General features: G+C 38.4%; 1 protein-coding gene across 2 annotated transcripts; it reads right to left on the reverse strand.

Annotated features, from left to right (window-relative positions):
* Positions 1-36,629: 36,629 nt before the first annotated feature.
* Positions 36,630-115,915, reverse strand: LOC149302974 (small conductance calcium-activated potassium channel protein 2-like). Of its 2 annotated transcripts, XM_089481777.1 has the most exons (9): positions 115,530-115,915; positions 114,899-115,487; positions 114,356-114,451; positions 99,383-99,801; positions 71,086-71,227; positions 58,279-58,389; positions 51,054-51,181; positions 38,803-38,872; positions 36,630-36,917 (listed from the first exon to the last, which is right to left on the reverse strand). In XM_089481777.1, exons 1-9 carry the CDS (start codon positions 115,913-115,915, stop codon positions 36,630-36,632), a joined length of 2,229 nt encoding a protein of 742 aa, XP_089337903.1. The 2 variants fall into 2 exon arrangements, with proteins under 2 accessions (XP_089337903.1, XP_089337902.1); XM_089481776.1 differs by having other exon boundaries at positions 114,899-115,915.
* Between the last annotated feature and the right edge of the window lie 28,264 nt (positions 115,916-144,179).

Raw genomic sequence — 144,179 nt, forward strand, 5'->3', positions numbered from 1 at the left:
ATTAAACACACCTGAGACACAAAAAAGGCAAAGAAAACTTTTTAAGACATATACATATTTCTAGAATATTACAAATATTATATAATGTGTCCAAATAGGTGTTAAAAATGGTCCATGCCTGGCCCTGCATAATGCATAGTTAGTGTGAAGACATTTTTTAAAGTGATAATTTAATCATGCATTATACAGGGCCAGGATAACTCATTGTAGGTTAAGATGACTTCTTTAGGCCCTTCATGGGGCATAGTGAAGGAATGTTTTCCATATAAACACCTAGTTTATTTACTGCCCAATCGTAGTGTTTTAAAATAGTTATCCTAGATTATTTCCACACTTGAATACTTGTTTTACATTTTTCGTACCCAACAGACACTGCTCCTGACATCTGTACTGATGGTGAAATAAAAGCCAGAAAATAGAAAACACACTGACAGCAAAACAAGATTTTAATTGCCGCACAATTTTACTAAACACTACAACATGTTTACTGCTGATAAAGAGCAATCAATACATCGTAACGCCGTGTACATAACCATAGAAAACATAAAAACTATTTTCAAATCGCATTGAACTTTTAGACGGTGATCCCTGTCTTCTTCAGTCAGCATCCCACCAAATACCACAAGCAAGACAGCAACACCATGGGCCATGAACACTTTTCATCACCTAATAACTATTAATAGTCTTTCATAATATTCAACGCACTAAATCCTTAGCCTCAGATCTAGGTTATGCCCACCCCAGACAGGATAACCTAACCCCAATCTAACATTCCCAGACCCAGGGACCAATACTCTCCACCAGAAATGGAAATCCATCACAGAGTTGTCTATACACCATCAAGGTGGGAGAACATGAATAATGTGTAGCTGCTGCCAAATAGAAAGGAAAGTGGCAAGACCACCACGTACCACCAATTCACCTCCCCCAAGTAAGGTCATAATCCCCTTCTGCTTAATCGTTTGAACAATTGTTCAAGGGAACACCAAGAGCAATCATTTTACATGTTTTTACATCTAATAGGTAAGTGTGTACTTGTTTTAAAGAATGAGTAATAGGTACTTTTTAGTTATACCCAAATAAAAGGCTATACTATGCTATGTATCCTTTTCTTATATGCCTTGCTACAGTTTCACACATACAGCTTGCAGAAATTCTGTTTCTAGTTGGATGAGCTAATTTCTGATAGAAAGAAAAGATAAATCATTCTGAGGTATCAGATTAGCCTGAAGCCTTTATAAGGATTATTTTGTATCTGTTTGGTGCTCTTGGGGACATGAGGATATCCAACAAAACCTATAGCTTTGTCTGTTTTAAAGAAAAAAAAGTAGAAAAAGGAAAGGTTTAAGATGTTAATCTATAACAATAAGACATATCTGAAAAGTTAACGGCAAATGAAATACCATGGTTATTTCTATAAGAAAAACACATTATTCTTTCAATTTACATTAAAATCCCAATGAGATCACATGTAATGGGCATAAATATAATTTCAATCTAAAAGAAGACCAAGGGTTGCTTAAGATCCGAATATCTACATCAGAAAAAATTGGCAGATTAGGTGGGCTGATTGGTCGAATTCTATGTTTCTATAGACAGACAAACCTCATAGCTGTGTAGCTTCTTAAATTCTCTATATTGTTAAATCAGATGTATGCTGCTAATATTTAGTGATGGGTTGCAGGTCCTTATGATACCTACAATTATTCTAGTAGTATTATTTTGTAAGTATCATATAGCCTTAGCTAGCTGGTTTCAGAGGCCAACTATATACTTCTAAGACCATGAGATAGATAATTCCCACATATTTATTGCATCTATAACCCTGAATCCATGGTAGATGGGAGGAAACATCTATGTATGATGCTTTACGACTTTTAAGAATATGGAGAACCCTTTTGATCCTATAGTACAGTATCTATGGAAATTTTAAAGAACTTATGATCTGTCTTTTTATTAATGCATAAATTATTTTAAAATAACCAGCAAAATTGGTTACATTTGCACCACACTGACATGGTTACCTCTGAGGTTTAGCTGATACTTGGCTTTCCTTGTGTACAAGATACCAGTTGAGCAACAAACTCACAGTTTGACAAAGAACAAAGAACAAAGATCAGGAGATGGTGAGCAGGGAATTGCCAAGTTCTAATTTATGTGGGGTCAGCATGACAGAGAACTGGTATTTTGTTTTATAGAATACATTTAGCACACTTGAAAAAAAGGCCATTGACTAGGCCATGGAACTCCAACAGAAAATGAGTGGCAAACGTGTCCTTGTTCTACTCGTTCATCCCACCAGAGAGATCTATATACACACCATGTCTGAAAGAGGCATTGTGTATTTATCTGTTCTAATACAGAAGAAAGTACATGAGTTTGAATACATTTTCATTAGTAGTTGAAATGTAGGAGACTTGTCTACTACAGTCTTTTGGAACCATATATTTTAAGTTTAAACAGTGTTAAATAGAACATTCCATAGACAAAAAAGTACCAAATCAAAAGCATTTCAAGATAAAGACATGAAATTTGTCTCTCTACATATCATTGTTTAATTAAAAAAAAAAATCAGAACATACAAAAAACATAAAATGCAACAGGATATTAGACGCACCAAATATTTTATACTAAACAAAGATAATCTGAGTAAACACAAAATACAGTTTTTTGGGATAATATTCTGTGGACTGATGAGTAAAAAGTGAAACTTTTTGGAAGGCGCATTTCTTTTTTGATTGCGGTGGTTGATGCCAAATGTGGCATAACCAGTTATTAAGTTAAGGGGGCAGTTGCTTTTTCACATAGGTGATCTGCATATGTGTTTATTCACATCAGAGCCATACTTATTTTCATATAGTGCTGTGAAAATACCACCTTCCGGGGTCATTAGACCGCTGGATTACTGGGGTACCACTTAACACAGTTCTAAGTGATATACAGAATAAATTGCTCAATTACATGTTAATTGAAAAAACATATTTCTGGCAGGTGAATGGTCCTCAAGGACAAACTGGGCAGATCTTCAATGGAGAAAGCAATTAGGTACCATTGAGCAAAGCATTTTCAGCACGACTTGTATTCTCCATGCTATTAACTAAAAAGGCTATTGACTAGATGATAGAACTCCCAGTAGAACGCAGTAACTCTTCACATCCAAAATAATTCCTCCCAAATGCTTTACCGTTAACATCTGGCAGATTATTAACACAATGTTGTTGGAAACACGCTTGCTGGACAACAGATAATATCATTTTTTAAATGGAAAAAGGCACCTCAATATCTTTGTTTTCTCTCAATTAAAATCGTCTCTCACTCTCTTTTTGATGTCCCTTTTGGCCAAGGGCTGTACCTGGTATATATGCATTTTTTGTGTGCAAGTTTACTTAGGTTAGTTAGTTAAATTCATACATGCAATATACACTAAGTAAACTAATATGTATTATTCTTATATAGCTATTGTCACATGAATTATATATATATATATATATATATAGATATATAGATATATATACATATTTAGTAGGTTAGATAGAGCCTACCTCTCTTTTGTAGAGAATAGAGACTGACAGAAGCAGAAATAGTGAACTGTGGGGGGGGGCAGGCGGAAAAACGCCCTTGAGAAGAGGGTCCTGACCACAAATACAAGCTGGAAACAGCCTTTACATTTGTGATAGGGGTAAAACAAGAGGGAATATCCGGTGGGTCTGAAATCTGAAAAGGTAGGATAGGGGCCAAAGAAATGAACCAATGTTAAATGTAGGAGTACAGTAGGATTTATTAATAATGGCTATGTTAACCGTGATATAATTTGCAAGGTCTTTAAAGGTTCTTCTCAAGTCTTGTATGTGCCCTAAGAAGCGAATGACCCCCCTTCCTCCCTCCTTGCACATAAAAAGAGTAGATCTGTCTAAACGAGACCAACTCCCTCACTGCACATAAAACCAGTAGAGCTGCTGAGCAGCTCTGTCTCAACGAGACCCCTGCCTCCCTGCACATGAAACAAGTAGAAAACGAAAACTCCTCCCTCCTTGCGCATGAAACGTGGAGAGAAAAGGAAATGAAGGTGCTGCTTACCCAGTCTGAAGAACGAGGAGGGAGGGGGTGGATGCTGAGTGGGAATTTCAGGAAGCACAGAGAGGCACATCCACAGAGGTGGGAGACTAGATGATGTACAGCAAAATAAATCCACATGGGCATGTCGATGACCCTTTGCTGTAAGGGTCTGTCTTGTTAACTAGCTGTATCTATAAATTGCATAAGACGTACTATACTATATATATATATATATATCTCTTTTTCTATGAGTATGTTGGGACACATCTATTCAAGAATGGTGTTTATATATTGGAATGCTGTATTATTTGTTTTCTGTGTGGTTTACTGTTATATTATTATTTGAGGGTGCACAGACACAATTATGTTTTGTTGGAGGTGCAGCACAAACATAAGCAACAAGACCCCCCGGAAGTGTAAGTGAGATACGCTGGGAGTGGGAACGGAATGCCCTGCAATCTCTAATGAGATGCCCAATGCTAACGAGATGGCTTCAAAGCGCTTACAAAATGCCCTGAACTGAAGAAGAGAGTCCTGAAGAGCCTGTAAATATAGGCTGAAAACAGCCTTTACATATATATATATATATATATATATATATATATATATAATTATATATATATATATAATTATATATATATATATATATATATATGTCAATTTTATAATGAAAAACGGTTTTGTAGTTATCATTTAGTCACAGCTCAGCCTGTGTTTACTTAACTCCTTTATTTAAACACATGGTTCCTATGTTTCAATCATGTTCATTTATTAATTTCACAAAGATATAATAATTGTATCATATAATATTGTTGGTGTTGAATGGAAAATGACCTATTGTGCCATAGGTTTCCCTTTAGGTATACTTGCCATTTAGACAGGATGTTGACCTATTTCTTCAAAATAAAGGAGTTTGTCATACTGTAACTAATTAAAGTAGAACTTTGTGAACATTATTATAAAAACCTTAAGATTAACTTTTTATTGATGTGCTATCCATACATGTGCCCAAAAGAACCTCAATTTTATTTTAAAAGAAAACAGGATTTTTTTAAACTATGTTTTTTAGAATATTAAAAAGAAAAGTTAAATAATCCTAAAAGAGCCATGAAAATAATGAATGAATTAATTAAATATATGTTTCAATGACTAGTTTAATTGTTGTGATATATTGACCAATAAAATGTTAATGATCAATTTAAGTGCAATAATTAGTATATACGTATTTACTGAAGAACTTGGTGTTTATGTCATTATTTGGCAACACCTCCATTGAGCTGATAATATTTGTTTTAACATTTGAAGGACCGAAGAAGACTGCTGAAAAATGTTATGACCATATAATGGATATTTATGTAACTGATTAAGGCATTTAGAATAATAAATGTTTCTGCTCACACAAATTACTTTTCCACTGTTTATAAGACTAGCAAACAGAATCAAATGCCATGAGCTCCTAGAAAAGTGGGGCTTAGGGGATATGGGTCACAAAGTAGGACTGTCCCTTTTGAAAGAGGGACACATGCATTCTATATGATAAAACATAGTGGCAAACTTTTGCAGCTCAGGGATAATCACAAATAACTTTTGAAAAACCTCTTCTGGAAAACTCTTGAACATACACAGGCTGAAAAATACGGACGCCTGCTAATAGATGTGCTAGCTCCGTCTTACATTAGGTAATAACATATAGGGAGCGATAATTACCATAATTTTAAGTTCTTTAATACACATGTAGTTGTCTATTATAGGAACATTTTTAAATACTTGTTTGAAAATTCTAGTCCATCATAGCAAACATGAGAAATGTAAAATCGGCTTGGTTGAATGTTTCACCTCGTCATTTTTTAAATTGCTGGTAATTGCATTTCTGTAATGTACATGTATAATATTGTGTACCCATGCGGCATTACTCCCACACATCAACTTTTCTTACAGATAAGGCCTTTTGTTGGGGAAAGAAAGGATCCCCGTTCAGCAGTCTGTCACTTATTGGCGTAATGCATGATTAGCTAGTGTTAAAGAATTCCAAGGACAAAGCGCAATCATATAGAGCAGACATCCAGGCGTCTGCAGTCAAATGATTCATGCTGTTTGAAAACCTGCTGGGATGATTTGGTGCCAATGCTGCCCATCTGTGCTGTATGAAGTTACTTTATTGAAAAAAAGTGTAAGTTCCAAAAATGTATACCATGGTGCAAATAGCAATGCAATGTGTTTTTATTTGTAAAATACAGGTGGCACCTTATGTATCCAGAGTGTCTATGCTAATTTTTGCTCTGCCCCTTTCTGTTTGGATATGGAGCCACTGTTGGATTCACCAGTACTTTAAGCATTCAATGCTTACTTCCCATAAGCTGCTCATCTGCATTTCTATGCTGGTTTTAGGGCTGCAACTAACGATTATTTTCATAATCGATTAGTTGGCTGATGATTTTTTCGATTAATCGGATAAAAAAAATTCAAATTTTCATTTATTTAAAATACTTTAATAAAGTAACGTTGGATGTAAGAAACAAACAGCAGAATAAAAAAAACTGATAACAATGCATTTCTTGTTTTTATTTCCCAACCTGCCCCCCAGTTATGCACATTTGAGCCCAGGCTTGCCACACTGCCTCCCAGAAATGCCACGCTGCCCTCCCAGACATGCCACGCTGCCCTCCCCACATATGCCTTATATACCCTATATGCCTTATACCCCCAGATATGTCACTCCATCCTCCTAAGGTATGCCGTATACCCCCCTATGCCATAGTGCACTCATAGATTTGCAGACTGGTTCACAGACAATACTTTTATAAGTAAATACTGGGTTAATCTTCACTGCCCCCAGGATTTAGATTCCCCTCAGTTTAAATAAAGTTAACTTTATTTAATAACAACTGCCCCTAAATTAACCTAAACACTCCATCAACCACAACTGCCCCTAAATTAACCCTAAACACCCCATTAACTAAAACAACCCTTAAATTAACCCTAAACACCCCATCAACCACAACTGCCCCTAAATTAACCCTAAACACCCCATCAACCACAATTAACCCTAAACACCCCACTAACTATAACTGCCCCTAAATTAACCCTAAACACCCAACTATAACTGCCCCTAAATTAACCCTAAACACCCAACTATACCTGCCCCTAAATTAACCCTAAACACCTCACTAACTATACCTGCCCCTAAATTAACCCTAAACACCCCACTAACTAAAACTGCCCCTAAATTAACCCTAAACACCCCACTAACTATACCTGCCCCTAAATTAACCCTAAACACCCCACTAACTATAACTGGCCCTAAATTAACCCTAAACACCCCACTAACTATACCTGCCCCTAAATTAACCCTAAACACCCCATTAACTATAACTGCACCTAACTTTCAGCAGCCCAAATATAAAATTTATACTCACCAGTGAGTTCTTGAGCCATGTCGACAGTATAGGAAATGGGCGGGGCCAACCGACACTTGGGCTCCACCCCTTTCTTTCTCCCTGTCCCTCCCTGCAGTCACTGCCGATTGGCCCCGCCCCTTTCTCACTGTCCCTCCTTGCAGCCAATCAGTAGTGACTGCAGGGAGGGACTGGAAAAAGGAAGTGGGCGGGCCAATCGGCAGTGACTGCAGGGAGGAACTGTAAGTAGGAGCTGCTGCTGTGAGTCACTTAAACGATTTATAAAACGAGGGGTATTTTTCAGAGCATTTGCTCTGAAAAAACCCTCATTTTATAATCGCTAAAAATCGATTCAACTAATCGATAATGAAATTCGTTGGCAACGATTTTCATTATCGATTTTATCGATTAGTTGTTGCAGCCCTAGCTGGTTTCACACTTGGCTGATGATTCAACTGGCCAACCGTGCAGCTCACACATGGACTGGGTGCAACTCCTCACATAAACACAGTGTGTTGGTTATAGCATGCCTCGGTTTGCAGCGGATCATCATTCTTCTCCGGTGTCCCAATTAATGGGATGCTAGGAGAATTATTGATTGCCAAATCGGTATTCTTCTGCTCAAAGACAACAAAAAGGCATACGAGGGGATATTTTTTTTAGAATGGCCCCTAGTAAGTGAATATATGTGTAACTAAGTGTTCCTTAGAAAAAGAGAGCAGTGTTCTACAGTGCTGTATTTAACCATTTGCTTATTCTTACAAATAAAATAATGTAATATTTCATTTAATGAACGAAGCACAGGAAGAAATGGGATTCGATCAAGGTCTTTTCACATTGGAAATGACTTTAGAGTCTGACAATTAAAGGACATCGAGATTAAATTCTTTTCGAGGGTGATAAATCACAAAAGAGATTCACAGAAAAGTTAAGCAACATTTTAAATAAACATGATATAAATAAAAAGGAACATGAAAATGGTTATTCAAGAAGATACACATTTCATTTTCGCCGGCTATGTCGCTGTACTACATAATCACTTGGGCTGCTAATGAAATTAGTTTATTTAATATGTTACCCAACAGTGGATAGTGTTTAAAATATATGGTCATCAAGTCCTTAACATCTACTACTGTTTTAGGATCCCCAATGCAGAGATGTCTGTATGTACGCATATGGCATATAAACATACAGACATTGAGTAGCGTTAAATATGTAAATACTGTACTTTGTTTCATTCTAATCTACATCTCACAATAATAAAGCATAAACATTTAGCTCACGTTGGCTAGAAACTGTTGATCACTACTTTAACTGTTTTTACAAAGCTAGTCTCAAATGCAGAAAACAACTACTCACACAGAAAGTTCTGCTAGGTGTGGTTTGAATTGTTAGTCAAATTACAACAGTGAACTAAATGAAAACCACTCACTTGACTAAGCCTGGTAGTTAAGAAGGCATGGAATTCTGTATGTGATGTTATCATTCATGCCATCTTAGTGTGTTGAAGTTCTGGGTTAACTAGCCTACGCTTTAGCAAATAGTTACAGTCAAATGAGTTGAGTTGCCCTGACCAAACCCACTGTGAAATTGTCTTTGTTAACTAAAAAATCAAAATGGTTGAAACCGATCAAAGCAAGGATTTATTGGAAACATGGTCTGATTGCGGCCTCAGAGGCTCGAAGTTCAACACCATAGATCAAGGAAATGTCATAAACTGAATTGAAAGAAACATACACTTGGTAAAACCATCATGCCAACAAAATGCCAAATGTGCATGTTACATGACGCCTACTTTATATGTAAAATTCAGTGCGATGGAATTCATTTTAAGAAAACCTATATTTGAAGAAGTTTAAACTTAATATGAAACCTATTTTGCAGAACTAACGACTAACCATAAAAAAGCCACCGCCACTTTCACCAATGATCTAAACAGGAATCTGCATAAAAAGACTTAGGGTGGGCTAAGTTTGTTTGTGTTTTAGTGGGCAGTCCCAAGTGGGAGGCATAAGAGTGTGCATGTATTAGAAGGAGTGGGTGTTAGCATGAAGGTGTATGTGTAAGTGTGGGAGCAATGAATGTGTAAGTGTGTTTTAATGTAAGAATCAGTATGTGTTAGTGTAAGTATGTGTGTGCTATGTAATGGTGAGAGTGTATAAAAATGTGAGCTAGTGTTTATGTTAGTTACTGGTGGGGAAGGTCCAAGGGGCCAATGGGGATGGCTTCTCCTGCCCCCCTGGTCAGAAAGTACCAGCCCTCCCCTGGTGCAGCCTAGGGTTAGTGCCACCTGGGAAAAGTGGAAGAGACGGGGATAGAATGTGTATGTGTGGGTATGTGTATGGTGTTAGAGTGATTGTGTGTCAACTTATGATGTTTGAGTCGGTGACTAAACTGACCACACTGATAGCTAACTCTGCCATATAGGGAAACTATAGACACCAGTCTATATGGGGGAACATTTTTGTTCACTCCCTTCTAAGTACACAAAACACTACAGAGACAGGGACCCTGGGTACTTCCTGCAAATCTACCCATGTCAAAAATGGCTCTCATGTGCCAAATTATAATGTCTGCTCAAAGAGGTGTTTAGATTGAGCTCTATAATATTCCAAATGTTGTTGGCCTTTTAGGTCTAGAAGTAAAAAACAGAGCTGGTTTTTGACCAAACAGCACCCTAGACAAGAATCCCCTTAAATATATTTAGAATACCAATACAGACATAGCTCTCTTGTGCATATCCGCAACTCATTGTGGAGATTTCCCTTGCGCCCCTTATTAAGTAACAGACTGACTTTTACATGTTTAGAGGCATTTTCTATAGTGCATGCATGCCAAACCCCAAGCTTTCTGACTCACCTGGCACTAAGACAGGCCCTGATTACCAATAATACTGCAGTTAAAAAGTTTAATACTATTATTAAATTGTGTCTGCAGGGATTTAAAGAATAGTACTTTTTCCAAGTCTGACGTTGATCTCATGTTAGAGTAATTTTAAGACCAGAAACATAAACATATATAATTGGTAATTATATCCGAATTACATTTTGTGGACACGTATTGGCTTCTTATAAAAAAGTATACTACAGTACAATTATTGTACTAATACTTGTAGCTCCAAGCTCAGGGGAACTATCACCACAAAGCCATATCAATTCAATGCGGTGGTTGGTCATGCAAAGTTGGATGCATTAGTAATTCCATTCTCACAGAAGGGGCACCGGCACTGATTAATGCTCATAGTATTTGGACAAAACCAAAATGTTTTCTTATTGTGTGTTACAAATTTCATAAGGCCCATAATCCAAGAGGTTTTCGACTGAAAGTTTTGGCTTGATGACAGAATGAATATAGATTGTTATAATACTGATTGATTTTATCTGTGTGTGAATTAGCTCTGTCCAATGTCCTGAACTGGGGATCTGGACTTTCTCAATTAAAATGCACTATTCCATGAAGCATATCTATCTGTGTTATGCTAATATTACTGTTCTGAAAGGTACAGCATGGTAAGTGTTGCTGTTAGGGTATTAATTTATGACACAAAAATAAACCCATTTAAAGTGTATCAAATATTGAATCTATGATCTTAGATATTACCTACCCTTTATTATAGCTGACTACAGCATATTTTGTAATATCCACAAATGTAGATAACATCTATAAGTGTCTAGTGAATTCTCTCAAAATTGATGCTGTAGTTGCCATCATGAAAAGGTGTGTCCAAAAACCTACACTTTATGAGCAAAAGCATTTGGACACCTAACCATCACACGACACAAGCATTTGGAGTGTGTTTGTGGGAACTTGTGCCCATTCAGCCAAAAGACCATTTGTCAGGTCATGTACTAATATTGTTCAAGAAGGCCAATTCATCCTGAAGGAGTTTTATGTCAGGGCTCGGTGCAAGACACTACAATAATTGCTCCTGATCTGCTGGTTTCCAGAGTTTTCTTGTGTTTTATATGGACACAGGTAAATACAAATTTAAAAACGGCATTTTATGATTGCATTCTATGAATAGCTTAACATTAAGCAATACTATCAGGCTATATTTCTGGAGGAAGCAGAGACATTATTAAACACTAATCTAGAATCACCAGACAAGCCCAGAGACCCGCTTTCACTACATAAAGCTTGTAGTGCTGTCACCATTGCAAGGAATGTGGTAGACACATGCTAATTAGGTTCACAATGATCATCTTTTTGCCTCTATATCCACGTTATACATGGACCCCTTGATCAAAGCCTCAAGCAATAAGTCAGTATCCAACCTCATGCTGATGAGTCTCATTAAGAACGAAACAGCTGTCCACAATTGGTGATCTGGCTTCTCCAGCTCAGTCCCGGGCATTATTTAAAGGCTGTCTAGTACAGTAGACATTTTATCCATGGGGTTCCGTCAGGGCCGGCCCAAGGCAAAATGCCGCCTGGGGCGAATTTTAAAATGCCACCACCCTTATCTACCCTTCCTCTCTCTCCGTCCCTGCCGCCCCCCCCCCCTTGTACTTACCTTTCAGCAGTCCTGCGGCGAGTCTCCCTGTTCGGTTTCGGTGCCGGCTTGTAATGCTGAGCGCCGGAAATCTTCCGGCACTCAGCATTACAAGCCGGCACCGAAACCGAACAGGGAGACTCACCGCAGAGGAGAGAGAGAGGGGCGCCGAGCGGGTACTGACAGCTTGGTAAGCGAAAACCACTCGGCGCCCCTTTCTCTCTCTTTCGCTTTAAAAAAAAAAATAAAAAAGGGTTTGGGGCAAAGTGCCACCCCTTCAAAAGTGCCGCCTGGAGCGGTTGCCCCACTCGGCTCCATTATGGGGCCGGCCCTGGGTTCCGTGTATAAAGTGGATATAGAGGCAAAACAGGGATCAGTGTCAACCTAATTTGCACTTGTCAACCCTGGGCTTGTCTGGTCTCTGGGCTTTTCTGGTGTCTGTAGATGAGTGTTTAATAATGCCTCGGCTACCCCATTATTTTTAAGTGGAGGGGTTTTCCATCACTTTTACACCACCAGCACCATGGAATGTAATGGTGCTAAATAAAACAATAAATAATAATAATAATAATAATATTGAATGCTGTAATATTTTCTAATCCAGACCAACTAGTAGGCAGTTGAGAGTGATCTGTCTCTCTTTTCTCCTAGATATCATTAATTGTACCCCCTCAAAATTATTTTAACACTTTCACTCATTTATTTCCCACTTCAATGGGGGCTATAAGCTCCAATAGAGGGAGTGTGCTATTACACAAGGCTACACTTTAACAGGGTCTCTAACTTATTTTGTGCCCAATTTTAAGACATTGTTCTAAATTCCTGTTGAATGTATTTTCTTACTACTGACTCTTGCATGTAATAGATTACTTTTATTCTATACAGCATTTTCTGTCACAGATTTCTATGTATCAAAACATATAGACACGTGGTTATTTTTTTCCAGTGTAGCCATCCGCAGAATCCTTTTTACCATTTAACTTGTAAATAGGATGCGTAATCAGTGAGCCATTCTTGATTAGCGTATATTCAATTGAGAATTTTACTTATACCCTTTACATACCAAAACTGTAAGAAATATTTTGTATTGATGCATGTTACAGACATTGAAGGTTAACTCATTTTGAGAAGCTGAAAGTGGGAAATGTGAGACTAACAAATATTATCAGAAATGGAAAATTATTAAATTCTCTTTCTTGGAAAATCTAAAATATCTTCTTTTTTTCAGGGGAATTGCCCTTCTAGCTGTTAGAGAAGCTGATCTGCTATTATATTAGCTAGTAAACTGTTGAGTGTTTCCTTTCTTATTTGCTTCTTTAATACTGTGTTTTCTTAATTCTGTATAGAAATTATTGTGCATTAAATCAAAGATATGCATGGATGTTTTCATAAAGCAGCATAATGTTTGCTAAAATCCTTCAGTGGTAAATCTCCTGCTTTCCAATTTATACATATGTATATCTATATGGATATATCTATTTAATTGATTCAATTAGAAAAAAAGTGGGCTGATAAAGGGGATTTGTAATCTGCAAAAGAATGTGAAAAAGGAGGCACTCTTGTGGAAATTTCCCTAGTTTGTGTTTCCATAGTATATTATGTCATTGGTGCTGTTTCCTTCATGTGCTTTATGTACAATCTATGTATATATATATATAGTTTGGCGGTTTTCTTTTTTTTTTTGTAAATCAAAATGTTATTGTTTTTTAAACGTTATATAACACAAAGTGAGAAGGAGAAACAAAAACATAATGGGGAAGGGAAGGAAGACAAAAATGGACAGCGCATGGCAACAGAAATACATCACGAGACCCTGACGCAGCAGGGCTAAGTACATCGACACATCTACAAATAGTAGAATTATAACAGGAAAAAGAGACCCCAACAATGGAGTTCCAGTACCCTAGCTCAATTATGACAATAGCAGTTGAGTGGAGGGGTCCAGAAAGTATTGGGACCAGTAGAACCAGGTCCGCCTATGTCGCTCACCCTGTCTATCAGAGCGGGCCACCAACTCCTCCAGAGCCCGCACTCTCTCCACCCTTAGTATCCACTCCCTAAATGAGGGTGGGGTGACAGAAGCCCAATGCAAGGGAATCAAGGCTTTAGCTTCGTCTAGTAAGTGTCTGAGCACAGACTTCTTATACACTGTTACAGGCAGGGTGGTATGATGGAGCAGGTAACTGGCAGGTTCAAAAGGAGGCGGAGAGTCAGTGAAATGCGGGAGGACGGCTTGGATAGCTTTCCAAAAAGGAACAATAAGGGGGCATTCCCACCATATATGAAGAATCGACCCCACCGACAATCCACACATCCAACACAACTCCGAATGGTCAGGGAACATGCTATGCAGGCGAGAGGGCGTGCGGTACCAGTGTGTGAGAAGTTTATAAGAGAACTCCAGGTTGGCGGTTTTCATACAAATACTAACTGAAAAGTATTTAAAAATCTGAGGTGACTGAGCCACATACATACTATAACCCAATAGCAGGGAAGAGCATATTGTTATCATAGTTTCAATAAGCTATAGACACAAAAAGGAGGATCACTCCCATAGAAGGTAAGAAATAAGTGTGGTTTGAAGAGAAGAAACAGGTGGTGTAATTGTGGCAGTCCGCTGGACATGTGGCTATGGTTCAGGGCCAGTTAGGCGAGTCATTGTAGGAATACATAGAGCAAGCAGAGGTTATCAGGAACAAAGGCACTAAGTAGCTGTTACAGACTAGCAAAGTAGCTGAACTTCTTAGGTATGTGATGTATGAAGGGACACACGAGATTGGATATTGCTGAGAAATGTGACTACAGCTATTTGGGGTTCCCAAGATTTGTGAGTACATGGAGTCATCCCTACAGCCAAGCTGACCCAGAGCAGCCTGATTTCGTTACCTGCTGATTGCTAAGCAGGACCAGAGATGGTCAGTACCTAAATAGAAGTCAAGAAGGTAAGCAGGTCTAACAAAGTCTGTTTTATCTAGGATCACTGGTGGGACCCATTTCTGAACTATCAATTTTATCCAGTTCGACCTGTCCAAATAGCCAATTCATCACACTGTAACAGACTAGTCCAGGGGCGTCCAACATGTGGCCCGCGAGACCTCGAGGTGCGGCCCGCGTAAGATCGGCAGCCAGGGCCGCACCTTGAGCCCTGCTACAACAAGAGCCCTGCTACTTACCTGTGGGAGAGTCTTTTGTACTGCATAGAGGAAGCGGAACCCAGCAGAGTTCCCGTGACATCACATGACTCTGCTCCAGTCCTGCTTCCTCTGTGCAGTACCAGAGAACGCAGAGGGAGGCCGCGCCCCCTGCTGAAGTCTATGAGCGGCATCGAGGAGCTGCAGTGCAGGTAAGGGGGTGGGGACGGTGTTTGAATCAGTATGCGTGATTGAGAGAATTAATCTGTGAATGAATCAGTATATGAATTAATGAGTGTGTGTGTGATAGCATGGATGTGTAAGTGCTGGAACCTAGGCTATCATGCCAAGTCAGCCAGTACATGCTGAAACCTAGCTAGCTGCCCCCCTTGTGTATTGATGCTGCCAGCAATATGGGGTCTGCACATCACTTACAGCCACCCTGTACCAGCCTGTACTGGCTGACTTGGCATGATAGGAGTGTGATTGCTAACAGCAAGCACTGTCCCATCATGCCTAGGTACCAGCACATACTGGGTGCCTGGGTATGATAGGAGTGTGATTGCTGTTAGTAATCACACTCCTATCATGCCAAGTCATATTGCTAATTTTTTTTGCCCAATTGTGGTGTGTTACCTACTTTTATTAAAAATGTGAGTTTTTATTATTATTTTTAAAGGTGGGGGGTCATTTTCGGTTTTGGCTAAGTGAACCGTGAATGTTTTGGTCCAGAATTTTTATTTTGGTGCATCCCTAGAATAAATAGAACTATTTCATTTTTAATTATCCTGAATTTGTAGTCACCAAACTTTCTAGGCCCAGAAATCAGTGAGAGGAAAAGTAAAGGTTTTGTTTCATTTACTTTATTTTAATCTGCATATTTTATTAGCGGCCCTTGCACGTATACAATTCTGATGAAGTGGCCCACTGCAGAAAAAACTTGGACACCCCTGGACTAGTCCAAGGTTTCCCGTCTTCAATGCCACTTTAGTAGTTGTAATCATTGTGTGACATCTCATAGCTCTTTGAGTTTCATATGCTATTTGGGCTGAAGTCAAATGTCCTTGTAGAAGACAACTCACTTCGCTTATTGTAATGATTAAATCGTGTCCAAGGTAATCTAAGCCAAGGGTAGACGTATTTGACCATGGTAAATGTTGTAATATATATATATATTAATATATATATATATATATAAATACTACCTAAATGTGACACATTTACTATACATTCTAAATCCCACATTTTGTTAGGATGATTTTCACTTCACAGAGAGAACACGGAAAAAGTTTGCAGCCCTTAGCAGGAAAGTCATTGAAAGACTAAAGGAAAGAGATTAAAGTTGGCTAAATCTGATGACTACTAAGATATGGGAATCAATCCTTAAAAAGTGTGAAGGTCAGGCTATATTTAACTATAACCAATACACAAAGCTATCGTCTTTGACTTTCAAAATGTACTAGATAACTCTTCAAATGAGAATTTTATGTGATTATTTACTTTTATTAATTGTCACAAGTTGAAACTCTGATGCATTTTTATACGTTAACATATTATTTTTGGACAATATAAGATGAGTCAAATTTTATGTGGATTGTATTAAAAACAATTTAAAAAAGGTTAATATCAGTAATCCTATATAATTAGTTGTACTCTATATTGTAAATATCCTGAGAACCTGAAGAGAACTCCAGATCAAAAGTAAATATACACACATATAGTATACAGCTACTGTATCTAAAGCTATTTTTTGTTAAAAAAAAGCAAGAGAACATGGAGAGGTATAATTTCAGCTGTAAAAACCGTAATGAGAAGACAAGATGTTGTAAGTATTGTTTGCCCAGCTTAAAAAAGAGACGTGATGCAAGTTTGAACTTCTGTAAGCTGAGCTGTTGTAAAATGAGAACTGGCTGCAGAATGTTCGCTATGAAAATTGTAACTCATGTGTTACGTTATTCAAGAACTTTGGGGTTACCTGTGCTTCAGTTTGTTATGTGACCTTGGTCGTCAAAACATGTAGAATTTTAAAAACTTTAAATTGTTTTAATAAAGCAGGATTTTTTTTTCTTTTTAAATATATTATTGTAAAAAAGTAAAAAAAAAAAATCAATACTGTATTCTCCAATAGACATCGGATGCTAAAGCTGGCATTGTACCCTAAATTGCCTGATGTGATATTAGTGGAGGCTGCACCTGCTGTTACTCTAGGATTACTGTATACAAATGCGGTGACAGTTACAACGCTGGATACTAGACTTGTGCATTCATATTCGAGTGAACATGAAAGCGAACATGAAGGGTGCATTTTCGTTGTTCAGCCCGAATACCGAACATGCCAACATGGCGGCGGCAAAACATATACGAAGATGAAGACACACAACACGAAGAATCTACGTGATCGTCTTCGTCTACTAATCTCCCTGGTCCCTTCCCCATCTAGCCTACCTTATCCACGCAGAATCACAGGGGTTAGCGGAAGCGGAAATCCGTAGGTTCGCCATCAGGAGTAAAAGGGGCGTGCGAACGACTCTATTGGTCACCTGCAGAGCCCTCCTCTGGCATCAATCAATTGGTTTGCCGTCCAATAGTTTAAGGTGTGTACGACGGACTCTATTGGTCGTTCATACGGTCCTTTAACTTTTGGAGCCAAGTTGCGTCACCAGGATTTTAAAAGTCTGTACGAGCGCTGGAAGGGGGCTCGTCTGCCATCAACCAATGCTTTGTAAAATATGCCAGGACGAAGGAAGGCAATTCTGAAGGCAAAAGGGGGTCCAACCTGGTACTAGCAAGGTGCACCTAATAAAGTGGCCAGTGAGTGTATATATACACAACACCAAAAATGCTTCTATTGGCAGATACAAATTAAATTGAAATACTTGGCAGTTCGCAGACATTGCCTCACACCACAAGATATAAATTTAAATGCTATGTTTTGTCCTTTTGTCTCTGTTCATGTAAATGTGCTATTAACATGTCAAACTCTCATTGCAATATTTATTTATTTTTATTTATTTATTTAAAAAGTAGTTTACCAGGAAGAACACATTGAGATTTCTCTCGTTGTCAAGTATGTCATGAGGAGTATGAAGTCTATCAAAATATATAAGTGAGTATAGTAACAAAGGGCTGTATTTAGAGGGTCAATCGTTGAGAATGCATTGTTCGACCTAAAACTAAGTCCTTAGAGGTTATCGGTAGAACATTCAACGGTTTTTATAACAAAAAGTATATCAGTGAAATTGTCAGTGGAACTTAGTATAGCTTCTGCTTTAAATGAGGACCCGCACATTATTATTTTCACTTGAATTGAGAAATATTGGATAACACTTTCCCAACATTGCTGATTCTTTATTATGATACGTATTATACTATTTTTTACAAGGGTATATGTCATCATGCTTTTATGTCTGGTTCTTAATGGCCTTTATAAGTCTCTCTTGGAACATTCCAGAAAAAGAACAACTATTAGTAGCACAGCCCAAGCTGTTTGCTGAACTCTGACACATACTTGTCTGAAACCAAATGGGTATTTAAAGTGTTCTGTACCATGTATTCAATTTTTTGTACTATATCTATTTACAAAGAAAAATAAAGTAGAATGTAATTTGCTGCTGTTACACTTTGCTTGTTACTAATAAAATGTTGCAGTTGCCTGTAGTATTTATCATAATTAATAATGATGTCATAATTAATGTTAATATATTTCACAATTTAATGTACATGTTTTTGTACAATCCGGCCAAAAACTAATCCTCTTCATTGATACTTTTCATTTACTTAAGGATATTTTGCTATGCAATAACAATTTTCTACAGAGTCACACCAGGTTAAAGAAAAAAAAAAACCTGGCTCGTTTTGCTCAACCACACAATGGCTTCAGTTACTTGACATCATTATGCTTGTCTCTGAGGATGTATCAGACCTTAATCACATCACTGTGCAAGTAAAAAATGTCTACTCAACATTGAGTGACAGCCCAAAATAAGGCAAACACTCTCTTGAATTTCAGCCCAGATACTTTTCTACAGGTTGCAGTAGAAAGTTTGAGCCCCCTCATGTATGGCCAATTTTTGTCTTTGAGAGGTGGCCACTGATGGTATTATTAGATTTTCAGTGACATCACTCTTCTTGAATTCTCTTTAAACACTTGTAATAGGAAAAAGTCTAGTTTCCAGTTACCGTCTCTTGGACTGACAGATACACACACACACGAACACATGAATTGTAGGATCAGATATAGGAGCACATTGACTTTTTTCTGTTGATGGACTGGAAATTCATAGTAAAATATATAAACATTTCAAATCATACTGAATTCAACAAAATGGTTTCAAACCGATTGCAATTGTAAACACTTGTAAAATGTAGTAACTTGTTTGTTAAAAAAAACAACCTTTTAGTCTAGTTTGCAACTTTGCAATATTTTGTATCAGAATATGAAATAAAAATCTCATTATGTCCCTCATTGTAGAAGCCACAGAGGTGATGCACACTGACTCACTTGAAAGTAAAACACAGTTAAGAAGTGCTTTTATCCCGCTGTCTGTTACCTTTAAAATAAATATAAACACTTACAACTTTAGGTATCAGAAAGCAGATTATGTGTTTCCAGATAAATGGGGGAACTTCATTTTAAGGGGCATTCTGAGCAGGAGGGTGTTTTAAGACTGCAGAAAGTGAGAAACAGAAATGCATATTCAGTACCTCATGTACTGATTAATTTATTTTCTAATGTTTTTTGTGAAAATACCTGTTTGTACAATAAAATAGAAACCAGTATTTTACTTGAATTTTTCATTTAAATGCATCTGTCATATAATAATTATCTTAAAATACAATGCCAATCAGTAGTCTAGAGAGTGGTTATGTTAACTATGTAGAAAGAACCAAAGTTTTACTGAAATTATGTTGTTATTTAGTTTTAAAGAAACATTTTTTTATCGCTGTTCACTGACAGGTAGGTGGTCCATGTAATTTTAGATCAGTTTCCTGAGTGATTGGTTCTATTGGTAAAACCATCATTTTGATGATAAGCAGAAGACTAGTATAGAACTACTCACATTATTTGACAGCATCCCCCAATATGTTGAAGCAAATAATATACTTTCATCTGAATGAAATATAAAAGAGGTCCCATATTAGAGGACCAAAATATAGGTCTACATGTTTAATTTAATCTGTGATTATAGGTAATCTTTTGCAATTTATAATACTTTTCATTCTAGCACATATGTATAAACATTTTTGCAGACTATTCTCATTTAATCTTAAATGATGCAATGTATATATATATAGTGTTGGAAGGTATTACAGCGGTAAGAGATCAACAAAAGACAAAGGGATTTTTAGGATGAGCTGAGGAAGGATAAATAGCATTAAGATGAGATCATGTTGCAGGAAAGAGAAAGCATGTTTAGGAGTTGAAGAGGCATAATGACAGAGCTGGAGATAAATTGAGAATGACAGTTAAGGATAGGACATTCTACTTAAATTCTGTAGGCATCAAGGAAGGCCAATGACTGCTATTGAGCAGGTGTCAGGTTTGATATGTCTTCTGTCATTTCAGGCCCTATATAAAACCAGAATCTTTGCATGACTTGAAGGTCATCTCATGGAATCCTTGTTGAGCTTGGTGTCATGTTTGTCCACTATTTATGAACAGCCTTTGTTCTGAGAATAGAAGTCTGTTATACAAGGTACCTTGTCTTTAATAAAGGATGGCTAGTTTTTCAAATAATTATTTAATATAAAGATAAATGTAGTAGTTAAACTTAATATAATGCAGAAAACATATATGAAAAGGATCATTTATCACAAATTTTATGGCATTTAAGACACATTTATCCCTCTCTCCTTATCATTTAGCCAATGTAAGCAATTAACCAGTGGACCATGTCTTCCTTAATTAGCGGTTGCCAAAGATGCTGCCATGGGCTATAACCACTCCGTAATAAAACAATCAATTCTGAGACTTGCAAGTATCAGAGTAGACTAGAAATTACCAACCCTTCCTGCTGAATAAATCACCCCCACCCTCAGAGCTCAAACACTATAAACCTGGTGCGGTTACCAAATTTTTTGCTTTAGAGCATCATTTATTAAACAGTTTGGTTATGTTGCCACTAAGACTTAAACCTGTGGACCAGAGTTAAGTAAGATATTTAAATATTAAAAATAGAACAAGTACATATAGATATAAATACAGATAAAGACAGATGTTTGTGTTCATTATAATAAACCACTTTACTTACAAGTGTTTAGTCTTATCTCTACAATGAGTTACGCTGCAGTTTTGAGTTCACTGCGCATTCTCCTGTCCCGTATTACCAATTGCTTGTCTGTTATTTCTTCATGGATGTCACAACACTACCTGAAACTTAATCTTTCTAAAACTGAACTCATTATCTTCCCTGCCTCCATCTCCACTCCACTACCTGAATTCTCTATCACCATTAACAACACGACTATCTCTCCTACTAACCAGGCCCGATGCCTTGGGGTCATCCTTGACTCAAACCTCTCCTTCATCCCTCACATTCAGTCCCTCGCCAGATCCTGCCGCTTGCACCTAAAAAACATCTCTCGTATCCGCCCATTCCTCACCCAAGAATCCACAAAAACCCTGGTTCATTCCCTTATCATTTCCCGTCTTGACTACTGCAACACTCTTCTGGTTGGCACTCCACTGTCTCGACTCTCTCCTCTACAGTCTATCCTTAATGCGGCTGCTAGGCTCATCTTCCTTGCACGTCGCTCCTCTTCTGCTTCCCCCCTCTGTGAAACCCTCCACTGGCTCCCAATTACCTTTAGAATTAAATTTAAGATCCTGGTACTGACATATAAGGCCATCCATAATACTGCTCCTCCGTACATTTCTGACCTCATTAGCAAATACTCTCCTACTCGATCCCTACGTTCCTCCCATGGGCTAAGGCTCTCCTCCTCACTCATCACCTCTTCCTTTTCCCGTCTACAAGATTTCACTCGAGCTGCCCCATATCTCTGGAATCTTCTCCCAAGGAACCTTCAGCATTCTCCCTCCCTCCCAACATTCAAGAAACATCTAAAAACCCACTTCTTCAGAGAAGCATACCATCTTAGCTGCTAGAACTTCCTTGTCATCGATACAACCCCCACAATACCTCTCACCCTTTCTCTATGCCTTATGTTTGTCACCCCATTTCCCTCTAGATTGTAAGCTTGCGAGCAGGGCTCTCTCCACCAAATGTATCGGTTTGTCTGTCAATTCTTGTCTTGTCATATCCCTTGAATTTATGTATTGTATTAAGCGCTGCGTAAACTGTTGGCGCTATATAAATAAAGGATAATAATAATAATAAAAATTCTTTGTATACATGATATGATGCCTTGGCTGGGTTGACCCCGCATACTCTGTAACTCCAATGCGACACCAACTAGATGTGACTTTACCTTTACTGTTATCAGATCTCTCCATTCTGGACTGTCGATACATTTACTTCATGTTGAACTCAAATGTTTTACTAATGTATACGCTGTGCTTGAATAAACAGTTTTGGAAAAACCACTTTACTTAGTGGCACGATTATTGCTATTGTTATACTTGTGCTTTGTTTGCATGGGAATAATTAATTCCAAAAAAAGACAATCACAGAATAGCTCATCATGTCATTGGGAGCCTCACCAACTTATTTATCTTTCATTGATCTTTTAATAAGGCACAATATTGTTTTTTGTATGTACTGTTCTTTCCCTGGATTATTATCAATCACACCTGAAGCCCATGGAGCAGCACAGCTTAGTGAAGTGGGCCTTGACAGAGCTAGTGGGTGTGCACAAAGGAGTGATTTAATTTAATTGGTGCAATATTGTTATGGGTGGGGTTAACACTAAGGATAAAAGGCTCACTTAACTGTTTTTCCAAATCTGGTTTGTCCCACCCTCCCTGCTTTTACTAGTGGATTGCGGAGGTGTCTACCCCGTTATTTCACAGAGGTGGGGATACTTGGGGATAATTGTTTTGGAACAATGGGTTTTGGTTTTACTAATTTGACTTGGTTCAAGTTAGTTTGGTAGGTTTCGAGCTGGCCTGTGACTCGGAACCTGGGATGGTGTAGGGGTGTCTCGGTATGCCCTTGCATTGCTTATTTGGTTGATTTGGTGGTGTAGGGGTGTCTCGGTATGCCCCTACATTGGTTATTCGGTGGTGTAGGGGTGTCTTGGTATGCCCCTACATTGGTTATTATTTGGTTAAACTTTGTGGTGTGGAGGTGTCTTGCTATGCCCCTACAGTGGTCAATGGGTTAGGGTGGAAACACCTGGTATGTGGTGGTGCCAATGTTATACGGTTAATATGTTTATAATGGGGGGGTAATTATTATTGTTTATGAAGTGGAGTATGTTATCACTGTTTAATTGTGATGGTCTGTTTTGACAATGACCTTTAAATATTGTAAATGTTAATAAAGCTGTGGAAATTATATTTGCACTCAATAAAGGTGTGCGTGTCTTTTTTGGGGAAGACGTTGGGGTTTGTGGGTACGGTCACCTGGGGGGCACATTCGACTATTGGCCTGTCATGGTATATCTTGTCTTGTCTTTTAAGCCATGATCTATACCCTTCCTATTCTTCTAGCACGAACCTTGCTGTTTATATTCTATGAATCAACTCCATGTGTATGTTGGATGAGAAGCACTCGGTAAGATTCATTCACTAAGCTCATTTGTGACTCTACTATCTGTAGTGAAATCATTAATATGACAGCAAAAACAAAAGCAAGATGTGTGGGTCTCTATTTGTTGTAAACATTCATAAGACAAAATGTTTCAAAATCAAACGTCTAATCTAGTATAGTAGAGAGAAGCAAAAAAAACCTTCTCTTAAGATGGGAATTGATTTTCTCTGGTCCTCATTACTTCTTATTGATATTTCTGTTCAATCAGCTTGAACTGTGCTAGCTAACCAGCAGTCTGTGACTTCTGAAGAAATAACTCAACCAAGGTGAGTCAAACAGTCAATGACCAAGAGCACAGTTTAAGGATTGATTGGAGTATATTTTCCATCATCTTTTCAACTCATTAACTGAAAAGGTGTATTACATTTGTTTAACCCCTTAATTGTCCTTGACCCTCCGATTCATAGACATGACTTGTCATCCAAACTAGAATGGTGATGAAAAAATAAACTTAAAAAAGGAAAACAAATTAATTTATCATTATATATGAATTTAAAAAATCTATAAAGTTTGGTTATAAGTTTCAATAATTATAATACCTCTGTGTCAATAAAACAACCATGACCAGGTAATTCTCTCTTTGGTTTAGGATGCAAAACCTAGTTAAAACATTTACTGGACAATGGGATAGCGTACTTAAAGGGGTACTTGCACAATGTTGCCTGGCTCTATTTTTGGGAAATCTACATTTTTGGGCAGCATAGCTGTGTAGTCAGCTGGGTACCTAGTATTCTTTACTTGCTGGTATTAGGTGAAGCTGTGCATTTGAAAACATGCCTAAAGTTTTCCATTGGTAAATCTGCTTTCATGTTCCCTCCATGTGCACTGACTACCATTTCTTCAGTCTTCACAGCACTTTGGCATCATCCTTCCTTGCTCAACTACAGACCAAACACAGACCAAACTGGGCAATGACATCCACCAATGATGTCAGATGCCCCTTTTGTGAGGGGGAATTTGTGGCCTTCGGTATAGGATGTCGGATGCCATTAGCTGCCTCTGAGCTTATGGAGGTTTATGATGCGCATCAGTTACTTAAATACTTAATGCTTTGTTTAAAACAAATCTAAAAAAATGGGCAGGGTTGTGGGTATTCCTCGATGGGAGTATAGAAATCAGTTGTTTAGGATTTGGCATATTTATATCTATCAAAGAAGGGACAGAGTAAGCTCTCAATTTTATTGTTCAGTATCGGTAGAAGAGAATGTCTTAGTTGTAATTCCAAGTAACACTGGTTCTTTACTTATGGTGTATACAGCAGAAATGTTCCAAGACCAATGCTACCCTGGGTAATGTATTTTTTAAGTATCCTTGGTTAATAGAACCATCTTATCATGCTAACAAACACACCACCTAGTGTTGCCATGACCTTCCATGTCAATGCCCAAGAAGTCTTCATTGATCTGATGGTTGTGAATACATGTGCATGGGTGCAGAACCAAAAGACAAATAAAATCTTAAATAAAATCAATACTTACAATTTGTTTAAAATATGTAGTCACACTTTCATGAGTGTCTGCCACAGAATGTGTGTTACTGTTCTTCAGGTTTTAATAGAAGCAAGGCTGTACATATACATAGATAACGTGTGCAGCACGGCTGGTCAATAATAGCATATAATTTCCTCAGACTTAAAATGGAATTGAGATAACAGCTAGTAAGCAGTATCATACCAGCTGCTTACTCATTATACAATGCAGCCTTCTTCCGGCTGCAGTTGCTTAATTGGACCATGATAACTGTAGGTTAAACCACTTTAATCGCTGGCATATAAGTAAGACTCCACATAAGGAAAAGAAACACCATACACATAGACCAATAGTTTATGAAACGCTTAGGATACCATTATCTAAATATGACTTATCATCTCAAAAGCAAACTTCACACCGCCTCGCTGGTATGATTTTCAATGGAGATGCGAACTGGGGCAATTGTACCTTTTGTAAGATTAATTTAAATTATGGGAGCATGAAATAACATAAAAAGGAACCAGGGATGGGGTGAAAGTGGTGAAAGAAGATAACTAACTATCTGATTTTGGAGAATCTCCATGGACTGCGTGTCATTTATACTAGGGGTCCCCAACCGGTACCGGTCCGTGGCCTATAAGCAACTGCACCTGGCAGTTCCAGGCACCTGGTGGGTGTTTATCTTTCTTTTTCATTTAGCCCTTCTGCAGGCAAACATCAGGGTGAGGATCCAGATTGCCCACAGCGCTGCAGGGGACCTGTATCCTCCTCTCCGGTATTTCCGCCAGGGCTTCTTTGAAGGAGCACCGGTGGTACATGACCTTCCGGTGCTCCACCATAGAAGATCCAGCAGCGCCGGCATAGAAGTCCCGGCGGATGTGACCAGCAGCAGCAGAGGTTGTCTACGCGCATCGTGCAGACGTACATTGGCTGCCCCCACTGGGCACCAGGGAGTCTGGGGGTGCATTGGTAAGTCGGGGAGGTCAGAGTGCAATATCTAGTGGGGCATGGTAAGTTGGGAGGTCAGAGTGCAACATCTACTGGGGCATAAAGCATATCAGGGGAGCAGAGTGGCATATCTAGGGGGGCATAAAGCATATCAGGAGGCAGAGTGGCATATCAGGGGAGCAGAGTGGCATATCAGAGGGTCAGAGTGGCATATCTTAGGGGGCATAAAGCATATCAGGAGGCAGAGTGGCATATTTAGGAGAGCAGAGTGGCATACGGTGGGTCCTAATGCTAAACCCTGCCTACAGAAGTAGTAAACAAACTAAACATTGAAACTAAACACATATAAGAGAGACATACCTGTAGACTGCAGACTGAGACAAACATAACGGGTGGGGCACAACTTATAAAGGAAACAGAAGCTGAAACAAAGAGCAGGACTAGAATCAAAGAATCAGAAGATCAGGACAGAGCATAAAGAAATCCAGGAATGGATTCTACCGAAACAGGGAAAAAACAGAGATATGCAGCTCCACAGCCTGGATGGGGCTAACAAGTATGTACTGGTACTTTTTAGATTATTAATTGAAATTTTTGATGTGACAAATGCAATTGATAAAACATCAAAAGAGGCATCAGATTTGTTTAAAAAAATACTTTTTGAAAAAAAAAGGTGAAAACGGCATATAGCGATTTGAGTCAAACTGATTCTTGATATACAGGCAGTTTCCAAGAAGTAGATTAAAAAAAATGTTTAGTGGCTCTTTAAGTGTTTTATTAATAGCATTTGTCACATTCAACAAATCACAATCAAGTATCTAAAAAGCACCAGTGCATACTTTTTCCAGACTTATATTGAACACTTTGATTTACTGCTTTATATATATATATATATATATATATATATATATATATATATATATATATATATTTGCTAAACAGCTTGAAATTGTTCAAAGTGCCTTTTTTTTAGAGTAAATTTTACTTATTTATGTGTGACCGCCTGAGTCTGCGTGTGTGTGAGAGAGACTGCCTGAGTCTGTGTGTGTGAGAGACTGCCTGAGTCTGTGTGTGTGTGAGAGACTGCCTGAGACTGTGTGTGTGTGTGTGTGAGACTGCCGGAGTCTGTGTGTGTGCGAGAGAGAATGCCTGAGTCTGTGTGTGTGTGTGAGACTGCCTGAGTCTGTGTGTGTGTGTGTGTGTGTGTGTGTGTGAGAGACTGCCTGGGTCTCAGTGTGGGTGAGACTGCCTGAGTCTGTGTATGTGTGTGAGAGACTGCCTTAGTCTATGTGTGTGTAAGAGACTGCCTGAGTCTCTCTGTGTGTGAGACTGCCTGGTTCTGTGTGTGTGTGAGGTTTTAATTTTTTAGTAAGAAAGCTCGGAAGTGGTTACTAAATAATACAAATCCCACTACTGGACGGAGCGCTCATTAAAAAATAGCCACCTGCTGTTGCCTGCTATACAATCAATTACTTCAGGCTTGTGGCGGCTGCTCGACTACTGTAAAACAAACGTGCGGATCGCGGTCCGTGGGAAAAGTGTCTTCCACAAAACTGGTCCCTGGTGCCAAAAAGGTTGGGGACCGCTGATTTATACTACATTGTCCAACTTGAACTGATCAACACATACTTTCAAATGCTTACTGCAAAATAATTACCAGGGAGTGGACATATGGGTCAATCCCCCATATGGAACAATAGCTGTCACAGAGACTCAGCGATCATATCATATGTGGGCATTATGGGCATCCCAGTTATCTTGAACATAAATGTTCAAAATGTTAAAAAATGTTTTGGTAAATTCGCTAATTCGTATGAAAATGAGGCCAGACAAAGCAAAAAGCTCAGAATTCTTGTTTTAAATTCCACTTTCACTCATACTCTCTCAGACTCTCACCATCGCACACTCTCATTCTCTCTCTCTCTCTTACTCACTTCAATCCTTAATCTGCTATCTTCTTTCTACATCCGCATCTATGCAGATATACCCTGGTGCCAACTTCTGCCAAAATAGCTTTGCTGCAGAGACGTCCTCCCTGATCCTCCAATCGGGGAAGAGGGTGCCAGTGCAAGCGCCGCTATTTTGCCCTCAGTCTCTCTCTATCGATTGGAGATGATGTCACCGCAAGCTTCACCATATTGTCAGTGGCGTTACAACCCGGGTGACACCTTACAGGGGGTGACACCACCATACCTGGGAACTGCTCCTCCGGTTCTCCAGGTCAAGACCCGAATCCTCCGGAACTCCCCCGACGTCAGCGGGACCACCCACCGACATCAGCGGGAACTCGCACATTTTACTAAGAGGGGGTGACACGTGAGGGCACAATGACCGTGATTGTTGTGACGTCCTCTCCCCTGATTGAAGGATCTGGGAAGACATCACCGCAGCATACTGATCTGCCTGATCCTGGTAGAAGGAAGTAAGGAAGTGCCACTTCAGCTTATATACCTGCTTTACACAAAGTTGTAAACTTGACCAATGAAGGAGAAGGACACAAAGCATTTTTGCCTAGGTCATTCCCCCTTGGTCCAGAGAGCCCCATAACTGTCCTTGTATCACAACCTTTTAACAAGTAATACATTTTTATGCTCATCACTCTGGTCTTAAAGTGTTATTCCTTGCAATTGCCTTGTCCTGAGTGCTGCACCATTTCTAGATCCTTGCCTTGACCACGAGTTTGTCTTATCCTACTGTACCACCGCTATTTGATCCTGAACCCTGTACCAGACCTCTGCCTTGCCTTTTGTCCCTGCTGATCTGCCTAGAATGCCACTCTGGTTATTACTGTCTGCGTTCCTTCTGTTCCTGTACTATGTTTTGCCAATCAGTTGAACACCAAACCTTCCATAAGAACAACCAGCTCTGCATTGCGGATCTGTAGCCTGACACCTATAACTGGCATGACATATATGAGCAACAAATTAAGACGAAAGCATGTGTAAAAAAAACCTATTAATTCCACCTACTACTGTTTTCGAGTGGATAACTCATACTAAACAATGTATAAAACTTAGATAAAACCAAATATAGAACTGAAATGTGGCTTACTTATTGGTTTTCCACAAATATTCAGCTAGAAAAGAAACATGGACATTTGTAATGTTTCTGTAATTCATGAAGAAAATGTATGTATGTACTAGAATCCTGCTGTATGTGTATACCATAGAAGGGTTTTCATGATGTTTTCATATTTAGAGCCTTTGTGAGAGGAGGAGGACATCATGGCATTTAATCATGGCTAATTTAATTGATATGCTAGTACTGACACCTTTCAAGTGTGTTTGTCTTTTTTTATATGATTTCAATAAACATGTACTATAAGTAGGCCATATCCTGATTATTACACAAAGTACACAAGAGCTCAGCCTGCAACTTGGTATGATAGGAAAATTTAAGAATGGCAAAACCCATAAAGACTTTAGCTTTCTTGCCCCTCATTCTGGTCAACAATTTTATTAGAGAGGAGCATTAGAGATTACATTGCTACAGTAAAGATCAAGCAACATAATTCCAGGCAAGAAAAAAAGATTAGTTATGATGGATTGAAACAGAGAAATCAGAACAAATGCAGGGATTAAATTGATCTGATAGCTAAGGAAAGCAAAATGTATTGCTTGATTCCATTAAGCCGATTTGAGCACATATTTTTAACTCCTGGTGTGGTGTGGAAAGGTTAATTCTTACCCTAAAGTGAAGTTCAGACATAAAATTATGTAGCGGTTTTATAGAGGGGGTACTATAAAGAGGGGTATTATTTTGAAATATGACTGACATTGACAGCTGTCAAGTAAGAAAAATGTGATTGCAATGAAGAAAAATTATGTTTGTAATATATGTTCTATTTTTTTTTACTGTGAAATGTATACATAAAAGTTTTATGCTACATCCAATATAAAAAATCATATAGTAAGCATATATATTCCCTGCAACCATTTTATTGTTGTTGTTTTGGCAAACAAATATATGTTTATTTTTAACAAAGAATGTTAAATGTTAAACAAAGAATTTGTTTTTTTAGGACAGTTGACATGAGGTACAAAGTCTTTTAGAATAAAACTTCCCCCTGCTAAACCAGATCTTACTCAGCTCGCAACTCAGGGGAAGAAGCAAGAGAAACATCCACCTGTTTAATATTAAAATTATAATTTTAATTAGTATAATTAAATAGATCAAAGAATAACTGTTACCTACATCGCTTTAAGCGTAATTAAGTTAGTTTCTTGATCCTGCCTATAGCTTGCAACTTTGTTCTTCAGTAAGCGTCATCGTTTTGGTGGTAATTGGTCAAAAGTTAGACAACCCTAGAATAGCAATTTCCTGTCCTGTAGTTTCTGCCTATTCCTCTCCCAGTCCTTGCCAAGGTTGCTAGAATCAACTTCCTTGAAATGGGGGGAAATAACAAGGAAATGTAATCACTAGACAGTAGACCACATGCTGGGGCAGAATCCCCTATGTATTTGCAAAAGGGACACAATGGAAATTGAATGGATCTTCAGCTATTTATTTAAAATGCACATGATGGCTGTAGTGTTGTTTTTTTAACTTTACTGATGTGTCAACTGTAGAACAGCTCTCCTTTAAGATTCTGTAGCTTTTAATATCACAGTTTAATGTACTTAGACTATCCAATGGCAAGATGGGCCAGTGTGATAAAATGGCAACCAAGAAATATGCTTCTGCTCGACATTAATTCCATGGTGTTAGGAAGCAGTATTATCAAAGCTCAATAGACTTGTGCATTTGGATTTGTATGGATTGAGAATTTATCAAAGTTTGGCAAATTCTGCGATTCGTACAAAGCCATGGAAATGAGGCCAGACCCCCTACAAAGTTACCGAAAACAAAGCAAAAAGCTCTAAATATTCACACGATATGCCTTGGCCCTTTCACGCACGCGTTCTCACTCTCTCGTTCACTCTCTCTTTAACGCCCTCTGTTTCCCTACGTTCTCTTGCCACCACTGTCAACCTCATCTGCTTCCCCATTTTCTTGTTCTTCAACTTCTGTCTTCCCTTTTATCTTTTATCTTCTCTATGTTAGGTATGTCAGCATCTCTGCAGACATATCCTGGTTGCGCCACCAATTTCCTCCAAACCGAATGGGTGGGGAACGTAATTAGTTGCCCGAAAATGAATGGGCCAAAAATTAATAAAAACATTTATCCAAGTTGTTTTTGTTCCATTTGCACAAGTCTACCACTCAACGTGTTTATGGACCCACCAATCACATTACAGAGAAGAACAGATAATAATAATATTGCTAAAAAACTTTGTAAAGAAGATAATAAATCAGAAATTTTGAATCAGAAAAACAAATGCCAGGACATGCTTGCCTGCTAAAGCCATCATTAAAATACTCTTGAATATATTCCTGACAGAGAAACACTATAGCATTTGATTTTAAGAAAACTGTATCTTGGCAACACATAGCAACCCTGTAAGAGCCACAGTAGGCATTATAGTATTACACAAAATTGTCACACTATGGGCATATTTTGACACTGAGACAAAATTTGATTTATTTTAAAGAATCATGTTGCTATGTTTTTGTTAAAAATCAACAAAATAATTGAAAGGGAATGTTACCGGGTAAAGGGGTGAGCTTAGAGTAAATGCTTTCTGGGTGGAGGATTTCTTTGGTGCCCCCTCCCCAGCAAGCAGCACACACACACACACTTACACACAGACTAAAGTGTACTAACACTCACGCAAACTCACTCTAACACTCACACTAACACCATACATTACCACATAAAGAATGGAGACATTTGTTGGATCTCAAGTACCATTTACCATACTTACCATACAGACCCAGCAATATATTAGTGAGGCCATAGCTTAAACCCTCAGCAAGCGAGGTGGGTCTTGTTTTTGTCCAGGTTTAACCATATTATAAGAATATTGAAGCTGATGCCCATGACCCTGCAAACAACCTATCGCTCTCTGTGCAAGCTTCAGCGTTAAGATTGCAGGGTCACATAGCATTGTGTTAATTGACCCAGCTGAGCATCTCTCTTATAGGGATGTGGTCCGCCATCTTTAGTAGGCCTTAAACAGAAGAATTCACACATTAGTACCAGTGTAAGGGTCACTTTTTAAAAAACAGACTGATAAAGTACAGGTCACTATAATCTAAAGTGGTGATACAGGTCCATATGAGAAGAATATGTTGGGGGAAAAAGGCGGGGTAAGGATGCCAAATAAATGACTTAATCAAAGGCGAGATTTAGAATCTCACACAAGCATGCAAAAAGAACATGATATACTAGACAATAAGACAGAAGAAAATGTCCCCTTTTATGACAGTGAGCTACTAAAAAATGTAGGAACTCTTGTGTGAAGTCGTACCCAGGAATCCTAAATCCATATCTTATCTAGTTTCTGTCCTAAAATGGCTATTCCACTGAACTAACATGGCTATCCTCAACAACAAAATAATAATTATATACAAGTAAATGCCACACACAAGACTCTTTAACAGCCAAGGCCTTGTAAGGAAATTAATGACCAAAAATGAATAAAGATAATCATGCAGGAAAACATATATACTGTATGTGTTACCGTAGATTATATATTTATATACTGTATTTGCTCGATTATAAGACGACCCTGATTATAAGACGACCCCCCAAAATCTGAATATTAATTTAGGGGAAAAAAACCTGAATGTAAGATGACCCTATAGGAAAAAAAGTTTTACTAGTAAATATTAATTCATGTAAACTATTTTTTCATATTTAATAAAAGCTATGATGCACATCTGCCTCCAGGCTTGCCACTCTGCCCCCAGAAATGCCTTATACCCCCTATATGCCACTCTGCCTCCCTGACATGCCTTATACCCTCCTATATGCCACTCTGCCCCATGATATGCCTTTTAACCCCCCATATGCCACTCTGCCTCCAGAACTGCCGTATACCCCTATATGCCACTCTGCCTCCAGAAATGCCTTATACCCCTAAATGCCAGGGGCATAAAATGGGACATAGTGGCATATAGGGGAGTATAAGGCATTTCTGGAGGCAGAGTGGCATATAGGGGGTTGAAAGGCATTTCTGGAGGCAGAGTGGCATAAAGGGGGTTAAAAGGCATATCATGGGGCACTCTTCCTCCAGAAAAGCCTTATGCCCCCCATATAACACTCCACCCTGACTTACCAGTGCTTCTGAATCCCTGGTGTCCGGTGGGGGCAGCCGGTGGAGGCTGGTGTTAGTTCCCACCCGGCGCTTCTATGACTGAGCACTGGAAGGCCATGTGATGCAGTTTCGGGGGTTGTCTGAGTTCATTGAGCGGACGTTCGCCGGGGAAGGTATACGCGATGAGCGTAGACAACCTCCGCTGCTGCCCGCACTTTCGCTGGCGCCCCGTGATAGAAGCCCAGGTGGAAGTGCCGGCAGCAGCATTTGCTCTGAAAAAAACCTTGTCTTATAATCGAGCAAATATGGTATATACTACTGTGCAAACGTTGTGAATGAGTGAACAGAAAAAAATGTAATCAAAATTTGGTAGATTTCGTGGGCATCTATTTTCTGGAGTCTGGCCACAAGTGGTCTTCATGGAAGACTTACAGCCAGAAAAGCATACCACTGATGTGAAAACAGGACCAAGTGACTCAACTATTCAAAAAAACACAGGAACTGGGGTGAAGAAATATAGTAACAGGTTCTTTGGACTGATGAGTCAGAATTTGTAATATTTGTCTGCAGCAGAAGGAAGTTTGTTCGACGAAGGGCTGGAGAGCAGAGCAAGAAAAAGGGTTTGCAGGCAACAGTGAAGCCTGGTAGAGGTTTCATGTAAGTTTGGGGCAGCATTTCTGCAAATGGTGTTGGGGATTTATTCACAATGAATGGTCTCATCAATAGTAAGAAGTACATCAGATACTTATCCATCATGCAATACCATCTGGGAGGCATCCAAATGTACTCTATAGCATGACAACGACCCCAAGCATACAGCCAAAGTCGTTAAGAAATATCTTCAGCATAACGAAGAATGAGGAGTCCTAGAAGTAATGGTGTGGCCCCCTCAGAGTCATGATCTCAACATCGTCGAGAAAAGCAATCATGAAGAGAGAGAAGCAACTAAGCTGCCAAAATTCACAAAAGAACTGTGGTTAGTTTGCCGAGATGTTTGGGACAACATACCTGCCATTTCCTTAAATAACTGTGTGCAAGTGTACCTTGAATAAATAATGATGTTTTTAAGGCAAAATGTGGTCTAATCAAATATTGATTTGATTTAGATTTTCCTTCTGTTCTCTTATTTGGTATTTTCTTAAACTGTGTACTTTTGCACAGTACTCTATATATAGTATATGCACGCACAGCAATTATCAAATATGCCGCTCAACAAATGTGTATACCTGATCTACACCAATCTCCATATTTTCTTTCCTTCCACCAAGTCATATGCTCCAACTTCCATATCATGTCCCTTTCTACCATATAGCCAACATGAACCTCCATATTATCTCTCTTCCCTCAGATCACATTATAGTGACCTTGTATTGTCCCACCAGCCCCTGCCATGTCCTCTAGCCCCTATAATGCCCCTATCAGCCCCTGTATTGTCCCCACCAACCAGTGGCATGTACCCTCAGCCCCTGCATTGTCCTCACCAGCCCTTGCCATCTCTACCCTCAGCCGCTGCCATATCCCCCTTGTCTTGCCTTATCAGCCCCGGGCTCCCCAACTTCAACAGCTGATCGGTGCCATCATTGCCCCTAGCCAAAAATACAATATATGTAAACACACAAATTACACACACTTCCTCATACTGACATACACACATTCCACCTCACTTACACATATACACATCCATGCTAACACAATATCATTCATGCACATACACATACAAGTACACACGCAAGGTCTTATGCTGAAATAAATGTGTCTGTCACATTTTAGTGAATAAAAATGTACTTTATGGAAAGGTTTGAAAGAAGATTCCCTGGTAGAGTTTGCTCACAGCTCATCTGTGTATTGATAATGAAAATATCCCTGTAAAGAACTGTGCACACTGTGCAATCAGCCTCAGTTTCACCGCGGAGTCACCTGACCCTGATACGTTCTTGTGTACCTGTGCCGGTTCAAAATAGTTTAGAAAGGGCCCTCTGACCTGGATCGGTGCGGTCCAGGTTGAAAGAGCCCTTTCTAAACTTTTGAACCGGTAGGAGGAGACAGGAAGAAGGGGTCGCATAAGTAGTGGCATATCCTAACCAGGTCCGCAGCAAGTCATCCCCTCTGCTGCATTAAATGAAGCCGATCATCCTATTGGGCAATCAGGCTTCCTATAGCACCCTATAGCAATCAATGGGCCAGTTAAGTGGGAGATGACTGACCCCCCAAACCATTCCTCTAACACTATGGAGGACTGTTGGCACGATTCTGCATAGGTCACTTTCGCCTGGTCATATCCTAGCGCTAAGAACAGGGATAACGGTGCAGAGGGGGACAGCCGGTGATGCTGCCATGGGATAAGCCTAGGACAGTGCCAAAGATAAATACAGTACTTTATGGTACTATAACCAACCTTAAATGCTCCTTTGAATTAATGCAGTCATCCAATCTTTATTTTGAATGATTCCTTTCCTTCCTTTTCCTCTGATTTGCATTTCATTTTTAAGCAAAATCCATGTTTTTTATGGATTTATATAAAGTCAGGACAGGATGTGTACATGTGCTTGTTTTCTCATATAACTAAATGCTACATAACTTCATAACAATATTAAATATGACATTGAAACTAGTTAGGCCAAAATAACAAGTATTTATATGGTGTGCTACAGATATACAGATATATTCAATATCACCATAACACCTCAATATGAGGGATCTGTCTGACATAAAGCAATGTGTGCCACCTCCACACCACTTCCTAATTCCTAATATGTTGACTGTTCCCAAAGATAGGGACTACACAATGCATATCAAAATAACGGGTAACTTTGAAGTAAAATTTAGGGTGGACGATGACGGGGACATTTCAGAGGAACACAGACAAATGTCTCAGGGCATGAATTCAATTACATTTTAGAAAACAAATAATTTTTTCTTAATTATTGGAAAATCTTGGTATACGTCATTTTTATGAATGGATATGAACCACACACTTATGTTCAGAAATTAATATTTTATTATACTATATAGTAGTAAAGTTTTTTCTGAAGTGCATGAATAAAAAGTTAGTGAAATTACAGGAGAAACAATCTATATAGCAATGATAGGTGCATTCACTATGCATCTGAAAGAAATAAAAGAGTTCTCACTCTATTTGGCCTAAAACTTTGTGTTCAGGTTTCTAAGATTCTGACATCAGAACCCAGACAACACTGATTAGAACCATAGGGCTTTACAATAAAAGCTAAAATATTGACCATATGATGGCAAAAAAAAGTCTTTTTTGGGTTAAATTATTGTCTTCTAGCTACTTTCTGATGAAGTTGGAGGTACTGTGGATGAAGACCTTCTCCTTCTGGAAACAGACCGTGATCGGTCAACGTTGTATGCAACATGCTTGTCATAATTTTGCAATTGAGCTTCAACCAGGTCCCTTTGCTGTTGGCTGATTGTCTGACTAATCAGTCCAGGGAGAGCTTGAATGCTGCCAATTAATGTCTCTAGCTTTGTTTCTAAGACAACAATCCTCTTCTCAAAGTCTTCACTTCTTTCATTTAAGTCGGAGATCATGTCATACATGATGTTCTGTGTCTATAAGGAAAAGAAAAACAGACATTAGACATTAACTGAATCCACAGAGGATTTGGAAGAAGAACACATACAACAGAACAAACAAATGAAAATATATATTTTATCCTCTGTTACCTCAACAGCTCAAATGAAAATAAGCTCTCACTTATAAGAGTGACTGAAGTTCATTGTACCTGGGGACCCTCTGATTTTGATCCAAAGTCTCCAACACTGGTCCCCTTCTCCAGGAAGGGGACCAGTGTTTGATCACCCTCACTTTCCCTCCTCTATCTATTGCTAGCCCTGCTTCCAAAAAAGCTCCCTGCCCTTCACAAAGCCTCTGCTATGAAAGAGGGAGAGGAAGAGCTCCTGGTAGCTTACCCTGGGAAGTACCCAAGTATGTATATGTTTACACAAAAATGTGCGCCTTGTGACAATTTGTTACCTCATTTTGTGATCTCTTTATGCATATAAAATACATAATAAATACACATTTGTATTAAGTCATAAGTTTTTTATTTACAACACAAAACTGAAAAAAATCATGAAAACTTGGAATGATGGATATAGGCTAAATACTCTGGGGGTATCACAACCCTTTCTGGCTGCAAAAAGCGAATAGATAATTAACTTCACATAAGTTGATACAAAAAACTAAAAGTGAATTGAAGTGATTTCCCCAAATGTTTTGAGAAATGAATTAACACAGGCTACCGTAATTTCCAAAGTATAAGACACACCTTTTTTCAAGTGTGCGTCTTCTTATACAGTGGTTGAAGATTGTAGATTGCAGTTACTACTTCCCAGTCCCTCTCTGCAGTCACTCTGATGATTGGTCTGCCCCTTTCTGCTTCCCAGTCCCTCCCTGCAGTCACACTGAGCATTTGGCCCCGCCCATTTCCTTATAGCATCCACACTGCTCAGCAACTCATCTAACAATAAGTAAAAAATGAATATTTGGGCTGCTGAAAGATGGGGAGGTGGGGGTTAATTTAGGGGCAGTTATGGTTAAAAGGGTGTTTAGGGTTAATTCAGGGGCAGTTATGGTTAATGGGGTGTTTAGGGTTAATTTAGGGGCAGTTTTGGTTATTGAGGTGTTAAGGGTTAAGTTAGGGGCAGTTATGGTTATTGAGGTGTTAAGGGTTAATTTAGGGGCAGTTATGGTTGGTGGGGTCTTTAGGGTTAATTTAAAAAAATATTTGGGCTGCTGAAAGATAGGGGAGGTGGGGGTTACTTTAGGCTCAGTAATGGTTAATGGGGCAGTTTGGGGTTGATTTAGGGGCAGTTATGGTTATTGGGGTGTTAAGGGTTAATTTAGGGGCAGTTATGGTTGGTGGGGTCAGTTAGGGTTAATTAAAAAAGATAATATTTGGGCTGCTGAAAGATAGGGGAGGTGGGGGTTAATTTAGGGGCAGTTATGGTTAATGGGGTGTTTGGGGTTAATTTAGGGGCAGTTATGGCTAATGGGGTGTTTAGGGTTAATTTAGGGGCAGTTAATGGATGGGAGTGATGAGGATGATGGGTATGAATTTTATGATGAATAAAACTTGAGTTCAATAACTTTATGTAATACATTTTTTTTTCAAATTTCGGGCCCCAAAATTAAGGTGCATCTTATACATGGGAGCGTCTTATACATGGGGAAATACGGTAATATAAGCACTAACTAAATGTCAACAATTCTCTATCTGGGGATTTTTTCAGTCAAATTATCTTTTTTAAATGGTAAAGTATAGTTATGATTATAGTTCAACAAAAAACTGTAGAGTTGTATTTCAAATACCATGTAAGAAGATGTGGAGGAAATAGAGAGAAGAATGGCACTCAAAATAATCATTTATTTTAACAATCTTGGGGATGTATTGTATTACCATTAATAATACCTTGAGGAGCACTTTGTACTAACCTTTGCCAAATCCACCAAGGTGTTTGCTTGATCATTTAGCTTCCTCTGCTCCATTTTAACACTTCGTAACCTAAAATAATTAGGTAATCATTAGACTCTAAATACGTGCCATCTTCCCAGAACAAGCATGCATGTTACTTGCAAGAGCAAATAATTGTTATGGCTGATGTCTTGAGAGTTTGATTGTTCTGTTATGTAACTGTCAGATGGAAGGCATGCTTCTTCAACAAGGCAAATAAAGGAAGTGGAGAGCAAGGTAATATGGTGTCCTCAGAGAGTAGAACAACACTGCTCTACTCTACTACAGAAAGAAATATACATTTTATCCATATGGAAAAATAAAAGCAAGAACATTGATTTCAACTAAGTATCATGACAAGCAGACTTCTCAAACGTGTGTAATTAGAATAAGTTTCTCTCATTATAGCTCAAAAGAGGAACTTCAACCTATGACTGCACATCATGATACTTTGTCTTTGGACCTGTTTAAGATGGACTGGGTTAGAAGGTGTTGACACCTGATGAAACAACAGTGATAAGTGAGAGTCTCCATTACATAACGTGAAGTTGTATTTGACCAGCAGCTAAAAATATTTTTAGTGTACTGTAGGAGTCTATAGTACATTATTATTTATGTTACGATACAATATCCGCAAGCCATGTATGAACCACATACTCACATTTTTGTGATGTTGTTTGTGAGAAAGGTGGCATGAAATAAGATAATGATACAGAGGAGGAAAAAGTATGAATGAAACAAAAATAAAAAAGAGCGGGATTGTTTAGGGACAAGTCATAGTTGATATAAAAAGATGATATAAAGAAATGCGAACCGGACGAAGAAAGATAAGTAGGACACAAACATGGAAGAACATAAATGGAACTGTGAAGTTACAAGGAATGCCAATATTATACAAAGAAATGACATAGAAATGAATATTTAAGTAGTAAAAGAAAATAAATGAGTGTTTAAAATGGTATGAAATTCCAACTAAAAAAACAAGATTAACATGAAGAAAAGAGGGTTTTAAAATACTAAAAAAAAGTTTTCAACATCATTTCATTTCAGCATCTACCCAGTTCTACTCTACATAATGTTGTGTCAGCTATTGAACAATATTAATAGAAAAATGTTTGAATTCTACCGATCAAAAGTGTTCCTTTCTGAAAATGTTTGTATTATGCGTATGCTGATGTTGCATTTACCAATAAAATAAGTGAATTATTTGTTTGTTGTGCTTTTAGGATTCTCCTTTTCTTGTCTGTTTACTGGATCAGCTGCAGAGCCTGGTGCACAGTGCTGCACACTTGCACAGCTCTTTTTTTAAAACATGATTCTATTAGTTCAAAGTTAAATACTTTATTATTTTCCTATGCAGGTTAAAGAATGCATATTACAGTATTCACAAAGTATTTTAATATGCATTTTTCATGTCTCTTTAATTAAAACCAGCAGAAATTGAAGAACCAGCAGGAATTGAAGAAAGACACTCGGATCTGACCTGGGATATACGTTTAATTTGAAAAAAAATCTCATTCTTTTCCTACATTCCAAAACTGGACAAATCCGTGTTGATTAGCATAGAACAGCACTAAAATGTAGGAATATTATTTTAGGAGCCACGGTTAGAATCCATGGGATTTGGCCAGACCTGCCATACACCATCTTCAAATTGAGGATTATTACTTCCTGAAGGCTTTGAATTATTAATAATTATATTTTCCTAAAAACTTTGTGTATCTTGTTTAATGACCACAATTTTAAAACTTTTCACAGAAGGCTTATTAGAACATAGTAAGGCAATTTCTACAAGAGGTCACAAAGCAAATTAATAATACTATGTGAAGATTTCACTAAATATATCCATTTGACAAATCTAGGTACATATGTGTGTAAATGTACAGTCCATGCTATTAACAGTTGTCTAATTGAAATTACAATTTAGCTGCATTGGTCAAAATAACAATGAAACAAGTTAACTAAAACCATTATCCTGGCATTTCACCTCCGAATTTCACTTATCACAGATTAAGATTATGACAGTAAATTTACATTACATGGAAGCAATCAGATCAGAAACCCTTATGTTGTTGAAAAGACAGCAACGCATTTAACAGTCCCGCAAACCCTTCAAACAATCACAACGTTAATGGTTTACATAAAAAGAATAGGTTTTTTGCATGCAATTATGAATAAGTCTTCAAAGGCTTTTAACAACCGCTCATTTGCTGTAACTTACTTCCGAGCTCTATTTTCATTTGTGTTGGGGAAAAAAGACAAAACAAAGGAAAATACTGTTTAAGATATTCTAGAAAAAAAGTACTAAAATATGCATTTGTTTCTTACTATTAAATTGGATATTTAATAAGATATTGTAAAATTACAAATGGTTGTATTTAGAGACCCCAGCATATTCAATAGTGTAAACATATATAGTATATATACTATTTGAAAACTTGTACACGGTATTTTATTGTTCAACAAGTGCTCCTTTTGGGTTAGATTCATACACTTTGCATGTGGACATGAAGTGTGATTATCACAAGACTTGCAATAGTCAAATACGTAAAATAAAAAGTTCTGTAACAGTTTTAGAAATAGGTAATGTTATTCTGATTTGTATTATGCAGATCTGACATCACATCCTTCTCTACCAAGTAGATTATATAGCCATGGCATGATGCGTTTTTTTATGGAGGGAAATATCTTCTCTAGCAGCACCTTGACATATTAGACAATTAGTTAATTTTCAAGCTTTGGTGTGCTTGCCATATAGTTTTTTCTATCATCATTAGAAAGAGAGAATCAAAGAAGGGGTGATAATACAGAAAGGGAAACAAAGGAGGTGGGATAAAATAGAAAGGGAGGTAGGGAGAAAAAGAGAGAAAAGAGATGGAGAAATAAAGAGAAAGAGCAGGAGAGATAAACCGAAAGATGAGAGATAAGCCGAAAGATGAGAGATAGGGAAAAGGGTGAGGTAAAGAGAAAGAGGAAGAGAAATAAAGAGAAAGATGAGGTAAGATAATGAGAAAGGATAAAGAGAAGGAGAGATAATGAGAAGAGATCAAAGAGTAGGGGGGAGAAAGAAGAGAGAGGGATAAAGAGAGATGGGAGGAGATCTGGGTGCTGGGGCAAGTCCTATGTGTGCAATCTGGGTGCCAGGGCTGGCCTTTGAGGTGTGGGACCTGTGATCTACACCTGCAATGTAGGTGCTGTCAACGCACAGAGGAGGTTATGTGTATGATGGGCTCATATGACTCCTCAAGGGGTAAAGCCAAGGGGGTGGCTAAAAGCGTGGTTATCATCCGGTGGATTAACCTTTGAAAAACTTTAAATGGGGCCCTTTCTTTAAACCTTATTAACATTTATTTATTTAATAGTGTACATGTGCATGTGCATTTTTTTCATATAGTCTAAAAGATATATAATTTATTTATATACAAATGTACTTATAAGGAGCACTCTAGCGCTATTTTCATGTAAGATCCATACTGAGATCCATTTTGCAATGACTCCAGTGTATTTTACTGCATGCAATCAGTGCAGAGATTATGTATTCCAACAAATGCCTTAACTCTCCAGTTGAGAAAAGAAAAATGTTTGTGTGCTAAATTAGTCCCAGGTTCAAATTATACAAATGAGGCCTACTAGGCCCACTATGTAGGAGATGAGAGTAGGTTCTCACCCTATTGACGTGGCTGGTGAGCTTAACTATGCTTTGGCCATTTAATATAACCGAAATCTCTCATTTATATTATGTTTATATATTTGTTGCCAACTTTATTTGAGGTTGTTGGCTCCTCATCAGTCTGGTTGCAGCTTGCTGTCCAGGGGTTGATTGGGAGGAGGTTTAATTGCACCTCCCCCAACACATTAATAATGTTTTAAGTATAAAAGTATAAACTGCTTTGTGTGCTCACTATGTAGGTGGTGAGAGTAGGTTCTCACCCTATTGAGAGGTGCCTTGATGTGGCGGGTGAGCTTAATTATGCTTTGGCCAATTCATATAACCAAAACCTCTCATTTATATTATGTTTATATATTTTTTGACAACTTTATTAGGGTGAGAAGCACAGACAGTCTTTTTTCCTACTCCAGTTGCCTCTACTGAAAGCAGGGAGCATACTATGGTATGCTTTTTGCACATGCTCAGTGACACTCCCATTTTAGCATGCCGACATTGTGGGCATTGGAGCAATTGCTCTAAATTAAATAACTCAGGCCACTACTTAAGGCCCTTTATGTTTGTTTTACTTGTAGTTAAGAGTGTCTAGGGTAGCAAAGATTGTATGCGACATTTACCCCATGTTTGAATACTTTTGAGTTTTCTTATTATGGGATCCCTATAATATGCAGCACCTTTTTGGTGAAGTTAAGTTTGACAGGACTCGATTTTAAGTATATTGTGTCGCACATATGTTCTAATCTGCTGTTTAATGGGATATTTGTCTGGGTTTCCCCCGGGCTGAATGATGCCAGCCTTCTTCTGTGTATTGCATTGAATGGCACAGCCTGCCATTCCATCTGGAGGAGGGACCCACGAGACACAGAAATCTTATGCAACTTTACATGTTTCTATATTGGCCCAATAAAAGCAATCAACTTGAACTAAAGACTCTATTTTCTCTTTGTCAAATATAGCAATATCCATTTTTCTAACTGCACAAATTATCAAATGTGAAATTGGTTCATTAAACATTTTTTAACAACAAATAATGTTGTATAATATAAAATTACATAAAAAAATATGTATACACAGTACTGTGCAAAAGGCAGGTGTTAAAAAATGCATTCTTATCATTTAATAAAAAGTGAGTGAACAGAAGAAAAACCTAAATCAAATTAATCACACTTTGGCTTCAAAACAGCATCAATAATTTCTAGGTATACTTACACACAGTTGTTTTTTTTTACGGAACTTGCAAGGTAGGTTGTTCCAAACATCTCGATGATGTTTTGGGGGCCTTATCATCACTTCCAGGATGCTGAAGATAGTTCTTAATAACGTTGGCTACATATTCATACAGCCAGGTGTCCCCACTGACATTGTGGGAAACATCCCCATTTGAAGGCGAAATGGGCGGGGAGTGGGGCATGGATCCCACTTCCGCGACCCGGATGATTTGAGTGCTGACCCGGAGACCCGGAGAAGCAGCGCTCCTCCCAGAGTTCTCTGGGCCAAACCTGGAGAGTTCCCAGGCATGTGTATCTTTGGGGTTGTTGTCATGCAGTAGAATACATTTGGGGCCAGTCAGATGCCTCCCTGGTGGTATTGCAAGATGGATAAGTATGTGCCTGTACTTTTCAGCATTGAGGAGACCATAAATTCTGACCAAATCCCCAACTCCATTTGCAGGAATGTACCCGAAACTTGCAAGGAGCCATGCTTCACTGTTGCCTGCAAATGTTCTTTGTTGTACCGCTCTCCAGCTCTTTGGCAAACAAACTGCCTTCTGCTACAGACAGATATTTATAATGCAGACTCATCAGTCCTGCTGCGATTTTCTACACCCCAGTTTCTGTATTTTCATGACTTAATAGTTAAGTCACTTGGCCGCAAGTCTTCCATGAAGTCTTCCACTTCTGACCAGATTTCTCTTGCCATGGTGTATGACTTTTGACATGTCTTCATCTGTTTCTGTTTCAGTTAATGGTTTTGTTTCGGGCTATTGTATTAAACTGATGATCATTAGCACCTGTTTTGTATAATTGTTTACTCATACACCTGACTTTATGCCTACAAAATCCCTGACTTTGTGCAAGTGTACCTAGAAGAATAGATGCTGTTTTAAAGGCAAAGGGTGGCCACCAAATATTGATTTGATTTATATTTTTCTTCTGTTCACTCACAAAAATAAACTATTAACATGTCTATTTTGAAAGCATTTTGTTCACACCTGCCTAAAACGTTTGCATTGTACTGTGTGTATGTGTATATATATGGGTATCATGGAGCATTATGAACATATAACCACCACCGGCCAATAAAGAGTAGAGGACCAAACTGGGTGGTTTATACATAATCTTCTTTATTACCGGTATATTATTTTCAAAATATATTTGAACCATGATTTACATGTTCTTATGCTTACAATTACTTATATACACTTTACATGCAAGGAAATGTGATAGGGGTGCAGGTGAGAGACAGAGAGACAAACAGTAAAGAGAATAATTAGAAATTAGATCTGTAAGACACAAGATGTTGGCTTGGTGCAGGATAGACAGTGGGAGGCAAGCTGTCTGGCAGGATTCCAAGCAGGTAATCACCATAGCTAGAAGCTTCCCCAAACTCTCCCTCTTCTGGAGAAGTAGCTTTGTGAAGGGGTAGAGCTACTTGTGCATAAAAAAAAGGGTTAGCCCCAGAAAGCTTTTATTAGGTGGGGGTTGTAGGAAAGTGGGCAGAGAGTAGGCAGGGAATGACATATTCAAACATTGTTCCCCTGCCTGGAGTAGAAGATGACCTAGGGACCTGGTATGATAATCATACAAGAGCAAGCACAGAAGAGTAGTCTGTCAGGTATGGATGAGCAGATGCAAACAGTGAAAATGGCAATATCTCATCTTATCCAACACTATGTTGCTCCTGTGGAAATTTCTGAGAGGCTTACAAATGCAACCCTCAACATAATGTGGTTTATTCATTAAAAGGAGAGTTGTCAGACGAGATCAGTAAAGTTGTGGTTTCTCTCTTCAAAATAAACTATGACAGCCAAACCCCAGTGACTCTCTGCTGCAGGAAGAGCTTGGCTAATGCGTATAATGCATAGGTAAAAAAAAGCCTCATCATCTATTAAATACTGCATTATGTAAGGCCAGTTCAGCCCCCTTCATGACAGAAACTTGCCAGTGTTGACCCTTCATAATGTATACTGAAATGAGGGAGTTTAAAACCACAATTCTCCTACAAATTCTCCTGACAACTCTATCTTTAATGAATAAACCCCAAAGTATATTCATAATGACGAGTTGATTTAAAACATCAAGAAGGGAATAAATCAGAAGGTAGACTTTCCATCAATACAAAGGGTTGTGGTTCAGCAGAAAACCACAGAGACAATTCTTAAAAATAACTTTGCATTTTTGCATTTGCTCAGCGGTTTCATGAAAGCACCTGCAAGAGACAGCAGATTAGGTTTTCATCAAATTCAATTTGTTTATGTAAAAGATTTTTTTTCTAATAAACTTTACCATAATCTCTGCCTTTTAAATATCAGCTCCATCTACTGACTATCCCCAGAGATAGGCAGATGCACCATGCTCTGTATTTAAATGACTTTTCTGCCTGGCAAGACTACCTCCTCATCAATGTCCACATAAACATCACACACTAGAGATTAAAATGTATTTTAAAAAATCAATGGAAGAAGGAGTCGACACTTAATGATTTTCCCTATATTATAAATTGACAACTACTATTGTCAAGGAGATTATGGGGGGTCTTACATTTCATATGCAAGTGAATGTCAGATCCTGGGCCAAACCAGTTTTCTCAATACTGCAAAATTACTATATCGGGGGACCTACTATATTCAAACATTTCACCAATTCCCACAATATGGAAAAAATCTGAGGTAATCCTATTATGCAATGACACACTACTGTAGTATTTTTTGATATACGACCCAATTCGTTGCAGAATGTGGTTAATAAGAGCTGTGATCCAATAAGGTTTATTAACACATTTGACCCTACTTACCAAATGGTCATCTACCAATAAGGGTTTCTATTTCAAAATCTCAGAGCAATTTAGGATAAAATCATTGTGAACATGCAGCGACCGCTTGACATTCTCATTCTGGCAACACAGATCAACTAGGCAGGAAATATTTGAAAAGTGTCTTCTTTCTGTAAATGGTATCCACTTCTTATTTAGACCTGTCATTTACATGGAGGAAACTAAACGTACCACATATTTGATTGTCAGTCTTTAGCATATGTATCCCTAACATGGTGGAGGAGTAGTAGATGTACTGAGTGTTGTTTGTTATAGCTGTAAGCAGTGTTCCCTCTAAGCTGTGCGCTTGTGCGCGCGCACATAGCTTTTTTAGAGAGCGCACACATCCAAAAATTGTGCGCACAACAGTTTTTCCCAAAAAATGAAAAAAATAATAATTTTTTTGAAACTTTATGCGGCGCGGATATTGTGCGCACAAAATTTTTGGTCTGTGAAAATTTTTGCACAAGAGACATTTTCTGCGCACACCAACTAAGAAAAATTAGATGGAACATTGGCTGTAAGTGTGTCAAATATATATGGATTATACTAAATTTCCGTGGAGGGCATAATTCTGTGGCTTCAGATATGTAGATTAATTTGTGGTGGTGGGGGGGTTTGCACAAGTATTTGTACATAGGATGCACCATTTCAGTATGACTGTGCATCTTGTCACACACCAGTGTATATATTGTTGCATTTCTCATTTCATCAAAATTGTGTGCCCTTTTTTCAGTGATTGACCCTGACACTTTAATTAATCAATGTAAGTGGATAGTTTTGATTGATCAATATTAAAGTATTCTCAAAGAGGGCTGCAAAAGAAATCCACTATGCCATAAGGCCTCTTCAATTATATTAAAAATATAAGATTCAACAGTTTATACTGCACTTTTTCTGCTTTTCTGTGATATACAGTGTTAAAACCTCACATATTAAACTGCATAGATATCTAGAAACTTTGAAAGAACACTCTGCACTACGAATACCATCTAAAATAATTGAGACTGAATATTTTAACTTTTGCAAAATAAAATACAAATAATTATAGTGTTATTGAGATAATTATGTGCACTGGGTGTGCACACGAGCATAATTAATGTGTGCAATTGTTAATCTATTTCAGTTGTTGCATTCCCTGCAAAAGGAAAATCACAAGTAGAGAATTATTGTTTTATTTTCAGCAGTACTAGGTATAATGTTTCCAATGCTGCATTAAGTGTTACAAGTGATATATATATATATATATATATATATATATATACCCACTGGCTACTTTATTAGGTACCTGGTTGAACCCCTCTTTGCCTTCAGAACCGCCTTCATCCTTCGTGGCATACTTTCTACAAGGTGCTGGAAACATTCCTCAGAGATTTTGGTCCATATGGACATGATGCCATCACGCAGTTGCTGCAGATTTGTCGGCTGCACATCCATGATGCGAATATCTCCCCTTCCACCACATACCAAAGGTGCTCTATTGGATTGAGATCTGGTGACTGTGGAGGCCACTGGAGTACAGTGAACTCATTGTCACGTTCAAGAAACCAGATTGAGATGAAGTGAGCTTTGAAGTGAGAAGATGGGTACACGGTGGTCATAAAGGGATGGACATGGTCAGCAACAATACTCAGGCTCAAGACTCATCAGACCAGGCAACGTTCTTCCAGTCTTCCATTGTCCAATTTTGGTGAGCCTGTGCGAATTGTAGCCTCAGTTTCCTGTTCTTAGCTGACAGGAGTGGCACCCGGTGTGGTCTTCTGCTTCTGTAGCCCATCTGCTTCAAGGTTTGATGTGTTGTGCGTTCAGAGATGGTATTCTGCATATATTGGTTGTGATGAGTGGTTATTTGAGTTACTGTTGCCTTTCTGTCATCTCAAACCAGTCTGCCCATTCTCCTCTGACCTCTGACATCAACAAGGCATATTTGTCCACACAACTGCTGCTCACTGGATATTTTCCATTTTTCAGACCATTCTCTTTAAACCCTAGTGATGATTGTGCATGAAAATCCCAGTAGATCAGCAGTTTCTGAAATACTCAGACTAGCTCATCTGGCACCAACAACCATGCCATGTTCAAACTCACTTAAATCCCCTTTCTTCCTCATTCTGACACATATATACACTGTGGTAAGAAAAAAGTAAATTGACCCTTTGGAATAACCATCATTTATGTGTAAATTTGTCTTAAAGTATATGATCTTTAAGTTACAATAATGAACAATCTGTTTTAACTTATAACATACATTATTATAATGTTCTTGACAATATTCACTACATCATTCAAATATTCACATAATGTTAATAATTTTAACAAAAGCTAATTGGAGTCAAGAGTTGGTAAACCTGGAGTCCAATCAATGAAACAGTATTGTGTTTTAGAGCTACTTTGATATAAAAGAATACCCAAACATTTTGAGTTTGCCATTCTCAAGAAACATCTGCTGATGTGAACCATACCTCACAAAAAATAAATATCAGAAGACCTACAATGAAGAACTGCTAATCTGCATAACGCTGGAAAGGGTTATAAAGTAATCCCAAAGAGTTTACATATTCATCAGTCCACAGTTAGACAATTTGTTTTTAAATGGAGACAATTTAGCACTTTGACTATTCTCCCTAGACGTGGGCGCCCAGCCAAGATAACTCCAAGGGCACAAAGCAGAATGCTCAAGGGGTTAAAAAAATAACCCTACAGTAATAGCTAAAGGCTTGAAGGAACCATCGGAACTGGTTAACATCTCTGTTCATGAGTCTACCATACACAAAACATTGTACAGGCATAAAGGCATGAAGCCCTTGCTCTCACAAAAAAAAACATCACTACATGCCTATAGTTTGCCAAAGAGAACCTTAAAACTCCACAACCCTACTGGGAAATGTATTTGTGGACTGATAAAACAAAGGTTCAATTATTCAGGAAGAATTCACAGCACTACGTATGGTGTAGGGCACTGCATACAACATGAAAACATCACCCCAACGGTGAAGTACCGTGGAGGGAAGATCGTCATTTGGGGCTGCTTTTCTGACTCAGAGCCATCATCAGCTTTTCATCATCGAGGTTACAATTAATTCCCAAATTTATTAAGGTCATCATACAGGATGATGTCAGCCTGGCTGTCCACCAGCTGACGTTCAGAAGAAGTTGCGTAATGCACTAGTGACACTAGCCACTTTCAGCTTTATGTTTAGTTGTGGCATTTCTAGGTTCCTATGGAGACCTCATGATATAGATTTGATGTAAGAGACAATTATCAAGTCTTTATCATACTCTTATCAACAGGCAAACTTTTCATGCCAAAGTAAAATACAGAAGCACTAAAATAAGGTAATCTTAAATTTTTGATTACTGTTATACATCAAGTTAAAAAAAAGTGCATACAACAGTGAAACAAGCCAGGGATTCCCCTTTATAATGCATAGTTAATTATCTCCTGCAAACTATCTTTTCAACTCCTACCTTAGTGAACGACTATGTATGTATTGTATTGCATACACACTTATCAGCACAAAGCAGCCATGAACAAAGTAAGGTAACAGGACTGTATTGGCACACAAGACATATCCGAGTGTTCTGATCACAGAAAACGTGATCAAAAGATAATTCCCATTTCCACTGGCTCTTAACTTTCACAACTATATACATATTCTATTATATACATAACTTTTATTCCACCTTAAAACAGACCTGGCCACAAAGTTTGCTTATTTTAAAAAGGTCCTCCAATATGGTCATTGTTTACTACTTAAATATGCAAAACACCTGTAAAAGGAAAATGATATCATAAGAGCTAAATGAAGATTAAATAAAAAAAATATTTTTTGGATCTTTACTAATTGCAAAGCAAACTCTAAATACCCAAATGCCTGCCCTTATTTTTTATGTCTGTAATGCATTTAAAGTCTCATCAAAATAGGTCTTTTATTAGTGAATAACCTGAATTTAGCTGTTTTATGCCACTGGACAATTTTCATTATACTTCCTCAGTCTTATGTTTTGCACAAGATGGTTTACTTTTGATAATAAAAGGATACATCACTTCTAAGCACAGTTAAAGGGACATTCCAGGTGAGTGCCCTCAAATCTTTTTGCATATAGTAGGTTAGTATCAGGTGCTTAAATCACATCTAATTATGTGGTTATTAAATGGAACAAATTATATAATGCACTTATACAATAACAAACTGAGCATGCGTTGTACTAAATAATTACAGAAGACATTATCAGCATATATTTTGTTAATGCTGACTTTTTGCAAAGATTGACAGGTGACATTCAGGATCACATAATGTAAAAGCTGTAATCACAACATGCCAAAGTAACTTATTTACCCATTTTTTATTTACCAACTCACAGTTTAAGTTACTTTTTGTGTAGGAGCCACAGCAAACTGTACCACTACTAAAAACTATATGCACATTCACATGATGCTTATTATGTTATACGCATGGTCAGAAAAAAAAATCAAATAATTGTTTACTTTGTAGTGCAGATAAAATATGGAATTTAAAAGCTAGTACTTACTGATGAATAGCCTGCAAAAACTTTCTCTGGTGTTTTCGAACTTTTGCATGGTCTATCTTTTTGACCAGTTTTGTGTTTTTATATATCAACCACGTTTCCCTGAGAACATTAGCAGCTGCATTTTTCACCTGTTGAGAAACAAAAACATAAAATGGGTAATACAAGAAGAAAAAACGAAGTATTTTTAAACATACGTAAATTGTGATGGCAATCTATCAAGTCAGTACATTGTCAGCAGCTGCCCACCAACAGTCAAGAAGAATTACCAAATCTTTTACCTTTGCATTCTCAATTTATTGCCCCCTAACAGCAGAGTTTGGGATTGAACCCTTTTGCATGCTGAAAAGACCTCCGTACTACTAACCTGGAAGGCGTAGTGACAAATAGCTTTGCAGAGTGTTCCATATAGCATTGTATTTCCAGATTTGGTCCTACTTATACTTTACACTGTTCAAATATTAAATGTAGCAGTATATCGGGAATTGGGCACTAGGTTCGCTGTATGCCATTTTAATACAATGAAAACAAAGTGTTTCCTAAAAGTGAAGTTAGCTTTCTTAATACTATTTGTTTTCTCTTTAATCATTACTCCACATCACGGAAGCGGTATCACAAAGAGAAATGTCATCTGGAAAAAAATCATGGAAAAATATTTATTATCTTCTGAAACCAACAGAAATACTTATTGTAGCCTCTATTTAATTGGCTTTGTCTCATTGAGTGTATAATGCTAGAAAATGTTCCAATTCATGACCAAGTCATCTGCTCATGCAGTCTATTACTGTGTTTGTGAAGTGTTGCCTTTGATGTCAGGAAGAACCCTTAAGTTATTGTTGTATGTAATTTTACCTCAGACTTTGAAGTTGCCTTCTAGGGTATACCCATCCAAACATGTTTTAACTTACAACATTAAGTAAACATCATTGTTCATTCAATATTTATTTTAGAAGTTGAACTGCGCAGACTATCCAGCACTAAGTATGGTGCTGTATGATACATGTGCTAGACCCCCATGTTGTGGCTTCCACTCCCCCATTTCAATATTTATTAAAAAATGGCAATTACTGGCAGGTTCCTCCATCAAGAATGGTTGAGTTGGACCCATATAATGCATAATTCAATGTGTAAGGAAACACTGACAAAATCTCACTGATTTAACTATACATTGTTACAGTTCTCCTGATTACTCATCCTTCATTGAATAAACCCCACTGATTTTGCATCTTATGCAAAGCCTGTGCATTCATTTTAAGGGGAAAACTAAGGTAAACACACAGAGCAATTGTCTTTTTAATGAGTCTTACATTAATGAGTATTACATTCAGTAGCAGGGAATTAATAAAGAGTGACTCTTTATTTCCAGTCCCTCTGCCACAACCCCATAATTTTCTGCATTACTGTGCATTTTTTTTAGTATTTGGCAACCTCCTCTGCCTTCATCAATCCAGCATGGCCAATTGCGCCTGAGGATAACAAGTATCATGTGCTGGAGTCACTGCCTTCATCTCCTGCTAGTCAATCTCTGCTTTTAGGAGAAAGACAGACTGGGTGATTGGGTACAGGGTTTTCTTCAAAAATTGAGGCACTTTTTAAAAAAAAAATCTTAACTAATATTGCTGCTATTTATTTTATGTACCACGTGGAGTTATCAGTAATTTGACGGTTATAATCAAATAACCAAAATAAAAATGTTTTTGAAGCAGTAATGTGTGACACAAGATTCGAAGACAAGGACAGAGAAAGGACACAGAGTTTCATTAACTACATTAGAACAAAACAATACTGGTGTTTTACTACTGACCTACTCATTACATATAGAAATGATATGGTCATCTTAACATGATAAAAGACTGCAAGCTGGCACTCAAAAATGTACAGTCCTGTTGCTCCAGGATACATTTTGATGGCTGCATGATAAAGGTAGGTAGGGCACCGACCCCTAGGCATTTGCCCAGTGAGCCCAACAGCTTACCCAGGCATGGAAGACATGACAGGTTTGTGCAATTTTTTCACACTATAAAATGTGTTATACAAATAAAAATAGGTTGTTTACTGATTATGCAGGGGCTAATTCCAATGAAATAACATGCTTTTGTGTAACATAATTGTAAACTCCATTAGAAGAAGGTTAATATATTATATGTGAGTGATAAAACTAAAACACATCATTTGGAAGAAAACATAACGGTCATTAATTTTTAAAGCTTTTTCACTTTATAATATTACTACAGTAAAATCCTTCCTGTTGCATAACTTCACTTAAAAGAATAATTATTTAATTATCTGCATTATTCATTTATAACATAGGGATGCTTCACGCAGAGCTATACAGTTTGCTAGTAACGAATACTCAATATGATAACACAAAAACAGACATCAGATGATCCTCCAGAGCGACCTGCTTGTGACAGCTTAGAAAAATAAAGGAGGGCAAAGTAAGAGAAATTAAAGGGACACTCCATCCAGGTGCACAGAAAGCTATCACACTGTTTTCAGTGGGAGATTCAAGCAGCGTGAAGTGTTAGACCACAAAAGAGGCGTTTTGCTGCAGCTTCTCCTGAAGGTAAGGATTTTTTTTAGAAATGCATTTTAAAAAGTACATTAAAGAGTACCATACTATTCATTTTTATTGGCAAGACTCCTGTCTGGGATACTGGTATGTTCCTTAAAACATAAAACATATTTAAACTGTCACATTCATAATTTCTTTAATAAAGACAGTACTATAAATTCAACTGTTAGTGTGCAGACTCTGACATTGTAAGATGGACCAAGTTTATATTCTTTCATTTAGAATGACTTGTAAATACAGATGTTACATTTCCAATGTTACTGTCCAGCATCCAGCTGTAATGTCAGCCATTTATATACAGCTCTGTTTATATACAGCTATTTGGCAGCCTCTAAGGCAGGGGCGTCCAACATGCGGCCCGCGGGCCAAATGCGGCCCGTGGGACCTCGAGGTGCGGCCCGCGTGAGATCGGTAGCCAGGATCACAAGAGCCCTGCTGCTTACTTGTGGGAGGGGCTATTCTCTGCTCCAGTCCTGCTTCCCCTGTGGGGAGAACGAGGGAGGCCGCGCCCCCCTGCTAAAGTCTGTGATCGGCATTGAGAGAGCTGTAGTGCAGATAAGGGGTGGGGAGGGTGTTTGAATGAGTATGTCTGATTGAGGGAATGAATCTGTGAATGAATGAATTTGTGTGTGTGTGATAGCATGGATGTGTAAGTGCTGGAACCTAGGCACGATGGGACTGTGATTGCTGTTAACAATCCCACTCCTATCATGCCAAGTCAGCCAGTACATGCTGAAACCTGGCTAGCTGCCCCCTTGTATATTGATGCTGCCAGCAGTATGGGGTCTGCACTTGCAGCCACCCTGTACCAGCATGTACTAGCTGACTTGGGATGATAGGAGTGTGATTGCTAACAGCAATCTGCTAACAGCAATCACAGTCCCATCATGCCTAGGTTCCAGCATTTACTGGTTGCCTGGGTATAAAAAGAGTGTGTTTGCTGTTAGCAATCACACTCCTATCATGCCAAGTCAGCCAGTACATGCTGAAACCTGGCTAGCTGCCTCCCTTGTGTATTGATGCTGCCAGCAGTATGGGGTCTGCACTTACAGCCACCCTGTACCAGCATGTACTGGCTGACTTGGGATGATAGGAGTGTGATTGCTAACAGCTAACAGCAATCTGCTAACAGCAATCACAGTCCCATCATGCCTAGGTTCCAGCATTTACTGGTTGCCTGAGTATAAAAAGAGTGTGTTTGCAGTTAGCAATCACACTCCTATCATGCCAAGTCATATTGTGGTGTGTTACTTTTAATAAAAGCGTGGTTACACACTAAAATTGGACAAAAAATACAATTCCCAGCCAACCAGTACATGCTGGAATCTGGGTATGCCTGAGATTGCTGTTAACAATCATAATATATAATTTTTTGTACAATTTTGGTGTGTAACTTACTTTTATTAACCCCTTCGTGACAAAGGCTGATTTTACTTTTTGTACCCTTCGTGACAATGGCCGTTTTAACATTTCTGCGCTGCTCGTGTTTAGCTGTAATTTTCTTCTTTCCCGTTTACTGAACCCACACACATTAGATATTGTTTTTTTCAGGACAAGAAGGGCTTTCTTTAGATAACATTGTTTTGATTGTATCATATTATTTACTATTAAAAAAAGTATAAAATATGGTGAAAAATTTCGAAAAAAATTACTGTTTCTAACTTTTAGTTGAAAATTATTTTACTCATCTATAAAAGGTAATGAAAAAACCTGCTAAATAGATTCTACCATTTGTCCTGAGTTTAGAAATACTCAATGTTTTTATGTTTTTTGCTTTTTTCTACACATTATGGGCAGGGCCGGCCGAAGACTTAATGCCGCCTGGGGCGAAGTTTAAAATGCCGCCCCCCGCCAACGCCGGGGGGGGCGGCATTATCTACCCCACCCCCCACCGGTACTTACCCTTAAACAGTCCTGCGGCGAGTCTCCCTGTGCTGCCACGGTGCCGGCTTGTAATGCTGAGCGCCGGAAATTCACGTCACTTCCGGCGCTCTGCATTACAAGCCGGCACCGAGACCGAACAGGTAAACTCGCCGCAGAGGAGAGAGAGAGGGGCGCCGAGCGGGTAAGCGAAAACCACTCAGTGCCCCTCTCTCTCTTCTTCGCTTCAAAAAAAACAAAAAAAAAACGCTTGGGGCGGCAAAGTGCCGCCCCTTCTGAAGTGCCGCCTGGGGCAATTGCCCCAGTCGGCTCCATTGTAGGGCCGGCCCTGATTATGGGGCAAAAAGTACAGGTAGCGTTTTGCTATTTCAAAGCCATTTTTTCCAAATCTGGTAATTCTTCCCCTCATGTGCCATTTCGGGTATCTTTGAAGCCGGCCAATGCAATTTACCCCATCAAGTCATATATTTTTGAAAACTAGACAGCCCAGGGTATTCCAAATGCTTGTATTTTAACCCTTTTCAAGCACTAATTCTACCATCAGCCTTTGTCAAACTTTATGGTAGTAATTTTTTTTGCATTTGTTTTTTTCACACACATTTTAATTTAGGTATGAATAAACAGGTTCTGGTATATGTCACTATCACAAAACACCCCAATATGTGTTCAGCAACATCTCCTGAGTACAGCGATACCTCACATGAATGATTTTGCCTGGCTGTTTGGGGGAAAAAGGGCCACATTTGGGACATGCGCATTTTTCAATGTTGAACTTTGGCATTTGGGGATCCACTGCCCATGCCCTATTTGGTACATCTTTGAGCCGGGCCATTTCAGTGTGGCCAATAAAGCCATATATTTTTGAAAACTAGACACCCCAGGGTATTTTAAATGCTGGTATTTTAACTCTTTGCATGCACACATTTTACCACCAGAATTTTTTCAAAGTTTGCAGTAGTATTTTTTTGTGTGTATTTTTCCCCCACACACTACTTTATGTATGAATTTACAGCTGCTGGTTTATGCCGCTGTCACATGACACCCCAATATGTGTTCAGCAACATCTCCGGAGCGCAGTGATACCCCACATGCATGGGTTTGTCATTTTTTGGGGGAACTAAAAGGCCACATTTGGTACGTGTGCATTTTTCTAATTGGAAATTAGATGTGTGGCCATCCTTCCCCCCGTGTTATTTGGGACATTGTTGAACCCGGCCAATTCAATTTACCCCATCAAATCATACATTTTTTAAAAGTAGACACCCCATGGGCATTTAATATGCCAGTATTTTAACTCTTTCCATGCGAGAATTGTTTTAAGCCAATGTGCTAATTTTAGGACTTGCTCACAAAAATATATTTTTTATATATATATTTATTTATTTTTTTGCCTTTTTTAAAAATAAAATTTAAATTTTTTTTCAACTTGAAGGTTCCCCTGATAGTGACATCAGTGGGAAATTATTTTTACATTTTACTGTTTTTTTTACTATTTTATTTCTAATTATTATTAATTTTATTTTATTTTTTTATTTATTTTTACTAATCACACTGTGATTAGAAAGCTGGGCTCCATTGACTTGCATGGTTGAATGCAGTACCTGCATTCAACCTGCAAGTGGAGCCAGAGTTCTCTAGAGGGTCAGGAGACCGTCTAGCGAACTTTTTCACCTTTATTGTTTTTTTTCCCAGGCCGCCGCCATCTTTCAGATGGCGAAGATCACCGGCAGCTGCGGCTGTGACCGCTCTCCGGAGCGGTCACAGTCCATCCAAAGGTAAGTGTTTGGTGTCGCTGGATGCCTCCTGATCGAGGCATTCCAGCGACACCATTTAAGTTTAGGAGGTGATCGTTGATCGCCTCCTAAATGCTTTTAAAACGGGCGTCCGCCGCCATACAATGTATGGCGGTTGTTGACGCCCCGGGGAGGGGCCAGACATGGCCCCTGGTGCCGATCGTGGCGTTGCTGAATGCCTCGAGGTCGAGCAACGCCGATCTACGTTCGCTTTCTGCACCCGTTTAAAGGCGTGCCGGTTCTGGCACGTCATTTGTCATAATCGACTTGTTTTTCCGTGCCGTGCCAGAACCGGCAATTGTCATTAAGGGGTTAAAAGTGTGTGTGGGGGGGGTCACTTTCAGTTTCGGCTAAGTGAACCCTGAATTTTCGGTTTTGGTCCAGATTTTCATTTTAGTGCATCGCTAAAATAAATAGAACTATTTTATTTTTACTTATCCAGAATCCTGAATTTGTATGCCCAGAAATCCCAGAAATCAGTGAGAGGAAAAGTAAAGGTTTTGTGTCATTTACTTTATTTTAATCTGCATATTTTATTAAAGGCCATATTTTCTCACAGTGAAAAATGAGTGCGGCCCTCGCACGGATACAATTCTGATGAAGTGGCCCACTGCAGAAAAAACTTGGACGCCCCTGCTCTAAGGCAATCTTTTATATAAAGCCTTTGGCAACTATGGATGTGTAGGTGGGGACCCTGCTAATAATGCCATAATTCTACACAATACAAATTTCAATCACACTTTTTTCAATTGTTATTTTGTTGTTTGTAAAGCATTCCTAAAAATGTGTCCCTTATGTTACTTAACTCCAAAAGACAGCACATGTAACATTCAGATTACATTTAGCATTAGGTTTGACACTATTTGAAATACATGCTATGCAAATAATACAGAAAATGTATAAGCCAAACATTAATGTTCCTTCACGGTTAGCTGAATTGCATGAGATTAGAAAAGTTACTTTAATTGTGATCACTTACTCTTTTAGTTAACTGGGTATCCATCATAAAATTATGAACATGTTTTTCTGCTTTGGTAAGTTCTAGCTTCCTCGCTACCACAGCCACAACGAGTGCAGTGCAGCCAGCACCCTGCAAGATACAAGAAAAACACATTTTACAAATAGCTAGTTATGTATGAAAACACATAAGCATAATATCATACAAGGGAATCAATATTGTAAAAATTTGTGTTCTAATCCTTGGAATGCAGGGGGTCACAGTGTTCATCCTGGAATAGCTATATTTAGACAAGGAACCTATAGGTAGCTTACACTTTGACTAGGCATACATCCCAAATGGCGCATTTTTCACGGGATGGTCCAATTTTCCAGCGTTGTCTCATTTTCCACCAAACAACCTACTGTCCCACTTGTGGGGGCAATGGGGATCATTATCAGTTGAGGAGATTCTCTGATCTCTCTTAACCAGCACATGAAGCTGTGGCATTGATTGCTTTTTCAGCACAGATATCAATCATAGCTCCTCACAGTACATTTCAACGATGTGTTGAAAGCTGGTTGGAAAAATCAGGTGGGTAGCCCTACCCTTGCCCTCTAACAATGCCTTTCACCAAGAGTGTGCCAATTTAGATACCTAAAGTGTTGGGCGGCATGTAAAACATGCATCTCTTCAACTGATGTCATCATGGTAGACATTAGGGCTGAAACAACGAATCGATAAAATCGATAATAATCGATAACGGAAATCGTTGTCGACGATTTCCGTTATCGATTAATCGAGTGATCGATTCGTTGTTTGCTCCTTTTACTTACCTCCGCGAGCGTTCCCTGCTTCCGCTACACGCTCTGCACTGCGTGACGGATGTGACGCGTTCCGGAGGTAAGTATTCTTCATGTCTGTGCGAATTCGCTCTGTGCGGTTCGCTCTGTGCGAGTGGCTCCATTCGCACAGAGCGATTCGTGGGGGTGGGGTTTCAGGGGATGCAGGGCAGAGTGGGGGTGGGGGGGCAGGCCAGGGTAGGAGACTGAGTGCAGGGCAGAGTGGGGGTGGGGGTGCAGGGCAGAGTGGGGGTGGGGATGCAGGGCAGGGCAGGAGACTGGGTGCAGGGCAGAGTGGGAGACTGGGTGCAGGGCAGAGTGGGGGTGTGGATGCAGGGCAGGGTGTGAGTGTGAGTGCAGGGCAGAGTGGGTGCAGGGTGTGAGTGTGGGGGCAGGGTGTGAGTGTGGGGGCAGGGCAGAATGTGGGGGCAGGGCTGGGTGCAGGGCAGAGTTGGAGACTGGGTGCAGGGGCACAGTGCAAAAGTGCTGGGTGCAAAGTGCCAGGGCTGGGTGCAAAGTGCCAGGGCTGGGTGCAAAGTTCTGGGTGCAAAGTGCCAGGGCTGGGTGCAAAGTGCTGAGTGCAAAGTGCTGGGTGCAAAGTGCCAGGGCTGGGGCAAAGTGCTGAGTGCAAAGTGCCAGGGCTGGGTGCAAAGTGCCGGGTGCAAAGTGCTGGGTGCAAAGTGCCAGGGGTGGGGCAAAGTGCTGAGTGCTGGGTGCAAAGTGCCAGGGCTGGGTGCAAAGTGCCAGGGCTGGGTGCAAAGTGCCAGGGCTGGGTGCAAAGTGCTGGGTGCAAAGTGCCAGGGGTGGGGCAAAGTGCTGGGTGCAAAGTGCCAGGGCTGGGTGCAAAGTGCTGGGTGCAAAGTGCTGGGTGCAAAGTGCAAAGTGCTGAGTGCAAAGTACCAGGGCTGGGGCAAAGTTTCTTGAACAGTAATAGTCCACCTCTTTTCAGAATGTTTGGGGTTATTTTGTTTCATAAATATTGTGTTTGGGTTTTTGTACTTTGAAAATATTGTTTTTTTATTACATCATAACAAAATAAGAATGTTAATGTAAATTTTAAGTTGTTTTTTAACATCCAGTTCATTAAATTATTTTAAATAAACAAAAAATTTGCATATTGTTTTTTTTATCCGATTAATCGATTAATCGAAAAAATAATCGGCCAACTAATCGATTATTAAAATAATCGTTAGTTGCAGCCCTAGTAGACATGCAAACACGGTGGACCTGGAAGCTTTCTGCCCAGGGGCAATACAACTATCCAAAACATTATCCAATCCTCCATGTTAGATTGGTGTTTGAAATTAAAGATTCACTTTTACATGGTTTGTATTTATGCAATAATACTGATGCTTAGAACTAATACATATTCCCTTAGCAATATGTACCAAATCAATTTATACGTGAATTACGTCTTAGACGTGAGATTATCTGGGACAACTATGTATAGCCTTACACAAGATGGTTTTATCTCTACATTGCAGGTTACCCTTATGGAAGAAAAGGTATTCTCTGCACTGCTTATTTAAAAGAGGTTAGTTACAAAGACATAGCAAATACAATTATTTAACAGTGAGAACCTAAAAAATTTAACCAAAAATATTATGTGTATGATACATTCAATGACTAATTTTAATCGGCAAATGTAATTGGAAATTGGTAAAATGGAAACAATACATTATAGGCATTTCTGCATATCTAGTCAAGTCTCTATGTAAAGCCTATTTTTTTAAATCTTTTTCACAGGTATTTTATCTAGTATATAGGATCATTTCCACACCAGAACATGCTGGAGTAGATAAACTGGAGGACCAAGCAGCACATTCTCAGCACGCATTAAACATAAATACAGGAAGCATTATATCGGGGTTAAATCTGGGTGGGGAGTAACTGTGACTATAAGTAGCTTCCCTGCCGGGAGGCTGAAGAAGTATACATTTTCACGGATGGCATTAACATGCAGTATGAAGTACCATTATAATGCTATAAAGTATGGTATACTAAATTGTGTTCAGTGGGGTTGAGGTCAGGGCTCTGTGCGGGCCACTTGAGCTCCTGACCACCAAACTCGTCAAACCGTGTCTTTATGGACCTTGCTTTGTGCACTGGGGCAAAGACATGTTGGAACATGAAAGAGGTTTCCCAAACTGGTACCACAAAATTGGAAGCTTTAGAGGATGTAACATTACATTCTTTGTATTATTTACTTGCAATAGTAATATTTACCTTTTTGCCAATTGTGTTTTTGTAGTATTAAAACATAGTCACATTACCAAAGCCAAAGGAGAACTCTCGACGATTTTTTCACTGCTGGTATCAGTATAAAATAGGTTTCATAACATTGTGCTGTTTAATTTTTCTAAGTCAGTTCTTAGTTTTACTTAACATCATTTTCAGGTCTGTTTTCTGAGCTCTAGCCTAATCTACAAGACTAACACCCTTACTGCTTATCATACTTACTTTACAAAACAATAAAACAGCTCAGTCTTAATCACCCACCTCATCCTGACTAATGAAGGTCTTTAAAATAATAAACATCATTAGCTTTGCCATCAGCTCACTTTGGTGCTTGAGCAGTAAAGTCACCCAAAATATCACATGGCCGACAACAACGGCAGCCTCCTGGTCTGCAGATAAAGGAAGTATATTGTAAAATAAAAACATCAGATAAAACCTTTTTTTATGCAAACAGCACTGTATTTTATGTTCAAAAGAGAAAAATATTTATTTAATGGAACTTAATATTTAAAGACATTAAATAAAAATTAGGTGACTCTAGAGTGATGGGGAGAATAGTTTAGGATAGGCATGGCTTTTCCATGTCTTCCAGGAAGACCTATTGTAAAGCCAGAGGATTGGCTGGGGTTAACCCTGTAATACCCCCCCCCCGTGAATCACAGGCTGGCCATGTAAATGTTGAGACACCAAGAGTACATCCTTAACAGCATCTTAACCTCCACCTCCAACCATTACCACCACCCAGGATGCTTAGAGAGGGACAATAAGCAAAGCTCCAGAAGGCAAAGTATTAAGTTCATGAGTAACTTTGTAACACCAGTTGTAAAGTGGCCAAGGTGCTATGTACAGGAATCGTCTGAAGGCTGATGGAAACCGCCTGTGGCATACAATACGTGTACAATGTAAATAGTGCTTTTTGTTTAAGTGATAAACATCTGGTGCTAGAAAGACTGGAAATAATAAAGTCGATTTCAACTGTATCATCACTACCAAAATTCAAAGTGTAACCATGATGTGATCTATGTCACAGCACACTGCTACAATGTGTACATACATAAAAGCAAATTAGATACAATGATAAAGCCTGCAACCATAGGGCAGGCTGACATGAGGTTGTGGGGGCAAACAAAGGTCAAGGTTAACATTGACAGGTATAGGCTGTGGGGTCAAGAAAAGGTCAGTGAGTTGTTTAAAAAAAAAAAAAAATGTGAAGCTTATGTAAGTTTTTGCGCTGTTGCGCATGCGCTAGCGCTTTGCCGCGTTTTTAGAATGTCTCGCGCTGCCGCGTGCCTGCCTCGCGGGTGCCTCGCGCTGCGCTATGGGCGGGAAAAGCACCTATAAATAGAGTGCGTTTGAGGGAGCTTTTCACTTACCTGGCGAACCGCTGAGCCGATACTGCACTGACCTTTGAGTCTGGTGAGCAGTGGCGAGGCTGGTAAGCTGAAGACTTCATGGAGGAATTGATGAAAATGCTGCAGGAGCGGGTTGCTGGCGAAGGAGGAGAAGATTGGCTTCGCGGATGTCTTCTGGCTTCTTCGGTTGCAGATGAAGATGTTCTTGATCCGAGCGTTGCTGAAGACGAAGTGGCGGAGGAGGAGCCGGTGGACGTTTTTATACCGGTGAAGATCCCACAAGAGGGCGCTCTATCGCGGGATTTCCACGGTTCAACTGGATCAGGTGAAAGGGTCATGGTTGCGTCTAATAGACGTAACAGACCCGGAAGAAAGGTTTCTGATGCCGGACAGATGAAGAAAAGACCCGCTTCTCGGGTGAAGAATGTCCCTAAGCGTTCTAGGGCAATGCAGGACCCGGATGAAGGATGCAGCACACAGCTGAGCAGCCGGGGTAGGCGTCCATCACAGGCTGTCCCAGATGCTGCAGAACATCTTGGGGCTGAACAGAGTGGCTTGAGAGCTGATGGCAGAGCTGGTGAAGGTGGTGAGTCTGTGGGTTTTTCTGCTAATACTTTTAATGAAGCGGTTTCAGCATTTATGGATGTGTTAAAGGGTTTTCAGAAACAAAGTCCAGCTCAGGCTTGGGTACCATCTGGAAATGTTGGTGTAAAAAGCAGTGTAGTGAATGAAGCCTGCATGAAGGAAGTAATGTCATGTGAGGTTTCCCCTCTGGGTTTTCATTTAAGTAAAGTTATTAAAGAAAAAATTTGGAATGATGAATATTTAGATATTTTATCGTTACTGCCTGCTTCAAAAGAATTTTTGATTAAGTCTGATAAAGAGGAAGAAAGACGTAGACCGGTAGCGAGATCGTTTAATAATTGGTTGCAGGCGTTTTGTATATTTTCAAGCGTTTACTGTGAGAAACATATGGAATGCAGTGCAGGTCTTTTCCAGCATCTTGATGCGGTATTGGAAGCATATAAGAATTTTGGAGGTTTAGCGTGGTTTCATTATGATGAAACTTTCAGACAAAAAATGTCTGTGCATAAGAATTTAAAGTGGGGGATGAAGGATGTAGGCTCATGGGTAAGCATTATGTTACCTCAGAGAAATGTGTCTAGCTTCAGGTCAATGGGAAATGTTTCACATTCACAACCTAATAGACAAAAAGGTTTTTGCTGGTCTTTCAATGAGAACCAATGTAAGTGGCCTAATACGTGCAAGTTTAAACATGAATGTTCAGTTTGTTCGGGTAATCACCCAGCTTTCCGTTGTTTTCGTAAGAATTTGTTTAATGCAGGAAAAGATGTTCCCAAAGGCAGTGACGCCGGTGAGACTAGCAAGTCTGCTCCCCTTTTTAGGCAGGTATCCAAACCAACAGATGGCTAAGTTACTTTATGATGGCTTTAATGACGGTTTTAAGATTCCCATTTATAATAAGGAAGGTATGGTATGGGTGGATAATTTAAGGTCTGTTAAGGTCAATGAGGATGTGGTTCGGCTTAACATAAGTAAAGAATTAAGTTTGGGAAGGATTGCTGGTCCGTTCAATAAGCCGCCTTTCTCTTGTTTCCGTCTTTCCCCGCTTGGTTTAGTACCCAAGAAAGAGCCTGGTTCCTTCAGGTTAATCCACCATTTGTCATTTCCGCATGGTGGCTCTTTAAATGATGAAGTCACAAAGGAGGATTTTTCGGTGCATTATGCATCATTTGATGATGCGCTTAAGTGGGTTCGATTGATGGGAAAAAATGCTTTATTAGCTAAGGTTGACATTGAAGCGGCTTTTCGGTTGCTCCCTATACATCCTGATTGTTTTCGATCGCTTGGTTTTCAATTTGACGGTTTATTTTATTTTGATAAATGTTTGCCGATGGGTTGCGCAGTGTCTTGTTTCTATTTTGAGGCGTTTTCAACATTTTTAGAATGGGTTTTTAGGGATGTTTCAGGTTTTGATTCAGTAGTGCATTATTTGGATGATTTTTTATTTATTGGTAGAGCGGATTCTGTTGATTGTTTGTCTATGCTTAATATGTTTTTAAAGTTAGCAGATAGTTTTGGTGTTCCATTAGCTGCTGATAAAACAGTTTTTCCGTCTACAGAGTTGCAGTTTTTAGGAATAGTTATTGATACGCAGAATATGTGCTTTAAACTTCCTGTTGATAAGATTAGTAAGATGAGACGGTTTATTCATAAAGTTTTAGGTAGTCATAAATTAAAGGTTAAGGAGTTTCAGTCATTGCTAGGAATGTTTAATTTTGCATCTAGGGTAATGCCTATGGGTAGAGTTTTCTCTAGGCATATAGCGAGGGCCATTGCAGGGAAGAAGATACCTCAACATAGGGTTCGGATAACGAAGCAGATAAGGGAGGATCTTAAAGTATGGGATTTGTTTTTGAGTAATTTTAATGGTTCTGCTATTTGGCAAGAGGAATTTGTGAATAGTGATGCTATGGAATTTTTTACTGACGCGGCTGGAGCTACTGGTTTTGGAATATTTTGGAGTGGGAAATGGGCGGTAGCAGAATGGCCGGTTGCATGGGTTGAGGCTGGTTGGATTAAAAATATGGTTTTATTAGAGTTATTTCCGGTGGTTGTAGCGTTCGAATTGTGGTCTAGCCAATGGGCTAATAAAAGGATTTTGCTTCATTGCGATAATATGGGCGTGGTTTGGGTGATTAATACTTTGCGGGCTAAATCTATTCCTGTGATTAATTTATTAAGACATTTAGTGTTTTTATGTTTGAGAGGTAACATTTGGCTTAAAGCAAAACATATTCCAGGCAATAAAAATATTTTGGCTGATGCGCTGTCTCGTTTCAATTTCAAGCTGTTCAGGACGTTGGCGCCACAAGCGGACGTGGAAGGGCTGGTAGTTCCGGAGTCAGTTTGGGACTTGACTTCACCCAGTTAAGTAATCTGTTGGTGAAATCTGTCTCAAAGAATACATGGGAGGGTTACTCCAAGGCTTTTACGGCTTGGTCTGTTTTTGTTCAAAGCAGGAATTTAGATGTTTTTGATGGGAGTATAGATGTAGCGTTATCTTTCGTGCTTAGCTTAATTGATAAGGGTGTTGCAAAGTCCAGTATAGATAGATGTTTATTTGGTGTAGCTTTCTTTTTCAAGTTGGCCGGTAAGCAGCATTCTTTTAGGGATTTTTTGATTAAACAGCTTCTTAAAGGATATCATAATAAAACCAGGATTCCTGATGATAGGAAGCCATTGTCATCAGGGGTTTTACATAGTTTGATAGGTGTTTTATATAGAATTTGTTGGGATGAGTTTGAATGTAAATTATTTAAAGCTGCTTTTGTTATAGCTTTTTTCGGAGCTTTTAGGATTAGTGAGTTAGTAGCTAATAATAAGGATGGTGGGTCTGGTTTACGTGATAGGGATGTAATATGTGGTGTTACTTTAAGATTGTTTGTCCGTACTTCCAAGACGGATAAGGAGGCCAGAGGTTGTTGGGTTGTCTTGAACAAATTGGAGGGTTCTGATATTTGTCCGGTTGCAGCTGCAGCGGAGTTCAATGAAGTTCGGCCTGGGGTTATTGGGAATTGGTTAGTGCATCGGTCAGGTTTACCACTGACTAGGTTCCAATTTAGGAGGATTTTGAGTTTGGGGTTGAAAGAATTGGGTTTGGATAAGGAGAAATATACGACTCATTCTTTCCGAATTGGTGCTGCTACGGAGGCTGCTTTATTGGGTTTGGATGAGTCAGTGATTAAGAGGTTGGGTAGGTGGCAGTCTAATCGTTTTAAAATATACGTTAGGCCAAATTTGTTATAAGCTTGTTATTTTCTTGGGTATTTGTTAACTTTGCATTTCTTTCAGGTCATCCAACCTTTATAGTTTGGATTATTGGGCATTCTTTTGTTTTTTGGGCCCAAAGAAGAGCAGCAGCAAGAAGCTATGGAGAGAATTTAGGGTTTGATAAGAAGGACATCGCTATTTATTGGCTAGGGGTAAGGGGTTTAAGGGTTAAAAATTTGAGGGATTGTTTAGAAGAGTGTATAGATCATTTTCCATGGCCTAATGCCATAATAATGCATTGTGGTGGGAATGACATGGGTACAATGAAGTCGTTAGATTTAATACTGTTTTGTAAAAGTTTAATTTTATGTGTTAAAGAATGTTTTAAGGATGTGTTATTGGTGTGGTCCGAAATGATTCCACGTCTTCTGTGGCTTCAAAGGCCAGAATTAAAGGCGTTGGAGAGAGTACGTCGCAAAGTTAATAGAGCACTTGAAAAATTTATGCTGTTAGAAGGAGGTTTTTCTTTTCGCCATTCTGATTTAGAAGGTGGGTGTGTGGGTCTATATAGACAGGATGGTGTTCATCTATCTGACATAGGTAATGATATATTTAATGTTGATCTGCAGTGTATGGTTGAGCAGGCCGTGGTTTGGTGGGGTAGGGCCTCAAATGAGCATTAGAGCTCATTTGAGGCGGTTGGGTGAACTGTAAGTTTTAGTTATGCCGGCTGGCTTTTATGGCGGTTTGGCAAGGTTATGTGTTTTTAGTCGGAGGCTCTGGGCTTGTGCCAAGGGCTTGTTATATTTTGTTATATTTTGATACAATGGTTACAAGGTTATATCGTTATATTTGAAGTTTGTATGTTTAATAAACTAAATAAAAGTCACGGCCTGTTTCATCCAAGCTTGGTGTTTTTTGTGTTTATTCATGTATATATGTGTGGTTTATTTTATTTTAATGTCCCTTACAACCTCATGATAAAGCCTGCAACCATAGGGCAGGCTGACATGAGGTTGTGGGGGCAAACAAAGGTCAAGGTTAACATTGACAGGTATAGGCTGTGGGGTCAAGAAAAGGTCAGTGAGTTGTTTAAAAAAAAAAAAAAAATGTGAAGCTTATGTAAGTTTTTGCGCTGTTGCGCATGCGCTAGCGCTTTGCCGCGTTTTTAGAATGTCTCGCGCTGCCGCGTGCCTGCCTCGCGGGTGCCTCGCGCTGCGCTATGGGCGGGAAAAGCACCTATAAATAGAGTGCGTTTGAGGGAGCTTTTCACTTACCTGGCGAACCGCTGAGCCGATACTGCACTGACCTTTGAGTCTGGTGAGCAGTGGCGAGGCTGGTAAGCTGAAGACTTCATGGAGGAATTGATGAAAATGCGCCCTCCCACCCACCCTGTATTATAATGTTTTTGTATTTATTGTCGTGGCTTTTATCGGGGTATAGTTATCCTATAATTTTAGGGTGAACTGTAAGTTTTAGTTATGCCGGCTGGCTTTTATGGCGGTTTGGCAAGGTTATGTGTTTTTAGTCGGAGGCTCTGGGCTTGTGCCAAGGGCTTGTTATATTTTGTTATATTTTGATACAATGGTTACAAGGTTATATCGTTATATTTGAAGTTTGTATGTTTAATAAACTAAATAAAAGTCACGGCCTGTTTCATCCAAGCTTGGTGTTTTTTGTGTTTATTCATGTATATATGTGTGGTTTATTTTATTTTAATGTCCCTTACAACCTCATGCAACTAGAAAGAAAAGTACAAAAATAAAACGCGTAAAATCTCGTTCTTGAAGAGGTGGCTAATTACAGATATCAATATTCAGAACATGCACTAAATGACCAACCTATTAAAGAGTCCTGAAGAGTAACAATGTGACACGCTCCAACGATTTGGCTATTATTATTACTTATACCTATTAAATAGGCAAATCACGCTCAACACTTTTGCTTTCTTTTTTTCCGCAGAGACCTTCCAATCAGTTATATAGAAATTGGTATCTATGGTGATATATTCATCACAAAATTACACAGGAAATCGCAAAAAAAATTATGTTTATTTTATACATTTAATAGTATCTAATGTTTAAACTAGATATTTATTTTATTTTCAAGAGAAACTTAGAACCTTGAAACACCTCCTGACTTTGTGTTAGATAAGAAGTAACAAACAAAAATGTGTGGTGGATGTGGGGATATGCACAGTTTTCTCTTACCATTTCTGATGCATAAAGGGTACTGGAGCAAGTCAATTAAGTATTTTATATTTTTATAGATTTTTAATTTGTGGTAAACATTATATAACTCCAATTTTTAAAACGTTATTGACTAAAATTAACACACAATTTCCTCCAAGTTTAGAAGAAAGCACTTTCTTTAATACTATTCAGACTATGTATTTTGGCATTGATAGCCTTTGTTTTTGAATATTTTTCACTTATTAACTAAATTATGTAATATCTGTTAGACCGGGCTAAGCTACCAAACAAGAGATAAATGGCTTGATCTAACAACCAAAGACACCATGTATTTATGTGTCATACAGCTACCGAGAATGTGCAAGAAGTGTATGAATGAATAGTGTTTCCAGTAGAGGCAACTGGGGGTGGGGTTAAAAGACAGAACTTTGATTTACTAATATCTAATAACTAAAGAAGGCATACAGTAGAACCTAAAAAATATGCAACGTTGATCCCAATATTGATTTAATAGGCAAACAGGGTTGGATGGAATTTAACAAGATAGATCTGGGAGATCAATCAGTAGGTGCTACCTTTAACATTACCCCATTAATACAAAAGTGTCCAGCTTTGACCATTTTAAAAGTTGGAAGTAATGATAACCCAATGCTTCAGCTGCTAATGCTAAAAAGTCACAGCAGCATGCAGATGAAGACAAACCCTACTTAGTAGGTGAGTGAGATTCCTTCAATCAGAAACCCTCTCCATTAAATCGTTTCTAATTATGACCTCTTGTTCTAGCGTTTCTGCTCCCTTGACTTATACTTCGCTCCACACTGCTTGCAAACTCTACTGTCTTAACTCCACATAAAGAAAGAAATTGGAGTTAAAAAAAATTTGCACTGTGTTCGGAACGGTTGTCTAAAAAATGTCTACTTAACAAAGATGATCTATTTGCAGACATTGATCTGAAACATCTGCCTAGCACAGTATGTATATATATATATATATATTCTTTTCCTCTCACTACTACCAATTTGCATCACTTTAAAACCTAGTGTTTGATACAAAAATATGACGATAACTTCCCTATTTATAAGTCTTCAACATCTTCATCATTACTTTATTCACATAAAGAAATCCACCTTTCCACTCAGCTATCTAATTATAAATCAATGCACACTTTGCTTTTTCTGGTACAGCAGAACAGCACTTGATACTGTAGTACTTAGGCGAATGGATCATAATGCGCAAATAAAAAAAAAAAAAACAGATTAAATTATGCAACCAATACAGATATTAGTGTTCAATGAAAAACGAAAGTGCACAACTGTATCTCAGCAAACTCAGTTATCAAGAAAGCACATATTGTATTCTTGTTTGTTATGGAAAATATAGCAATTATAATAGGATGCTACCAACCTCTCATTAATACATCCTGACAAGTGATGTCCTGCCTTCATATATGCACAGTATAAAGTGAACAAAAACAATAATCAATATATTTATTGCAATTTTCTACTTTGTATTAAACTGTGGTTTGAAAAATACAACCAAGAACAGATGTTATTCTACAGGCACTAGTTTTGCTCAGATTTTAAATGAAGCTTTTCAAATGGGTGACATTCAACCCTTTTGTAACTACGGAACTATTGAGAAAAGTGTATAGAATGTAGAATTTCAATTTTAAGTTTAACTGAAAGATGAATCATTACCAATCACAACATTATCACCAGAGGTGGGGCAGTGGTGCGGTCCCCGGGGTTATGCTGTACCACCATCAATGTTTGGCTCAGTATACAGCTATAGGAGTAATGCTGTACCATATCTGTTCAGTAAATGTTATTTATTTAAACGTATTTAATGTATCTGTAGGACAATACATTTTTTCAGATTTCTAGTTTTTTTTTCCATTTGACAAACAGTTTCCAAATTTGTGAAATAAATATGTTTGCCAACATTATTTTTTTGTGGGTGTCTTTACATTTTAAGGAGAGGGTGCCAAATACTCTAGGTACATCACTGAAACCACTGCCCATTAAATGCCATATTAAGTAGCTATGATATTGAGATGATGAACTGTGTGAAAAGAAGGCTGAGTTGATGTTAGCTTGTTAGTTGATCTGGCTGAATTATGATCATGCTAAATATTGGTATTAGCCTAGTGTTTAAACTAACACTCATTCATGTCCAGATCCTAATATTACATGTATGATGTTCAATAACAAAGGCACTTCTCAAATGGTTTAGGATGTCATGAAGAATGGCTAGTAAAATCAGTTGTAGGAGGGGACAATCTATTCAGGAAGCAGCTACTATATTTACTAATAATATTTAATATTTTATCAACAACTTAATTTAAATCCGGTATGAGAATCAGGTTGAGTCAACAGCTACATATATTCACAAAAATTCTACAACAGTTACATCTAGGAAACCAATTCTTACCATTATTCCAGTAAGTAAACACACTCCTTTCCCACAGTATGTATGTGGTACCATGTCACCGTATCCAATCGATAGAAAAGTAATTGAAATTAACCACATGGCTCCAAGAAAGTTGCTAGTGACATCCTGTTGATCATGGTATCTAAAATAAGCAAAATAATGTTCAGTTATACATTCATTTTGGAGTGATTTATTTAATGTTCTAATAGATTCTAACACACAAAATGTGTATTTTACCTTTAATCATAGAACGCACATCATATACATAATGTTCCTTATTTGATAATAATTATTAGGCCAAAGGGAGAGAGGTGTGATTATTAGGTAAGCTGTCACCCACCCATGTCTATACTGTATTCTCAGAATTTGGCAGTGTGGCATGCCCGGCATGGGAGTATTCAATATATTCATCATTCACATAGCACCCCTCCATCTTCTGTAAGTTGTCGTATGTTCAGTGTCCATTCATTTCTGCTCATATGAATCACTCTGTGAGCTTTTTTGAATATTCCACCAGGTTAGGGGTTATTAACCCCTGCATGACCAAGGGTATCTTATACCATAAAGACTGTTCCTTTTAAAAAAAATAAAAATAAATATCCCTATGCTTCTTTAACATAATTTTCTGGGTTTTTGTGTGTGTGTTGAGTGTTTCCAAGAGAATTAAATATTGTTTTTCAAGGACAAACATAGGTTTTCATTAACAATATTATTAATAAAATTATTATACTTTTTTTTCCTTTATATCTTTATATACTTTTTTCCTCGTTTTTTCTTGTTTCAAAAGAGGTCCCTGTAGTTGTATTATACACCAAAGGGATCTCTTCTGTAATCAGATGGTACCTTGATATCTTTTAGTAGACTTACATTATAGTAAACAGATCCAATGGAAAGTGGTAAAGACACACACCACAGCGTGACAATTAGGCAGCAACGCAAGGCCCGGAAAAATATGGCAGTCCCACGAAAACTGAGACACTTGGTAAGTATCTACTTAAGAGGATGTGCGGAAACACAACTTTCATGTCAATGCTGGCTTTCCTGAATAAACCAATGCAAACCAAAATAAATACATTTTATTTATCAATGGTTCTGTTGATTGACATTAATTTGATGCTCATTATTTTCCTATATGAGAGCGTTCTAAATTATTTAGGCCATTTAAGCTACAGTGAACCCTGTGGCTACAAAACTGTGACATGATTTCCCATCAATAAATCTGAATCAAACCAAGAAAACAGAGGATATTGCCAATGTCTTCTGAAATAAAATACATTCGATGAAACCATGAATTAGATCATAAACCAAATCAAGTATGATTTTTACAGAACAGGCCTCAGGCATCTTGAGAAACATTATCCCAGAGATTGGGAAGACATACTTCCAATTTTCTTTTATAGCTAAGAATACACTGCTGTGTCCTAAGAAATACCACTTGCTGAGCCTACATCATCCCCGGAGGATCTTGTTGTCAATTAACTAAATTTACTCATCATCTTTCATTATATAAAAAAAGCAGAGATAATAGAATATATTGCAAGCTAATTCTCATGTCAGCATGTCATACAAAAACTCTATAAATTGCATACTATTGGTGCTAGGGAAATAACACCCTTTGAATGTATTACATGTATTGTGTAGAGGGGTTACATACAGTACAGAAATATGAAACCAGTTTCACATGTATGAACTGAGAAAAATGCAATTTAGGTTATTCGATGGTTTCTGGACGGTTTGCATACAAATAAAGGCAACTTGTTAAACAAAACACAGCCAGAAGTGCTGAGTACAACTGCAAGAGCATCTAAGAAAAAAACAGCTAAAGGAGGATTGACAGTGGATTGCCACATATAAAATGCCTAGGTATTCACCTCTGGGGTGACTGATCCCTCATTGAAAGAAGCCAAAATTAGGTAAATCAATTCATACTTAAACATCACTTTGTCTGAATATGCTTTTTCTCTAATCGTTTGATTTTGACGCGTTTGATTTTTTTTTTTTAAGTGCCGGGTGGCCGAACAACGATAAGGCTGGGGATTACATGTGTTGTGAGCTGAGGGGCAATGTTTTTTTGACTTTGAGACAAATTTTATTAACTTATAGCATTAAAATGTCATTCTAACTACACCATATCTAGTAGCATTCCAGATTCTTGCTAAGAATATTTTTTCATGATATAAAACGTTATCTAATTTCTATTTTTACAGTGAAAGATACGTGACACAAAAGCAGAAGCTTTTAATGTTGATGCAGGTCCCCGTGACCTGCCATCAGTGTGGATCTTAGCTGTCTGAGATGCATCTAACTACATGAGGGGGCACTAGCACTAGAATCTAAGTATCAGGACTCACCATGGGCTGGATGTGCATAGTATGCTATGCCCAGTCAGGGGTGTAATGGGTCGTGGGGGAACCGCCCCGGAGCTGTGCATAGGACTGGGAGGCAAGGCCGATGTGTGTGTGTGATTGTATGTATTTGAGGATGTGTGTGAATTAGACTTGGATGCTGGCCAAGTCTTCGTGTGCTTCTTCAGGGAAAAAAAATCTTCTTATTCTACGAATATTCGCCCATTTCCATGTTAGTTTTGGGCGAATATTTGTTTAAGTTCTTTGTATTCATTTTTCTCTTAGTTTTCTGCCAGTTTTGTAGCAGGGGTCAATATGGGATTAAAACTGTAACAGCAGCAGCTTTGGCACCAGGATTTAAAGGTCTGTAAGAGCGACTCTATTGGTCGCGGGGCAGGGGGCTCCTCTGGCAGCTGCTCTTAATTGGTTGATGCCAGATGAGCCACCTGCTGGAGACCAATAGTCACTCTTACAGCCTCTAACTGCTGGTGCCAAAGCCATTAGTCTCCCCAGGCCATGTTGCTCCAAGGTATGCCATGCCCTGCCCTTTGTTAGGCGGACTAAAATCCCTATTCCTCCGAGGCCAAGTAGCTCAGGGCGGTTGTCTGACCTTTGGCTTCTGGTGCAATCCTACAGATTCCAGTTAACCACTGCTGTACTATGAAGACTAAGGTAGGCTAAAGACTTGTATGGGGTGAAGGGACCAGGGAGATTAGCTAGGAGATTTTTACAAACACAAACACGAGGAAACAAATGTGCTTTTTCGTCTTCGTGCACATTTATACGTCGTCATATTAGCTTATTTGGTATTCCGTTTAAAACAACGAAAACGCAACATTCCTATTTGTTTTCATGTTCTCCAGAATATGAACACACAAGTCTAGAGTAAAATTAATATATATTTATATGTTAGGGTGTAAAATAATGTAAGCAAGTGTAAAAGAAATCAAATTCAGAAGTAGCACATGTATATATAATAGATTCATATTTGTGTACCAGAATAAAAAAAATGTACATCTGTGTGTGTGTGTACATCTTTGTGTAAAACAATATAAGCAAATAAAAATGTGTTAAAGAAAGTAGCAGACAGTGTTTAAGAAAGTCAGACAGGTGCTTCTCAGTGTTTTTAGTTCAATATATTTGTTTAACCATCACCATTTTTTTAAAGAACATCCTTTACAAAACAAAGCAAAAAAAAAAAAAATACCTATGCTATGAGTGATGAGTAAAAAGGACTTCCTTCATATTAAAAAGAAAGCATCTTATGGCATTTTGATGTTTTCTGTTGTAGAAATGCGTGCAAATAAAAGCACATATCTTGTACTTTTATTTTTAGACTTAATGAGTGATTTATTTTTTCCTAGTGTGTTGTGACTGCACATATAAAGGACTATGACTCAGATGTTGTGATACTAGCACTGAGGCATTTAAAGAAAATCACTACGATTAAGTGGAACATCCAGCATTATTGTCTATTTTATAAAACTGCCATCTGGAAATCTTTCTGCGAGGGCGCATATTTTGTGGTCCTGGCTTTTATAATTTTAGTTTATGGTCTTGAGGTCACTTATTTTGATACCTGGGAACTTCCTATAGTGGGCTTCCCTCCCCTTCTGAAATGTAAAAGATTTAGGAAAAGTGACAGATCTTTAACAGAATCAGTTTTTTTCTCATTAGAAAAGTAACCAATTATTTCTGTTGTGTATTTTAAGTATTTGAGTATTTTCAGGGCTCCTGTCTGTGGTATGGGGATTCAACCAGCCAAAGAAAAAAAATTTTCATGTAAAAAAAATAAATACGAAAGCTGAATAAACATTGGCATATCAGACATGTCTTATCACCATAAAAATATGACACACGATTCTCCCGACTAGTTAGGAGTATGAGTAAGTTATTAGTAAATATATTTTAAGATCATAAGATATCTAAACAGGGCTTATTGCCACAAAAGCAAATAGTCCCTGGGGAAAATAGAAAAGAAAGAAATTAAAACTGGCCTCCTGCCTTTGGGTTGTAAAGTGTGTTAAATAGCCCAGAGGTAATACGTATTTTCCCCCAAAAAGTGCAAAATATATGGTTTCCTAAAGATGATGCACAAATTATACAGCAAAGCACAGGACATTTCGTTATCTGCTAGAGTATTAAACAGAGCATACAGAATATCATCCATAATAAGAGAGTACAAAAACCACCTCAAGCAACAAACCTTGCTTCATTAGTTAAATTCAAGTTGGTCAAGATACTGCCTTTCAGTGTACAAAACATCAACTATTTATATAAAATAACGAAGACACTCATTTCATGGTCTGACTCAGTGGGTTTGTTTTTTTTATATATTTATTTCAACTATAACTATGTTCCCTTTAATTATAGTTTTTGTCACCCCACAAATGCATGAAGTGATTCTACAGCATTTCCCCATCATGCTTTTGCCTTTTCCCCATCCCCAGCTCCTTGGTTTGCAGGAGATGTGATTGTCCAAACATGCCTCTTGATTTCGAGTGCACACGTGTGCTATACTCTAGCGTTGGCTCACGTGAGTATTCAACGGGGTCCTCTGTGCACAGAAGGCACTCCAACTCATTTCAATGTGAATGTTTTCCTGAAACTGATTAGTTGCAGATGAAGCGTAAATAAAACTTACTAAAGTACTTAGAAATAATTTTCATTCATTGTATTATTGGTGAGGCTGTTTGGGAGGATAATTTATCTCTTTAGACTATTTCCAATAAAAAGAGACACTTTCAATGCAAATGGGGAGATCATTCTTGTTGTGATCTTCAGTCATAATCATACCTGCGAACTCTCCGGGCTTGACCCGGAGATTGCCGGGTGAACGCTGGTCCTCCGGTTCTCCGCGTCAAGACCAAGACCTCTTGACACCCCGCTCCCCGCTAATTTTTTCCTTTAAATGGGGGTGTTTCCCGCTGCCGTCAGCGGGAACGCCCCCGATGTCAGCGGGGAACGCCCCCAACGTCAGCGGGAGCTCCCCCAACATCCGTGGGCACCCTGCCGTCAGCGGGACCGCCCACTGACATCAGCGGGCCCACCAACCAACAGCAGTGGGACCACCCACGACCGTCAGCGGGACCGCCCACCACCGTCATAATCCTTTGTTGCCTCTATCCTAAGGTTTGCCCAGTGTCCCCTTTAACTAGAACACTTATAAAGAAAAGAATATATTATGCAAGCAATAATGAATTGAAAGCAGCTATATCCTATAAGAATCCTCTTATAGGGGAGACACCAGATGCCCATGCTTTAGAGAAAAAGCAGAACTCAGTTTCAAAACATGTGCAAATCCCACATCTGTAAATACCAATGCCAGTTGGACGCATTCCACTCACTATGGACCAGTAAACAAAACACTGTTTTGTGGTATAGAATTTGCCAGTTTATGGTACAGTGTCTTAAAACGTACACACACATAAGACGAGGAATAATACACATGAAAGTGTTCTGTAAATAGAAAAAATTTACAATTACACGTTCCAGTAGTTCAGGTTTTAATACTGATGTTATACTTCATCCTTCAGCTCTTTATTCTTACACTCATTTATTATATTTGCTCCAGTTCGTGTGCTTTTTACATCTACTCACTGCTACAGTTTTTTTCCAAAAAACATCCAATGCATTAATAATTTTTTTTAATGGTGCGCATTTGTGCTAGATTTTGAGCACCGCCAACTTAAGTCTTTGTTAGGGCTTGTGTAAGTTTTAGTTAGACGCGTTAACCAAATATTAATTACAAGGTATTTAGTGCATTTTCGGTACAGTTTAATGAACCATTTTGCAACATAACCTTTAGTAACACAGGGTCAGTAATGGCTTAATATGCATGGATATTTCTATAAGCTCAATAGGAGCGTGTGAAATAGTTATCTTAAATGTATTAGACTTGAAATACAAAGAAAAAGAAGGGGTCGATCCAGCACTTAAATGAAAAAACTTCCAGCTTTTATTTTGCTTCAATATTAAAAAACATAGTTCACACCTGAGTGCACCTACGTGCACAGGAGACCCGAAATCTGGACGCGTTTCGAACGGCACCCTGCTCTTTATCACAGATTAGACTTCAAATCCCTTATTTTATTATTACACTACAGCTGCAAATTCTCAGGAAGCATTTAAATACAGCGGCATTACAGAAAGCTAGAAGAAAAAATAGATCTAAGATAAAAGTATAAGTTCTGATCAGATTTTGGTGTTATCGACCACTCTGAAGACAACTGGAATTCAGATCACGGTCAGTGACCAAAAGAATGCACAAACAAGCACATCAACGAATGGTTTAAAAACAGAGCAATCAATTAAAATGTGCAAGTCCCTTAAAATTAACAAATATATTAGAATTTTTGAAAATGTTATTTTTTGTATAAGCTGAACATTGAAGTGGAGGTACTGCCATTGTTTTAAGTGATATTATATTGCATTTAGCATATTACTTCGACGGATAAAATATACATATTCATATGAATATATAGTGTGTCAGGGAATGCAGTTAGTTGGGCGTGATGACTTGGCTTCCTCTGTACGATTCATTCCACTTCAGTCACTGCACAGGAAAGCAACAAGCTCTCGCTTTGTAGGTCATGCTAGATGAATACTTGGATGAGCACAAATGACCCTGGAGGGTACTTTTTCCATCTAGACAATTTGCAGAGTGACAGAAGTAAGCATAGTCTGATGAAATGAAGAGACAGGGAGTAGCATGTATGCAATATTTCACATTAAATGTGGGTATGAATCTGACTTTTTTTTCTAGACCAAAACCTAGGATACCTATACTCTAATGCATTATACATTTTACCAGGGTAGGAATTTGATAACACAAAGCATACAAATATATTTTCCAGATAAACGTCTAACGGGTTACTTACCGCATAGATTGGTCAAATGCAAATATCATTGACGTAATTGTGGGAATTCTATGTATGTCTAGATGGAGATTGTATTTGAAGGGAAAAAAATCATCCAAAAGAGTTGGAGTGGGCATAAAAAAACCCATCTCCGAAAACAAGCGGAAGACAGCTCTTTCAACCCACTGAGGAACCTCTTGTGGGAAATACCTTCTTCCCACATCTTTCCAACTACGTCATGTAATTTCAGGAAGCGTTGTGTGTGGAGTCAGAGCGTGCAAGTACCTGCATATTCAGGTACAGATAAGTCGAGTCCAGTTGCTAAATAGTATATAACGCAAAGAGTGCTGCTAATTAAATAAATTAAAGCTTGCTTCATACTGTATGAAAATGAAAACATGAACCTGCGTGCTTAGAAACACATTGGTCTCCACAAACTGCTTATTCATTTTATTTTGATCCTACAGCCTAAGTTTAATGATCAACTCAATGTAGCTTGCCCATTAGTGACTACATACAATTCCACAAATAGAGGGATTCAGCAAAATTATAAGGGACTTATAACCACTACTACCAGAGAATACAATGTTAGACGAATTATTCCCTGAATCACCATTTAGACCACAACCCAACCTAAAACAAAAACTGGACCATAGAAAATTGTGAACAAAACATTATTGCGAATGGCACCAAACCATGAAATACATCTCGCTGCAAATTACATGAACACATCTGTAATGACAACACTGCCCATCACAAGACACAAAATACACCATAAAATAATTATACACATGTACATCTGCATATGTAAAGCAGGATGTATCATTGGGGAAACCAGCCAGAAACTGAACCCAAGGATGAATCTACATAGACACACCATTTACAGACGCAACAAAATTAATAACTGCACCCCGGTCAGCCACCGCTTTACCCAGAGGGACCGCTCCATTGAGAACCCCAAAATGAAAGTACCGAAAGAAAAAAAAGATGATTAACCATTTCAAAACTAAGGACACTGGATTAAGCATGGATATGGGCATTGTCGTCATTTAACAGACTTCACTTTGTCTAATGATATATGCATGAGTTTTTGGGGGGGGTTTTTTCCAATGCCATTATCCCCCTCCTTCCATCTACCACTAACACATTTTCACACACTGGCTAAACTGATTTATGACCACCTTAAAAATACTGTGGCCTATACCTTATCAGTCCTTAACCCCTGTACTGCTGCCCATGTCTTACTTAGATGTTTTGTGGTCATTATTGCTTTTCACTTGATAAATGAAGGTTTATACTCTCAAAAGCTTGTCCATAAAATAGAATGTTAGTCCAATAAAAAGGTGTTATTTTTTATTGCAGTACTCATTTTGTTTCCATTTTGACGCATGGCCAGTGTTTCTATTCCTACAAATGCCATTTTGCCTCATTTTTGGCCATCTTTACATACACAATAAAAAAGAAATGAAAAAAAAGCCAACATTCTGAGCTACACCAGGACAATTATTTATAAAGGCTGAGAATTTATGCAGCATAGACATACTGGCAAAGTGTTCAAGGTCAAATGAAAGCACATTCCATTATTAAGACCTTATAATGTTGTGTGGCTTGGCCTTCATTAAGCTGCTGCTCGTGAGGTCAAAAAACAAAAGCTCAATTTAACATCTTGACTCCTACTATATTAGGAGTTTCTCAACCCTTTCTAAAACACTAAATGTATTTTTACTTTACTTGAAATATATAGATTTTTTTTAATGGAGATGTTCCCAGTCCCTCAGATCTTGCAGAATTGTTAAATATCAAATTCACACATCTTTTTGCTTATCTGCATCTTCTCATGTTCCATTGACAGTCCACAAATTGCTGAGTGACCCATGCACAGCAAATTATATGTAAACTGCCTTGATACATTATCTTAAATATAGTTTCAGCAAGCTGCGCTTTTGTCTGCTTCTTGAAGGAACCCATTATTTAACAAGCAATCTACAAAGCGATTTCTAAATCAAAGGTAATGCGAGTTACAGAGTTATTCCGAATCCCTGTACTTTTACTATTGCTCTTGCAAATATTGGAATTGAATTGACTTACATTCACACTTGTTTTTATGTCACTTATAGATATGTCCTTTTTTTAACTCAAACTACAAGTGACATAAAACCCAGCGTAAATGTAAGTCTATTCTATCTTAATATTTTGAAGAGCCATAATAAGAATAAAACAGCAGTAGGTGGTAATGGTGTTCCATCCCCTTAAAGATCAATATATGGAGTATGAGGTTGAATATAATAACGATATGTTGCATGAAATTTGATCATGTATTAAAATGTTGTGCACTTTATCTGGGATTTATGTTCATTCCACCCTGGAAAGAATTCTAAATTTCTTTGCAATACAGCTTCAACCAAAAGGTGCCAAAAACACTGTATTGTGTGTCATGTCCTTATTTTAAAAGGACAGTCATGCTTAAAAATCAATCCTTCATTTTCTAATATAAAACCTCTCTATATATTTATTTTGGCTTCCGAGTGTCAACTGTTTTGACTTTCATAGTGAGCTCAGTACAAAATCCAAGCTCATATATGAAACACCCAAATTTGTAATGCATTCAAAATTAATACGCCACTTTTTCCATTTGCCTTCTCTTGAAAGAATCCCAAGACTGGCAATCAATGAGACAGTCTTATACTCCATACAACACCACCACCAACAGAAGCTTATTATTTGGAAAGTTATTTGTGAATAGTACTATCACATGCATTTTTTACTTGAGAAATAAACACATAAAGGACTTAGCTGGTGAAATCCCCCCTCCAATGCAATCTGCATTTCTAGACAGTTTGGGCTGCTTAATAGACCCCCTGGTATTCTCGCTTGAGTCAACACTGTACTTGGCTGACGGTGAGTGTCCAAAACCTGCAAACACTACTGTTAAAGGGGACAGCTATAGCATGCATTAAATTGCACACGATAATCCACTACAGCCTATAAATATATAACAAAACTGAAACATTTTAATAATTTATGTTGCATTAGAAAGCATGGTAGCTTCTGTGTGATTTATTTGTTTCGATAAAGTAATCAATATTTGCTTTCGCCAGCTTAAGAGCCTTGAACCTGTATTAACCATCACAGGGCTGGCATATAATACAGCAAATTCTGGTTTTTGTATTCTGTTTTTCTGATCATTGTTACAATGAATATGTAATCTATAAAAGCACATCACCCATATGTTACATATAAAGTATATAAGTACATTTTCATTTTTTTTGTTAAAGCAGTGGGCCATTGTGGAGTTTAAATACATGATATACTGGTGTGTGTATATATATATATATATATATATATATATATATATATATATATATACACACACAGGCACACATACGCGTATTGTACACATTCATCTACCACTCCACCTCTATGAACTTTCCGGAACCTCTGTAAACATATGGCTTCGGGTTGTGGTATTTATCAAAGGACGTAAAGGAAATGCACATGACATATACACGGAGCCCTTCTGCTGTTACTATGGACTTTGGCATTTTATAACTTTAAAGTTGCCAAATGTTATGAATGTATAGATCAGATAAAGATGCATATTATTCGAAATTTACTGTATATGTTCTGTAATCTTGTAGCTTTACAGGAATTGTTAAAACAAGGACTTTCCATCCTCAGAAATATTGCTTGGTATGCCCTTTATTTGAAGAATGTGGATAAAAAAAATCCACATCTCGCTGTTATTTAAGTGTATACTGGTATTAACAAGAGCTGGTAACATTCAGCCCATGGACTTTTGTCAGGTAACATGTGAAATGTGCTATCCAGTCCCAAAAGAGACCTGTAAAAGGAGTATTGTTGGTTAATAAAGAGCTAAAGTCCATTTTAATTGAAACACCCTAGTGGCTTTACGTAGAATTGCAGGAAAAAACACAAAAAATTGTCACTGATCCAAAAAGTACATGGGCCAACACTCCATCTTCCTCGCATGTAAGCCCCCTGGACACCTATCTTGCATGGACTCTAAAATGCATCAACATCTACTATTATTAATATTATCAAATGAGACAAGACCATAATTTTTCCTTACCCGCTTCTTAGTATGTGCTATAAAGGTGAATAGACATATTTAATGTAATGGGTTAGCATGCAAACAATGCAGTGCAGTTTAGGCCAGGCTGAATTTTTATTTAAAAACTGTTACTGTAATGTCCCTATGTTTAAAATTTTTAACCCCTTAATGACAAAGCCCGTACATGCATGGGCTCAAAATACATTGTTTTCAATGGGTTTAGGGACCGCCCATTGTCCTTAAGGGGTAAAGGAAGTGATGACATCCTCCATGTCCATAATGCTTTGCTGTTTGCGCGTAGTTAACTTTTTTAATGGAATATATTAAGATGAAGTTAACAACTATACAAATGTAGTATTAAAAATTAGGTTTTCTTAATCTTTCTTAAACTTTATTATCTTTTCAAGAAACTATCATTGCTTATACACCTCCCAACTGTCATGCATAGAGTTGTTGTGTTATAATGGAGAAAGATGAGAAACGGTATATTCCATTTCCCACATCAAACCTATGGAGGAGTTACACCTTTTCATTGCCGAGAAATTCTGTTTTGCTTTGCTGGGATAAGTTTGGTGTAATATCTTATACCAAATATCTTATTGCTAAATTAAACACGAAGACAGCTTACATTTTGTAAAAAATGTAAAACATATGTTAAAAACAAAAAACAATTTGAAGCATGATATATTGATGTTTCTTAAGTCTAAAATTATCAAAAGCAATGTGTTTTCAAAGATGTTAAAGGTGCTGTTCCACAGAGGTTGGCTCATAAAATATCACCATAAGTGATGTATCATGCAAACAGAAGTAAAGGAAACCTCTCTGCCATTTTATTTTTGTCCTCACTTAAAAACTGTTACTATGCAACTCCAGTATCTCAGTAAACCTCAGTAAATGCAGATTCATGTAATTCTATGTATCACATCACAGCAGTGTGACCTCATACAACTACTTCCAGAAGACCTTCAAGCAAACACATCCCTTCAGTGATGTCAGAAACCAATAGGTAGCCAGAGCAGTTCAGAGGCACCAAGTTAAAAGGCCCTGCTGAAAGCTTTTAAACAAGTAACTACAGGAAAAAAACGTATTTTATTAACAGTGCCAGGTTTAGTTAACATAAAAGGGTGACGGACGTCTAGGTGGAACAGCACCTTTAATCTCTAATAGCATCATTATCAATGCATATGATTTTGACACATAGTAAGAATCCTATTCTTCCCTAGATTTCCACATTTAAAAGCAACTCCATCCTCCATTATTGTGTACATGCTATATCACTTAACTGTCTAGGTTTACTTCCTCTACACTTTATGTACTAATGGGACTAGGCCCCTGGGAATCAGCGTAGCTAAATGGACAGGGAGCATGTATGTGTGTGGGTGAGTGCATGCTTGGGGCATGTGCGTGTTTTGATTGGGGTATGTTAATTGAGGGGTGGGAGACCCTAGGTGATATAAGGTGCCCTCTGGGTGACCCCGGTCACTGTCCTTTTTTACAGACACGGCCAATAGTCTTACCTGCTTCCCACCCTCCCTCCCTATTTCTTGTGTACTAACTTTCTTTCTTTTGTCACAGCTGGCGGTTTGCGTGTCCTTGCCGGTCTGGTTTTGGTAAGTGATGGAGTTTGGATGCTGGTGTAATGGAAGGCTCAATCCTCCCCTAACCTCTGGTGTTTTATTGGACGTGCCCACCGAGCTTGTTGGACGGCTGGTGGTTAGCATTGGTGGTGGGACAGCGAAAGGTAGCTGTCAATTTTGTTTGGACGAGGGGGGAGGTGAGTACCTGTGGTCTGGATTGTGCAGTGTGAGAGGCCGGCAAGGACGGGGTTAATTCGGTTCCTGTGTTGGTTATGTTTTGAATATGTTACGGTAATGTGTTATGTATATTTGTATATTTGTATTTATTATTTATCGGTTATTGTATATTATTCTTATTGGTTTATGGTGTTTTGGGCCAACACAGTGTTTTATGGTTTTACAATAAAATTGCTTTATCCAATTTCGGTCTCCGTGTCGTTATTTGGTGGGTTAAACTGGTATTGGGTTTACAATGCACTATACACACTACCTACATACAAGTACGTTAAACAGAACTGTATGGAATAAGATGCGACTCCCTTGATAACAGTATGTTAACAATCTTCTACAGTTCAGCAAAATGTAAGGCAAAATAAGAAGTAGGAGATAACACAGTTCTTTTACTAAAGTTTAACGTTTCTATAAAATGGTGATGAGGCAAAACAAAACTCTCCTGGGTAAACCGTTTAAATAATGATACCCGCCAAAACTCCCAATCCTCCGCACAAGTTATGGTTTAAAAAAAAACAAAAAACCTTTAGTATCAACAACTAGGAACTCTATGGGGTGGATTCAACAATGGAGATAAATCTGTCACAAATTACACAATCTTTGCAATAAAAACAAATAAAAATTGATATTTTGCTACTTTTTATTCTTTAAAACTTTTTTTTCATTACACACTGATAATTATTTAGCACAACTCCCTTTATTTGCTTAGAGGGCTTTTCGTTGCCATCCAACACCTTTAATAATGTCTATATCATTGATTCATATATGTAACTGCATAAAAGAAATTCTCTTGTTATGTCCATTCTGATAAAAAGACAGAAAAAGAAACCTAGTATTGGATTTCCTTTAATGCCAGAGAAACCTTGGAAGGCATGACAACATGTGTCCATGGATACAGAGACTCTTGGCCAGTATTAACAATTAAATAGATCCAGTGGCATGATGTAAAATGTGCTGTACCAATTGTATATGAGCCCTTAAACTGTGATATGAATTTTATGTAGTCTATATCAATAGATCAATATATCAATTATATCAATAGGTACTGGAGGAGGGTTTTCTGTCCACACTCGTTAAATGATAGATACAGGAATATACTGAAAACTGCAACTTCTTCGTCACTTCAAAAATTATAAAACTTTTCCCCAGCCATCCTTTTTTCTTGAAAACTATTTTAACAATGGACCAAAAAAATATTGCAAAGTACAGTACAATGGGCAGACTCAGGACACAAGTTTTTGGTGACAAGCTAGGACAAATGGTAAGGTGCAGCCTTCCTGAACAGACCTATAGAGGGTGCAGTAACATACAGAGAATCTGACAGCAGATCATGGGTGGAACAACAGATTTGGATCCACTACACGGCACCCCAAGGAGCCCTGTGAGGGAATTCATAGGGCAGATGTGCATAACTAGGGGGCAGGTTGGAAAATAAAAGGAAATAAAAACAAAAAATATCTCAATCATAGCTTTTATTTAAAAAAAATAATTTACATAGTTTACATGAATTAACATTTACTAGTAAAACTTTTTCCTATAGGGTCGTCTTATATTCAGGGTTTTTCTTTTTTTCCTAAATTAATATTGAGACTGGGGGGGGGGTCGTCTTATAATAGAGCAAATATGGTAAAATGCCAGGTATTTTGTATCTGAAATTAGCTTTTTCTTTTGGTTCCCTCTTGATTGCTGCAAGTGATTATAGGAACCTAGGAACAGCTAGTCGTGTTTAGCAGTACTGCATTTATTGAACCCAACAGATGTATTTAATATATGAAACTACTACACATTGCAGTGTTATTTCAGTAACATCACACAATTTTATAGAATTACCTTTCCTAACAGGTATCCATTATTATGAGGGATACCACTGTGCCCTCTGCTGGTGAATTGTAAACTTAAGGGAAAAAACATTAAGCATTTATAGCTACTTGAAATAGGTGGATAACATGTATAGAACCAGTTTTTCTAAATAACGAATAGCTAAGAATATTTGTCTTAATAAAGTTATATACTTGTTACATTTTTCAATGTTAAAAACATAAAATATTTACACCAGGGGTACAAATCCCATGATTCCCATCCTATAAACAGTCATGGAAGTACTTGTTGATCAACATCAGCTATTTGTAGTTGGTCCATACATTAACCCCCTATGACTAAAAAATATACTTTGTAACATAGGACCCTGTAGCCCATGCTGTCCAGTGGTGCTGTCCAGGGGTCACTTCTTGGTCAACAAAGGTGCCTTTTAAAGCAGATGGTGCTAATTACATTTGTAATTATTCATTACCTGGCATGAATATGTTTTCGCTTCTATAACTATGCCTTACTTTTGTGCTGAGTTGACAGCTTGTGTTCCATAATATTACCGCACATAAGGTAGTATCACATTCATAGGTGCAATTACAAGTTCAAGACCATTTTAAAATGTAAAGACATCCACAACAAAATGAATGTTGGCAAGAATATTTATTTCACAAATTTGTAAACTGTATGTCAACTGGAAAACAATAGTAAATCACATTTACTTAACAAATATGGTAAAGCGTAACCCCCATCACTATATACTGAGCAAGACATTGATGGCGGTACAACATAACTCCTGTCACTTTATACTGAGCCATATATTGATGGTGGTACAGCGTAACCCCATCACTATATACTAAGACAGACATTAATGGCAGTACAGTGTAACCCCAATCACTATATACTGAGCCAGACATCGATGGTGGTACAGCATACCACTATACACTGAGCAACTCATTGATGCTGGTACAGCGTAACCTCCATTACTATATACTGAGCCAGGCATTGATGAGGGAACAGCGCAACCCCTAACACTATAATTTGATGGTGGTACAGTATATGACTATATACTGAGCAAGACATTGATGGTGGTACAGCATAACCCCAATCAGTATTTACTGAGCCACACATAGATGGTGGTACAGCGTAACCCCAATCACTATATATTGAGCCAGACATTAATGGTGGTACATCATAACTCCTATCACTATATACTAAGCCAGACTTTGATATGGTAGGCCTCTGCTCCCTGAAGCACCTCTGGGCCTTAAACAGACTGCCTGTCTATGCCACCTCTGCCCCTGAAACAGATGTGCCACATCTACCTCTGAAACAGGCAGCACACCTGTGCCCCTAAAACAAATTGCCTGTGCCAATCCTGCCCTTAAAACAAACTTCCTGCCAGCGCCACCTCTGCCCCTGAGTCAGGCAGCCTGCCTATGCCACACTCTGGCGTAATCAATCGAATATCATCGCCAGTAAAATTCTACGGGTCACTATAATGCTAAGATCAGTTCAAGCTTGGCTCCAAAATCTCTTACAAAAATCTTCATTCAAAAGTGTATATAATTTAATATTTCCCTGTGATATCAGTTTGCCCAATGTGAATACACCTTTATAAAACTCATTTGATTTTGTGTCCCTTAAGTCATAACATTATATTCATGTCCTTTATATACGGTTTATGACCTTTTACAAACCCTTTAAAGTATTATGAGATGTTTTTGAAGTGATGTCCCGCAGAGAACTTACAAAATGTCTTTTTTCTCTCGTCTTTGTGCATGCCACTATCTGGTAGCTTAATATAGCATACGGCTGAGAGGCATACAATATGCATAACTCATAACTCAATAGTCCAGCTGCACTGAGAAAGTGCTTATGAAATTAAAATCACCAACATTACTTTTTGTCCATTCTGTCTTAATCACCCCAAACACAAAAGTAAAATTGCATCATACTTCAAGTGACATTTGCAAAACAATCTATTTGAACTACACTAATGCCAAAATGAATTTTACCAATATCAGAGTATAGCTGGTGACAGCCTCAAACTGGTTCCAACCCAGCAAGATGGGGAACAGTGAAAGCGGGTTACAGCACTTCCCTTTGTTCCATGTATGATTTTCAGTATTCAGTAGGCAGGTCAACCACAGCTCACACATGGCCCGGCAAGCAGTGTCAGGTGCATGGCTTTTACTATGTTTAACATGTTTCATAATCAGTTTGACAGGTAGTTTATTGTCATGCAGTCATTTGGCCACCAATCTCTGCCAAAGTTAAAAGCGGGGGCCCCCTGATATCCCGCCACACAATGGGCCGATTACAAAGGAGATCTTTGAACACCCCAACCAACCTATTTCCGCTATGGAGGCTTTGCAGGCTCAGCGAAGCCTCCATAGACCTAATTAAAAGGTACCGCACGTCTTTAAGCTACGGCACACCGGGATATGACATCATATCCTGGCGCTCCATTACTTGGAGGCCCACAATCACCTTTTATTGTACTGGAGACAACGATCACGGAGGCGACTGGGGCAACTGTCCTAGGGCGACACCACAGGTAAATAAGTCACTGTTTGGGGGACAGCACACGGCATATGGCAGGGTAGGAACACAAAAAATAAAGAGTTCAATGCCATAATACACCACAAGAACACAGTTTTGTTAACAAAGACACATATTCACATGGATGTGCCAGCCTTTTGCTCTTTTGGCGCGCCTGCTTTTGTGGACTACAACTCCGATCACCCTCGTAATCAACCTGACTGAGGGTGATGAAGGTTGTAGTCCACAGATGGTCATAAGCTCATTAATTTTATTTATTATTCCTTTTTGGGGGGCTGATCTGCAACGTGGCTATTTATGGCAGCAGGGATCAGACAGTTTTACTGTGTGCCAGCCAGCTGATCTAACTATAGATCAGCTGGCAATATTTTGGCACACTTGTTTTAATATTTTGGTATTTACTTTTGATGGCAATTAATATATTTATTTTACTATTCCCGAGGCTGCTGATCAGTCTCTGACAGACCAGCAGAACTCATTCCCTGCATATGGAGCCTTGAGTATAGTGTAAACGCAAGGCTTCTATACATATAGGAAGTCTCATGTTTACACGATTGTGCGAGACTTCTGATGCAGGGATGGGAATCGGGAACCGGAAGGTCAGAGCTTGGGAGGTAGAGTGTCACTCTGGCAGAGCTAGATTTTTGGGACAAAAGTAGAGCTCAGTGGGACCCTTCATAGTTTTTTTGGCGCACAAGTTCATAATGGCATGAAATGTCACAAAGGTGTGAAGGGTTAAGTAAACATTGCATCCAGCACTAAGCTAACATATAGCCTTTGGCATATCCCAGGCCAGTAACTTTGCTCCCTAACAATGAATGATGCTGAAATGTTTGAGTCTTATGTTTGAGACTCACTTTTGCAAGCCAGCCCACTGCCTGTCTAAGCCTTTCCAATTCTGAATTATTAATATGTATTCTTCATACATAAGCATATTCGGAGCTCTAACTCTTCTCAGGATGTGGCTTTAGGATGGGGCTAGGAGGGTAGAGAGGTAGAACTAGCCCCTCATGGATTCAGGGTAGCTGCACCCAGGCACCCCTGGCCCTAGGCTTGCCTCTGCCCTTATAAAGGTGTGCTTATGGGAAGATCCTAAAGCGGAGCGATGAATGGAGCAATGGGTGGGACAATGTGATGGACATGGGACAAGCTGATGGGAGGGGTAAGGGAGCCCAGTCATTAAGACGAGACTGGCCCCCAAGGTTTCTGATTGCAGCCCTGAAGCCATGCCTGTGATCTGACTCAGCTAGTGATGTTCCACTGGCTGCCCCACTCAACTCTAGTGCCAATATTACTGGAGGATCTGGATTTGAAACATGATGTTTCAGCTATATTTTAAACTGTGCCTCCCGTAAATATCAGTATCTCCCTAATTTGTATGCAAATATTATAAAGACACAAATCTACCAGGTATCTATTTTGGCTAAACCAAAGTCCTAAACTGAGCTTCCGTTTATAGTGCCCACACAGAAGCATCCTGAAGTATTCAGACACTGAGGCATTTATTCACCAGGATGGGAGTTTGTAGGACAATGACAGACCCACTGTCTTTTCTATGCATTTTGAACCACCAGCTCCAGTGAGCTTCTCTCTCCAGGTTGGCTTAGTTGGCCATGCATAATGATCACTTGAGTCACTTGATTCAACTATGCATTATACAGGTCCAGCTAAGTCCTTTTTGCAGGAAAAAACTCTAAATCCATATTTTCCAACGCCAAATGTCATATTTCTACATTGGTTTCATATTACTTTGTCTCATCGAAGCATCCTTATTATTTACAAATAATTTACAAAATTACAGCATATACCGATACCAGTGTATTATATCTGTTATTCTTAGGCTATAGCTTTGTGTATTTCCTGAACTCATGCTATTGTCTTCAACGTCCCATTTAGACCTAGCTAGCACAACTTCCATATCGTGCTGTTCTCTAGGTCTGCTCTCTTAATAGTCAGATGATGGGCTATGATGTCATATCCCAGCAGTAAAGATTGCAGAAGGGGCTTTACCCTGAGTTAGCTCAAGGGCAGTATAAAGATAAATACACTGCTGATCTCTGTACTTAGAAATTATAGTGGTCAGAGAAATAACTCATTCTTACAACCACCTGCACAGACATCTGAACTAACGCAACTTGAGTTACACCACTGAAGCTTTCGTATATATTATTTATAAGTCAAAGAGGCATAGATTTTAAGCTTCACCTTACTCCAATTAACTTTTACTCATCTGCAACTTTGCTTAGCACAAACTAGATCAGCATTCATATCCTTAGCTAGTCATAAATCAAGGTGACAGCAAAACAGCTTGATACCTGTCCTAATGAATATTTAATAGGCACTTTTACAGTAATTGTAGAAACCTGATCAGTGGCCATAGCACAAGGGGCTCATTCAACACACACCGAGGTGGTTCCTTCTGGAAATCTTTGACCTTAGAATTTTTTTCTGACAATTGCAATCCACCTCAAAGCCACATAACTGAATCAAGAATATATCTACATATACTTAATGCAGCAAAAATGTGTTGGGAAAAAAAACCAAAAAGGTTTTTTTGTGAAACCAAAACTGGAGAATAAAATCAGCAACATATTCTGGCCTAGGGCTAGACCTAGTGGGCCTATGACACTCGGTCCAAAGGGGGTGGCAGTGTCCAGCTGCAAAACTCGGGCATTGATGCCCCCCAGTGTGCTGATGCTAAATGGGCCAAATCTCTGATCTCCATAACTGCCTATTTACTCTATTGAGGCCTGTGCCAAGCCCCCTCCACAACCACCATCCTGACCACGGAGCGCTAGGATATGACATTATCACATTATCACTGTGTCTTTAAAGATGGACAATGGCTTGGCACAGAGATCCACAGTGTTTTGGCGAGATCAGAGACAATCCCTGTAATTGGCTCCATGAGCAGCAGCACACAGGGGGCTGTGTCAGAGGGACTATATCAGAATATGTTGCTAAGCGTGTAATCCCTTTAGTACTGGTGTAGAAAATGGTAAGTGTGTGTAACCCAAAAAACTCCATTAGTGCTGTTAAGTTGCTGATTAGTGTTGGTTGACTCAACATTTGCAAAGGTGGGTTGAGGAGAAGGAAGAGAACTTCAGAACAGGATATTAATTAGATAATTTTCGGAGATGCAGGTCTCAGCTTCCATATGTGAATTTTACACTGATTGTCAAATAATTTTAATCTAAAAGTTAGTTATGATAAAAGCTATGAAGGTGACAATTGACCTTAAAGAGTCTAAATTTGGTTCCTTTACCTTTTCATTTCGTCCTTCAACTCTAAAGTATTTTCTGTGTCTATTCTGGGTCCTCAAGGGCAAGGAACTGATAATATGGGTAACACATCCTAAAAATACTGATAAGAAAAACATGAAAAGTGAAGGCAAGATAGACCAGATGTTTTCAATGCGTCTTTATAACCCAGGCTTCTATGAAAGCTACTGGCAGTTTGCCTTAATGGATTTTGAGAACAAGAAAAATAGCTTGGATTCCCTTTGTATACCATTCTTTTCCAAAACATTCAGCTTAATGTTCAAGCATAACTGGATATAATGGTTACAGTGACCGGCAACATTATTACTATACAACTATTTCTATCGCTTCACAGTAATCCTATCACTGAATACCCAGTCAGTACAACCTACAGCTTGAAGACTCCACCACAGCCAAACAGTAATAGCTCAATATACTTTACTCTAATGTCTTTCAATGCTCAGTCCGCAATAGGATTTCACGGTTTATTGCACAAAAATGTATCACAACAGTATTTTTTTAAATTTAAAAACATTTTAAATATGGATTTTCCCTTCCAGCATGGTAGGGTAGGTTCTATATAAGCGTAAATGTTTCGATGTTCCACTGTATTTCTGTTATACACTTGTGGGATCATTGTACATTGTGGGCCTTACACTGTGGTTGCATGAAAACACAAGCTTTATAATTCTGTAAATCAAAAAGATGAAAATATGCAAGACTTTGCAGACAAATTACTAAAAATGCCTATACTCAATGTCACAATAAATACACACATGCATATCTTAGACAGCTAGGGAAACATGAAACATAATTAGATAATTTAATATATCTAAAAGAATATTCTGCAAACACCCACTGCTCCATCTAATACTGTTTGTCAGTAAAAAACTGGCTATTAATTACAAGCAGTTAATGATATCATTCATATCCTCCAAATAAATAAAATACATTTTTAATTCAGTTAATAATACAGACTTTACTAAAGCCTATAGATTCCCTGAAATTGTTACATTTTGTCCTGCAATCACCAAATGGTTTGAGGTGTAAGGAAATGACTGGGATTCCACCTAGAAAGCAGTATCTAATATAGGTATTCATAAACTAATTATAGATGGAGGGGACTTCCTTTGACATCTATGGAATTAGTATTTCACTGTAGTGGAGGCTCCAGTTGTGTGTAATGAGCTCCTATTTCCCGTTGCTATGCCAGCTAAGGGGATGCCTATGGTTCTTGCTGTGAATCACATTGCTGCTGCCATTCCGACTGTGTTGCTGATGGGTGATGTTCCAGACAGGTGTCTAACATTAATGAGTCACCAGGAGCCCAGGCTCCAGAAATAACAAGTCCAAAAATGATCAAATGTTCAGAGCAGTGCAACTGACATTATTAATGGAACAATACAGTATCCATGTTCAAATGGATGGCATGCTTTGTGATACCTACTTTACCTTTTTTAAGTTCAACAAAAGATGGAACAATAACTAATGCTTAAAATTTAGAATGAAACAAACTGATCATAGCTTAAACCTGACTTTATAGCAGAATTCCTGTTGTTCCCACATGAGATAATGATCCTACTAACTGTTCCTCATTAGGGGCTTTCCTTTGTGGGGTGAGCCCACTATCACAGATACTCACATTTCATTGTGAGTGTTTTACATCACTTTCGTCATCGGGGAGATCAGAAATGTCCATCTTTTATTCAGTCATTGTGTTTACATAACCTGCATGCTGTTTTACTCACTTCTGTACCAAATGCACAACTCTAAATAATATGCCCCCATATCACTGGTTGGGCTAGCTAGAATATTCCATAAGAGTTTTGTACTTTTTTGCCTCCATATTAAGGTCCTGCCACAATGTAACAGACCTAAAAATATTTATAGAGCAACTTGCTACAAATCACAACTTAAAATGACCAACATAAACTAGAATGTGTCGAAAATAAATTGCTGGTGCAGTTGTTTGCTGAAGATGCAGAACAATAACTAAAACAAAGGAGAGAAATGAAATCTAGATTGCTGTCTAGAGCAAGAATCACAATGCAAAACGCAATATAGATTTACTTATATATAAGCTGCAATATTATTTAACCAGGGGCTGGACCACCATGTATTTTCCAATGGTTATTTCTATTGTGGTAGTAAAATGGTGAAAGCCATATACAAGCTGCAATATTAGAACCTTTTTGCGAAGTGAATCTCTTATTGAGATACTCTGACATGACTTTAAAAAGACAGTTCATGCTTAAAAACGCACAAATGTAGCTGAATTAAAACAATTGCGGCTAAAATTCTTCCACAGGAAAACATTCATTGCCGGTTATCGCAGGGGTGTCACAACAAGTTAAGTTTGGGGGGGCATTTATTATTTTACTTGGGTTACATAAGTTCTAATTAGTGATCATATTACTCACATTGTCTTTGTGTTATATTAAAATTACTTGATCTGAAACAATTAAATGTGACAATCGGGAAGGGGTCGAATACTTTTGGCCAAACTCAGTGCAGTGAAAAAGTATGCGGACACTACTCCTGATTATTGAGTTTAGGTGTTTTAGCAACACTAATTGATAATAGGTGTAGAGAATCAAGCATAAACATATGCCATCTCCATTCATAAACACTGAAACTAGAATGGGACGTACTGAGCTCAGTGACTTTAAGGATGCCACTTTTGCCACAAGTCAGTACATTTTCTGCCCTGCTAGAGTTTCCCCAGTCCAGTGTAAGTGCGATTATTGTTACTGTGAAATGGAAGCGCCTTGGAGTAACAACAGCTCAGCCACAAAGTGGTAGACCACACACACTCACATAGCAGGGCCATAGAGTGCTGAAGCACAAAGCGTGTAAAAATTGCATGTCCTCTGTAGCATCACTCACTACAGTATTCCAAACTGCCTCTGTAAGCAATATCAACATAAGCACTGTGTGTCGGGAGCTTCATGAAATGGTTTTCCATGGCCAGGCAGCTGTACACAAGCAAAAGATCATTATGCGGAAAGCTAAGGATTGGCAGTGTGGTTCTGGAGCAGTGAAGATGTGTTCTCTGGAGTGATGAGTTACGCTTCACAGTTACAGCTGCAAAGGTGTAGGCCAACTCCATATTAACGCCCATGGATTTGGAATGGGATGTCCAACAAACTTATAAGTGTGATGGTCATGATAGTAATTATACACATACACACATGTATGTTGTGAAATGAAGACTGCAGCAGTAGCTCTAAAATTAAATAAACCATGACATTTTTTACTTTTTTTTCTTGCAAAGAATTATAGAGTAGAATATTGGCACAAATTATGAAAGCAAAAACTGTTAAAATCCATAACCAGGCCGCCATTTAGATGCCACCTGCAGGTACTAGCTGAATTGTAGGTAAGCACGTGAGTGGAGATAATTGTTTGTTTTAATAGGGTTGTACAAAACTCATCTTTGGTTTTCCATGTGAGAGATTTTGTCTACAGGCTATCCACTCACGAGGAACATCGGAGTGATCAGCACATGCTTTTATACTTCAATAACACTGGTGTAACCTACAAAGGAGACAGACATTTCATGAAAGAGGTCATTTGGAACTACCTAATCTCTTGTCTGTCTCACTCCCTTCCAAGATCTTTTCGAGATTAAATATAGTACTGTGCCCCCAGTGCAATTTTCTTTGAATATTTAGGGATACTTCCTGTACCATGTATTCTACTGTGTCATCATCTTTCGTGTGTCTTATTTTAAAGAAATAATAATAAAAAGGTTAACAAAATGCAGAAGCAATAGTTTAACCATCTATAAAAATGATCTTGTTTTGTTTTAAACTGTTTTGTTAGACATAATTAAAGTTTATGTTTCATTAAATTCATCACTTGACACTAGATACCGTGTATGTTTGGCCCCTTCTTGGGATGTGTATAGTGCTATCGATGACTACTTATGCTCTTGTCTGGTTTCCCAGCTGCCAGGCTGACTCATGACCAACTATGTTCCATCTGTGCATGGTAAATTCTCTCTGTGGCTCATTGTAACACTACAGACTGGAGTAAAGGTGAGACTCAAAAGGAAAAAGAAGTGTATGCATAGCGGATAGTGATGTCCTAAAAAACTAGAAAGAGAGAGAATTCATAGAGTGTAAGCTGATAGGAGCAAAGCCTTCTTCCCCTTCAGTACCAGTATGTGTTATGCGGGCACATGCTATTTCTACATTTCTACATTGTTAATTTTATCATTATTTTGTTGTAACATTGCTCAGGAATCTGTTGGCTCTTTGTGACTAAGTGTAAAAAGTAGTACAGAATTCAAATATATACTTCTTTGTGATATGTGGAAGTGTAACTAATCCAGCAAGTTAAAATCTTTTAGCTTTTAACGGTTTGCTGTTCCAACTCACCACTGCCAATAAGCTTCTCTTAAAAGAATATTTGAATTGACCCGGTATAATGACTACATAATAGGGGAGAGAAATTGGACTATGCTCAGTCCTTTATGCAGGAGAAACTCAACAGGTTTAGCCACTAATAATGTTTATGGAAGTTTTCAGACACTAACAAGAGGGCCACTTGTGACTACCACTCTTCCCTTCCTCCAAGGAGTGGGATCATTTTAGTGAGTGGAAGAAACAAAAATGCATAAGGGGAACACAATTTTGTAATAGTATATTACAGAATAGCCACAGGTCCTTTAAAAACCAAATCAATGTATCCAGCAATGCAAAATTAATTTGTTAAGCCTACCTAGAATGTAGATACCTACAATATAATACAAAGGCTATTATTTATTCCAGGCATTGCGTTAGCTCATGTCTGAAATACCAAGTATATATACACACACACTTACTCCAGAAAAAGCAAAGTTGAGAGTATTGCATGTCTGTCAGGTGCTAGATGCATTGATTCCTCACTTACAGGAAGTCAGAAGTCTAACTTTACAAGAATGAATGGTATGATTAAACATTTATGGAACATGCATGAAACAGTATACATACATGTAAGGGCAGTCAAAAGAAAAGACTGATAAAGCCCTAAACATGTTAGGGATCATTGTTTAAGGTAACAGGTGAAAAACCGAATACCACAATGATTTATTTTTATTTTGTTATAATTAAGTTTTAAGACAAGTCACTTTAAATAATAAACCTTGTTACTTAGCATAAACTCAATTAATCATAATTATTTCATTATAAAAAATGACGGAATTATGACTGGTTCAGGCAGCCTTAGTAAGAGAGGAGAAGAAAGCTTCAAAATAGGAAATCAATTACACTTGTTACTTGTGTCTGAGATAAAGAAATCCTTTACCTTTACAATAAATAGATCCAATATAAAGAAAAAGTAGGTTAGCTTTGACCAATAAATTAGTGATGCTAAAGAGTGTGATGGCAACAACACTGCTTTAACGCAGGCACACGATTATTTTAATGTTTAACAAGATCGAGTTTAGGGGGTCTTCCATTTTAAAAATGAACGTATGCCACAAGTGTAACTTTTTATTCAAATTAGGTATTATATTTAGTAACCTGTAATAAATGTAATGTTTTTATGTCATACTATGACTATGATCAGTTTTATACTTTTTATCTTAGGTACTTGTATCCAGCCTTAACATATTTTATTTTCATAAGACATATATAACTATGTCTTGTTTTCATAATACATTGTTATATCATATTTACATATCACATTATACATGTATACATTTAGAAATAATGGTGTATTTCTTATATTGTGATTTAATTGTGTAGTTAGCTTTATTTAGCTATTTGTGTCCTTCTGCTTATATTTAATTATGAATTTTGCTGGACATATGATACGTATATCAGTAACATATTTTGTAGTGTTTAAAATGATTAGCATAAACCAATATAAAGTACATACATTGTTGTCGTGTGCTAAATCGTCATAGCATCTTGATGTAAATGGAAGAAAAAAAAACCACATGTCCACATATTATTATCTTAAGGTTTATAACCCCACAGGGCGGCCACCTTTGTTGCCTTGGACAATTAATGTCAAACTGACCATACAAAAAATGTAAAATGTGATGCAATACAATAAATTTAAATGTATTTTACCCTCCTGGTTAAAAATATCCCTATGGAAAATCATGCAAAATGAATACTTGGTTGCATAGTAAAACATATCTCAGTAATGCTAGAACTATGCGTAAATTATAGGGAACTGTCAGAATACAAACAAGCGTATAAAACAGTGAATCCCGTCTCACCTACCATCTCCAGGAACTGTATTGATTGAAAAAGTAATCCATATAGAGATTATGTTTTATATTACATTGCTATTAAACCTGCCATCAACCCATATGAAACATACACCCAAATTAAACATACTGCTATGTCTTTCATTCGGCTTAGTGCAGGATAACGAGAACCTATTCTATCACTCTGTTGATAGTATCCAGGTTTATACTTTTTTTGGATTTTTTTCTCCACCAAACTGTAGAGGGTTTAGCAGCTCTGACATACATCATGCCGTGAGTAATATGACATTTAAAAGGCTTTAATTAGACTAGACTTTATATACAAGCCACCATTTATTAAATTATACAACAAATAATTAAAGTCTATGTTTCTATTTATGTAACCCCCTAGAGATTTTTCATGTATCGTCTTCAGTATGTTTATGACATGAACAGTAGAGTTTATGAATAAAAAAGGTGCCATCAAAGGTGGCATCATCATAACCATAGAGTGTTCCTGCTAATTGGGCAACTCTATTGGTTGCATTGCTAGGACCACTTTTACATTTTGGCCCTAAAGTCACCATTTATACATAATTTTCATTATCCTGTGGTTACCCCAAGATGATCTAAAGCAGAGGATCTTCAAGCCACAAACCTTAAAGAAACATCCATGACGTTGTTTTCCAGATTTTTTTTCCCTTAAATGCTTCTTGGCCGCCACAGAATTTGTATTTAATGTGCCTAATTAGGGCACCAAAACTAAGCTAGGCATTCACAGCTTAAATTATGTTCCAATTCTATGACCGCCAGTGCAAGGTGAGCTCTCTAAGGTAGAACTCTATTTGGCTTCACCGTTAATCTACTGTAAATACATTATATTTCCCACATTATTTTCCCTGTTCATAACTTTGCCATGACAACAACTGCTTCATAAAAAGCTATTCGTGATAAATGTCTTGTTCAGGAAAATATACGCAATGTATTCAGGAAGAGAAAACATGTCAACAAGTGGATAAAGGATTAGAGAGAATGAAAGTGCTTGCCAAAGCCAAAATATACTAGGCATTACTGCCAACAATTTAGAATTTGCAGGGAGAGTCCCATGTCTACTTGTTAGCTGTATAGGCAAATGATATGCGTCCTTGGACTATGTAAGCTTAGCATGCATGGTACCCAAATCTTTCATATACCAAGACATAAAGTATAATAAATTATTCTGCAGAATAAACAAGCATACACCACATAGTTTATTGATCTGTACTAAAATGATCATGTTCTATTGTAATAATAAGGGAATCTATTGTGCAAAAATGACATACGAATATAAATTTTGTGCTATACATTTCCCCCCATGGGATTTACAAAGATATAACAGGCAAAATAAATGAATCTTACCTTTCACAGGCTCTGACAGTCCATGCAGCAATTATCCATAATGAGATACTAAAAACCAACAGTACTGTTCCAGGGCATATTGTCATTAATGTCTTCATTACAAAACGGGTATTGAAGTTTATTTTATTTAGTGCTCCAATGCTTCTGGAAGAAGCATCAGTAAAAAGTTTGCTATGTAACAGCATAACTCTGGCAATCAGATATAGTCTTAAGAACATTGGTATAGATAAAATAATATCCACGTCAGCTGTTGCTACTGAGGGTGCGTAAGAGAAGGCAAGCCGGGCTGTCCATGTGAATTTATAATTTCCTGGTATGGGATGAATAGCACACACCAGTATTTCCAAGCACATAAAGAAAATGCGTTCATATGTCATGGCTATTCTCCAGTCATCAGCGCCATTATCCACCATAAACAACTGCAAAATAAAAGGAGTCGTTAGTTCTTTAGCTAATAACACTAGTCATTTTTCCAATGGTGCACATTAAACAAGTTTCTTTTTATTTTTTTAAGTTCCAACCAATGTGACCAGATTATTTGTACGACTGCCTAATAATAATTTTCTGTGTCACTTGTCCCTATTGACTGCTTACGAGCTGGATCCCTTCATCCTACATATCGGTATTTATCAAAATGAGTTTAGCTGTTGTTCAGGGGTTTTTAACTTTAAAAAATAGTTATCGGTGAGAGTGCTTTTTAGAGTAAATTCTTCTTAAATTGCTATACCTTAAACATTGCAGACACTTTGTATACTTTTGTAAAAAATATAAACCAATATTTAATAAATATATTTTACAGAATTAATTCTTATTTATTTATAAATAAAACAAAAACACAATATAAAACCGCTACATATGGACACATTTGCAAAGTTTTAGTAAAGTTTACTTGTATGTGCCTCTGTTCATTACTTTTGCATTTAGATGTGTTGGATGTTGGGGGGAAAAAAAACAGAAAGAGCTTAATGTGTTTCGCCCCTAGATTGCAGCTTCTTCAGAGCTAATACATCAAACATAGAATATAACATAAGTGAACAAGTGTCTTGATTCCACTCGAAGAGTATCTAATGGTCTCTTCTTAGGTGTCACGAACCGGGTACACAGGTAGAGAAGGAGCCCAGGTGCAGGGGATACTACAGACGAGCGGAATGAAACGAACCACAGACTGATGATACTGATAATACTTGTATTGTAAAGGATGGTACAACATATGAACAAGGAAAGTCTCTTGGCTGGAAGCCCTCGGGATGGGGCACACTCGGCAGGAAGCCCTCGGGATGGGGCACACTCGGCAGGAAGCCCTCGGGATGGGGCACACTCGGCAGGAAGCCCTCGGGATGGGGCACACTCGGCAGGAAGCCCTCGGGATGGGGCACACTCGGCAGGAAGCCCTCGGGATGGGGCACACACGGCAGGAAGCCCTCGGGATGGGGCACACACGGCAGAAAGCCCTCGGGATGGGGCACACTCGGCAGGAAGCCCTCGGGATGGGGCACACTCGGCAGGAAGCCCTCGGGATGGGGCACACTCGGCTAGAAGCTCTCGGGATGGGGCACATGGCAGAAAGCCCATTTGCAGGGCACACGGGAGGAAGCCCACTTGCAGGGCACACGGCAGGAAGCCCACTTGCAGGGCACACGGCAGGAAGCCCACTTGCAGGGCACATGGCAGGAAACCCACTTGCAGGGTACACGGCAGGAAGCCCACTTGCAGGGCACACGGCAGGAAGCCCACTTGCATGGCACACGGCAGGTTGCCCACTTGCAGGGCACATGGCAGGAAACCCACTTGCAGGGTACACGGCAGGAAGCCCACTTGCAGGGCACACGGCAGGAAGCCCACTTGCAGGGCACACGGCAGGTTGCCCACTTGCAGGGTACTCATCTTGGGAGTCCGGATGCAGGGCACTCATCTTGGGAGTCCACTACTGGGGCGCTGGCCGCAACTCAGGAACAACACAGGAATCAAAACAGGAACAGATCAGGAATCAAAAACACGTAGTCCTTAAACGTTAATGTCAAGGCCCAGACTGAAGGGCTTGATCAGGTGATATGAAGCAGCTGGACCTGATAATCACTTCAGAGTGGTTCAGAGTGACAAGGGTGGCCACTAGTGGTTGGAGATGGACATGACCGCAAAATAATTATGCATGGTCCAGGCTAGCAGGGTGGAATCATGACAAAAAAACAGAAAGAGCTTAATGTGTTTCGCCCCTAGAGTGCAGCTTCTTCAGAGCTAATACATCAAACATAGAATATAACATAAGTGAACAAGTGTCTGGATTCCACTCGAAGAGTATCTAATGGTCTCTTCTTAGGAGACTTTAAAATTCTTTAAGGACTTGAACTAATTAAGCAGGAATAGTGATGTATCTGTGGGTGGCATTGCTAGTGGAGTTGAGCGTAGTGGAGTTGGAGTTAATGCCTTTTTATTTCTGGGATTGCAGGCAAATCGGAATTTCTACAAAGGTTCTTGTGCGTCTAGCTTTGAGACTTTAAATCCTTGCCAGCATCTGGGAACCTATCTTTTCTAGCTTAGGAGCCAAACGGCAGATAGCTTCTGAAAGACACTCTTTTTTTTCCACGTTCAACACATCTCAATGCAAAAACAATGAGCAGAGGCACATACAAGTAAAATGTACTAAAACTTTGTAAATATGTTCATATGTAATGGTTTTATATTGTATTTTGGCATTGTTTTTTATTATTTAAAATATATGAGAATGCATTCTTTTTAAAATATACGTATTAAATATTGGTTTAGATTTTTTTTTAACAAAAGCATACAGAGTGTTTGCCATTTTTACAATGTTGAACGTTATACCTCGAATGGCACAAAAAAGAAGAGGATTTCTGAATATTTCTACTTTAACACATTGGTTGTCCAAAATCCTGCCCTGGTTGCGTAGAAATATAAAGATAAATTACATTATTAATAATTTGTGCAAGTAATTTATAACATTTTTCTTACAAGAATGCAATCCATTTAATTAGTATAACCATAAAAGGTAATCAATATAACATTGAATTTCTATTAAAGATAAAGATTTATGTTTTTTTACTAGATATTATGTTATACTAGATATACAGTATTCATATTTGCAATACTTTTTATAAATAATTTTAAAGGGAAAGCTTAATGTCTCTGACAGCCCCACTATAAAATAATGCATATTAAAATATTCTGCTAGTACTTCAATATGCTTTCTTCAACAACAAAAAAACAGCACTTACCCGAGGTAGAAGCTGCAATCCTGCAACTGCCCTCTGCGGTCTTACAATTCTTGCCACTGATTGGCTGCTAGAAGCAGCCAATCAGTAGCAAAAAAGCGCTCCCATGGAAATCAGTGGGAGCACCTTTCGTTCATGTGCAGGGGGCTCCCACAGCTTTCACCGAGCCAGCGTTGGAGCTGACTGGAGGTAATCATGTCATTTGCAAGCACCATGAAAAAAGGATATGCATTAAAGTTTATATAATGGCAGGGGAAGCTTTAACTTCCTTGCAATGGATATAGGAGCAGGGTCTATGCGGTGATGACATCAGAGTTGGGCAGAACAGAACAGTTGCCTACAGACTGACACAGATTAAAAGGGATAGAGCAAGATCAATTCTGGCACAATACAACATCAGCAGTAATGGGAAAGCAAGTGTCTGCAGCACATTAGTTCAAAATCTGAAACCAAAAGAATGCGGCTTGTTGTATATGAAATGCACAAATAATATAAAACAAAAAGGACCTGGCAAAGAAACTATACTCCATATATATATATATATATATATATATATATATATATATAGGGTCTCATTGAATATCTATTATGGGACGGCATACACAGGTTAGAAATCTTATTATGTATTAACATAATGTAAAATATTTATATGGTAATCTAAATAAACCGTCACACTGCATTAGCATTGTGTTAAGAAAAGAAAATTTCCACATGATGTCGGCAACAAAAAAGTAACATAAAAATCCTGCGTTCAGTGCATAATGGACACGTGTATCACAGGCGGAGGAAAAATTGTAAAACATGCATTCGGTTCATGAGTATGCAAATGTGCGTAATTAACACCCACTCTTCTACACTATGGAAAAAGAGCATTCTTTTTTATGGAATATTTTATTTTTTCAGATTTTGCAGTAGTTCTTTATTCGAAACAGATTATGTGAAAGCTCATCTCATCTACCCATAAAGATTTAAAGATTGTTGTCATGGACACATCTAGTTGTAAGGAAAGCCTTACAGAAGTCTGTCTGAAATCGGTTGTATTATGGTAATATATATAATACAATGTTTTACTGCTTTATTAGACAGCTGACTCACTATTCTCTCCTCAGACTCTAGGCTCTAGCAAGGGTTTCCTACACTGCTTGGCTGTCATTTTTTATGTATAACCTTGTTGTAGAAAACTACAGAATGTTCTGGTGCTATATAGAGAAAAGATTAGTAATAATCGAAAGAAATGTCAACATGTTTCCAAATCAGCAAAGGATTTCATATGTGAAGAAATAAGTACACTTGGATCCATAAACTGGCATTCTGCACAAAAATTATCCTCCATCAAAAGCCAGTCTATTTATATGGTACTCAAGCTATTTGGAAACGTCTTCAAGCATTTCAGACTTTTTCAAATCTTTGCATACATCTGGATTTACTGCATCCAAGAAGGATATGCCTTAGAGGAGAAAATGAACCCTGAAACTGCTATTTCACTGAATATGGCGTGCTATCACCTTTATATGTTTAGACGGGGAGGAACAGTCTTTGTTTTACAGTACTTTTCATTACAGTATATTTTTTATTTGTAACACTAGAATAGCCACATAATTCTGAATTTCCATTCCCACCCTAGATATAAATGTACATAATAAATGTGTACAAAACATTTCTCTACAAAGTGCTGGAAAAGCTGTCTTTTGTGTTGCTGGTTTGACTTGACTGATTACTGTAAGTAGTCTAGAGACTCCCATTAAGACGTACCGAGGGTTGATAAGGCGTTTTGCTTTCAGGCCTAGATTGTCCCGTGCGGTTGAAGTAGAATTTAAGTATTTTCTAGTTTTTATTATTATTTTTTTAAATACATTATTTGTCAGTTGATTATATATTTAGTCTATTACACCGACTAACAAGCATTGTTTATAAGCACTTTTGTATTAAGAAACAGAATCTGACAGCCGGTAAGAGCCATTCAGTCCATCTATTTTGCCAATTTTCCTGTTGTAGACACTCGAGTCTTAAGCAGTCCTTGGCCTTGTGGTAGGTTCAGAATATCTTTAGGCTTATCCCATGCATGTTTAAAAAGTCCTTGTCATTTTAGTACTGAACGGTGTATTACATCATTTTTGATCAATATGCCGTGTTCCCGATGGCTCCTTTATTATGTTTGAACTAAAATGTAGCTGTTGCCATGGTACGTTTTTTGTTTTTGCAGTGAAATGTTATTGTGGAGATATTTCTTATATATTATAGACCATTTTACCTCGACAGAGCTGAGTTCAGGTACAATTAAATGGTCATTCCCCGAGCTGTCACTCACCTTCTCTCACATTCCCCTCTAAACCTCTAAAACCCCCTAATAGAACATGAGCTTGCAAGCGAAGAGCCTCCTTCTCCTTTTGAAACAGTATGTCTTCTCTGTGCCCGGGTTATTGTTAATGTTGTGTATTTTTTATTTTGTATCCCTCTTCATACTAATATGCTTGCATTCCATAAATAAACTGTAATATTGATAATGTGGGCAAAACTTGAATTAACTGCCGAAAATGGGGTAATATGTTATTGAGGAAAGAAATTTATACAAAAAAAATACGTGACTAGTCCAATTACACCTATAGATTGCTAGTACAAATATGTAGTTTTTAAAATAATCTGGAATCATAATTACATTGGTGATGAAAATGCACCAACATCAAACGTCATTGGCTTATTATTTAATACATTTGTTGCTCATAATGTTTAAGAATGTCACAGCTGTTCAGTATTTTTAGAACACTTAATTGAGTTGTAAATCTCTATCCCTGGTATTATCACTTCTCTGTACAAAATGTAGGAGAAAGTAATAGATATTTTCTTGTAGCAAACTACTGTGTGCATGTCTTTAATTAAAATAAAATTTAAATATCTATGCATCAAAATAATGTAACATCAATTCATTATGCCTGTCTTCTGGACCCTGTAAATATAAAATAAGTACAATTATGACATCACAAGAAAAGCTGCTCATCAACTAATGTTTCTGTCTTTTAGGTTAATATATCCTTCAGTTTCTGCAACCTTTAAGTAAATAAATCAATAATGTTATTTAATCTGCTGTTGTGTTGTCAAAGAGAAAGCACGCTATAAATAGAAAAAGTTAAAGCCGACACTACAGATCTTCCTTTGGGAGAAGGTTATATGTAGGTTGCCATGAGTAGTACAGTCTTTAACTATGAACCAGGACTGACATATGCCGACCTTAGTAAATAAATACAATATAGTTTGACCTCACTAAGGCTGATGTGATACTTTTCTCTCCTCTCCTTTCCACAGATTTATCTGAGAAATACATATTGTAAAGTGTTGTTCATAGTCTGTCCCCAGCAAAATATTATTTGTCATTTATAAAACCATGTTCTGTTCTCCGTTGTGGTGTTGTGGTATAAATACTGCAAAACACTTGCTTATTATTTAGAAAAAAAATACTTTCAAAGAAGACAAATGATAATGAATTGCAAGGACAGAGGCTTATATAAATAAAACTCATTCCAGTCCAGTGCCAAACCAGCTGTCACACTTCCTGTCATTTTTAATGCTATTAAGTGCAAGACTGATAGAAATCAGTCCATCATGGCTTAAGAAGAAAAACCCCCACAAATGTTCTACAATTTAAACATTTCCTAATCGTACCCAACGCTGATTAATACCGGATGTATAAAAGAGCAAAATCATTTTACACCGAAAGATCTTTGGGAAAAATAAATGAATAAGGGATTCTCAAAATATGTTTCTGGCTGCTTGTGTCTATAATCTGAACATTGCAGTGATGCAGATGCTCCCCTGATAAATTAAATATGACAACAATGGCTTTTCATTGTCTGATATTTCTAAATCACCGTGCAACAACAAGCATCCAAAACACTGTTAAAAAAAAAATTAATTTTTGATATTCGTCCCTTGGCATCCTCATGACAGTAGCAGCAAACACCGTATTGGACGTAAAAAAAAAATATGAGGGATATGTTATTCCAGAAATCCAATACATATTAGCGAAGAACTGTACTGAGTTCGTATAAAGACTTCATAATTGGCCGTGTTCATATAGATCAACTCATTAAGTACAATGTAATGTATATTTTGATTAGGTTATTACAATTAATTGTGGGTTTTGAAGAACATCTGTGATTGAGTGTGTACATCTGCAGGAAGAGTTCATACTGATCGGATGCAGAATTATTTAAAACGGGTCTTAAGAAACAACTCACAGTTTGCCTAAAACTTCATCCCCATGTCATGGCAAAAGCAGAACGTTTTACTTTAGTGAACTACTGCCACACGTTCTTGTAAGTTATTTGACGTCATGCTTTCCGATGGTATTTGAAAGATGTGTATAGCTACCTGTGTGCATTAGACAAAAAAGAGCTATTTACTGTTACATCTCTGTTGTTTAAGAACTTTCAAGAGTTCTCCAATATGAGAAGTTAACAAGTATTTTCTGTGTGTGTTGTGCTTTCAAATGTGGTCTTCAATACGAGATTTTTTTTTCCATTTTTAAAACTACTGATTCATGAGGTTTACTTTCCAAGAATTTGCATTATCAGGAAAATAGCCAAAAAAAATTACTAGGTAACTTTAAGGAAAATACATACATTCAACAAAACGTGCATCATGTAGAGGTGGGATCATAGGAACAGAGTATCTATTAGCTGACATCACAACTCACAGCCTAGCTCACTAGAAAGAACCGATGGTCAAGATGTTAGGTATTAAAATTGTGAACAAAATAATACTTGATGATATCCAAGCCTTTTATTTTTATTTTAGAAATGTCAACCTTTTTCGCTAGAAAATAGTCAAAGAAATATACTACAAACGATACACATACTTACAGACATTAAATATATCCATTCATGAGAACTGCAGCAGCATGGTACTTAACCATTGAAAACTGCATTGCGTGTGTCAGTGAGTCCATCTTTGGGTATTAAACATCATAAAGTCACCCACTTTTTGCTTTGTCTGAATAGTCAGTAAGGGGACGTTTAGGTACTACAGAACGTCGGGAACAATTGAAAGCATGATTTATCTCAGAACTCCCCAATCATATACCACATTAGTCATTCGTACTATATGTACTCACAAACTACCAAGTGTGTCAAAACAGGCTATGACTAATACGCTACAACATAAAAAGAGTCTGTAGAAAGCATTTAATATTCTACCCCACCTGTTCTGCTGAATTTAACATTTTTGTGACTAAGTGCACCATTAGAAACATAATTTCAAGTACCCTTGAATGACCAAATCCTTCCCAAATTAATTCTTTCATTATGTAAAGTTTTGCCTCATTCATATTTTTTCAGGGAATGCCTAATTGTCATGTGACACAAAAGCAGGCACAGATAGGTTGCTGTTATGGCAACCAAAAAGCATCTTAAAGGTTTGTGTGTTTTCTTTTCTCTTAATGATTAATTATATAATTTAAAAAATGGCGGATCTGTTTATTTTCTTAGCACGCTAAGAGTATAATGAATGTTTTGACTAAGTGACCGGTCATGTCAGTTATTTTACAGATTCAATGGTGTGTAAAGTTTGTTGGTGGAAGCATGAATGCACACTGCCAATACCTGCATATGTAATGACATTAAGAGAAAGGAATGTTTCCTTCACCGCACAAAATCTCTTAAGAAGAGTCAAAGGAAAAATCAGGTTAGTGGCCATAAATCTACTAATCTTAAGTATTTTTGCTTTGCCTTGTAAATATTCTTTACTCTATAAGAAAGGTCTGTAATTGTATATATATATATATATATATATATATATATATATATATATACTTATTAAATAATGCATATTACATGAGTCAAGGGAAAAGCAAAGGCCATATGAGAATTTAAATAGCTAGTCTAAACCTAAAACATGTTGCTGAACACAATTTCCTATTTGATTTAACATCAAAATACGACTTCCTACATAAACTAAGCAAAGAAAGAAAATTGTGACTAAAAAAGGAACGCAAGGTATAATTGTTGTTTTTAATATTATATTTAGGTGTCTCTCTGATGCAACTTTGTTACTGCACTGGGAATGGATCTTGCTTTAAGACTAGGTAATCCCACAGAGACAATCCATGTGAATGGAGAGTATTTCCAGTAGTTTACTGTCTGAACACAGCACGTCATTTACTTAACCAGTCACATCAAACGGATAAAACAAAGTATGCTTACCCAAAAAAATCTACTTATGCAGATTGCTGCAATTATTCTTTCGTATGTTCTCAGTGCTGCTTCGCAGACTGATGTCAAACACAGAATCAGAGAAAATGATGAATAGGAACAATGTGGAATATTTCATTACATATGATGTGGGTTTCTTCAGAATGTTAATATTAGCCTTATAAGATATAGTGTAGCATGCTTCCCTAGAACTCTTCTTTATATGAAATCATTTATATGAAAGCACTGAAGTCCCATGGACCTACTAGTTCAAAATGTTTAACAATACATAAGAGAGGACCTACTTAAAAAGGTTAAAATGCAACTCATACATGAATATAATGAATTAACAAAAAGCCAAGCCTACACATTGAAGAATACATTTTTGTAGCCCCATCTACTATAATGCATCAACTATACAGAAGACAAAGTAAATTAATGTCTACTTTAACATTTAATTTGATGACCTCATGTATGAAAAGTCTCATCTGTATTTTACACATATCTTGCCAGTTATTTCGTACAGGCCTCTAGCTACTGGACTACGACACCAAGATTCCTTAAATAGCGAAAAGACTGAGACATGAGGACTGTGATCAAATGTTGCGCAACAAGCATTTATGGTCAGAAACTTTTAAAACGACAAATTGAGAATGATAAACCTTTTAAAAGGAGAATTGATATTAAATTGTTAATGAACAAAACTGTAAATGTGAATGTAATGGACTGATTATTAAAAATAAGAAAAAAAACATGCATCTTGTAAAAGAGACTAGATCACTATATGCTTTTATATGCTCCATGAGCATTACAAGCCGAGTTTGGGGGAAAGCTGAGGTATCCCTTGTTTTGATGAGGATAAATCTGTATCGTTTGCAAATGTTCAGACACTAGAAAATCTTCTAGATCACTGGAAAATAAACCTGCATGCTGCTCTTACACTAAAGCTTTCACATAACAATAAAAGTCTTTATAGCTTTTCTAGTCTCGTTGCCTACACCGTTCATTATAGATATATATAGGAGTTTGTTGAGGCTCTACACGGTCCATGGCGCGATCATCAAACAACTGTATGTTTTTGTTACATATTTCCAGGGGAAATCTTCTGTACCAGTCATCAGTAGGAGTGAGCTCATTTAATCATATTTCGGAGAGACGGAGAGAAAATAAGGAAAACTACTCTGCAATTTAATGCAGCTTACATGTTGCATACTGTAATGCTATTAATAGCTAAAAAATGCACAGCAAAAAAAATATTTCAAATATAAGATGCGTTTGCAAAAACTATTCGACATCTCTGTCTTATTTAAGGTTAGAATGCGCAGTTTCTCCAGTTAAAATATATGAATCTATAACACACATTGGGTGAAGAGAGATGGTAGAAATGCTAAATTACGGAAAAAAAAAGCATGCAACATATTATAAAATCCATGGGCTGGGATTTCCCAGCACGGCACTTAGCTTCATGCACACACGCTTGTAATATGTAATAATGTCTTATGCAAGAGTAAATGCTAGGTTATTGATAAAATGTAGCTGCTGTGTCGAGGCATTCTACATGTCCACCAGCACACAGATGTCTCTGTAAACTGTGCAATGTCTCTGCGGACAAAGTCTATTTCCAATAAGGGGGCTGCATCTCTGCCAGTAAGTGAATTACCTTTATGAATTTCTACAGAGCAATGTGAATCCGCAAACTGACACTGACATATATTGCCGGAGAAGCATAGCTGGAAATTGCACAGGTACAGTAGTTTAATAATGTAGAAGCCTCTGAACTTCCTTTTCGGCTTCATTGTGATGGACTTGAAATGTCACTAATAATAATAGTAATAATAATAATAATAATAATGTAATCTACATACAGAAAAAAAACATGTACAAAATCATGCATGTGGGATCCTTGGTCATCGTCATTACAAGAATAGTCAAATGGGTAACTCGGCATCCTCTGTCCATGGTGCGATTGTGAGGCTTGTACAGTAACAAAAACATGACAATTGCCAGCTGGTTTAAAAACAAAATCATCCAAAAACAAAGTGTTTTCAGCCCTGACTGATTTAGTCATTAATTTGAATGTTCATTCTGCTGCCCCCCTGTTGTGATAATAATGTCTTCAGCACAAATCCAGTGCTTCCCAGCTGCATATGAACTGATTCCCCCCACCCAAACACACACACTCTCACACACACACTCTCACACACACACTCTCACACAGCGCTGGCTGGGGATGCTGGCTGGGGACTCCCCCCTTGCCTGTTTGATGACATGCTATAAACAATGTTTCGGAAAGCACCGAGTCTCTATACACCCCATCCCAGGTGTCTCCTTTTTCTGGCCTCGCTCTCTCCATGCTGTCTGCTCAGATGATTAGTATCTGCTAGCTCCAGAGCTCAGCTTCCCACGCATTGCGGTTCTGCGCATGCGCACACACGGCGCTTTGTGGAGATTCCGAGCTGGGGTAACCCCGGAATGCGCCTCTAAGACTCATTAATAATCCGCGGGCGCTCTGGGCAAACGCAGCCAGCTATATTTAGCTTCGGAGACATTAATAATGCACGGACCACAGTAAGTGGGGAGCACCACGGATTGCCAAGCGAGCCATGTAGCTGCCGCGGTATGTAACACGAGTGGGGAAATCACGGGGATTCCCCCTGTTGGTGGATGAAAGGGATCTCGGTTATTGCAGAAGCACCTCTAGCGAGACGCGCGCTCAGCATTCCTATTATTCTGAATGCCAGGAATCCGAAAAGTGCAATTCCTCCTTCTTTTCTATAATATGTATTAAACAAACCCACCCCCGCCGGCCGGGGCAGCCTGGGCTTCCATCCGAAAACAGAAGAACAGTAGAGGGCTGAGCGGGAAACCCGGTGCACACATCGGCAGACAGTGTGAATGAATACAGTGCAGTGAATGGATCAGGCTCACCGTGCAGCGCCGTGTGGAATGAGTGATCAGGCTCACCGTGCAGCGCTGTGTGCAGTGAATATATGCGGCTCACCGTGCAGCGCTGTGTGCAGTGAATATATGCGGCTCACCGTGCAGCGCTGTGTTCAGTGAATATATGCGGCTCACCGTGCAGCGCTGTGTTCAGTGAATATATCAGGCTCACCGTGCAGCGCTGTGTGCAGTGAGTGATCAGGCTCACCGTGCAGCGCTTTCTGCAGTGAATATATCAGGATCACCGTGCAGCGCTGTGTGCGATCAGTGATCAGGCTCACCATGCAGCGCTGTGTGCAGTGAGTGATCAGGCTCACCGTGCAGCGCTGTGTGCAGTGAGTGATCAGGCTCACCGTGCAGCGCTGTGTGCAATCAGTGATCAGGCTCACCATGCAGCGCTGTGTGCAGTGAGTGATCAGGCTCACCGTGCAGCGCTGTGTGCAGGGAGCTGTCCCTGGTGCTGAAAGACTGGGAAATACTTAGCACACTCTAAAGCCCGTGTTATTAATATAAAGTCACGCACCGCATTCTCTTTATGTGCCGACATTCCTATTAAGAAATTAATGCATTGATTTGCTGGCGGCCCCCGGTATGTTTCCCAAATATTAAGGGGCACAAAACTGGAATTCGCTGGAATTCATTTATGTTTATGATTCCTACGAGTGATTTATTGTTACAAATAAGATATATATATATAATAATATATATATGTATATATAAACTCTTCTGATTTTCTTAAGTACACAAAGTTTTATACTCAATGTACCTTACACTGGAAAATACAAAAGTACAACACATTGATCTAAAATGAATTGGGTATTCTAGTATATAAAACACACACACACACACATAAATATATATATATATATATTTATATATATACATACATACACGTATATACACACATTATACGTGTATGTATATATATATCAAATAACAGATGGAATAAGTATCTTGTGATAATACCTTTTTTATTGTACTAACAGAATGAGAAATGTTTTAGACTTGAGAAAGGGAGAAGAGCTCCTGAAAGCTTGAAACCACTGGACTAATACGGCTACAACCTCTACTCTACTATATATATATATAATATAAACTATATATATATATAATATAAACTATATATATATATATATATACACACACACGTATATACACACATTATATATAAACTCGTCTGTATTTTCTGAAATATACACATTTTTATTACCTTACACTTGAAATACAAAAGTATAACACATTGATCTGAAATTAATTGGGACTTCTAATATATAAAACAGACATATATAATATATATATATACATACACACACACACATATATATACACATACATACACACACACAGACATTATATATATAAACGTACCCACAAACATATTATATTATATGTATATATATATAAACGTACACACAAACATATATATACACAGAGAGACATTATATATATAAACATACATACACACAAACATTATACACACACACACTATATATGTATATATATATATTATATATACATATATACACACACACGCACACGTCACAACGAACGAACTGAAAGCAGTGTATTACAGGGTTACTTTTACACAATGACCCTATAGTGGTGCCGCAGATTCGGATTTGATTATATGTTGTGTATCATTATAAAGCGTGGCATATCCACTTTGCGCCCCACGTAATACATCTGCGCGCAAATAACAAATCGCTGTCTCGTGCATCGGAAACCTCCCGTTACTCTGAATGATGTGTAACAGGAATGCCCGTATATCACACGCCATGTCACCGCTACTCAGCGCACTTAGTACAGTAACGGAGGGCACTGAGCCCCCGGAATATACACGAAAGTTGCGTTATCTAAAATATTCTTCCAAAAATAGATATTCACGGCATGATTCCACAGTCACTTTGTGAGATTAGAGCCAAAAAACATCCCATCCGGGGGAACCAAACCATCATATGATCACCCACCAGAATATTCCTGCCACATGCAAAGCACACGCCATGTACACCAAAACCTCTCACCCTGAATGAGCACTAAGAATGTAACTTCATAAACTTTTAACCCAATATTTGGCGATCTGTGCGCTGCACACACACACACACAGAATTACACGAGTACATCTCAGGTGAAAGACACGAAAAGCTTTGGGTCATGCTCTGAGCTCCACATAAAATGATTCACACTGTCAAAGAAGTCAGCAGAAAGCCGGCGTATAAATGACACTTCGTGCGTGAAATCATGTTCATTCATTCACAGAGGCTGCACACAAACTGTCCAACAACTTTTCTGCTGTATACGAGCTTAATGAAGTGTGGGCGTTAAGGACAATCAGCCCATAAGCGGTTAAGGCATTCCAAAATCTATATAAGGGTTAATATCACATAGAATCATGTAACATATGATATAAAATCAAATCATTCGTATATATATATATATATATATATATTACATTTAGTAATTTGTAGAAGCAAGAGATATCATGAACGTATATGCATTAAATTGATTGGTTAAACGTATATGTGGGCAGCATGCAATTTTTTTTAATTTATTTATTTTAAACAAAAACCAACATAAATCATATTTGAAATACTAGATAGATAGGATAAAAGAATAGACGTTACCTGGATTTCCCTTGCGTGGTATACAATAATTAGACCAAGCAGAATAATCGTGGAAAGGCTTATAAGGCATTTTAGAGCTAAGGAGTACAGCGAAGCCTGCAACAGAAACATGGTTCAGTTTGGGTGACAGACAAACAAAAAAAGTTTACTTTAGTAGAAGAAAAAGTGCACATCTGTTCGTCGGTTTGTCTGTTGGTCTGTTCGTTCGTCTGTTTGTCTGTTGAGGAAGAGATTTCTCCAGGTTGTTGGGAAGGGAAGGATATCACCAGTGCGTGTAACTCTCATTACGCTCAGGGGACTAGATCTAAACTGCAGGGACCTAGCAACGGGCATGTTATCTGGGAATTCTAATCACAAGACAAACAGCTCCTTGGGCTTTTCCTTGGAACACGGCTCAGGCTTTAACTATGTTCATAACTCACTGAGTGCCACATCGGGGATACAAGGCATGGCGAGAGGCAAGCACATAACTTGGACTGAGTTAAAAGGGGTTAAGCGGCTGACTAACTGGTCTGTATTCAAGGTCAGCGAGCTTGTCTTTACCTTGTCATAGGCTCCCCAGGAGAGTTCGGTCTCGATCACCATCACTACGATCCCAAACATCCCAAAGATGAGCGCATAGTCACTCAGGCGTTTCCTCTTCTCAAACAGAGCTCTCCGGTGACCCAATTTGTAGCCTATGTTCTGGTTTTTCTTTTTGCTGCTCTTACTCCCACTGTTGCTTTGCCCACCACCCCCTCCAGTGCTGCCGCCACTGCCGCCACCTCCAGTGGCTCCCGAGCTGTAAGGGACCAGGCTGTTGGAGTTGTGCTCGGGTTTGGACACCACGATCTCCGGGGCGGCGCTCCCGCTGGACATGGGTTGCAGAGGCTGGTACTCCGAGTCCAGCTCGTGGAGGTTCCTGCGGGAGGCACTCAGGTTGCTTAGCGGTCTCATAACTCCTCCGTTATACCGACAGCTGGTCATGGCTATTTCCGTGAAGGGGTTACTCTCCCGGCGCTGGCTGCTGGTGGGGCTCGCCTGCTGCCGGCTGTGGCACTGGTGGTACTGGTTGCTGTAGTGCTGCTGCTGCTGCTGCTGGAGGTGCTGGTGATGCCTGGACAAACTGGCATGGCTGGAGGGCGTCAAGTCACTCACGTTCAGCTGGCTGCCCTGGCGGGAGGAGGTTGAGGACAGGGGCGAGGAGTTCGTGCGGAAAGCACCGGTGAGAGGGGAAGAGGTCCGTAGAAGTGGCAGGTTATCCCCGTGAAAGGAAAAGCTGTGGCACTGAAAGCACGGACCGTCCTGCTGCAGAAAGAGCTGTTCGTCCGGGCTCTGGCAGTGGAGGTTCTGCGGCCGCTGCTGAGGCTGTTGCTCTGGGTAGAAACCGTGCTGGAACTGCAGCGATGTTTCCATGTCAGGGCTGTTTAAGCTGCAGGAAGACCGCCAGGCTGTGCACCCAGCGCAATGCGTTCTGGTAGGGATGGGGAAGTCCTCAGTACGGGAGGAAGGGCCCATCTCGGTACCCGTAGAATCCAGGCAACGCGTCCTATTGGTCGGGCGGACCAAAACAACGGGCATGACGTCAGCGCCTGGGCAGGGAAGGGGGCGGAGTGAGTCGCTGAGTGTGGACTGGCAGGCACAGGTGGCTGGGGCAGTGTGTCCTAGCGGAGGAGCGTGCCAACGGGACACCCCGGGGTCAGGATTCCCTCATGGCTCATTCCGGCTCCGTGCGGCATGCGGCCAGACTTCCCTGCCCGGCAGGCTGAGCACTCACTCCCATGTGCTGCTATCCTGCTTGCGGACGAGAGGACCCAACTCACTGACAGCACCTAGGAGAGCTACGAGCGGCGCGTTCAGCCGCGCATCCTATCCTCTCACTCTGGGGACACACGGTCTTATTCTTTTATTCTTATCGTGGGTGGCGGAGCTGAGAGATCTGCTGCTCTGGGTTTACTATCCCGCCTTCACTACCGTGAACGAAACATTGCGTGGGCTTTAGGGGGTTAACACCATAGCATGTTTGTATTTCCAAAGAGTAGCTCATGTAAAGCAGGTTGCTTGCCATCATCCATGCCGGGGGCTGCCCGTTACCTGCCGGGGGGTGCCCGTTACCTGCCGCTGCCTCCTGCTTATCTGTCATTCATTTTTCAAGCTTTACTGAAGCCCAGGAGGACCTGCAAAAAAACCAGAAATAGCTGAATAATGCATTTCATATTAATTTGATATTATATGGCGTTCTATGCTGTTACAGAATTCTGTTAAAACCTAAAATAGTACATCTGTTATGAAACACACACACACACACACATACATATATATATATATATAGATATATATATCATCATCGGTGAAACACACACTGCATTCTAAAGACTACAACATGACTCATTTAGCATACATTTCTTGGCGGTTTTGAATCAGTAAATGTGTATATTTAATGGAATAAAATGTACAACATGTTTTAGGACAAATGAAAAGTTTCACTCGGACGTGCCATAGTTGTACTTAAGCTTACATTCAACGGATTTGTAATATAATCTAATTCTGTTTCTCATTTCCGCCTTTTGAGTGAAAACCATTTTTGATTTTGTGTTATATATGTATTCATATAATAGTTGTACCGGTCTGGAGAAGTGATGCATATTCCACATATTATAGATTATATCTATGTGGATATATACAGTGTACAATGCTGTATATAAAGGCAGGTGTGAATGTTAATAGTTTATTTTTATCATTTAACAAAATACAAAGTGAGTGAACAGAAGACAAATCTAAATCAAATCAATATTTGAAGAAGCATACAATGCTGAGGACCATAAACACAACAGTCAGCCAAAGAAAGTAAGTGCAACAGATAACATGTCATGCTTACTTCCCTTCGCAATCGATAGATGTCCAGCAATGCCATCAGCTCAGCATTGGCAGAAAACAGTGGGACCTTGTTACACCCACCTACTGTCCGGACAAATCTGGTCAGAAGTGGTCTCCGTGGAAGACTTGTGGCCAAAAAGTCATACCTCTGATGTGCAAACAAGGCCAAATGGACTCAACTATTCACAAAAATACAGGATCTGGGGTGTTGAAAAATGAGTGTTTAGGTACAAGAATGAGTGTTTGCAGGCAACAGTGAAGCATCATGAAGTCTGTCTGTTTTGAAGACAAAGGGTGTTCACCAAAAACTTATTTGATTTAGATTTCTCTCGCTTTGCATTTTGCTAAATGCTAAAAATAAACTATTAACATGCCAATTCTGAAATCATTCTTAATGTACAGCATTTTTTTCACACCTGCCTACAGCTTTTGCACAGTATTGTGTACATACACTACAATGCAAAAGTTTGGGGTCACTTAGCTGTTTTCATGGAAAACAAGGACATTTCTAGTTGTAACATAATTGCAAAAGGGTTTTGTAATGATCAATTAGCCTTTTAAACTTTGATTAGCAAACACAGGAATGATGGGAGTAATAAAGGGCCTCTGTAAGCCATTAAATAATCATTTACAACATTAACAATGTCTGCACTATATTTTTGGATTCATTTGATGTTATTTTAAAGGACAGGATTTGCGTTTCCTTCAAAAACAAGGACATTTTTAAGTGACCCCAAACTTTTGAACAGTAGTGGGTGTGGGTATTTTGGGTACACATACCATATATATACAGTATATACTTTTATTGCAGCCTTTAACTTACCAATATCTATTGGCAAGTATAATTATTTCACGAAGCGCTATAGTAAAATTATACTGATATGTGGGTTTTGTATATTTCTCCCTGTTTGGGCTGTATGGCAAAATAAAACCTATTTCATGATGTAACAAATGTGGAACGTATATTTGAAACAGAGAGGCTGTATATAATGCATCTTAAACAATTTAGCATTCTTCCACACCCTCCTAATAATGAAAGGGTTAAAGTTGAGCAAAATACATTTTGAATCATTGACTGTAAGGCAGAGAAGAATCTTAATATCCTCCTTGACAGCCCTGCCTCTAAAGCATTACTTAACCAAAAAGAGTATCTTGTTTACCCTACCATGTGTTGGTTTTCCCTTAACAAATTGTATTCTCTGCTGACTAAAAGACTACCCCTCCATCTTTCCGAACCACTAACTGAAACAAAATAGCTGTCATTAAGTAATTGAATTTGTGACCTGGATTCAATTTCCTGAAATCCAATTCTCCCATCACCTTTAAAGTAGTTCTTCAGACGCCTCTGCCCTTTTTACAGCTTCAGTTGAATAATTTACCTTAGCAGATCCCTCCAAGAATGCAGAACACAAACCAGGTAAATTCTATTCACAATGAATTCAAAGAAATCCGGTTATATTTTAAATGATTGTGTTACAAGCCCTCTTGTCTATAGTAACTTGCTTTGCTTGAGGCAATTAGGTTGTGACAGTTCCTAATTTGGATATTGTCATTAACAATAACACAACATTAGTACTTTGTAATGGAATCATTCTCCATTGCGTGCTATAGTGATATCTACTAAATAAGTAGGATGGGATACTTCTTCTTTAAGTGCCTGTCCTAATGAGTATTGCCGCGTTAAAACTAACCCACACAGTATTTGGTTATGCTAACTTTACATATGCGACAACTGTCTCAGATTTCCCGTGTCAGTCAATAGTCACAAACTTTGGCTTCTTTTCCAAGTACTGGCATTTGTCCCAGGTTTAAATCAGCACTTTTCTTTAAATAGAATGTATTTTATATATATATATTTATATATATATATATATATATATATATATATATATGTATTATGGTTCACCTTTTTGATATTCTGTTTAAATGCATTCCTATAAGCTTTATACACTGCATTGTATTTTCTTTATGCTACACGGATAGAGGCAGTCAGTGCAAGTCAGCTATACTCAATAAATACAATTTAGGAAATTAATTAGTTATGGAGTTGCCCAATGCCCCCATTGTGTGGTTCCCCAGTGGATTAATGGCAGGATTGGGCATATTTTTGTAGACATTAGGAGCCTGGAAGTGATGCATTCATGAAACGTAGCAAAATAGTTTAACCCAATTATTTTTATGCATTTTTGGCTTTCCCTTCGTGGAAGTATTTCAGTTTCTTCACCTACCCAGAATCCCTTGTGGTTGTGAAAGCACCATGAGATTTCTGAGGGAAAAGCAAGCCTTCTGGCTTGTCTGGTGTCTGTAGATGAGTGTTTAATAATACTTCTACTACCCCTTAAATTTTAGTGGAAGGGTTTCCATCACCTTTTACCCACCATAACTTATGTAATGATATTTCTTAGTTACCCCAAGCCTCAACTTTTAAGCCAGTATCACAATCTCATGCTGACGAGTCCCATGAAGGACGAAACAGCTGTCCATGAGTGGTGATCTGGCTATTGTACCTCTTCCTGCGTTTTGTCTAAAGGCTGTCTTGTACAGCGGGCAGTTACTTTCAAGGAATCCATGTATAAAGTGGATATAGAGGCAAAGGTGATAATTGTTAACCTTATTTGCATGTGCCTACCCAGAATCCCTTGTGGTTGTGAAAGCACCATGAGATTTCTGAGGGAAAAGCAAGCCTTCTGGCTTGTCTGGTGTCTGTAGATGAGTGTTTAATAATACTTCTACTACCCCTTAAATTTTAGTGGAAGGGTTTCCATCACCTTTTACCCACCATAACTTATGTAATGATATTTCTTAGTTACCCCAAGCCTCAACTTTTAAGCCAGTATCACAATCTCATGCTGACGAGTCCCATGAAGGACGAAACAGCTGTCCATGAGTGGTGATCTGGCTATTGTACCTCTTCCTGCGTTTTGTCTAAAGGCTGTCTTGTACAGCGGGCAGTTACTTTCAAGGAATCCATGTATAAAGTGGATATAGAGGCAAAGGTGATAATTGTTAACCTTATTTGCATGTGCCTACCCAGAATCCCTTGTGGTTGTGAAAGCACCATGAGATTTCTGAGGGAAAAGCAAGCCTTCTGGCTTGTCTGGTGTCTGTAGATGAGTGTTTAATAATACTTCTACTACCCCTTAAATTTTAGTGGAAGGGTTTCCATCACCTTTTACCCACCATAACTTATGTAATGAAGTTTCTTCACCAGTACGATCATAATAGTAGGCATAAAGCTATCCTGAATCTAAGACAAGATCAAGGACTAGGGATTGAGCCTTTACATCAGGAGAAATGAGCAGAGTAGGTGGGCCCAATAGTTCTTATCTGCTGACAAATTCTTTGTTTCTATGTTTGTGCTAAGATCAATTGCTGTTTGGCTTCTAGTATTTTCCAGTATTATTTAGAAAGATGAGTACTGCTTGACAAACTTGACCAACATAGGTTGGATAGTATGGAGCAGTCTGATAAATTAGGTAGTTAGGCAGGGCTTGGAAATTTGGTCTCTCCTCTACCTAAGGTTAGGTTCTCAAATTTGTTAAGCAGTACTCAGCCAGGACTCTACTGAGGTTAGAGCAAGGTGGTTGGTCACCACTACTTCCATTAGACTGTAGGTTATATCTTTAATGGATGTTTTTTTTCTCTTGGCTATATTTGAGGATATCCATTAAAAGTTATGTTTTACAATAGGATTCCTTTTGTTTTGTTTGCACTATTTTCTGTGTTAGGGTTTGATTACCTGTGGCAATACCTACTACAGAGCAATTCATTGCTAAGCCAACAACTGTTTAAGTTATTTAAAAAGCACTTGGCACAGCAGCCGAGCTCTATAGGAATTCTGTATGAGCTTGGTCTAAGCAAGTTCCTCTTCAGTTTACTAGGGCTTAGGTGGTAGGCTAAAGAGGAACTTGCCGAGACCAAGTGAAACGTGGCAAGTCCCGTCTTCCCTTTGAGTTTGAAGTGTTGAGGTCTCTGGATGTTCATTCACGTTCTTTTTAGTGAACAGCTAAGTGTTTTAAATCCACCAATTATCACCTCAGGAGATCATTCAGAACTTAATGAATATTTCTTTCTTCCCTTTCCCCTTTCCCCTATCGTTCCTTCACTATACTTGCTTGATTTATCATTTTGTGTGTGTACGTCATTTAAGTAGGAATCCCGCATTTAAACACAAGAGGTCATGCTAGCGCAAGTCGTGTTCTTTCAGTAATTTGTGGTGCAAGACTGGCCAAGTACTTTTGTGTAATTGTGACATTCTTTTAGTTAACAGCTATAGCACATGATTAATTCATTCTATACAGACATTATTATTCTTATTGGTTTTGTCATTGAACCAGTTCCCCGAAGATAAAGACATCATGTAACATTCTTGAAAATTGCAATTATCACCTAGAGCCAACATTCAGTATGATCCTAGGAAATCTGCCTAATTTTTGTATTAAGTATCTAGTTAATATGCTTATCTCCAAGTTAAATTTTGCTTATATTGAGTATCCCTGTCAGGTTACAGGTGCGGTTCTTTATATGCAGCTGAATATAACGCTTTTGTACTCAATGCGATGTTAGAAACATCATTCCTAGTACTGTTGAGTGTTCAAACTCTTTTTTTTTATCAAATTCCATTTTCTTTTATAAAATGCCAGTAGATTCTGTAGCATTATTGTTGTATGAAACATTAATCTAGACTTAACTGTCTATCAGATTAAAAATAATTCTGCCACATAGATATCATATAATGCTTTTTTACATCTGTGTCTAAGTAATTTTTCAATGAGTTTCACGCAACAGCTGTTGTTTTTGTAGTTCTAAGTATTGTTCCCTTTTACTTTTGCATTTGTAGAATTCTATTGCGTGTGATGTGGTCTGTTGATAGAACAAGGAGCAGCATGTGCTGTCTGCTTTTGTGTGTGTTTGTTTGCGTATGTTGTTGGATTATTTACCTACCTAACATTTTGTCTCTTTATTCTACCTTCACAAATTGTTCTCTTTGTACAGTTGTATGCAGAAGAACACATGAACAGTTATAACATATGTACAGTTGTGAGCTGAAAAATGTTTGTGACAAATGTCAATAACCTTGCAGCATCAATTATAGTCTTCTTTTTAATTGGGAGTGCCCAATGGAAAATGTAAAATAACCCAGACAAGTAGAGACATGAGATCTGCAATGAAGAAAGCAAATCTATCTGGAAACAAAACAGAGATTTAGACAAGCCTGAATAATACAGTATTTAAGGGTAAATTAGTTCACATGCTGTGCAGGATTTAATTAGGTGTGCTTATTCTGTTTTTTGTAACAGGTCTTTTCATCAAAACGCTTTTTAGAATAGAGCATTATATGTTTCCTAAGGAAAAAAGTTTTTTAAGGAACGTGGCGGGTAGGTTGTTTCAAATCTTCTGAAGATTTAGGCAGCCTCAGTTGCTTCTCTCTCTTCAAGTAATCCCAGACTCAATGATGTTGAGATCAGGGCTCTGTGAGGGCCATACCATCACTTCCAGGACTCCTTGTTCTTCTTTTACACTGGAGGTGGTTGTTAATGACTTTGTCTTCACCTTGGTAGTGAGTATGGTTGTCATGCACAGCTGTTTCTGTTTCAGCTCATGGTTGTGTTACAACCTACCTTCTACCCATTAGCACCTGTTTGGTATAATTGTGTAGTCATAAACATAACCATATACTGTACCTACAAAATCCGTGACTGTGCAAGTGTACCTAGAAGAATTGATGCTGTTCGATGGTGAAGGCATTTTCTTTTGTTCACTCACTTTGTATTTTGGTAAATGGCAAAAATAAACTATTATCCTATTTTTTCAGACCTGCCTAAAATGTTTGAGCAGTACTGTTTATATGTATCTATATAGTATTGGGACACCTGACCATTACACCAACAGGAACTTTTACGACATTGCATTCTAGACATACATAGACATTAATAAGTAGTTGGTCCCCCCTTTGCAGCTATACCAGCTTCCACTCTTCTGGGAAGGCTTTCCGCATTTTGGAGTGTTTCTGTGGGAATGTTTCCCAATGTTTTCGCATTCATCCAGTAGAGCATTTGTGAGGTCAGGCACGGATGTTCGACAAGGTCTGTCTCGCAATTTCTGTTCTAGTTCATCCCAAAGGTATTCAATGGGGTTGATGTTAGGGTTCTGTGTGAGGCCAGTCAAGGTCTTCCACACCAAACTCAACCAACTATGTCTTGATGCACCTGACTTTGTGCACCACTATATGGACAAATGGCAATGTTCAATTCCTTTGTGAATCAGGAAGGAACCGTGTACTTCTGCAGAAGATATTGTCAGACCCTATGACAAATATTTCTTAAGTTTTTCAGTATTAAAATTTAGTACTTTTCAAAAATATAGACTATCGCAGGTCCAAAATGAGATGTATCTGCTAGGCAATGCCAAGATAAAATTAAAACAACAGCCTCACAAAATAAAGTTAGAAAATGTCAAGTTTGGAAAAGGGAATGAGGCAGGTTCCAAAAAAAATATTTCTGTATTTTGGAGATGCAGCTTAATACATTTTCATGGGTTTTCTGCAGTTGCTTGTAATGCACATGAACAGCAACAATAACAACTAGCTCACTAAAGCAGTTCTGTTGTATTTTATGGTGTATGTTATAGGTTAAAAACATAGATACATGCAGAGTAGTTTTTTCTGCTTTTTGAATTTGAGTAAAAGGTGCATTATTCATAGTGTCAATTAACTTTAGCTTGGAGTAACATGCCAGGAATGATCAATAAGTGAATAAATGAGCCATTGACCTTATGGCTGATATTAATCAACAGAGGAGTAAACCCTGAAGCAGAAAAAGTGACAGTAGCAATCTAAACATGGCAAGTGGTAGCAAGGTAATGGGAAATGAAGAGAAAAGCTTATGATCTCTACCCCTTTACACTTTTCCATAACCCACTGTTTGTTCGTGCTGGGGTCTTGTTAGTGATGTTCCTACTAGACCTTGTGACTTGATTTAACTGTGAAAGGAGCATTTTTAAACTGGTCTTGTTCCTGTGCAGTGCTTGCTTACGGCTGTATTTCTATCTTTTGCTCTAATGAGGGCTGCAGGAATCTGCTTTGCAGGGTAATATGATGAACCCTTAAGCAGCTGCACACAGTACACAGAGATGGACCATAAATCTCTAGTTAATCTCATTTGAAAAGAGAAAATGCTGCTTATGGAGAAATGCTGTGAGTGTATATATATATATATATATGTATAAACAATATTTATAATGCATAACTGAATAATGTTATTCAATTCCCTTCCTCTCAATACAGTGGCACCTCAAGACTCTGACTTAAGTACCTTTTAGTGTTTTTTTTCTATGCCTCTTCTAATTTGGATTTGAAATATTTTCATGTCATCCTTCCTGACCTTTCATATTCTCTCTGGTCTCTGATGCTGCAACAGTACTAAAACTCAACATATTAAAAACAGAACTATCTTTCCCCAATCCCAACTATGCCTTAGTTGAAGTCGGTGTTATTGTAAGTGACTCAACCATACATTCAAGCTCGCTTTATAGCAGTTATATTTGAGTTTTTCTACATGTCAAACCCTAATCATATAATGAATTTTACTTGCGTTATGCAGAGACAAACTTCATTAAAAATATGCCAAGGCTAGCCCCTCGTAATTTATAGGTAACGTTCCGAGATGAAGCTCACCTACAACCAGGCTGGCCTGGGAGACAGGGGCCGAATGACTGGGCTTCTGTGAACAGTTTTGGGGCAGCATGGGGAGGCATGAATGCGAGGCTCCTTGCACAGTGTGCAAGCAACCCCACTGTCGGTGATGTAAGAGGGAGGGGGCAAGTGAGAGGGCAAGGGATAGAATGAGAATGTATGTATAAGTGTTTGTTAACAGGACTGTGTAAGTGTATGTGAGCATGAATGAGTATTTGTAAGTGTTTGAGTGTTATCATGGAGGTGTATGTGTTTCTGTACTTGCATGGATGTGTAAGTGTATGTGTGTTAGCAAAGATGTGTATATGTAAGTGTTTTTGTGCTGGCATGCATGTGTATGTGTACAGTGTTATGAAACATTTAAATGTTTCTGACCATCCAATTAATTTTACTATAAGACAAAGACAGCTCTTTAAATGATTATTTCATTTATTGAAGGTAAAGAGTTAATCAAAACCTATACCACTCATGTGAGAAAGTAATTGTCCCCCTAAACCTAATAACGAGTTGTGCCACCCTTGGCGACAACAGCTCCAATGATAAGTTTACAATAACTGGAAATGAGTCTTTCACATCACTGTGGAAGAATTTTGGCCCACTCTTCTTAGCAGAACTGTTTTAATTCAGCCACATTGGATGGTTTTCAAGGATGAACTGCCACCATTTGAAATACCCTGGGGTGTCTAGTTTTCAAAAATATATGGTTTGATGGGATAAATTGCATTGGCCGGCTTCAAAGATGTCCCAAATGACCAGATTTGGGGAAAAATGGTTTTTAAATAGCAAAACGCTACTTGTAATTATTGCCCAATAACTTGAAAAAAGAAAAAAAAACATAAAAACATTGGGTATTTCTAAACTCAGGACAAATAGTAGAATCTATGTAGCAGGTTTTTTTCATTAGTTTTTGCAGATGAGTTTTTGTCAATATGTCTTTTGGCAAATGTAGGATGAGCCTTTGTATTATTTTTGATCATCAATGGTTTTTATCTTGCCAGTCCCATGGATGCCATTTTTCATAGTCTCATTCTTTCTTCTTTCTCTCTGGAGAAAATGGGGCCTGCAGTTACATGTTACTCTAGTTCTTTTCTGACCCTCTGGATGAGTTGCCAATGTGCTCTTGGAGATTTGGTTAATCAGTTGATTTGGTAACTAAGAGGCAATTACTTTTTCACATATGGCCAGATGGGGTTGGGCAGCTTTTTCTCTTCTATACATGAAATCGTTGTATAAAAACAGCTTTTTGTGGTTGTTCAGGATATCTTTGTCCAATATTATAATTAGTTTTATGATTTGAAACACTGAAGTATAACAAGTACGTAAAAACAGAATAAACTGGGAAGGCAAATCCTTTTCACAGCACTTTATATGTTTATGTGTTAGCAAGGATTTGTATGCGTAAATGTTTGTGTGTGTTAACACAGATGTGTTTGTGTGTCAACATAGATGTGTATGTTTAAGTGTTTGTGTATGTGTAAGAGGTGTGAAGGAGTGTGTGTTAGCAAGAGTGTGCAAGTGTGTCTTAGTGAGTATGAGTAAGTGTATGTTAGTGTATGTGTGTGCATGTGTGTTTAAGTCTGTGTACATATCTGTGCCAGTGTGTATGTTGGGGGGCAATTGGCCAATGGGGCCACTTGAGGGACACAGTGGATAGGATGATAATTATTACACATGAAAAATCTGAGGGTGCAAAATCGACATGGTATCCAAGCTACTGCAAACAACAGCCGGCCATAGGTTCTGTATCATTTAGATTACCTGACATTTGCAACAATGCACGGCATGTACTCAACAATCAGCTGTTTATTAGCTTAAAGGGCTAATCAAGCTATAATGCCAGTAAAATTGCCTCTAGGGCATGACACTGGTTATCAATCAATTATATTGAACACCGTATTTTACTTTGTATTTTGCCGTTAATTTAGCTTTAAAAAGCTGTTAAAGCCGTTACTGAGCTCTTCCATTTGAAAACAATGCAATACTGTGTTACTCAGTTTGTTGCCCAGATCTGTCTTATTCTATATATATAATCATTAGGAGTGGGACCTAAACAATTGATTCATAATTGAAGAAGACATGGTGAATGTTAGACATATATACATATATACATATCAGAACATATATACCCACAAAAATGCATATATAGTTTATACACACAATGCAGATTTTATATATTATATTTTGTAAAGGGAACAGATTTTAAGATGCACTACATAGATAACTGGTTGTACCTCCTTAGATATGATAGCCAACTGGTACAAAGAATAAGAATATTTCCTTTTTTCTCTTTTTCCAATTGTTTTATACAAATTAGAGCTTGAGAAAGTTAACCTATCACACCAAAATGATTACTTTAATTTTATTGTTAATCATAAATAAACCAATTATTTCTGTTATCTTATTGCTTGAAAACTACAATGATTGCATCACCATAGGTCAAGTAATATTCATTACTGATATCTACAACAATGCCTCTTGGTGAAATGGCTGCTTTGTATAATATAAAGTTGTACTCGTTTATGGTTTGAACCATAAACATTACATTAACAATTCAATGGTCAATTTTATGGTGTCAGTAAATTTGATTTACCTCAAAATTTTTATCAAAGGCACTTTAAAATGTAAAAATGTAACATATTGTTTGTAATGTTATTTCTGTTTTGAAATATTTAAAATGTTTACTGTTTTGTAAATATTACAAAATGCTATAAAGCATGTTTGGACAGTAGTAAACACTATCAAAGTATATATATAAAAAGAAAAGGTAGCAGCTGCCTGTGGGTCAATGAAGGTAAAATCTGAGAGCAGTTATAATTTAATTTCTTCTTCACTCTCTTCACTTTTTTTTTTTTATCTCATTATTTTTATATAAACTTTATATGTTACTTAAACTACATAGAAGTCAAATTCAAAATAATAATATACAGTAAGAATGTACAATGCAAATTCATTGAGAAGGAGGTACTGATCTTAAATAAATTGTAAATAAAATCACCTAATAGATACAAATGTAATGCCTTACAAATTGGTTTAAAATATAAAAAAAATACAGTCAAGAGATGTAAATTCACATTAAAGTGTGAATTAATACAAATTAATCTTTCTTTAAAATTATTATTTTAAAGAAAGATTTAAAATAATAATTTTGTAACTGAAAAAGATTTTTTAATCTACTCTGTCTTCCTTATAACTTTGTCGCCCTCCTAGGCAGAGTAGTTTATGTGCAAAGTTCATTTTCCATGTGAGCAGCATATCGGTTACTTTGCACAGGTTAGTAGAACAAACTTTTAATGCTAGTAACTATGGTGTGTTGACTGAGAAAAATAAATGTAGGATTTTATAAATATAACTGCCTTTCAAGTGTCCCATTTATAGAGGTGCCTCCATTTAGTTATTAATACTATTATTAACATAATAAAGACATATTTTGAAAATTATATATTGCATTGAACTATGAGAACCTCAAATATTAAACATGTACAAACGTTTCATGTGGTTAAAATGCAATGCATGTTGCTGTTGTCAAATGCTTTACTGAAAGACAAATAGTGAAGTCAAGTCATGCTTCAGCAATTTCCTCGTATATGTCTAGATATTTTTTATTACTACTAAATAGCCCAGATACCTTAGATATTGCAATATGTATAAGGTATTGATTATTGATTACACATTTATAAGAAATATAGTGGTATTAAAATGTTATTTAAAAAATGTATATACAATAAATGTATTTATTAGGTTGTGTTGTAGGTTTATTCTGACACTAAGCATAATTTCTGTACATACCTTTAGAAAGACATCAACATTTATCTGCTTAAGTAATTATTAATGTCCAGCAAATGAGTTTACATCATGCAATGCATAAAGTCACATGGAACATGGTAAAGCTCTGACTCCCAGTAAAAGCCAACTAAGGATTGACTGCAGTAGGACTGAATATGTGAACCTAAACAATTACCAGATGCCCTTCACACACATACACACACAAAAGAAGTGTATGCAAGATTATGGTGTTTATTTAAGTTGATAGTTGCCTGAAAGTTCAAGAATTCAACACCTATGCAGTATTATCAGTGGGGTATTTATCTTTGGGGCTACCCTAGGCCCCACCTAGGACAGTGCCCTCCAGTTGCCTCCCTCTCCCATACAATAAAATACTCTGAATGCCTTTAACCAACAGAGCGCCGAGATATGAGATGGGATGCATTCAGGGTGGTATGGCCGCAGGCAAGAGATATGAGAGCGCCGAGATATGAGGTCACATCCGGGCACGACATATCTTAAAGGCTTACATCACCTTTTAAGGAAGCCTATGGAGGCACAGCCTCCATAGTATAAACATACCAGTTATCTACCTTGTAATCTGCTCATTGCAGCGGGACACCTATTTCTCGTCAGCCTAGGGGGAATACGTCATTGAGTACTATACATTACAAAGATCCAACCTTAGTGAACTACTCCTACAAAAAAAGAATGGTTGTAATGTTTATTTAAATCAGTGAATTTATTGAAAGTCTCACTGCTATTATGTTATACTATATGCATTTTGTAGGGCCATCGCAGCCCTTTTGTGCAAAGAATGATATGATATTGTACTGGTGTTCTATAGTATTTACATTAAAGTAATGTTTGTACTTTGCACTGTGTTCATACATAGTTAGAAACATAGAATTTGACATTAGATAATTTCACAGCCCATCTAGTTTGCCCATTATTTTTGCTGTAAAGACCTTTTTCCAACCTATCCTTGTTCAAGCTAACCATATGCTATCCTCACTGTATTAACCTCTTCTGCAGGAAGGCTATTACAGTTATCCACCACCCTCTCAGTACAGTAAAATATCCTTACATCCTGACCCTCTAGTTTTCGACTATGACCTCTTGGGCTAATACCCTCCGAAATAAACTTCTGTATTTTGTTAAATCCCTTGAACGATTTAAATGTTTCTATTACCCTTCTCTCTTCTTTTCTCCAAGCTACACATATTAAAATCCTTTAGTCTTTCTTGATAATTTTTATCCTGCAAACATAAATTTTTTTTTAGTACCCCTACTCCGATACATACACAAATAAAATGCTTTCTTATTTTCCTCATATACTGCTCAATAATCACCCTCTGTCTAACCTGACGTGTACCCGTTACATGTATTCTATTCATGTTAATGATGTGATATACTAAAGATAGCTAATCTTCTACAGAGTAACATCTGTTTTGATCCCTGTCTACACACAAAATTCCATATGAAGTCCCATTAAAACATAATGGTTCCTAAAGTCAATTAGCTAAGCGCATCCATTCTTCGGAGCTGATTGTTTCCAATGAGCATTATGAGTTTTCAGAAACTTTTTACACTGTGAACATTAAAGTTGAGTTCATCTCAGCGGCGTCTCAGCAGCTCTACACATTACATTGTCTCTTAAAATGCTAATGTGCCATATGATACCTTCTGTGTAGACATTCATTTTGGGCACATTTTTTTTCCCTCAAGTTTTTTCCCTCAATTGTTAAGGAGAAGGCCTTTGGCAGTAGTAGGGTTTTTTAGTGTTCTAAGTGCTTCAATATGAATATGGAAATTTATTGCATATTTGGGTATGGACACCCCCTAATTATTTTAGACAATAGCTTTAAACTTTCTGGCAATAGTGTAGGGAAGGTCCATTCCAGTTCCAGCATAACAGTGCCCCTGCACACAAAGCAAGGTCTATAAAGACATGATTTGACCAGTTTGGTGTGGAGGAAGTCTAGTGGCCTGCACACAGCCCTGACCTCAACCCCATCGAAAAACACCTTTGAGATTAATTGGATCACTCAAAGAAAACATTTTTTAATCACTAGCTACATCTTGTGCCTAATAGCATACAAGATAAAAACTATTATTCAGTCATTTATATAGATAATATCAGATTAAAAAATATTTGTATGCATGATGAGCAAAAAAAAAAAAAGAACTGCCATGTGGCATGTGGCAAGATAGCTTGCCAAAGTGTTCAGATGGACAGATGAAAGCGTGACAGCAGTTATGCCAGTTCAAATTGCACACTACTGAAGTAGTATGAGAAATGATGCAGCTGGTTCCTGCAGTGAAACCATCACTGGGATATCTGTTCATTGCATTAAATGATTTTCAAGAGGAGATTTGGAGAGTATGAAGGATAGGCATCCAAACTGTTATTGTTGACCAATGTTCACCTGCACAGTTTTCATCATAAAACAGTTGAAACACTGTTGCCTTTACCAAATAATAACATTTTTGTGTGGATTGAATGATCTTCAATCAAGTATCCTCCTTTCATGGTGATCTAAATACAAGCGCACATTATTACACAACTAATTATAAGCAGGTTTTATTTGTTTTCTGCCATAAAGCATAAATTAGATGTAATTCTATTCTCTGGTAATTTGCAAAAAGTTCTAACCCCTTAAGGACAATGGGCTGTCCCTAAACCCATTGAAAACAATGCATTTTGAGCCTGTACATGTACAGGCTTTGTCATTAAGGGGTTAATTATCTACACTAGGTCATCTTAAGCTTTTGAAGTGTCTACATGGATACTGAATGTACAGTATGTGTTTGTGGTTTCTTTTTTGCATAATGTAACAACATAATGTGCCAAAACTTCCCCTTTGATGCCAGAATTGTGTCAAGTATCCTTTAATAACCACAGTCTTCTAGGACACCCAGCACATGTCCTGCTCAGTCTTCAACATTTATTTGGTGAAAATAACAGTAGGATATAAGTCATTATAAAAACAAACTCATTGCTCATACTGGATGGCTTTCCCATACACTAATATAATTGCAACGCATAGGTGGAAGAACATGTGTCAATAAGTTAATTCTAAATGCGTAAAACCTGCATGTTTTTTTTCCCTCCAAAAAGCCTTTACTTGAGCCAATGCATTTGAACTGCACAAACTAACTAAATGAGAGGAAAAGTACTAATATTACTTTGCATTTATATACTTCTATGTATTTTGTGAGTTTATACATGTGAAAGGTATATTTTGTTTTTATGCAACAAATCATGGGCTACAACAATTGATTCTGGTGTAAAGTTTTCACCATAATCATTTTTATATCTGTTGGCATGGTTCTTAGTTTAGAATTATGCTTTCTCCGTATACCACCAAAATGTTTTAGGATTCAGTTAGCTCTTTAACATGCCCAGTATATCGATATTCCACCTCAGTGACTTCTGGTAAAATCTGCCCTTACATCCATACTTTGGTAGTTGTCAAACTGCTGAACTTTGTACGTCCAACTGCCCATCGCCATAGCATACAGAAACAAAAACCTATTTTTAAATTAAAATTTATTGTGTATGCTACAGGAAATTGTTTAACGTCTTTATAATACCTACAGCACTTCCCTTGACATCAGTGTTAGTCATAGTGACAGAGATGGGCAGATATAAGGGGTTAGGAGGGGGCACTTGTCCCCCACCCCAAATGTAAAGAGTCCCACTGGATCAGCAGCAGGGGCGGGAGACACAGTAGGCTGTTTATAGTAGGTTGACTAGACATAGAGGTGAAAAAACACCTGGTAGTCAGCAGACAATGTTTTATTTCATTCTGTACATGCCTCTGCTGTCAGAGTGGTTTAGTCTCTTCCTTCCCCTCTAGTTGATTTCCTCCCTTCACTCTGATAGCTGCTTCTTCATAGACACTGTCAGGATTGCTTGCGGAGCATAGTGCAGGAAACACATAGGAAAGTCCAGGCAACAGTATAAAGGGGCAAATCCAAAGAGAGAAGTCGGGGTAACGGGCCAAAGGTCGAGGCAGGCAGCTATCAATAGGAAGCGGGTCACGGGTCAAAGGTCGAGGCAGGCAGCTAACGTTTAGAGACGGGGTAACAATGCAAGGGTCAGTATACAGGTACTGAGAGCAGATAACACACAGGTATGCAGCTTAACAAGTAAGCACTGTGTGTGGGGACTGCTAGGATTATATAGGGGTAGTGATAACATGTCCAAACCCCCAATCTAACATCCCTCCAATCCCTTATAGCCAGAAGAGAGGTAGAGGCGGAGTAATCCACCTCCCCTCATTCCCCCTAGCATCTCCTAGGAGCCGCCACACTCATTGATGTGAGGCCACGCCTCCTCCCTGTGGGAGGCACGTCCGCGTGTGAGAGACGCGGTGCGTGCCTTCCGCGAGGGGGCTGCAGCCCAGCATGAGGCAGTGAGGCTGTGCCGCGAAGAGGACGCCATTTGCCTTGCAGCGGTGGCGTGGCCACACCGCGTGGATGCTGGCGGTCAAGGACATCAGGACGGCACATAGGACCTCCAAACCGGGTAGGAGGAGGCCTCTATGCCTGACAAACACAGAGTCCCCGTCTGGGCAGAAACGCAGATTGCAGGCTGCAGACACATGGTAATTTTATTTCAAATATGTATTGCGGCTAGGATTAGTTAATACTCCAGCTCCTATGGCTCTCAGCCAGTCCAATATATTAAGCATCATGGGAAAGTTAGTACAACTGGAGTGTCAAAGGTTAGTTTTTATACCATTATGGATTGGCACTGCAGCTTCTGGGGAATGCTAGCTCTGTGTTTCTGGAACCTCTTGTTTTGTCAAAAAGAACTAGCTCAGTGTCATAGCCAGTCCCTTAGTTTGCCTGTATGGTAGGGCAGCCCTGCAGTGTCCATTTCTGAATATCGTGCAACATGCAGCCATTCATTGAGCCCTGATACTGTGGGGTTAATCCATGAATAGCATTAGTAAGTGATCTTCAGTCTGTACAATGTCTGTGCTCAGTCTGTCTCTGACAGAATGGGGAAGCTTGATTGTGTTGTGTGCAGGTGGTTGTGAAAGGTAAATGGATTAAGGGGAATATACACTTGTTGATATGGCCCTTTTAGTCATGTCTACTAGGTTTAAAAATAGCCACGCGTGAAGACATATATAGGAAAATATGTGCTCTGGACAGAAACTCTGATGCATATAGTTAATCTGTGTACATATTACCGTATTTGCTCGATTATAAGACGACCCTGATTATAAGACGACCCCCCAAAATCAAAATATTAATTTAGGAAAAAAACAAAAAGCCTGAATATAAGGCGACCCTATAGGAAAAAAGTTTTACCAGTAAATATTAATTCATGTAAACTAATTTTCATATTTAATAAAAGCTATGATTGAGAAAAATATATATTTTTTATTTCCTTTTATTTGCCAACCTGCCCCCCCAAGTTATGCACATCTGCCCCCCCCAGGCTTGCCACTCTGCCCCCAGAAATGCCTTATACCCCCCTATTTGCTACTCTGCCCCATGATGTGCCTTTTAACCCTCTATATGCCACTCTGCTCCCAGAAATGTCTTATACCCTCCTATATGCCACTGTGCCCCATGATATGCCTTTTAACCCCCTATATGCCCCTCTGCCCCATGATATGCCTCATATAGGCATATAGGGGGTTAAAAGGCATATCATGGGGCTGAGTGGCATATAGGGGGTTAAAATGCATTTCTGGAGGTATATATATATATATATATATATATATATATATAACTGCTAACAGCAATCACACTCCTATCAACCCAAGGCAGCCAGTACATGCTGGAACCTGGGGATGATAGTAGTGGGATTACAGCCTCCCTATGCCATGCTACCACCACCACCCCCTTACACATCCATGCTATCACACACACACTCATTCACAAACATTTAAATACTCATTCATTCCATTAATCACACATACTTCACACATTAATCACAAAAACCCTCCCCCACCCCCTTACCTGAACTGCAGATCTCCCACTCGCAGACTTCTGCAGGGGCCCGGCTGTGCGAGCAACTTCTCTGGCCCCGCCCCCCAGAGGAAGGAGTGGGGAGGTAGAGTTATGTGAGGACGCTGCTAGCTTCCTGTTCTCCTGCTGCTAATAGCTGAGACGCTGCTCGCGACCAAAGCCCGGTAAGCAGCCTGGCCCCAGCAGAATGAGGTCTGATTAGAAGACGACCTCGATTATAAAACGAGGGGTATTTTTCAGAGCATTTGCGAATAAAAGGGTAGCTGCTAACATCCTTTTGGGGAGATTATGGGATTTATACTGACATCCTCTTTTATTTAATAACCTTTACTGAATTTGCCTAATCTTCTACCTAAATTCAAAGGCCAGGATTATATTTGACAGTAGCAGCATATTAATTCTTTAATACATAAACAAACATTCTTGATGGGCCATAAAACTGAAGCAAGTCTCATATTTCTTGTTTTTCATCACAATTTTGACAATTATGTAATATTATGTATGTCTAAAACATACTTATTTAACATAAGGTGTTCATGTAACACAGATAATAAATAGGAAATATGTGCGCATATATATATATATATATACACATACCTCCCAACAATTCAAAATGTGAAAGAGGTACACTTTTTTTTTTTTAAATCACTCTTGCAGAACTCACCAATGCAAGCAATTGCACCTTACAGTGTCGCGCTTGCATTACCACGCTTCATTTTTGTCAGCACAGTCATGCATATTAAAAATAACCAACACATTGAATTGAATAACCATGAGGCTCAGCCAGACATACTGCTTCCATGATGCTGGCTGAGCATCATGGGAATTGCAGTCAACAGTAAGGCTGCAGATGCTATCTGTGAACTACAATTCCCATGATTCTCAGCCAGCCAGGTGCCCACCATAATGCTGGTTGAGTATCATTGGAAGAGTAGTCAACAGCAGTAGAGGGGTTTTTTTTAATAAAAAAGAAGGCTAATGTTAGCCTCCCTCCCAGGACCCTTACACACACTGCCTTTACACACACCTGCCCATAAACACACATATACACATACACTGCCCTTACACACACACATATACACGTACACTGCCCTTACACACACCTGCCTTTACACACACATATACACGTGCACTGCCCTTACACACACCTGCCTTTACATACACATATACACTGCCCTTACACACACATATACAAATACACTGCCTTTACACACATATACACATAAACTGCCCTTACACACCAGCTTCCAAATACCTATACTGCTCCTACACACAACTGCCACTCACACACGCTTACAAACACACACATACATACATACACATACACTGCCCTTACACCCCTTTCTCCCCATCTCTTACCTCTTCCTCCATCCTTCTTCCTTCATCCTTCTGCCTTCATCCTGTGGTGGGAGCACAAGGTCTGTCACTTCAGACCTTGCTTTACTGCTCCCTGACTACGTGCCGGCTATTGATGCAGATCGCGTGGATGACGTCATATTCCTGAGCTCAGCATTATTTGCTGGCACGTAGTAATTAGGGAGCAGTAAAGCGAGGTCTGGACTCTGAAGTGACAGACCTCACGTTCCCTAATGTTGAGCCGACTAGAGAGAGATTGTGATCTCCCAACTAGTCCTGCAATCTGCAGCTGCTGATCGGGCGGCTGTGCGCCCCCTCGCAGCTGCACCCAAGGTGATTACCTATCTCTCGCCTCACCCTTCCTCCACCCTTGCAAAGTGGGACAGAGGTAGGGATAGGCGAGACAGCGGGACAGAGTCCTAAAATCGGGACTGTCCCGCCCAAATCGGGACAGTTGGGGGGCATGTATATATATATATATATGTATACACCTGTATCATGTGACAAACCCTGTAGCATGAGGGACATAAAATGTCACAGTTAGGGGTCTTAAGCACGGTCCTCTAGGGCAATCAGGCTCCTTGCCCTGGGAGCACAGGGAAACTTCCTCTTCCCCCAATAGTCTCTCTGATCATCAGGCTTCAGGGGGTTTTAATGCCCAGCACCTGTGCCTGATGCAAGTCCCATAGGAATCCTTGCAGACGTCTATCCTCTTGGAAAAGCCAGCATGGACTTTCCACTGAAAGGGGGAATGGAGCATTGGCCCACCCTGCTCTCCAATTGCTCCACCCCAGGGACCTATGTGTATGACTTGCATAGCACCTGAACCTAAATGCCAAACTAATCATCTCCCTGGGGTTTACAGCATCACAACACATATATATATATATATATATGGCCACTTTATTAGGTATACCTCGCTAGTACCGGGCTGGACCCCCTTTTGCGAAAGATGCGAATCTCCTGTTCTACCACATCCCAAAGGTGCTCTATTGGATTAAGATCTGGTGACTGTGGAGGCCATTGGAGCACAGTGAACTCATTGCCATGTTCAAGAAACCAGTTTGAGATGATGTGAGCTTTGTGACACGGTGCATTATACTGCTGGAAGTAGCCATCAGAAGATGGGTACACTGTGGTCATGAACGGAAGGAAATGTTCAGCAACAATATTCTGGTCGGCAGTTGTGTTTAAACAATGATCAATTGGTTCTAAAGGGCCCAAAGTGTGCCAAGAAAACGTCCCCCACACCATTACACCGCCATCACCAGTAAACAGTTGATACAAGGAAGGATGAATCTATGCTTTCATGTTGTTTACGCCAAAGTCTGAACCTGCCATCTGAATGTCGCAGCTGGAATCGAGACTCATCAGACCAGGCAACGTTCTTCCAGTCTTCCATTGACCAATCTTGGTGAGCCTACGCGACTTGTAGCCTCAGTTTCCTTTTTTTAGCTGACAGGAGTGGCACCCGGTGTGGTCTTCTGCTGCTGTAGCCTATCTGCTTCAAGGTTCGACGTGTTGTGTATTCTGCATACCTTGGTTGTAACGAGTGGTTATTTGAGTCACTGTTGCCTTTCTGTCATCTTCAACCAGTTTGCCCATTCTCCTCTGACCTCTGACATTTTTGTCCACACAAATTTTGTCCCTAGCAATGCCCTTAAAGGATTTAAATGGAAGATGAACGGATACAAAATATTTAGATGTTTCTGAATCAATTTCGATCATTTGTAAATGTGTGCATGTTAGCATGCACCAGCAACAGTTCTGATCATCATTTAACTTTATTTTTAAATGCGGTTACACATTTATGGCACCTATGGTATGACAGTAAAACAATATACTATTTCAAAATGTAATGTTAAACATGCACCATTCATCACCATAATATAATAATATTTATATTGTATATATATATATTCAAATAAAGCAGATTGGTCTGTTGGGAGTTTTATAGAATAGTTAATGCTCTCAGGCAGTATAATTGTTACCATATTTACGAAATTGGATGATTATATTCTAACCTCATAGAAAACAGACACAAGAAGCTTCCTAATAAATTTGAAAAGCTTTTCATTTACAGCTTCTATTAGGCCAATTATTTGAATCTTTTAGCATGAAATACATTTACCATTCCAATTTGAACAAAAATGAGAAATGGATTTCCAGGAATAGCTGTTAACATGCATAATAACGAGAGGGGCTGGAATCACCTATTCTTGTAGATAATTGGCAATTGATCCTAATATTTATCCACTTCAGAATACCTAAGGGCCTTGTATACATACATAACCTTATTATTTATTGATTTATATAGCACCATCATATTCCACAGCACTAATAAACATTTGAATAACATCTAATATAGGACAGGATAACTACAGTGCCCACATGGACCAATGCTGCCATCTCTGGGTAATATATATATATATATATATATATACACACATATACACACACACAACTTTGTGGAAACAGTTTGGCGAAGGTCCTTTTCTATTCCAGCATGACTGTGCACCAGTACTCAAGGCAAGGTCCATAAAGACATGGTTAGATGAGTTTGGTGCGGAAGAACTTGACTGTCCCACACAGAGCTGTGACCTTAACCCCATCTAATACCTTTGGGATAAACTGGAACGAAGATTGTGAGGCTCTCATCCAGCATTAGGGCCTGACCTGCATCGGAGCTGAGATAAGGGGCTTACCCAGCGCCATGACACTTGGAGACTGTTTAGTCTTCTGAGTACCCTAGTGACATCTGCATGGTGAGTCTCCAATGAGGCAGAATGAATAAGAATGTCATCATAGTAGACAACCACGCATTGTTGCAAGATATCTCTTAAGACATCAAACATCAAAACTTCTCTCACCCACTTACAATCTTTATCTTGCCCTATATTAACATCATTCACTATCACGCAGTCCTCACCTCCTGTTTCTCACCCCTTATCCACCTAGATTGTAAGTTCCTGCGGGAACAGGGCCCTTCATTTCTCTTGTATCTGTATGTCAATTGCTGTAATAATAATAATAATTAAGACATCATTAATGTATTCCTGGAAAACAGCAGCAACACTGCACAAACCGTAAGGCATTATGAGATATTTGTAATGCCCACTCCTGGTGTTGAATGCTGTTTTCTATTTATGCCCTTCTTTGATTTTTACAAGATTGTATGCAATCCAATTTGGTGAAGACCATAATTCCGTGGAGGCGGTCAAAAAGTTTGCTAATCAATGGTATATGGTATGCATTTTATAATCATGCGATTAAGACCTCTGTAATTGATACAAGGCCTGCCAGAGAGGTAGATTTGTGGATGAAGCCCTGGGAAAGAGTATCTGCAACTTACTCTTACATGGCCTTTGTCTCTGTGGGTTGCCGAGGAATGGCCTCTGGAGGTCAGTGGCAGTGGCACAATCGTACGACCTGTGAGGAGGCAATGCCCCAACTTCACTGTACTGTGTTGAAGATTTTTACCGACAATCAAGTAGAAGCACACTGAAGGGACCAGGAAAGAATGTCAACTGTGTGCCACTTGAAACTAGGATCATGCTTCTGTAACAAGAATTACCAAGGACAATTGGGTAATGTGACAGGTAACAAGATTATCAGTGTTATGCCACCTGTCAGTGGTCATAATGTTATGGCTGATAGGTGTAAATTAGGCTGTCATCAGCATATAGGTGGATAGGTACTGGAAACCAAAGGAAGATACCAGTTGGCCAAGGGAAAAGGTGTAGATGAAGAAGACTAGAGGCCCAAGAACTAAGCATTAAGGAACACCAACATATAGCAGTAGACGAGAGGAACAAGTTCCAATGAAGGAGACACTAAAGGTATAGTAAGAGAGGTAGGATTTGAGCCAGGAAAAAGCTGTGTCATGGATGCCATGAGCATGAAAGTTTGTAGAAGGATGGGTGGGTCGGCTGCGTCAAAGGCTACAAAGGGGTCCAAGAGTGGCCTTTTGTTTTAGCTGCGAGGAGATCATTAGTCGTTTTAGTGAGTGCGGTCTCTGTGGAATGTTCTGGACAGAAACCAGATTGTAGATTGTCAAGCAGAGAGTTTGTAGAGAAAAACTGAGTTAGTATAGTCGGTATAAGTTAATCCTTCCAGCAGTTTGGATGCCAAGGGGAGAAGGGTAACTAGACAGCAGTTTGATGGGGATATGAGATAAAGGGAAGGTTTCTTCCCTGCAACCCACAAGAGGGTGCTCTGGGTAGCCAGAGCCAGAAAGTACCCAGGAATGTATATACTGTTTATATGCTTTGCAGATATTTAATGATATTTTATTTAGTCATACCTGGTTTTATATCAGGACATTTTTCTTTTACAAATGATTATGGAAAAAAATAATGACCAATAGATTTTAAAGCAAATGCTGATTGAAAAGATGCATTAGCCTCATCATACATAAAAGATATCCTTCTTTGGTTTAATCTGGAAAAGCAAACAATACATTTTAACCATCTTTTGTTCTAAATTATGCATTCACTGCATCTTTAACAGATTAAAATGTAGTGAAGCTCACAAAACAATCTATATTTTTTCCATATTTATTCGTTTATATTTAAAGAAAACAAAACAAAAACTGTAGGTACCGATTTACTGCTGTGGCTAAGCCAAATAAAAAGTCAAAGATTTTTGGCAACCATTGTTTTGCCATTTTTATTAGCACTTACGGGCCTCTAGTGCATTAATGAGTTAGATGATGTAGAAAAGCATAATACAATTTTAATGAAACAGTTGGAAGGCTTACTAATTTGTTTTCATAATGATGCCAATTTGCTTTCAGGTTTTGCCTTGTGCTTTTTCTAAATGGAACCAAGCAGGGATGTTGAGCCATGAAAACATTTGGACTGGCCTTTTGGTTTGAAATTAATAAATACATGAAATCATATTTTAAATCAAGATATGACATTACAATTACAGAGAATGGCCCGAAAAAGAGAAAATATCCACTGAGCGGCAGTTGTGTGGACGAAAATGCCTTGTTGACGTCAAAGGTCAAAGGAGAATGGGCAGACTGGTTGGAGATGACAGAAAGGCAACAGTAACTCAAATAACCACTCGTTACAACCAAGGTATGCAGAATACCATCACTGAACGCACAACACGTCAAACCTTAAAGCAGATGGGCTACAGCAGTCGAAGACCACACCGGGTGCCGCTCTCATCGGCTAAGAAATGGAAACTGAGACTACAATTTGCACAGGCTCACCAAAATGCCTGGTCTGATGAGTCTCGATTCCAGCTGAGACATTCAGATGGCAGGGTCAGACTTTGGCGTAAACAACATGACCTTTGCATCGTCAACTTCGGCCCCATTTCTCAATAAGACAATAGACACCATATGTAATAAAAAATGCTTTATTTATTCGATTTTGGATAAATTTGGCCACGGTCAATAATCAAGTATTCCCCCCCAACTTTTTAATACGTGTCTAATATGAATAATAATTTATTAACCACAAATTTGGCTAAACGCCAACCGTATAACACAGATCAATCTATAACGGTTGGTAAGGGCGTAACCACTCCATGTCACCTGTAGAGGCTGCCGGCGTCCAAAGCCCAGTAGCCATACATCAACCAACGTATCACCTGAGCAATGCACTTCCGCCCTTAGGCTTGTGCACCACGAGTACAACCATACCTTAGACAGTTGCCTCAAGCACCGAACCAGCCAACCACATTTGAACAATGACCATAACATAAACACCAACTGCCACAATGGACAATAAAACATCAAAGAGGGAAGGGAGGGTGGGAATTTCGCCTTCTTAAAAACCTACAAACATGTGTGTGAATAGGTCCCAAATTTATTGACTGATAAAACCCAGTGCCCTCCCCTTCTTCCTGTTGCTGAATATTCAGAATGGGGGGCAAACGTTCATTCAGAGGTCAAGCAGCCATACAGGATGAGTGCAAGTAACAAAACATTTAACCCTTTGTTAGGTCATGGGGTTCTCCTTGTTCCTCACCTGGTCATGGTGCCCCTACACTGATTTCTTGCTCCGGGGCTGGTCTTGAAAGCATGGATCCATATTGTCTTGTATCAACGGTTCAGGCTGGTGGTGGTGTAATGATGTGGGGACATTTTCTTGGCACACTTTTGGGCCCTTAGTACCAATTGAGTATCGTTTAAACGCGACAGCCTACATGAGTATTGTTGCTGACCATGTAAATCCTTTTATGACCACATTGTACCCATCTTCTGATGGCTACTTCCAGCAGGATAATGCACCGTGTTACAAAGCTCACATCATCTCAAACATGACAATGACTTCACTGTACTCCAATGGCTTCCACAGTCACTAGATCTCAATCCAATAGAGCATATTTGGGATTCGCATCATTGATGTGCAGCTGATAAATCTGCAGCAACTCATTCATATATAAAGTGGTTGGGACTAACCCCGTCTGCAATGTCACCAGACTCTCCAAAAAGTAAGTTCCTAGGTATGGTTATGACATATGTTTGTCATTCGACTTTGTTGCTTGTCATGGCAACTATACGTCAACCTTTTCATGCAAGTGCTTTGCATCCTGTTGCCAGGACGCCAGACACTGCCATTAAGCCTTGGCTAAAGCTAGCAGCAACAAGCTAGATATATTATGATGTGTGCAAAGTAAATTGTATTGCCTTTAAGACACCTTAGTTGTTTGCACACTAGTCATTTCACAATATAATGTCTCCAATGAGTGAACATGTGTTAACGTGTTTCTATGGTTACTTGCAAAAGTTATTCATGGGTGTAGTAGGAGGAATCTATAAAAACTCTTTATTGAGGCATCAGATAGGAAGACATGCTATAATTATAAGAGGACGAGAAATAGGTTATTTTTATATCATTTGCATTTTAGCTACCTTTAGAAGACAGCATGCTGTATAAAATTTTTGTCTTTTATTCCAATGATATTAACATATCCTGTAGCTATAGACTATGAGATAGTTTAAATAAAGGTATTGTAATATTAATACCGCATCCATGGATTTCACGATTGCGATTATTGGTTAACCTTTTCTGTATCAACGACTTAAAATTGTTAATACAATCTATAGGTCTGGCCTGGTCACCGAGATAATACAAGGAGAAGCCTAGAGGTTTGTAGTCAAGCTACAGGGAGCATTATGGAAACCCCAGACAAATATGAGCCATTTGTAAAGGACTAAAACTACCATTTACATATAGTACTGACAAGCCTTGGTTAATCAGTATTGATACAACATTTTTCATTAACATTTAACACAGATAAAAAGGAGATGGCACACTTATCAATTGTGTCTTTTGTTCTTCTTACTTACTGACCTACTCAGCTGCTATCATTAGGTCAAAGCCACACATCTACAACAACAGCCATTTGAAGTTTTAGGAGGTATGGATCAGTCCTAAACAGGAACAAGAGGACCAATATAAATATAAATCTGTTTTAAATTACTATTTATCATACAAGTAATAATAGATGTTAAATTGCTATTTATTACACAAGTAAATAATATTTGCAAACTATAATGTCTACTATTAGTATAATATACCATTACTTTTGCAAAATGTATTGTAGAGGAGAGAGCTTCAAAATGTTGGTACCACATTTGCTGGACAGTAATAGATTAGCTACGATATTTTGAAGTATATGTTTAAAAAGTCATCGAAGGGTAACATATTAATTTTGATGAGCCACGCAGACTCCCAACATAAAAAGGGACAGCTGAAGGTAGCCACACCATATTAAACAACTGCAATGTTTGAGATGTAATAACAAGGCCTTTACAACAGTCAAATGCAGTCTTGAGAGATTTTCAGGCCCAGTATCTAGGGTTCACTTAGTACCATTTCAAAGTCTAGCACTGCCCCATTGTTACCACATCCCCATCCTGCCCTGTCTCCTGTCTCTTATAAAGAGTAGGAGACAGGGAGCACCATCTTGGCATGGGAAGTTCCCCGATATCCTTGTAACTATATAGGATCTGATGTTTTACCTAACCGATGATGAATATACCCATCAGCCAAACCTAGCTGACAATTTTTATTGTTATCAAAAGACTGGTAAATTCAGATTGTAACTAAAGTTTTGCTGTCATCACATCTGCTACATTCATCATTTTTTGCCACTAAAAGAAGGATACAACTTAACTTCGAGAAGCAGGAAAGATTTAAA

This window comes from Sceloporus occidentalis, unplaced genomic scaffold, assembly GCF_023333645.1.
Source record: "Sceloporus occidentalis isolate IW3139 unplaced genomic scaffold, rSceOcc1.0.p SCAF_16, whole genome shotgun sequence".
Classification (NCBI taxonomy): Eukaryota; Metazoa; Chordata; class Lepidosauria; order Squamata; family Phrynosomatidae; genus Sceloporus; species Sceloporus occidentalis.

Excerpts from the sequence above, each read along its gene's own strand:
- LOC149302974 (XM_089481776.1), bottom strand. The coding sequence starts at position 115,915 with ATGCCCGTTGTTTTGGTCCGCCCGACCAATAGGACGCGTTGCCTGGAT. Across the intron at positions 114,452-114,898 it reads CCTGGGGAGCCTATGACAAG|GCTTCGCTGTACTCCTTAGC; the intron begins GTAAAGACAAGC and ends TTTCTGTTGCAG. Across the intron at positions 71,228-99,382 it reads ACTGTCAGAGCCTGTGAAAG|ATACCATGATCAACAGGATG; the intron begins GTAAGATTCATT and ends TGCTTATTTTAG.